The sequence below is a fragment of the Vulpes lagopus genome, chromosome 7 (assembly GCF_018345385.1).
Source record: "Vulpes lagopus strain Blue_001 chromosome 7, ASM1834538v1, whole genome shotgun sequence".
NCBI classification, from domain to species: Eukaryota; Metazoa; Chordata; class Mammalia; order Carnivora; family Canidae; genus Vulpes; species Vulpes lagopus.
The window spans coordinates 131,039,560-131,170,181 of record NC_054830.1 but is presented as its reverse complement, the minus strand read 5'-3'; the positions used below and the strand labels follow the sequence as shown (position 1 = coordinate 131,170,181).

At 41.9% G+C, this 130,622-nt stretch overlaps 3 protein-coding genes across 14 annotated transcripts; 1 reads left to right on the top strand and 2 right to left on the bottom strand.

Moving 5' to 3' along the window:
• Positions 1 to 3,360: 3,360 nt before the first annotated feature.
• Positions 3,361 to 3,899, bottom strand: LOC121495267 (60S ribosomal protein L8-like; the record flags this gene model as incomplete). Its single annotated transcript, XM_041762501.1, has 1 exon — positions 3,361 to 3,899. A coding segment is annotated over one exon (504 nt), but the record flags the coding sequence as incomplete, so codon positions are not given.
• A 15,683-nt stretch (positions 3,900 to 19,582) lies between these two features.
• On the bottom strand, positions 19,583 to 40,975 carry ZFP62 (ZFP62 zinc finger protein). 4 transcript variants are annotated; one of them, XR_005988982.1, is made up of 3 exons: positions 40,485 to 40,975; positions 29,915 to 30,072; positions 23,292 to 23,427 (listed from the first exon to the last, which is right to left on the bottom strand). XR_005988982.1 is itself a non-coding variant. In XM_041762851.1 (2 exons), coding segments are annotated over exons 1-2 (2,781 nt in total). In that variant the 5' UTR covers positions 40,486 to 40,975; the 3' UTR covers positions 19,583 to 20,647. The 4 variants fall into 4 exon arrangements, 1 of the variants encoding a protein (XP_041618785.1); XR_005988981.1 differs by lacking the exon at positions 40,485 to 40,975 and adding an exon at positions 39,922 to 40,475; XM_041762851.1 differs by lacking the exon at positions 29,915 to 30,072 and having other exon boundaries at positions 19,583 to 23,427.
• A 43,991-nt stretch (positions 40,976 to 84,966) lies between these two features.
• On the top strand, positions 84,967 to 128,404 carry BTNL9 (butyrophilin like 9). 9 transcript variants are annotated; one of them, XM_041762293.1, is made up of 11 exons: positions 88,687 to 88,878; positions 93,250 to 93,384; positions 94,911 to 95,258; positions 96,542 to 96,823; positions 103,777 to 103,905; positions 104,101 to 104,133; positions 104,434 to 104,454; positions 122,241 to 122,261; positions 122,494 to 122,520; positions 125,215 to 125,241; positions 126,261 to 128,404. In XM_041762293.1, the coding sequence occupies exons 2-11, from the start codon at positions 93,273 to 93,275 to the stop codon at positions 126,884 to 126,886; spliced, it is 1,626 nt and encodes a 541-aa protein (XP_041618227.1). In that variant the 5' UTR covers positions 88,687 to 88,878; positions 93,250 to 93,272; the 3' UTR covers positions 126,887 to 128,404. The 9 variants fall into 9 exon arrangements, with proteins under 9 accessions (XP_041618225.1, XP_041618226.1, XP_041618227.1 ...); XM_041762288.1 differs by adding an exon at positions 89,098 to 89,186 and having other exon boundaries at positions 104,101 to 104,454; XM_041762289.1 differs by adding an exon at positions 89,098 to 89,194 and having other exon boundaries at positions 104,101 to 104,454.
• Positions 128,405 to 130,622: the final 2,218 nt, after the last annotated feature.

Genomic DNA, 130,622 nt, shown 5'->3' with positions numbered 1-130,622 from the left:
TTTCACATACATCCTATCCAGTTACTACATGTATTTGCTGGTGTCTTTTAAGTTCAGCCTCTTTCTAGCAGTGTGTCTGCCTGTTGACTTTCTTCTTCCTTCTTTTCTTGGCTAATGCCTCCTCAGCCTCAGTGCTCAGCCCTCAGCTAGAATACTACCTCTTCATTGTGTCTTTCCCTGACCTCCCAGGCCAGGTCAGTCCCCACTCCCTCCCATCTCCAGATTTCTACCAAAGTGAGGCCCCAGCTCATGAAATCTGATAGTGGAAAGAGGCAGAGAAGTAGGGAAGTACTTTGATGGCACATCCTCTAAGGTCCTGAGAAAGCAGAAAGAACAGGAAGAACCTGCAAAAGAGGTTCTTGTAGGCCTGATGTGGAAAGAACACACAGTTCCACTCACATTCCTTTTTTTTTTTTAGATTTTATTTAGCTATTCATGAGAGACGCAGAGAGAGGCAGAGACAGGCAGAGGGAGAAGCAGGCCCCCTACTGGGGAGCTTGATGAGGGATTCTATCCAGGACCCTGGGATGGCGACCTGAGCCAAAGGCAGATGCTTAACCACTGAGCCCCCCAGGTGCCTCTCACATTCCTTTTGAGAGACCTCACCCATCTGCAAATAAGTATGGAAAATGTAGTCTAGCTGTGTGCCCATAGAAGGGAATAACAGTTTGGTAAACAGCCAGTGGTCTTCTCTGATAGGTAGAGTAATGGACCCCAAAAATGTCCTAATCCTCAAAATCTGTGAATACATTGCCTCACACGGCGAAACAGACTTTGCAGATGTTTAGGATCTTGAAATAAAGATGTTATTCTATATTATCCTGGTGGCTCAATGTTCTTTTTTTTAAAAAAAGATTTTATCTATTTAGGGATCCCTGTGTGGCTCAGCGGTTGGGTGCACCTGTCTTTGGCTCAGGGCATGATCCAAGGATCCGGGATCGAGTCCCACATTGGGCTCCCTGCGAGGAGCCTGCTTCTCCCTCTGCCTGTCTCTGCCTCTCTCTCTCAGTCTGTGTCTCTCATGAATAAATAAATAAATATTTATTTAGACACAGAGAAAAGGCAGAGACATAGGCAGAGGGAGAAGTTCTTATACTTGTAAGAGGGAGTCAGAATTAATACAGCATGGGAAATTCTCATCTGGCCATTGTTGGCTTAGAAGATGGAAGTAGAGGGGATCCCTAGGTGGCTCAGCAGTTTAGCGCCTGCCTTCGGCCCAGGGTGTAATCCTGGAGACCCGGGATCAAGTCCCACATCAGGTTCCCTATATGGAGCCTGCTTCTCCCTCTGTGTTTCTGCCTCTCTCTCTCTTTCTCTCTCTCTCTCTCTCTCTCTCAGGAATGAATAAATAAATAAAATCTTAAAAAAAAAAAAAAAAAGATGGAAGTAGGCCATAGGAGCAGGATACAGAGAGCCTGTAGAATCTGGAAAAGACAAGGAATGGATTCTCCTCTATAACCTCCTGAAAGAATGCAACTTCAGCTGACACCCTGATTTTTAGGCCAAAGACATCTATTTGGGACTTCTGGTCTCCAGAACTCTAACATAACAAGTTTATGTTGTTTTAAGCCACCAAATTGTGGCAATGGAAAACTAATTTAATAATTAGTTTAATTAATAATTAATTAATTATACACTTGTCGTGTTTCAAGTGATGACCTTGGCACCTTTACGCTTTGTTGAAGGAGCACACGTTGGTTATTACGTACTGAGAGCGTCTAATACCAGTGGGCCCGGGGATAGCACACGGGGAGGGTGTGGCTGCGCACGTGCATCGCCCCGCACGTACTCAGCTCCCACATGCACGGGCATCATGTGCACTGACATGTGGACACATCACGTGTACTACGATCACGCACGTGCTGACACGCACACACACACGTGCACACCTGGCACTCCCCTAAGGAAAGGCCATGTCTCTGGGCCGGTGAGAGCTCTGCCTGTGGCCTGGCCGTGGTCCACTGCAGCCAACGAGCAGTGTGTGTGTGGACACAGCCCCGGGGGGACCTCCTGTGGCCTCTCCGGGGTGCGCGGATGGTTCCTGCGGAGCCCGGGTGGCCCCTCCTGCCTGCCAGCTGATGCCTGCGAGCCAGCCCTGCCTCTCCCGTTCCTCTGTCTGTCCGCCGTGTTTATTATTTATGCATCATTGGCATTTAGCACCCGTTTGTGATTCCTCAGCGTGCAAACTTGTCGGTCCGGGTGGTGGCTGGCTCACACCTGATTCCCCGGGCCCCCTCATAGCTGCTTCCCTGCCTGCCGCCAAGGCTCTCGGGCCTCCCCGTCTGCCCGGAGGTCAGCGGCTGAAGGGCCCTGCTTCTTGCGGGGAGCGGCTGTGGACACCGAGGCCGGGGACGTCTGCTCCCAGACCCCTCTGGATGCGCAAGGGGTGGGCATGCCTGCACACGCCTCTGGGACACCCGCAGCTCTGGGTCCCCATCTCTGTGGGGTGTGCTGCCCCCTGCCTCCTGTCCCCTGAGCGACCAGCCACCGCGGAGTCCGTGTCTGCTTGTTGGCTGCAGGTGCCCCAGGCCGCAGGTGCACAGGCCGGCCTTGGCTCCGTGGCGTCTCCTCCCCGCGTGGCCCAGGATCTGCCTTCCGCCCGCGTGGGGAGGGTGAGCTGCTTCCAGAAGTGGCAGCTGCTCCCAGAGCATGCTCAGGGCATCGCTTCCACCACAGCCCCTCCAAGTGTTGTGACTCGAGTCACTGCTGCCTGGCTTTTCCCTCCTTCCCGTGAAGATGAGCAGACCCGGGATCCCTGGGTGGCGCAGCGGTTTGGCGCCTGCCTTTGGCCCAGGGCGCGATCCTGGAGACCCAGAATCGAGTCCCACATCGGGCTCCCGGTGCATGGAGCCTGCTTCTCCCTCTGCCTGTGTTTCTGCCTCTCTCTCTCTTTTTTTTTTTTTTTTTTAATTTTATTTGTATTTATTCATGATAGGCACACAGTGAGAGAGAGAGAGAAGCAGAGACACAGGCAGAGGGAGAAGCACGCTCCATGCACCGGGAGCCTGATGTGGGACTCGATCCCGAGTCCCCAGGATCGCGCCCTGGGCCAAAGGCAGGCGCCAAACCGCTGCGCCACCCAGGGATCCCTGCCTCTCTCTCTTTGTGTGACTATCATAAATAAATTAAAAAAAAAAAAAAAAAAGCCCAAGAAAGCCCTGGTTGGGTGAGAAGTGGATGCTCTGATGTGGAGTTGAGAGCCTTGTGCAGTCAGCAACTCTGTGAGACTGCTTGGGAGTGGGGAGCATGGAGTATGCAGGCAGGGACCGGGCAACTGCTTTGGTCTGGTCTTCACCATCCTGCTGCCAGCCCTTTAGTATTATACGATGGCTTTGTATTTTTTTTTTTTTTTTTTTTTGGTGGCAGAAGGACACACTTTATTGAGCCCCTCAAGCCTAGTTTTCCTTCTCCTGCACAGTCTTGGTTCCCCGGAGACGCCCAGTCCGGCGGGCAGCAATGAGACCCACTTTGCGGCCAGCAGGGGCATCTCTGCGGATAGTAGAGGGTTTGCCGATGTGCTGGTGGTTGCCACCTCCAAAAGGATGCTCCACAGGATTCATGGCCACACCCCGCACACGTGGCCAGCAATTCCTCTTTGCCTTGTACTTGTGGTAAGCACGGCCAGCCTTCAGAATGGGCTTGTCAATGCGACCACCTCCAGCAACCACACCCACCACGGCTCTGTTGGCGGAAGAAATGACCTTTTTTGAACCGGACGGCAGCTTCACTCGGGTCTTCTTGGTCTCCGGGTTGTGGGAGATGACGGTCGCGTAGTTCCCGGAGGCTCGGGCCAACTTGCCTCTGTCACCAGGCTTCTCCTCCAGACAGCACACGATGGTGCCTTCGGGCATGGTGCCCACCGGGAGCACATTGCCTATGTTGAGCTGGGCTTTCTTGCACGACAAGAATTAATAATTCTTTTTTTAAAAACATTACTTATTGGTAGTATGAAGCATTATTTTAAATTCTAAGAAGATACAACTACATCTTCACCTTCCATTTTGTGCACAAGCCTCATGAGTAATGAGTAATCAGGGACCAGTCATGCTGGTGGACTTAATGTGGAGAGGCTCTGTCCCTGGACCAACAGAATCTACATCACCTGAGAATTTCTGCAAATTCTTAGCCAATCAATCTCTAAGTCAAGAGCCCTGGGGCCCAGTAGACTGTGTTTTAATAAGCTCACCACATGATTCTGATACTTGTACAGGCTTGAGAGCCCCTTGTTCTAAGATGGGAGCGTTATTCTAGATTGAAGAAGACCAAAAAGATGCAGAAACTAAATTAGCAATGCATGATTATGAACTGAATATTTTTATTACAAAGGACATTACTGGGACAATTAAAGAAACTTGGAAGGGTTCAGAACATTGGGTGGTAGTACTGAGTCAATGTTAATCTGATTTTGACGATTTTATGATTTTATGGTTGTTATGTAGAAGATACTTGCTTGTAGAAAATATATACTAAAAGTATTCAAAGGTTATAGGATGTCTTGTCAGCAATTTAGTTTTCAAATGGTTCAGGAAGAAATGAAGTTTTATATTGTACTTCCCATTTTTCTTTGAGACAGTTTCAAGATTTACTTTTTTTTTTTAAAGACTTTATTTATTTATTCATGAGAGACACAGAGAAAGAGAGGCAGAGACACAGGCAAAGGGAGAAGCAGGTTCCATTCAGGGAGCCCGACATGGGACTCAATCCAGGGTCTCCAGGATCACACCCTGGGCTGAAGGCGGCACTAAACCACTGAGCCACCGGGGCTGCCCTAGTTTCAAGATTTAAAAAAACCCAGTAGATTCCATTTTTCAAATATTAGCTTGTCAAAGATAAAAAATGTTGATAATACCTAGTGTTGGTGAAGATATGGGGAAATTGGAAGTTCTTTTTTTTTAATTTTTTTTATTTTTATTTTTTTTATTTATGATAGTCACAGAGAGAGAGAGAGGCAGAGACACAGGCAGAGGGAGAAGCAGGCTCCATGCACCGGGAGCCCGACGTGGGATTTGATCCTGGGTCTCCAGGATCGCGCCCCGGGCTAAAGGCAGGCGCTAAACCGCTGCGCCACCCAGGGATCCCATGGAAGTTCTATACACTACTGTTGGAAGTGTAAGTTGTTACAGTATTTTTGGATAGCAAGTTCACACAATCAAAAATATAAGGCAAATTTTGACTCAACAATTCTGCCTTTAGAAATGTAACCTTCAGGGATGCCTGGGTGGCTGAGCCATTGAGCGTCTGCCTTTGGCTCAGGACGTGATCCCAGGTATGGGGATGGAGTCCTGCATTGGGCTCCCTGCAGGGAACCAGCTTCTCTCTCTCCCTATGTCTCTGCATCTCTCTCTCTCTCATGAATAAATAAATAAAAATCTTCAAAAGAAAAAAAAAGAAATGTAACCTTCAAATATAGCCAATGATATTATATAGTGTTGTACTTGCATATCATAAGGTATAAACTTATCAAATCATTATGTTGTACTCCTCAAACTAATATAACATTGTTTGTCAGCTATTCTCAGATAAAAGAATTTCTTAAACCAAAAAAAGAGATTAATTTTTATGATTCTAAAAAAAGAAAAAAAAGAAATGTATCTTTCAGATAAATATCTGTAAGGGTGAGAAAATATATTTTATTGCAAAACTGCTTATACTAGCAAAAAAAAAAAAAAAAAAACTGGAAACAACCCAAATGTTTATCACTGAGGACTGGTTAAGTTATGGTATAACTATGCCATAAGTTATTAGGAAATGCTTCGAGAGAACGCAAAAGATGGCTATGTCCTTACAAAGAAAGGAGAACAACCAGATAAATGCAAGTTTAGTAAGGTTCGTTTCTGTGAAAAATCAAAAGCAAATGTTTGGAAGCAAAAGTGTCTCTTTGAACAGGGCATGGTGCTACCTCAAATATACTTCCCTTCATCTGCTCCCTGGTGTTGCTGGATCTGGTTCAGGATCAGTGAGAACCTCTTATCTGTATAAATTCTTAAAAGTGTAAATGCACATATTATTGGCTTAGATTCCAAAAACAGTTATGTTATCTTTAAGTTTAAAATGGTTGTGTCCTGACAAGAAAAATATGTTCCAGATCTGGTCAGATCCTAGCTACTTAGGGACCCTGGGCACTGAGGTGAACATGACTGTGATGTGCTGAATCTGCTTCTTCTCTGCCCAGATGCCATCTTGCTTCTCATAAGATTTTGAAGTTTGTTAATTTTAAATGAGGAGCTTATTCTAACCCTACAAGGGGTGTATGTCTGTGGTACCTTTACACTAGTTGGCAGCCCGCCAGAAATACTGCAGTTTGGGACTGGCTAAAAAAGGGTGTCAGGATGGTGGAAGAAGTAAGTGGGGATCCGCAGGTGTAAGCCCCACAGCAATTAGCATGGGGTCACTGAGTCATCAAGACTATGTTTGTGCAGAAGTTCTACTATGGTGTTTGTCTGCTGTCTTCCCCCCTGACTGATTAGGCACACTACTTAGAGAGTAGTCTAAGTCAAGGACTACTTTGCAGAAGGGCAGATCCCCACACAGGCCATGACAGGGTCAGTCAACTTCAGAGAGAGCTAAGGAGCCAAGGGAGGAGGAAGGTTCTGAGGTTGCTCCAAGCCCCACTAGTCAGAATATCTGCAGATGAACTAGGTAACATCAAAGATTCTAGATGTGGGGGGAAGTGAGAGCAGAACTGGGAAATGATGTAACTTCCTATAAAAGTAGCAAAAAAAAAATTTTTTTTTTGATGAGAAAGAGGGTAGTAAGATCACAGGAAGAAAAAAATTATAGAGTATTGCTATTCTAGTATTTTTTGTAACATGCTTTTATCTTTATTTTTAGAGGGAAAAAAAGCCTTCTGATAAAGAAGCTGGGACCTAGGAGTTCAAGGTTTGTGCTAATTGAAGTGTGTTGTTTTGTTTTAATTGTATCTTCAGAGGACAAGGTCTAAGAAATAACTTTTTTTTTGGAATAAGTAACTTCTGAATGATAAATTTTAAATATGTAATTGAAATAGCTTCAAGATGATTTAACTTTTAGTTAATAACTAACATCTGTATCTCAGATATTGTTTTGTGGAAGGAGAGGATGAATTTGCTTGATGACAGGCCAACTGAAACAAATTGAAAGGATGGCAGTGTGCCCCCCCCCCAAAAAATATTATCCAAAAATTATTTACAAAGGTTAGGACTCTTTGAGAAGGGATTCTTTCTTCTAGTGTGTATTAGACTCCTGGCTTTAAACCACAAATTATATGGCTCCTGAACCAAGTTCCCTTTCGCTGAAAGTTAACAAAATATAAAGGAGAGCAGTGAAAAAAAAATGTGTGGAAAGTTTTAAGGCCCACGGTTGAGAACTTGGCAGATTGCAGTGTATCAGGTTCCAACTAGGAAAACAGAAAATACTCTAAGTATTTGGGCAGAGGGAATCTAATGCAGGAAATCTGTGACAGACTCAGAGATCAGCATCAGAGAAAGCCCCTGCCAGATGTCAACACATATAGCTTATCAAATAATGTTTAAGCAAGATAAAGTCAAATTTGAATATTTGACATACTATAAAAAAAGGAACAAATGGAAAGTCTCTAACTGAAAAACAGAATATCAATTTAATGGCAGATTACACAGCTAATGAACTGACTCAGTGAACTGAAATATAATGAAGAATAGAATGAAATAGAATGAAGCCTGAGGAGGGAGTAGCGGGGACAAAGGGATGAAAATGAGATATTAAGAGGTATAGGGGTTATGGCGATAAGGTCTAATATACCTTTATTGGAGTCACAGAATGAGGGTACCTAACAGCTGAGAATTTACCAAAACTGAAGATATGAATCCACAAACTTAAAAGCGCAAAGAATCTGAAGCAGCATTACTATTTAAAAAAATCCACACCTATACATATCATAGTAAAACTGGAATAACCCAATGACACAGAAAAAAACTTCAAAGAATGTATTAAACAAGAATATGAACAGCTCACCAGCCAGTATGGAAGTCAGAACTTGTTAGCTTGATGCTTCCACTGTAACAAAAGATGCTAAACCTAGAATTCTATTCCTAGGGAAAATATCTTTTAAGAATTAGGTGGGAACAGAGCTACTTTTAGGTAAACAAAAATTGGAAGGAGTTACCTCTAACAGGATAGAATGTCCTACTGGATGTTTTTCTTTTTTTTTTTTTTCTACTGGATGTTTTTCATACAGAAGGAAAATGACCTCACATGGAAAGTTGAGGAGGTAGAGAAGTAAATAGTTAATATGAAGATAAATCTCAATAAACATTTGGCATAGAAAACAATAATACTATATTACAATACATATCCAAATACCTTTATATATACATAATTAAATTTCACAAAAACAACAGCATATAAAATGACAGGTAAATGAAGTTAAAGTATTCTGAGATCCTTTCATTGTCTAGTATGAAGATAAAAGGGCCAATTAACATTAGGCTTTGATGAATCAAGAATGGATCTTTTAAGTCCTTGGCCAGTAAAAGAAGAGAAAAAGTGTATAACTTCCAAACCAATATAGGGAAAAGTAGAATAATAGACTAATTGTAATAGAATCCTAACAGAAGAATTCTAACCCAATATGAAAGAAGTCAAGAAAAGATTACATAACTCTAGGTGAGGTGGGTAAATAGAAAGCAGTGAAGAAGATTTAAGCTCACATGTACTGAAAAGTATATATGGAAGGCCTAATGTTCCCATCAAAAGAAGTTATCAGATTAGATTAAAACTACAACATTACTCAGCCATTGAAACGATGAATACCCACCATTTGCCTTAACGTGGATGGAACTGGAGGGTATTATGCTGAGTGAAGTAAGTCAATCCGAGAAGGACAATCATTATATGGTTTCACTCATATGGGGAATAGAAAAAATAGTGAAAGGGATTATAGGGGAAAGGAGAGAAAATGAGTGGGAAAAATCAGAGAGGATGACAAATGAGAGACTCCTAACTCTGGGAAATGAACAAGGGGTAGTGGAAGGGGAGGTGGGCGGGGGGGATGGGGTGACTGGGTGACGGGCACTGAGGGGGGCACTTGACAGGATGAATGCTGGGTGTTATACTAAATGTTGGCTAATCGAACTCCAATAAAATATATATATATTAAAACCACAACATGCTATTTCCAAAAGACACCTCCAAGAAACACATACTAAGCACATCTTTGGGTCTTTAAATTGAGCCAAAGAATGGAAATAGATATGCCACATAACAGTAATTAAAAAGAAGCTGATGGGGATGCCTGGGTGGCTCAGTGGTTGAGCATCTGCCTTTGGCCCAGGGCATGATCCTGGAGTCCCCAGGATCAAGTCCCACATTGGGCTTCCTGCCTGGAGCCTGCTTCTCCCTCTGCCTATGTCTCTGCCTCTGTCTGTCTCTCTCTCTCTGTGTCTTTCATGAATAAATAAATAAATCTTAAAAAAAAGGAAGCTGATGTTATTAGTTTCAGAAAAAAAATAAGCAAAAAGCATTCCTACAGATAGAGGCTTCCTTCTTACAATTTCAATTCACCAGGAAGATATAATAATTCTACATTTGCATGCATTTTATTAAAATGGCCTCAGATATATAAAGCACACTTTATAGATCTGTAAGTAGAAATGGGTAACTACAATTATCTCATTAACCGACAGAACAAGCAGACAAAAATCCATTAAGAGCAGAGAAGATCTGAACAATACACTACAACCTTGATGTAAAGCTTCAACTAGATGAGTGCACCCGCATCTGCAAAACACATAATCTCGGGGTGGCTGAATGGCTCAATCAGTTAAGCATCTGCCTAAGGGTCAGATCATGATCCCAGAGTCCTGGGATTGAGCCCCAAATCAGGCTCCCTGCTCAGTGGGGAGCCTGCTTTTCCCTCTTCCTCTGCCTCTCCCCCCACCTTCACTTGTGCTCTCTCTCAAATAAATAAGTAAAATCTTAAAAAAAAAAAAAAAAACCCAACACATTCTTTTCTAGTGCCCATGGAAACTTCACTGAGATCAAACACATGCTGGGCCATAAGCAGATCCAAACAAATGTCAAAGGGTTGCAATCAAGAAGAGCATGTTTTCTGACCACAATGTGATAATAAAATATAACTAGGAAATCCCTGTACATTTAAATATTTAAAAGTACACTTCTAAATAATTTATGGGGTCTATTGTGATTATTTGTGACTTTTGTTCTTTCTTTATTACACCAAAGGTTTATCAATTTTAATACTCTTTCCAGAGTATTTAACTTTTTTTTTAAGATTTATTTATTCATGAGAGACACAGAGAAAGAGAGGCAGAGACACAGGCAGAGGGAGCAGCGGGCTCCAGGTAAGGAGCCCAATGCGGTACTCGATCTCAGGAACCCGGGGTCACGCCCTGGGTTGCAGACGGTGCTAAACTGCTGAGCCACCCAGGCTGCCCCTTTCTAAAGAGTAATAATATTAACCTTGACTTTTGATCCTTTCTATTGTCATTTTCTTTCATTATGTTTTGCTCTTACTTTTATCTCCTTCTTTAACTTTAAAAAACAAGACAGATCACTAGTCAATTTAACAATGATCTTCGTATTAAGACTTGCAAAAGATGGGGGATCCCTGGGTGGTGCAGCGGTTTGGTGCCTGCCTTTGGCCCAGGGCGCGATCCTAGAGACCTGGGATCGAATCCCACGTCGGGTTCCCAGTGCATGGAGCCTGCTTCTCCCTCTGCCTATGTCTCTGCCTCTCTCTCTCTCTCTCTCTCTCTCTGTGACTATCATAAATAAATAAAAATATTTAAAAAAAAAAGACTTGCAAAAGATAAAATGCTTTTTCATGAATCCTTAGAGCAATCTTGTGAGTTGGACCATTCCCCGTGAAATTATAGACGGGAAAACAAATAAATTCATGGTTATTGCATTCACTGGGATGCTGGCCCTAACGTTTGCATCCAAGACCAAAGGAACTTCTGTCCTCCAGGGCTTTGCCCTGCCAACCCCAGGACCTCCTCTTATCCTTTGAGATCTTAAGGGACACTCACCTCCAAACAGCCCTAGTTAAGATGGTAGAGGTTTGGTTCCCACCAATCCTTTCTGTATTAATCTCCAGCCCATCTATTGCCAAGAAAACAAAGGGAAGAGTGGGGAGAAGCAAAATGTATATAGTATGAGTGGGCAGGCTGCCTAAGCTGGAGAAGCAAGTGTGAAGTAATCCTGTTGCACCCAACACTCTTGGTCACTGGAGTAGAGCTGGAGACTTCTGCTGACTCCTTTTCCAGCCTGAAAAAGCAAAGCATGTTTGCTTAGAAATAATGGATTGCTTGCTTAGAAGCAAGATACTGCTGGGTAACCAGATCCAATCATTTTTCTCAAATCTCATCTTAGGTTGTACCTGTGTATGGGGTGGTCTTTGAGATATTTTCTTGGCTTTCAGATGGGCCTGCCTTCCACTACCTGACTATCCTGTTGCTAGAGTCCTGGGACAGAGGCCATCACATGGCGAGACTTCCTTCATGCACTTTTATGCTAAAATTTCTCATTCTAGGCACACTTCTGAGGACTCTAATAACACTAACTTCTCCAACCCTCATTACAACATATGAGGTCCCTACTATTATTATTCCAATAAGGGACAGCTGAGGACACACAGCATAAAACAAGACTTAATTACTTGCCTAAAGTCATTGGGAACATTAAGTGAAAGAGCCCTAATTTGCATCTCGGGTTCCTGGTGGAAAAAACATGTTTGGCTGCTCTACTTTGTAGTTTCTCTACATAAGATTCACAAAAACTCCCTCCTGAGCATAACTGATACCCTCCATAGCCTGAGAAGAACAGCCAGGTCTAAATGGGAACATTCTATAGAAATAATTGCATTAAAACGTCTTTCTTCATGTCTCCAGGCTGAGGCATGCAGCTGAGGCTGGAGAAGAGGTATGGAGAAACCTCCCGGCCCAAGTAATACCCTGGAAGTGGTTGTTACCAATTTTTCAAGGTCTTGATGAAGACAGACTTCAGGTCCCCACTGTCATCTTCAGCAAACTGGTCCTCAGCTGATCCTCTCTCATTTTTTTTTTTGTAAATTTATTTTTTATTGGTGTTCAATTTGCCAACATACAGAATAACACCCAGTGCTCATCCCATCAAGTGCCCCCCTCAGTGCCCGTCACCCAGTCGCCCCCACCCCCCGCCCACCTTCCCTTCCACCACCCCTAGTTCGTTTCCCAGAGTTAGGAGTCTCTCATGTTCTGTCTCCCTTTCTGATATTTCCCACACATTTTTTCTCCTTTCTCCTTTATTCCCTGCCACTGTTTTTTATATTCGCCAAATGAATGAGACCATATAATGTTTGTCCTTCTCCAATTGACTTATTTCACTCAGCATAATACCCTCCAGTTCCATCCACGTTGAAGCAAATGGTGGGTATTTGTCATTTCTAATGGCTGAGGAATATTCCATTGTATACATAGACCACATCTTCGTTATCCATTCATCTTTCGATGGACACCGAGGCTCCTTCCACAGTTTGGCTATTGTGGAAATTGCTGCTAGAAACATCGGGGTGCAGGTGTCCTGGCGTTTCATTGCATCTGTATCTTTGTGATCCTCTCTCATTTTTGAATCCCATGATGGAAAACTTCCCTTGCATTGCATGACTGGTATTCAGTACCACTTCACCCCTAGAGTCTCCATACATAAACACTGATGAAAATTTTCAGGCTTTCACCAAAATAGAGTGTATGCCTAGGGAAGGCTTTTCCATATTCACTGTTGTTTCCCCTTTCTGCTCTTTTCCCTCCCTCCCCTGTCCTCCTCCATCCCCTAGGGATTGAACTCCCCTCATAGTCTTTACCAGTCCATATCATAAGATGTGAGACCTTTAGAAAGTTTTGGTAAGTTACAGTTTTCTAGGATGTTTTTTTTCATGTAACATTTCTAATTTATTATAATAAAATTGGAATATAACATATTCTTTTAATACTTGTAGCGTTTGTAATACCAAACTTCAGAAATTCACTGAGACTTCAAGGTACTGGGTGCTTTGTTCAAATGGTTGCAACAGGAAAAGTTCTCAAAGAACTGTTTCTGCAAAAGGAGGTAGGAGATGAGTTTTATAGGGAAATAAACAAATCAACAGTGTTCATTGCAGTTTGGGTGGGCTTTGATCATGTAGGTATCACAATCTTTCATAAATGGGTTGTTTCTTTTTTTTTTTAATATGGGTTGTGTTTCTTTGTCATTTGGCTCATCTTATGTTACGTCCTGTTCTCAGAATTGTTGACTCAAGGAATTTAGAGGGAGTAGGTTATTCTCTGAGTATCAGGGAGTGAAGAGGTTTCTACTCTCAGAGAATAGAAGATTTCACAGTTCTTATTCCCCCTTTTTATTCCTGACGTTGGTTATTTTTTTCTTTGATCTCACCAGAGGTTTGTCAGTTTTATTAGTCTTTTCCAAAACACACACACACACACACACACACACACACACACACACACACACACACATTTGGTTTTGTTGATCCTCTGTTTTCCTATTTCATAAATGTCTACCTCTTATTACTTTCTTATTTTAGCTTTTTGGGGATTTATTTGATTGTTCTAACTCTGACATGGTTCTTATGTGATAAATTACTAGGTTTTCTGATCTTTAAAAATATCTTTTTAGGCCATAAATGTCTAAGCACTGCTTAATCAATATCCCACTGGTCTTTTTTTTTTAATTTTTATTTATTTATGATAGTCACACAGAGAGAGAGAGAGGGGCAGAGACACAGGCAGAGGGAGAAGCAGGCTCCATGCACCGGGAGCCCGACGTGGGACTCAATCCCGGGTCTCCAGGATCGAGCCCCGGGCCAAAGGCAGGCGCCAAACCGCTGCGCCACCCAGGGATCCCCTCCCACTAGTCTTGATTACAGTATTCAGTTCAAAATATTTTCTTCCTTGAACCATGACTAAGAAAAATATTTGTAAATTTCTGAATATAATGAGGATGGCTTAATATCTTATTATTAATTTCTAATTTAACTGCATAGTCAAGAGGACATACTCTGTATCATTTCAATTCTTTAAAATTTGTTGAAGGTTGCTTTATGATCCAGCATTGAGTCAATTTTGTCCTCCCAACTTCACTGAGATATAACTGACATGTAACATTGTGTAGATCAATATTTGAAAATGTTTCATGTGTGTTGAGGAAAAAAAATGTATACTTAATACACTGGTGCAGGGTTCCATGTATTAGGTTACTTGTTAAGTCATAATGCTCAAATTTGTAACTGTACTACTTTTTAATATTTTTGTCCTTTTAATTACTGAGGGATGTACCAAAAATCTCCCATCATGATTGTGGATTTTATATTTCTCCTTTGAGTTCTGCATATATTTGCCAACTCGAGCTATGTTATTAGGTACATACTAACTTAAAACTGTTATGTCTTCCTCGTATTTTCTTTCCTGACCTTTTGTCTTAATGTAATGAATGATTCCCTTTATCTGTAGGAGTACATCTCTTTATGACTTAAAGTATCTATTTCATCTAATATTAGAACTACAATAGTTTCTATTGGTTACTGTTTGCTTCAAATAACTTTCACATTCTTTCACTTTCAAATGTTGGGTATCCTCATATTTGAGGTGAGTCTCCTGTATACAGTATACAGTGGAGTTTTATGCTTCTGTCCCATCTCCTACAGTGTCAATGTTTATATTTCCCCTAAATTCACATGTTGGAATCTGAATGCCCAGTGTGGTAGTATTAGGGGGTTGGGCTTTGGGAAGTGAAGTCATGAGAGTGGAGCTCTGATGAATGAAATCAATGCTATTAAATGAGACCCCAGGGGATCCCTGGGTGGCTCAGTGGTTCAGCGTCTGCCTTTGGCCCAGGGCATGATCCTGGAGACCCGGGATCGAGTCCCTGTCCAGCTCCGGCATGGAGCCTGCTTCTCCCTCCTCCTGTGTCTCTGCCTCTCTATGTCTATTATGAATAAATAAATAAAATCTTAAAAAAAATGAGACCCCAAAGAACTCCCCAGCCCTTTCCACCACATTAGGGTACAATTAGAAATCTGCAATCTAGAAAAGAGAGCCTTCACCCAACCATGCTGATCTCCAACCACTCTGATCTTAAAACTTCCAGCCTCCAGAACTATGAGAAATAGTTCAGCTGTTAATAAGCCACCCAGTCTGCGGTATTTGTTATAGTGGCTTGAATAAACGAAGTCATTGTTTGACAATCTTTGTCATTTAAATTAAATGGAAATATTATTTTTGGATTAAGATCTAACACTTTTTTCCTTCTGCCACTCCTTCTTTTACTTTTTTAAAAATTCATTTTTTCCTCTACTAGTATTAAAAATATACATTGTATTTTATGATTACCCTAGATTTTACAATATGTAGGAGATTAACCAAAATCTCACTTTATATAATAAATTCTTTTGACTCTCTCCTGACAGATATTATTGTTGTCTGGTATATTGAGTCTATCTTAACAACTCTAAATCTTTATTGTTTTGTATAAAAATGTTCATTTACATTTGCCTACATATCTCTTACTCTTTGCTCTTCCTTTTTGCATCACAGAACATCATCTAGGATCACTTTCTTTCTGTATTAAAATGCATTCCTTAGAATTGCCTTTAGTTAGGATCAGCAGGGGAAAAAGAAACAAGTTCTGTCCTAAAATGTGTTTATTTTGTCCTCACTCTTTTTTTTTAAATTTTTTAAAATTTATTTATGATAGTCACACAGAGAGAGAGAGAGAGGCAGAGACATAGGCAGAGGGAGAAGCAGGCTCCATGCACCGGGAGCCCGACGTGGGATTCGACCCTGGGTCTCTAGGATCGCGCCCTGGGCCAAAGGCAGGCACCAAACCACCGCGCCACCCAGGGTTCCCTTTGTCCTCACTCTTGAAGGATATTTCCACTGGGTGTAAACATCTAGGCTGACAGTTTATTTTCTGTCTTTATACTCAGGTTTTCATTCCACTCTTTCATCTTCTATTGTTGCTGGGAAGTCTGTTGTTCTTTGAAGTAATTTGTCCTTAGCTGTTAAATTTTTTCCCCTTTTTCTACAGTTACACTATGATGTGTCTAGATGTGATTTCTGTAAATGCACTCTTTAGGCTTTTTAATCTGTAGACTTGTTTTTCATCAGCTCTGGAAAATTCACAGCCCCAGTTCCTTTGGCCCTTTTCTCTGTCCTTGCCTTCTGAGACTGTGACTTTACATATATGTAAAACTTCCCAGTGAAATCCTACCTTCTCTATTTTACCATATTTTTAAATATATTTTATTGAAGTTCGATTTGCCAACATATAACACCCAGTGCTCATCCCATCAAGTGGCCCCCTCAGTGTCCATCACCCAGTCATTTTTCTGACCCCATGTTGTCTGTGTTCTGGATAATATCTTCACCTTCATCTTTCAGCTCACCAATTCTGCTTCTAACTTTGTCACAATCTGTAGCCAAATACATCTTTAAATATTTTACCAAGATATTTTTACAAAAACCCAATACAAAAACATGTATCTGATAACATGCAAAGCCTATGTGAATCTGTTCTTTTCTGCTGATTGTGTCATATTGCCTTTTCCCCTCGTGCCTGATTATCTTTGCTTATTAACTGCTCCTGAAAAATTACCTTTAAAGTTTTCCTGAGGTCTAGATTGAAGAAGTCCTCTTCCAAAGATGCCTTGTGTTTGCTTTAGCCATGGCTCAGGTTGTGTTTACCTGGATCATAAGGGTTGGTCAGTAACCTACAAGGTGTTAGGGGTATTTTCTTTCCCCCCTTTTTAAAAAGATTTTATTTATTCTTGAGAGACACACACACAGAGGCAGACACAGGCAGAGGGAGAAGCAGGCTCCCCGCAGGGTCTAATGCAGACCAATCCCTAGGACCCCAGGATCACACCCTGAGCCAAAGGCAGCCAATTATCTGCTGAGCTACCCAGGCATCCCTCTTTTCCCTTTCTAATGCTCTGCTCGGTTACAAGGCCACTGTCTCTACATTCCCTTGGGTCTGAAGGATGGTTTATCTTGAGGATGTAGCACTTTGGGAAGCCAGCTTAACTTCGGAAAGTTCTCATGTAAGATTCACCTCAGGTGGGCCTGGCCCTGACCTTGTAGTCCTCATTACCTATGGCTGGTTAAGTGGGACCCAGCTGTGCAAAATCAGCTAACAGTGTAGGACATAAGTTGCTTTGGTGTTCCCTTCTCTGATGACAGGATCTCATTTTTTTTTTAATTTTTATTTATTTATGATAGTCACACACACAGAGAGAGGCAGAGACACAGGCAGAGGGAGAAGCAGGCTCCATGCACCGGGAGCCCAACATGGGATTCGATCCCTGGTCTCCAGGATCGCGCCCTGGGCCAAAGGCAGGCGCCAAACCGCTGCGCCACCCAGGGATCCCCAGGATCTCATTTTTAAACTGTCTTGTTTAAGCGATTTTTTTTATCCTCAATGCTTTCTTGAGGGGTTAGAGGCAGCATGCCATCTAGATTTTTTTAAATGCAGCTTTTCATTGTTTTTGGTATGAAATTGAGCCTTTACCAGAAGATACTGTCCTGTCTTTTCAATATTGGTTTTTCTCTTTTCCAGACTTTGAGGTTTTCCAGTCCAGATCTTTAGATACTTGACTTCCATCCTTCTGGTTTGCTCATGCCACTTACCATACATAGTTAACAAAATAAAGAGCTAAGAGCATCCTGACCTCCTCAGAAATAATACAAGCACTTTAGGCCACTTTCATGCAGATCTTCCAGCTTCCAATTTACCTACTATTATCTAATATTTCAATTCTATCTTTAAGTCCTCTGTATTAGACACTGCTTTAAAAAAAGTGTTTAAAAATAAAATAAAATAAAATAAAATAATAGTGTTTTGATTTACCTATATGTTGCAAGTTTAATTCTCTTCTTGCACATCAGGCATTTTCTCTATAGTGGTGGGGGATGGTGTTCACTAAACAAGCGCAAGTGAACCTGAACAGGTGCAGCTGCATCAGCTCATTGGATCTGTACCACAAAGTCCACCTGGCACAACTGGAAGTTTATCTGAGATCTGCTTGAGCCATATGCTATTTAGCCCTAGGTGGGCTGGAGGCCCATTTCCTGTGGGTCAGAGTCAGTGGAGGTCTCAGTGGGAGCATGTCCCAGTACTCAGCAGACTGGGGCACTCAGAATCCCCATTTGAGTGGTTGCCATCTTCTCCCTTGTTATTTCCCATTTCTCTCCCAATTGCAGGTGGTACATTAGGTTCAGGTGGAGCTCAAGTACATGGGGGTGTGTGCATGGAGGGGTGTTCAAGCCAATGGTGCCCTCAAGTAAATGAAAGATGGATACCTGGCTACTCCTTGAAATTGGTATTCTACAGCCTTCCTTTCTGCTTGTGATGCACCAACCCTGAAACAACCAGCCCCTTTTGAGGATATGTGAGCTTTACGAATGCCTTTAATCAGACCATCCTACTTCCCACTCCTCCCTTTTTAAAAAGCAACTGTCCCATCACTGCCTCCTCCTTCCCCATTGATGGTGGTCACTTTCCTCTCTACACTCACTTCAGCCTCCATTAGTGTGGTTTTGCTTGTGGACTTTCTCCATTACCTATTCTTTATTTACTCCTGCTGCCTAGTTGCTAGGACAGGGGATTGTGCCTGGCATATCATCAACAGAGTATTTGCTGAATCCATTAATCCAAGTCTGTGGAGAGAGTCAGTGTTCCATGTAGAGAAGGAAGTGCTGTTGTGGTGTTCTTAAGTGGAGCTGAATGGCAAAAGTACTCTTTCCCTCTCCCTTTCCTATTTCTGTCCCTCTCCTTCCATCAAAACTTACTGGTGGAAGACAAAGTGAAAGAATTATACCCCTAGAAAGGAGAAAAGATGAGTGGGAAATATCAGAAAGGGAGACAGAACATGAGACTCCTAACTCTGGGAAACAATCTAGGGGTGGGGAAAAGGAGGTGGGCAGGGGTGACTGGGTGACAGGCACTGAGGGGGGCACTTGATAGGATGAGCACTGGGTGTTATTCTATATGTTGGAAAATTGAATACCAATACAAAATAAATTTATTTTTTAAAAAAAGAATTATACACCTAAAGAGGAGGCATGGAAACTATGTAGGGCCACAGCAAGGCAAGAGACAAACCCTAGAAGGCCAGGAAGCTATCTAGCTCTGTTACCAGAGAGAGTGGATTTTGGAGCCAAAAGACAGGACTAGAATTCAGCCTCTAAAGACAAGCCCCACCTGGAGTATTCTTGGACAGCTTACTTAACTCTCAGAAGACTCTCCTTTTACCCTTTGAGCCACCTAGTTAACAGCTTTACACATAAACATTTGTTAAATTCTGTTCCCAAGAGAACTATTTCTGTGAGGTGACAGATCAGTCCCACAGCATGCCCACTCCCAGGAACTATGATGTAGGTCCAGTATGAGGATCAATCCATTCTTCACTTCTTCTGGTGGAGACATCACCTAATTTCTTGTGAAACCTGAGCTACTAGCCCTGTGGGATAAGCCCCCTTACTGTTTTGCATCTGGTCTCACTTACTCTACAAAAGATGGGACACACAAACTGTTTTGTATGCATACTGCTCCATCTAAAGTCAGTCAGAGCCTGTTTACTTTTAAGTAATTTTTTTATTGGAGTTGCACCTTACCTCACCACAACTATCTTCCTTTTCATGGCCAAGACAGAGTGAGCCCTGAACAAAGTATTCATAACATTTTATAACAGACAATACACACATGTAGTACATGAAATCTTTACAGTAACACATTCCAAAACAATCAAACATTTAACAGGATTATTAAGGAGCATGAATTTCTTCCAATCCCTCAATTGTCAATAGCTACTTAGCTTTCTAGCTCTTCTAGTAAAATGACCTTCTCAGCATTCCTATTCATAGGAATCCCTGAATCAATTATTTTTGTATAAGTGCAAATTCACATTGAAGACATGTTCCATTAGTTATTTAATGTGCTGAATTTCTGTAGAACCTCATAATTGTAGCATAGGTAGGGTTTTCACTCATCACACTTCATCATTCACTGAAGGGGTTCACTTGAAATTTTTTAAAAGTTTTGCCCATTCAACCAGTGTATCACATTACAACCATAGTCCAATCAACTTAACGTTTTTTAAATGACTATTTCCTGCTAGATTCATGTCTATACTTTTTAGTCTTCCTACAACAAAATCCAATTGTTTCAAATTTTATCATCACCCCTCACAAATAATTCAATTATATCAAATTTATACTCCATGAGCACTACTATTAAATTTATATTCCCTGAAGCCTATCTCTCCCTGAATTTGCCTGTTGGGAAGCCCTTCTTGTATTTTCTCCACTAACCAATGTATAATTAGGATTCAAAGCTATGCCTGAATTTCCCCCATTTCTATTCATAGAATTTACTCAAATATGAACTTTCTGATGGTAACTATATGACTTCTAAGTCCTTTCCTCATCCATGTGTTTTATGTCCAGAAATTTCTGCTTATTTTGAAGGTTTTTAAACCACTCTGTCACTTTCATAGGTTTTAACCCCAGTATAAACTATTTTGTGTTTCATAAAGGTTCAACTACCTTGACACTGGAGGCTTCCTTGCTGGCTATGATGAAGTTCACACCAAAGAGTACTCATAGTTACATATGTAAATTACAAGCCATGAACAAAGAGCTCAGATATTCATACACTCATAAGGTTTTTCTTCCATTTGAGTCGAGACTTCGTAAGCTCTGCCTTGTACAGATATGCTCATTTTGGTCCCATCCAGAGCATTGCCTCCCTCATGAGTTCTCTTCTGTGATGTGTCACTGTGACTTCCCACACTTGCCACATTTAAAGATTCCTCTCCAGTATGGGTTCTTTTATGCTTGGTGAGATTTGATCTGATATTAAAAGCCTTCCCACACTCATTACACCGGTATGGCTTCTTTCCAGTGTGGATCCTTTTGTGTTGGTCAAGAACTGATCTATAATTGAAGGATTTCCCACACTCACAATTATAGGGCTGCTGTCCACGGTGGATGCTTTTATGGTTAATAAGACTTGAGTGTGAGATGTATGCCTTCCCACACTCATCACATTCATAGGGTTTCTCGCCTGTGTGAATCCTTTTATGTACTGTGAGACCTGAACTGTTCCTGAATGCCTTTCCACATCTATCACATATGTAAGGTTTTTCCCCTGTGTGGATCCTCTTGTGTTGAGAAAGAAGTGAACTGTAATTGAAAGATTTCCCACACTCAACACATTTGAAGGGTTTCTCCCCAAGATGGACTCTTTTATGGCTTATAAGAGTTCTGCTTGAGAAAAAAGCTTTTCCACATTCATCACAGGTGTAGGGTGTCTTGCCAGGATGGGTACTTTTATGGTTAATAAGGCTTGAGTGTGAGATGTAGGCTTTTCCACACACATCACATTCATAGGGCTTCTCCCCAGTATGGATTCTTTTATGCACTTTAAGGCTTGAGTTGTTTCTGAAGACCTTCTCACACCTGTCGCATTCATAAGGTTTCTCTCTAGTGTGGACCCTTTTGTGTTGAGAAAGGAGTGAGGTGTAATTAAAAGATTTCTCACATACATCACATTTATAGGGCTTCTCCCCAAGATGAATTTTTTTGTGGTTTATAAGGGTTCGATATGTGATGAAGGCTTTTTCACACTCATCACACTTATAGGGCTTTTCCCCAGGGTGTACACTTTTATGATTTATAAGGCTTGAGAGTGAGATGTAGGCTTTCCCACATTCTTCACATTTGTAAGGTCTCTCCCCAGTGTGGATCCGTTTATGTACTTTAAGGCCTGAATTATTTCTGAAGGCTTTTCCACACTCATCACACCCAAAAGGTTTCTCCCTTGTATGAATCCTTTTATGTTGTTCAAGGGCAGAGCTGTAATTGAAAGATTTCTCACAATAGGTACATTTATAGGGCTTCTCCCCGAGATGGATCCCTTTGTGGTTTTTAAGGCTAGAGCGTGAGATATAGGCTTTCCCACACACATCACACTTATATGGTTTTTCCCCAGTATGGAGCCTCCTGTGGACTTTGAGGCCTGAATTGTTCCTGAAAGTTTTCCCACACAAATCACATACATAAGGTCTCTCTCCAGTATGAATGGTTTTATGTTGAAGAAGAAGGGAGTTATAGCTGAAGGATTTTCCACACTCCTTACATTCATGAGCTTTCTTCCCAGGGTGAATGCTTTTATGAACTGCGAGGCCTGAGCTATAGCTGAATGCTTTGCCACATACATCACACTTGTAAGGTTTCTCTCCTGTGTGGATCCTTTTGTGTACTATAAGGCCTGAGCTGTTCCTGAAGGCCTTCCCACATTCATCACATTCATAAGGTTTCTCTCCAGTGTGGATCACTTTATGTTGAGTGAGGAGAGAGCTATAATTAAACGATTTCTCACACTCATCACACTTATAAGGTTTATCTCCAAAGTGGATGCTTTTATGGTTTAGAAGTGTTCTGCAAGTAATGAAGGCTTTCCCACATTCATCGCATTCATAAGGTTTCTCGCCTGTATGGATCCTCTTGTGCACCCTAAGGCCAGAGCTATTACTGAAAGTTTTCCCACAGATGTCACATTCGTAGGGCTTCTCCCCTGTGTGAATCCTTTTGTGGACTCTGAGACCAGAGCTGTTCCTGAAGGCCTTCCCACACTCACCACATTCATAGGGCTTCTCTCCTGTGTGGATCCTCTTATGCTGGTCCAAAACAGAGCTATAATTGAAGGATTTCCCACACTCATCACATTTACAGTTCTTCTCCCCAGAATGAGTGCTTTTGTGGTTTATAAGGCTGGAGTAGGACATGTAGGCTTTCCCACATTCTTCACACTTATACGGCTTCTCCCCAGTATGGATCCGTTTGTGGACTCGAAGGCTCGAGCTGCTCCGGAAAGTCCCTCCACAGTCCTCACACTCGTAGCGTTTTTCCCCAGTGTGCATAATTTTATGTTGAACAAGCCGGGAATTATATTTAAATGATTTCCCACACTCATCACATTTGTGTGACTTCTTAACAATACTGGTTTTCTGCTGTAGACCAGGGTGAGAGGTTCCATTAATGTTCTCCATACATTTGTCTTGTTCACTACTTATCTGTTCTACAGAGACAGTTTGGTGTATAACATGTTTTGAGCTTGGATGTAGGCTTTCCTCAGATGCCTCGTCTTCCTGTTCTGTCTTTATATTTGCTGCGTTCTTGGCTTTGCCAATCTTTTCCCTCATGCCACTTTGGTCTTCCTTCATTCTTTTTCCCTCAGGATTTTCCAGTTGATTCTCTACCTCGCTATTCCAATCACAAGTTTCACCAACCTTAGATTCCAATATATTATCCTTGTGAAGACCTTCCACTTTTGGCCACACAGATTCTGCATTTCCAACATTTTCATACTTTTCAGTTGATTTCTCATCCTCAGTGCCCCTCGTCTTCAAATGTGACACTAAACCAAGAAAATGAAAATGATACCTGTTCACTTTATTTAGAGGAAACTGCAAGAATTACATCCAAATTTACTCATACACTTGACAAGTGTTTATTGACTGCATGGTGTGTGATTAAGTACCATTTTTAACTGAAGGGGACACAACAGGGGGCATGCCAAAATTTCTGCCCCTGTGGAGCTAAAGTTAAAATGTTAGAGCCCTGGATTTCCAATAGAACAAAGAGTTTTTCTATTCTTACATAACAATTTAGCATGAGGGCAAGTTGAAATGGGTTGAAAAGATGCACAGAATCAAGGACAACACTGATCAGTTTTTAGAAACAATCATTTAGTCATGAAAAAAGAGTAGAAGAAATCTCTGAATAAAAGAAACAGAAAAATTAATAAGTAAGGCAAAAATTAAGAGAGAGTCAGCAGAACTAAATAGGCAAAACTAAAAAAGGGAAGAAGTCAATACCCAAGTTGTACTATTGGGGTGATGGTAATGAAAGCATAAAGACAGTCACGACAGACATGAGAAATAAAGCAAACTGCTGCTTCCTGGAGTTGGTTTGGCTTCCTGGACGTCCCCTCCAAAGAAAACCGGATCCTGGAAAGTGAGTAGTGAGGGAGGAATTCTATATGGAAGAACATGCTCCAGCATGCCAGGCAAAAAGACTTTCTATTCCCACTTTATAAACAGGCTAACTGCAATCAGAGCATATCAAAGATTAGAAACCACAAGCAAAGGAAATACTATTTGGGTTCAAATACCTAGCTGCATGATCTTGAGAAAATTATTTAACTTCTTTGTGCCAGTTTTCTCATCTGAAATGAGGTTAGTAGGGTTGACATGAATATAAAATGAGATAATATAAGTGTTGCCTACTACTTGGTGAGTGCTATATGCATAATTATTACTATTTATTATTTGAGGTCTGGTTATTTGATCAAAGTTGGAACCTGGGTATAAAGCACAGGACTCAGGAAAGGTAAACTTCTTCTAAAACAGATTTTAGGGCTCAGGCAGGGATTCTTTGTTTCCTCTGAAAGCACTCCTCTGGTCTCTACTACTTTGGGTGGAGCAGTCCATGTTGCTTAAATGTGAGGGCTACTGGACAGGCAGTGGAATTCCATAACCATCAAGAGTAACATGGCTTTTATCTGTGCTCTGAATCCTGCTCCCATACACATCAGGGACCATGCTCTATTCATTCTCTTTCACCTCGGTCCCTCCACATCTATTCATCCTCAGCCCTCAGGAGAGAAAGATGTTCATATTCCTACAGCCATAACAGCAAATCTTCTAAAGTAAACATACGACCTGGCTGGTTTAGCCAGTACAGCATGCAACTCTCGGTCTTGGGGTCATGAGTTCAAGCCCCATGCTGGGCATGGAGCCTAATTAAAATTTAAAAAATAAACACACAAAAATTGCTAGAGAGAAACAGAAAAGGAATGCGGAGACTAGTCACATTAGGTATTAAAATATACCACAAAGCCTCTGATAACTAAAGCAGGATGGCACCAATGTACAGACAGACAAATGGAATAGAATAGGAAGCCCAGAAATAGTCCTGATTACACACAGAAATCAAGCATATGATAAAGATGACATATCAAATTATTGGTGCAAAGATGGTCTTGAGAATAGTGTTGGAACAACTATAAAGCCATTTGGAAAAACATAAAAATAGATCAGTCTTTATACCATATTCAAGAATAAACTCCAAATGGTTCAGAGTTTTAAATATAAAAAATGTGACACTATACAAATATTAGAAGAAAATACAAGTGAATACTTCCATAACCTAAGTATAGAAAAAGTTTTCAGGGATGCTTGGGTGGCTCAGCAGTTGAGCGTCTGCCTTTGGCTCAGCACATGACACTGGGGTCTGAGATCGAGTCCCACAACAGGCTCCTTGCAGGAAGCCTGCTTTTCCCTCTGCCTGCCTCTCTCATGAATAAATAAATTCTTTTAAAAAAAAAAGAAAAGAAAAAGTTTTCAAACTATGACTCACACGCAGTAAGAGCAGATGGATAAATTTGACTGTATAAATTACATGGCAAAAATGCTATAAGCAAAATTGAGAAATGACAAAATGAAAGAAAATATTTGCAACGTGCATCATGTATAAGGGCTAATAATCCCTCATATAAAAATTTTTCAGGAGTTGAGAATAAAAAGATTAAAATTCCTATAGAAATTCCAACAATACAAAAAAAGTTATGTACACAAAGCTATTCACAGGGGCATTATTTGTAAGTAGAGAATCTGGAAAACTGAGTGTCTAAGCATAGAAGACTGGTTAAATAAACAATGACACATATATACAATGGAGTACTAAGCAAGAATGAGGAACAACTCTATTGATTGAGAAGAAACAATTTCCAGGATACATGAAAAGAAAAAATTGTGTGTGTGTGTGTGTGTATATATATATGTATATATGTGTGTATATATGTATGTATATATATATACACAGACACTATACATACACATATCATAAGATACATGATATGCCTTATACAGAGTACATATATGTAAGATATATCTTATATTAAAAAAGTATGTATATACTCTTTATATAGAGTATATATAGATATAGGTAAATATACATATATATATATCTTTATATAAAAAAGGCACATATAAGAAAACAAGCATGTAACTACTTATCTTTACAGTAATGAGAGAAATCAGAAATCAGTAAAGTCCCATTATCTCTAAGTGGTGAAGTGGGGAGAACAGAGCAAAGGGATAGGGAAGAGAGACACTCTAAGTACAGCTTTTTGCACAGTTTTTTTACTTATGGAAGCATGATAATTTTCTACATATTCAAAGATAAATGGGAATTGGAAAAAGGAAAAGCAGCTAAGCCAGAAAAAAAATGGCAAAAAAGAGTTCATTTGTGTTTCACATGGATTCTATAACCACAGAAAGAAACAAAAATTTAAAAAGTACAACCCATAATTTAGGCATGTATCACAGAATACGTAATCATATACTATATACTCTCAGTCTTGGGGAGGCTGGAAGAGGATGGTGAAGTCCTAAAAACAACTGTACTCTTTTTAAGCAGGTTTGTTTTTTGCAGAGGTATGGGCAAGGTGATTTTGAAACAATTTTATATGTATTAGGGGACTAGGTAAATGTGTTCAATTAGTTGCAAGCCAGGGCTCTCCTGAAGGAAGAAACAAAAATATGGAATAAGGGGAAGGCAAAAAAAAACCCTGTGAGGAAGGCAAGAAAAACCCTGTGAGGAATCAGAAGCATTGGTGTGAATTCATGGTTTCTAAATTATGTGTGTGCACATATTTGTGTTTGTGAATGTATAAATATTTCCAACCTCTTTCCTGAAAAGCTAAGAAGGAAAAAAAACTTAGTGGTAATAAGCACATCCAGCACCCTGGTCTTGGTCTCTACCTCCACGCCTACTAAAAGGAACCAGAGCTCCTCAGAGAAATGGCAGACTCTAGGCAGGGGCAGAATACACACAAGATGAGCTGGGGCATCTTGTTACACCAACAAGTAAAAACAACAGGGGCATGTCACAAGACCACAAGACCATGAGCCAGCTTGACCACTCAATTTAGGTTCCATAATAATTATTTATAATATGAATTATAAAGCATTGCAAATAGGATTTCGTGAGTCCATACATATATAAATGGGAGAAAGAGAGGCTGCTTACTTACAGCAGAATGCCAGGGCCGGTTGGTAAATGTGGGGGAAGTAGTAGAGTTGAAAAAAAAAAAATCAGCATTTTGTTACTATCTGAGCAGACTGGATTAGGGGAGAATTATCACTGAATTCTAAATGTGGGGAAAATTTTGAGAAGGGGCAGTATATATGCATGATCTTAAAATATTCCCCCCAGAATGAAAGGGAAAAAACAATAACTACACAGTGGAGAAATTAGTACCTCATATTAGTGTTCTAAATTAATATCATCAATGGTGGCAGTGGGACATCATATGCTTCCAGAAGTGACATCCTGTGAAAATTCATCACCTGAGCTTCAGAATCACAAGCAAATATCAGGTAAATCCAAAATGAAGACTGTTCTACTCCAAGTACTATTTGTATTCTTCAAAAATAGCATTTTCATGAAAGACAAGAGAGGCTATAGAAATGTTCCAGATTAAAAAGGGCTAAAGAGACGTGAACACTATACTTAATACCTGACCTGTAGTGGGTCTGTACTGGAAGGAAAATTATAAAAAAAGTAATTGTGTCAACTGACAAAATTGGTATATAGATCACATAGTATGAACTTTAAATGTACTGAAGTTGACAGTTGTACTCTAGTCATGCAAGAGAACATCCCTATCCTTAGTAAATACATACTACAGTATTTAGGGGTAGGAGGCCATGACGCATGCATTATTTTCAAATGGTTCAGAAAAAAAAAAGTATGTATTATGAAAGAGCAAAAGAGAAGACAAAATGAAGTAAAATGTTAACTATAGGTAAATATGGCTAAAGGCTATCCTTTTACCATTCTTATTCTTGACATTTTCCTATATATTTAAAATGATTTTCAAATAAAAAGTTTTAAAAAGGTCAAAATGTAAATTAAAAATTCCCTCAACTGGGATGCTTGGGTGGCTCAGTAGTTCAGTGTGTCTTTGGCTCATGGTGTGATCCTGGGGTTCCAGGATCAAGTCCTGCATCTGGCTCCCTGCCTGTGCCCGCTTCTTCCTCTGTCTTTGTCTCTGCCTCTCTCTCCGTCTCTCATAAATAAATAAAATCTTAAAAAAAAGAAAAATCCCTCAACTATACCTTCCCCTCCAGATACTGCTTTTGTCATCCTGCCTCCTGCTCAGTTATCTCTTGAAAAAGTCATCTTCACATCTCATTTTCCCTCATACCTCCTCTACTAAATCTTATTTCTTTCACCCACACCACCCTGCATTAGCTTCTTTGGGGCCAGGCACAAATTCCCCACCTGCTGTCTCTTAGATGTTCCTGGCCATCCTGTTCCATGTTAAACCTTTCTTCTTCTGACTCTATATATTCTCCCTGGGCAGTCATTTCTATATATGTGGCTCCTACCACTCTTACAAGCCACCTCTCGGATCATCTCTGGCCCAGACTGCTCTCTTCAAATGTAGGCTCTCATGCCCATCCCTGTCCTCCCCTTTACCTAAATCAGAAGTGAGCACTTGTCTTCTCATCCTTCCACATCCAAAAGAGCCCCTAAGACTAGCTGATTCTACTACCTCAATAGTTCTCAAGTCCCTACTCCTAATTTTATTCCTACTGCTAAAGGCCTTAGTTTAAGCCTTCCTAAATTATACTTTGAACTTCTGCCATGGTCTCCTTACCTTAAGTTTTGAAAGATGTACACCTGGTCATTTCCCAATATTAAGTCTTCTCAGGCTTTTAGTATGACACTTGAAGCCTTCTGCATCTGGCCACCTCAAGTGACTTGCTGGACACCAATGCACCATGCTAACCTACCCATCACTGCTACTATATTCACTGATCCTTGGCCCAGCTGGACCCTTTTTCCTGACTTTCTCTGATAAGCCAATTACTCATCTACTTCATACTCTCTGGGATTCCCTGTGTGGCTGCTGACTGGTCTGGTCTGCATGAAATCACAAATATTTCATGTCTAACTCCTGGTGTAGGAGTATCCCTATTTCAGCCTTACTTAAATTAACCTCTTGTTTGGATGGAGGCACAGTGTATTATCACCCCACGTAGTTCACCCAACCTCTTGGGTGAAATGACTGAAATCAAAGCAGATTAATATAAATGTGCCTCTTTACTAAAAATTGATGGTTTGCAATGAGATTCGTATGAATCAACACCAGTCTAAGAAAAGATCAGTCAAAACACAGGCAGAAAAGTACCAAGACATAAAAAGCCAGCAATAGGATAAATGCTGCTGCTATGGTCTGAATGTTTGTGTCCCCTCCTCCCAAATTCATGTTATAATCCTAGTCCTCAAAGATTACAGTACTGGGGCAGAGGTGAGGGAGGTGGGGCTATCAGACATGCTTAGGTCAGGAGAGCAGAATCTTCACGAATGGAATTAGTGTTCTTATTAAAAAAAAAAAAAAGTCATCACCTCTGTGATGACCTTCTTTGGTGTCTTGATCTCTTCAGTGCCTTAATATTGGACTTCATTGCCTTTGGAACTATAAGAAATATATTTCTGCTGTTTATATATCATCCAGTGTATATTTTGTTATAGAAGCCCAGATAGACCAAGACATCTGCTAAAATATAAAGACAATCAAAAGTTTCTAACAAGGGGATCCCTGGGTGGCACACCAGTTTAGCGCCTGCCTTTGGCCCAGGGCGCAATCCTGTCGGGCTCCCGGTGCATGAAGCCTGCTTCTCCCTCTGCCTATGTCTCTGCCTCTCTCTCTCTCTCTCTCTCTGTGTGACTAACATAAATAAATAAATAAATAAATAATAATAAAAGAGTTTCTAACAAAATATTAAGTTATCTTTGCAAGAAACAAAATGTATTCTAGTATCTATTACCTCTGAGGTTTAATGTTGCCCAAAGAATTTAGATTATGATCCATATCCTGCTTTTTTTCCCCAGGCATTGGGCTGGTCCTGGGGATCGAGAGATAGGTAAGATCTTGTCATCAAGGAGCTGGCAGACTGCAGCTAGTAGATCTGCAGGAAATAAAAATCTGGCAAAAAAACAAAACAAAACAAAACAAAACAAAAACAACACATGATAAAAATAACAGACACAGGACACAGATGAGAGAGGAGAGGGAGAGGACTGACTCTGCTTTGAAGGGTTAGAAAAACTTCAGAAACAGAATACTTCCAGCAGAGGGAAGAAGAGGTGCAAAGGAACTAGTTCCCTGCCCTCCCCACTGAGCAGAGTCTGACATGGGGCTCCATCTCATGACCCTGAGAGCATGACTTGAGACAAAAATCAAGAGTCTGATGCTTAACCACCTGAGCCACCCAGGCTCTCCATCCATTTTGAATTTAGTTTTGTGTATGGTGTAAGAAAGCGGTCCAGTTTCATTCTTTTGCATGATGCTGGCCAGCTTTCCCAATACCATTGTTGAAGAGACTAGACTGTCTTTTTCCCATTGAATATTCCTTCCAGCTTTGTCAAAGATTAATTGAGCATATAACTATGGGTTCAATTCTGGGTTATGTATTCTGTTCCCCTGACCTATGTGTCTTTTTGTTCCAGTACCATACTGTTTTGTTCACCGGAGCTTTTTAATATACCTTTAAGTCTGCTCAGTGGACAATCTGCATGAGATTTTCTCTCCCTCTGCCCCTCCCCGCACTTGCGCATGCTCTCTCTAAAATCAATAAATAAATATTTTTAAGAAATGGATGAAAGACCTAAATATGAGACTTGAGACCATAAAAATCCTAGGAGAACACATGTAGTAATTTCTTTTGACATCCGCCAGAGCAACTTCTTTCTAGGTATGTCTCCTGAGGTAAAGGAAACAAAAGCAAAAAGAAACCATTGGGACTTCATCAAAATAAAGAGCTTCTGCACAGGGACAGAAATAATCAACAAAACAGGCAAACTACAGAATGAGAGAAGATATTTGCAAATGACATACCTGATAAAGGGTAAGTGTCCAAAATCTACAAAGAATTTATGAAACTCAACACCCAAAAAACAAATAGTCCAATTGAAAAATGGGCAGAAGGCATGAACATTTTCCCAAAGAAGACATACACATGGCCAACAGACACATAAAAAATGCTCAACATCACTCATCATCAGGGAAATACAAATCAACAGTACAATGAGACACCACCTCACACCTGTCAGAATGGCTAAAATTAGCCATACAAGAAACAATAGGTGTTGGTGAGGATGTGGCAAAAGGGGAACCCTCCTACACTGTTGGTGGGAATGAAAACTGGTGTAGCCACTCTGGAAAACAGTGTGGAGAGTCCTGAAAATGTTAAAAATAGAGCTTCCCTATGACCCAGCAACTGCATTACTAGGTATTTAACCAAAGAATATAAAAATAGTGATTCGAAGGGGCACATACACTCTGATGTTTATAGTAGCATCATTTACAATAGCTAAGATATAGAAACAGCCTAAGTGTCCATCAACTGATGAACAAGAGGTGGTGTACACACACACACAAACAGAATATTACTCAGCCACAAAAAAGAATGAAACCTTGCCATTTGCAATGACATATATGGAGCTAGAGTATTATGCAAAGTGAAATAAGTCAGAGAAAGACAAACTGCCATGTGATTTCACTCATAAGTGGTATTTAAGAAACAAAACAAATGAGCAAAGGGGGAAATGAGAGAGAGGCAAACCAAGAAACAGACTCCTAACCTCTTAACTATAGAGAACAAACTGATGGTCACCAGAGAAGAGGTGGTTGGGGGAATGGAGGAAACAGGTGATGGGGATTAAGGAGGGCACTGGTTGTGATGAACACTGGGTGTTGTATGATGTGGTGAATCACTATACTGTGCTCCTGAAACTAGTATTACACTCTGTGTTAACTAACTGGAATTTAAATAACTTACCAAAAAAAGACTGATGACTGATGTTAGCTAAGTCATATATCCTCTACGACACAAGAAAATAATCATTCCAAAAGCACAACTCCTGCACAGAGCAGTCTAGAAAGGTTTAATTTCTTAAAAGTTCTATAAGCTAGATGGGAAACTGATCTCTAACTCTCTAGTTGTCAGCAGGAAGCATGATCCAACAGCCTGGTTACATCAGTCAAAAGTGCCAACTTTAGAATGCCATCCACTCCTTTCAAATTACACATGTCCCACATCTGGACATCTCTGTACTTGCTGTTCATGTTTTACTGTCAATGCCCAAAAAAGCCTGGGTACATAGTAAGACCCTGCCCCTAGTTCTCACTGTCCCTGCCCCAGGAGTCAGGGGCCGCTTCTCAAGAGCCTGGATAACTCACAAAAGAATTATGGCTCACTCCAGCAAAAAAGTTCTGCCTATGAACAGGCTGCAACAAGCAACACATCAGCAGCTACTCTGGATGTCCAGATTACCAAACATAATCAACAAATACGATACCTGGATTTGGTACCTTAAGTTCCTGGATATTATATTTGAATTGGAAATGACTACAGAGGGAGGGGCAAAATGGCAGAAGAGTGGGGTCCTCAACTCATGTGGTTCTACAAACTTACTTAGATAACCTTCAAAACATCCTGAACACCTATGAATTCGACCTGAGATTTAAAGAAAGAACAGCTGGAATGCTACAAAAGAGAAAAGTTCTTGCTTCTAACAAGGTAGGAAGGCGAAAAATAAAAATAAAAAAAGAATAAAGTTGGGGAGGAGAACTGCAACTAGCAGGGCTAAAGTGGAGGGGCAAAAGCCTCTGGGGCAGGAAAGCCAAGGCCAGGAGAAGCGGGAACTTTAAAAATCCACACCAGAGTTTTCCCTGACTGAAAAGTGTGCAGGGAAATTGGGAAAAATCGCAAGAAGGGCAGTGAAGCCTTAAGATTTCTGGAGTCACTATTAGAGCAGGGGGCACCTGGGGGAAAGCTCACAACAAACCGCGGTCCAATCTCAGTAAAGGGCTGGAGCGCCACAACCTTCTAGGGCATTTGGGACAAGGTTAGGTGGGACAGCTCCAGAGTGGCCTTTACAGTAGAGACCGGCAACAGACAGAGGTGGCTGTACTCTGTTCCCTTCGGGAGAGGCGGTCCCTGGGAATGTGGGTCCAGTGCCACAAGATCTCAGGGTGCCAAAACAGACAAAGCAGCAATCCTCTGTTCCCCCTAGGACAGACAGAAGCAGAGAGGGCACAAGAAAGTGAGAACTCTCCTGCCACGTGCACCCCACAGCTGTACAGATCAGTGTACCTGCCCCTGACCCCAGGAGCATCTAAGCCAGTGTGGACTGGGAGACTGCAGTTAGTTACTCCTAGGGAGCTCCACTCCAGAGCTGGAAATCTGGCTGCCACCATTTCTTTTTCTCTTTGTTTCACCTTGTGCCTGGGAGAGGCGGAGCCTCAAGGGAACAAAGGCCTCACAGGATAAACAAGTCATACTGGGCCAGGAACCTGGCCAGGGGTGTAGGGCATCTCTGCCCAGGGACAGACACCTGAGAATCAGCACAGCACACCCCACTCCCAGAAGAATTGCTGGAAGTACAAGGGAAAAGCAAGTTTCCTAACAAGCAGCACTGACAAGCTCCAGGACTGAGGGAAAATAGTATATAGAACTAGAGGGTCCTTTTTTTTCTTATTCCATTAAGACTCGTTTTTATATCAGACTAAAAATTTCCAATATTTTTTCTTTTCCTACCTTATTAACTACAGTATTTTACTAGCTCTTCATTTTTAAGTTTTTTCCTTTTTGACTTTCATATTTCTACAAATACGTTTTAGATATATGTTTCACTTCTAGATTCCCTTCAATGTATTCAATTTAATTTTGATAGATACACGAGAATGGAGATTTGTTTTTTCTGCCTTGTTTTGTTCTACAATGGTAGAAGTTAGTGCCTTCTAATACACGACCAAATACACCTAGAACCAAGTGGAATACAGTGCTGCTTCATTCTGTGAGATTATAGTCTCTTCCTTCCCATTCTGTCCCCCTCATCTTGTTTATGTTTTTGTGGTCAATGTTGGGGCTTTACATAAGTATTACTGGTTTATATAAATTTGGAATTGAGCATCTTCTAACATATATAACAAAATGCACTCAGAACCAAGAGGATCACCCTCTAGGACCCCTCAGGTAGACTACATTCTCTTTTCACTACCACTTCCTCACCACCACCATCCTCCTCTTTTCCTTTTTCTCTTTTCTTTACCTTTTTTTTTTCCCCGTCTTCTTTCTTTTTGGTTCTTGGCTTGTTATTTTTACTACTTTGTTTTAAAATTTGTTTATCACTTTAGTGGTCCCTTTGTTTTACTTTGTTCTGTTCTTCTTTTTCTTTTATTTTCTGGTCTCTGACCTCTTTGGAATAATCTAGGGTGCATTTTATTTACGTTATGGTTAATATTTTTGACTCAGCCCCTTCATATAGCCACTCTGCAGAACAAAATGACTAGAAGGAAAACTCACCAAAAAGAAAGAACCAGAAGCAATACTCTCTGCCACAGAGCAACAGAATTTGGATTTAATAATACTGAAAGGGAATATAAGGAAAGGGAGAAGAAATGTGTGGGAAATATCAGAAAGGGAGACAGAACATAAAGACTCCTAACTCTGGGATACAAACTAGGGGTGGCGGAAGGGGAGGAGGGCGGGTGGTGGGGGTGAGTGGGTGACGGGCACTGAGGGGAACACTTGACGGGATGAGCACTGGGTGTTATTCTGTATGTTGGTAAATTGAACACCAATAAAAAATTAATTTATACACAAGCTAACCTTGGACCTAAATGAATTGTAGAAAGAATGGCAAGTAAAGCATACACCACGCAAAAGAGATATAATAAAGATTCGAGCAGAGTTCAATGAAAGAAATAGAGACCAGAAGAACTGTAGAATACATCAACAGGGAGGCCTGGGTGGCTCAGTGGTTGGGCATCTGCCTTTGGCTCAGGTCGAGATCCTGGGGTCCTGGGATTGAGTCCCACATCGGTCTCCTTGCATGGAGCCTGCTTCTCCCTCTGTGTCTCTGCCTCTCAGTCAGTGTCTCTCATGAATAAATAAGTAAAATCTTACAAAACAAACAAACAAACAAAAAAAACAACAAAACCAGGAGTTGGTTCTTTGAAAGAATTAATAAGATAGATAAACCATTAGCCAGCCTTATTAAAAAGAACACAGAAAAATTCAAATTAATAAAATCACAAACAAAAGAGGAGAGATCACAACCAATACCAAGGAAATAAAAACGATTTTAAAAACATTATTAGCAGGTACATGCCAACAAATTGAGCAATCTAGAAGAAATGGATCCATTTATGGAAAACCAGAAATTACCAAAATTGGCACAGGATGAAATAGAAAACCTGAACAGAACAATAACCAGGGAGGAATTGAAGCAGTCATCAAAAATCTCACAAGATACAAAGGTCCAGAGCCAGAAAGCCTCCCAGGGAATTCTATCAAACTTTTTAATTTTTTTTTTTTTTATGATAGTCACAGAGAGAGAGAGGCAGACACAGGCAGAGGGAGAAGCAGGCTCCATGCACCGGGAGCCCGACGTGGGATTCGATCGCGGGTCTCCAGAATCGCGCCCCGGGCCAAAGGCAGGCGCCAAACCGCTGTGCCACCCAGGGATCCCCTCTATCAAACTTTTAAAGAAGAAATAATACCTATTCTACTGACGATGTTCTGAAGGATACAAAGGGACATGATACTTCCAAACTCGTTTTATGAGGCCAGCATCTCCAAAACCAAAGACCCCACCAAAAAGGAGAATTATAGACCAATATCCCTGATGAACACAGATGCAAAAATTCTCAGCAAGGTACTAGCCAATAGGATCCAACAATACATTAAGAAGATTATTCACCATGACCAAGTGGGATTTATCCCTGGGATACAAAAGTGGTTCAACACTCCTAAAACAATCAACATGATAGATCACATCAACAAGAGAAAAAAACAAGAACCATATGATCCTCTCAATAGATACAGAGAAAGCATTTGACAAAATACGGCATCCGTTCCTGATCAAAACTCTTCAGGGTGTAGGGATAGAAGATGCTAACATTCCTTAGCATCTTAAAAGCCATCTACGAAAAGCCCACAGCAAATATACTCTCAATGGGGAAACATTGGGAGCCTTTCCCATAAGATCAGGAACAAGACAGGGATGTCCACTCTCACCACTGCTATTCAACATATGACTGGGAAGTCCTAGCCTCAGCAATCAGGCAATAAAAAGAAATAAAAGGCATTCAAATTGGCAAAGAGGAAGTCAAATTCTCCCTCTTCTTAGATATGTTACTCTATATAGAAAACCCAAAAGATTCCACCCCAAGACTGCTAGAACTCATACAGCAATTCATCAATGTGGCAGGATACAAAATCAATGCCCAGAAATCAGTGGCATTTCTATACACTAACAATGAGACTGAAGAAAGAGAAATTAAGGAGTCAATCCCATTTACAATGGTACCCAAAAGCATAAGATACCTAGGAATAAACCTAACCAAAGAGGTAAAGGATCTATACCCCAGAAACTACAGAACACTTCTGAAAGAAACTGAGGAAGACACAAAGAGATGGAAAAAAATTCCATGCTCATGGATTGGAAGAAATAATATTGTGAAAATGTCAATGCTACCCGGGGCAATTTACACGTTTAATGCAATCCCTATCAAAATACCTTGGACTTTCTTCAGAGAGTTAGAACAAATAATCTTAAGATTTGTGTGGAATCAGAAAAGACCCCGAATAGGCAGGGGAATATTAAAAAAGAAAACCAGACCTGGGGGCATCACAATGACAGATTTTAGGTTGTACTACAAAGCTGTGGTCATCAAGACAGTCTGGTACTGGCACAAAAACAGACACATAGATCAATGGAACAGAATAGAGAATCCAGAAGTAGATCCTCAAATCTATGGTCAACTAATATTTGACAAAGCAGGAAAGACTATCCACTGGAAAAAGGACAGTCTCTTCAATAAATGGTGCTGTGAAAACTGGACATCCACATGCAGAAGAATGAAACTGGACCACTCTCTTGCACCATACAGAAAGATAAACTGAAAAGGATGAAAGCTCTAATGTGAGATAAGAATCCATCAAAATCCTAGGGGAGAACAAAGGCAACATCCTTTTTAAACTTGGCTACAGCAACTTCTTTTAAGACACATTTATGAAGGCAAAGGAAACAAAAGCAAAAGTGAATTACTGGGACTTGATCAAGATAAAAAGCTTCTGCACAGCAAAAGAAACAGTCAACAAAACTCAAAGACAACCTACAGAATGGGAGAAGATATTTGCAAATGACATATCAGATAAAGGGCTAGTATCAAGATCTATAAAGAACTTATTAAACTCAACACCCATGAAACAAACAATCCAATCACAAAATGGGCAGAAGACATGAACAGAAATTTCACTAAAGACATAGACATGACCAACAAGCACATGAGAAAATGCTCCACATCCCTTGCCATCAGGGAAATACACATCAAAACCACAATGAGGTAACAACCCTCACACCAGTGAGAATGGGGAAAATTAACAAGACCGGAAACAACAAATGTTGGAGAGGATGCGGAGAAAGGGGAACCCTCTTGCCTTGTTGGTGGGTTGTGAAGTGTTGTCACCACTCTGGAAAACCGTGTGGAGGTTCCTCAAAAAGTTAAAAAAGAAGTTACTCTATGACCCAGCAATTGCACTACTGGGTATTTACCCCAAAGATACAGATGCAGTGAATCGCTGGGACTCCTGCACCCCAATGTTCACAGCAGCACTTCCCACAATAGCAAAACTCTGGAAGGAGCCTTGATGTCCATTGAAAGATGGATACAGAAGATGTGGTCTACATACAGAATGGAATATTATTCAGCCATCAGAAAAGACAAATACCCATCTGCTTCAACGTGGATGGAACTGGAGGGTATTATCCTAAGTGAAGTAAGTCAATTGGAGAAGGACAATCATTATATGGTTTCAGTCATGCGGGGAATACATGAATTAGTGAAAGGGATTATAAGGGAAAGGTGGGAAAATGAGTGGGAAAATTTAGAAAAGTGACACAACATGAGACTCCTATCTCTGGGAAACGAACAAGAGGTAGTGGAAGGGCAGGCGGGCAGGTGGATGGGATGACTGGGTGAGGAGCACTGAGGGGGGCACTTGATGGGCTTAGCACTGGGTGTTATACTATGTGTTGGTAAGTCGAACCTATAGAAACAAATGGAAAAAAACAAAACCAAACAAACAAACAAAAACTTAAAAGACCAAAGAAAGAAAAAGAAAACAACACATTTGACCACAAAATGCTTACCAATTCAGAATAAAGCATACATAGGAAGTTGCAGATGGGATTGATGAAATATAGAACCAAGGGGAAGTGAGAATGATATACAGATGAGAGAATATGGTGTGTGCGTTAGTGATTACTGGCATTTGGTTTCTTTATACCCAGAAGTATAAATGATTAACATGAGTTGGTTCTATTGCTTAAAAGTAGAAGTAAGGATTAAAGGTGATTTTTTTCCCCTAAAAGTAAAAAATGAAACAGAATATTCTCATACCTGGTAGCAGTGAAGAGTCATCTTGGGGAATAGGTAGTAAAGGACATTCTGAAAGGGAGGCTGAGAGATTTTCTGAAGCTAAAGGGGCAGACAATGGCTGGAAGGTAGTCATTAATAGAATTAGTTTATTAGACTAGTCTGGCCAAGCATCATAAACACAAGATCCAGAAGAGAAAATCTATTTAGTTTTATTTGTTCTTTAAACACTCTATAGGAGCTGTTACAATAATGATTGGCATATTTAACAATTTGCCAATTAAGTGGCTAAGGTAAGACAAAAATTATTTTGGCTGATGCCTTCTTTAAAAAGTCTTGATGGGACGCTTGGGTGGCTCAGGGTGTGATCCTGGGATCTTGGGACTGAGTCCCACATCAGGCTTCCTGCATGGAGCCTGCTTTTCCCTCTGCCTGTGTCTCTGCCTCTGTGTGTCTCTCATGAATGAATAAATAAAATCTTTAAAACAAAACAAAACCAAAAAAAAAAAAAAAAACTCTCGCTAAAATATGTCCTAGGAGAACATCATTGAGTGCACCACTACTGAAGTAACAACAAACTGGAAACAACCTGAATGGCTCTGAATAGATCGAAAAAATTAAGGAACATTAAAAACATCCAAACTATATGCAGTGCACTACCACAGTGCTGCTTCTTGTTTTTTTTTTTTTTTTTTAATTTTTATTTATTTATGATAGTCACACAGAGAGAGAGAGAGAGGCAGAGACACAGGCAGAGGGAGAAGCAGGCTCCATGCACCGGGAGCCTGATGTGGGATTCGATCCCGGGTCTCCAGGATCGCGCCCTGGGCCAAAGGCAGGCGCCAAACCGCTGCGCCACCCAGGGATCCCTGCTTCTTGTTTTTTAAGCTCTTTGTGTGGTGATGATCCTTTACAATACAGGGGAAGAAGGACCAGAGGAGATGGACTTCTGGAGAGTATTCTGCCACCTGTGTGAAAATAGGGGAACTGACTGTATTCAATAGACCAGTATTTGCATAAAAAACTAGACGGGGAGCCTGGATGATTCAGGGTGTTCAGAGTTAAGTCAGCCTTTGGCTCAGGTCATGATCCCGGGGTCCTGGGGTCCAGGGTCCTAGGATCAAGCTGCACATAAGGCTCTCTGCTCCTCGGGGAGCCGGCCTCTCCCTCTACGTCTATCTCTCTCTCTCTCATGAATGAATAAATAAAATCTTAAAAAAAACAAAAAAAAACCTGGATGGCTACATTCTCACGAAGGTGATTATCTAGGGGCTTGGGCATGGGAAGGGACTGAGCGGCAGCAAACTGTCACTGATGCCTGCTTATATTTTAAACACCTGAACCACATGAATATTAACCATATTCTTAAAATTAACAAAACCAAACCTTCGTGTTCTCAAAAAGGAAGCGGCCCGCGGCCCCCAGTCCGCACGTCTCGGGCCCTGGCGCCCACCTTCCGCCTCCCGAGGCCACCTGCCCTCGTCAGCGCCCCCACCGCAGGTGCGCACGCGGCCCGGGAGGGCTCCGCAGGGCTCCACTGGCACCGGGCAGGAGCCTCTCACGTCACCCCGAGGTCCTGGGCACGCTCGGGCGAGGACGCGAAAGCCCTCGAGGCTCGGCTCCCCGTCGGCCCGAGGACCAGCCAACAGTCCAGAGCGCCACGAGCCAGGCCTCGGCCTCGTCCGGACGCCGTGCAGCTCCTACCCGGCGCAGCCGCTCCGCCTCCAGAGCCGGGGCCCACACACACCAGCCGGTTCCAGGGCACGCCCCGCACCCGCTCCGCTCCCCCGGAACCTGCCTCCCGAAGGGCGGAGGGGAGAGGGGGACGCTTCCCCCCAGATCCCGCCCGAGACCCGGGGGGCAGCCGAGGCCTGGCCGCTCAGGGAAGGGCGTGGCAGGCGAGGGCCGGGGCCGGGGGCGGGAGCGCGGGCAGCCGCGGACTCACGTACTGGCTGTGGCGCTGGCGCGGAAGCCCGGCCGCCGGCGGGACAAAAGCGCGGACGGCCCGGCCGGAAGGGCCCGCGCCAACTCCCGGGCACTTCCGAGTCCTCTCTGGGAGGCGGGAGGACGGACTCGATGATAGTCTCCCGTCCAGGCACGTGACCCGAGGTGCGCTCGGAGGCCTTGGGAGGGGGGCGGCTGGCGTGCGGGCCGGTTACCGAGCGCCGGGCGGCGAGCGCGCTTGGGACTACGGGCGGGAGGGTGCGGACGAAGCTTCCAGTTTCCCTGGACGTTGTTCTCCTGAGTGGGGCATACAGTGAGGCAAGTGGGTCGCGAGGAAGGATGAACCCCGGACGACCTCAGTACCTAAACACGAAGCACTTTTCGGCCTGAGCCTGCGGGGAAGCCGGCGGGCGGAGGCGAAGCGGAGCTGGGGCCTGCAGGCCTGGCCCGCCCCCGCCCTGGGCGAGCGCGGCGGCCGGGGAGCCCCAGCCCGGGGGGCGGGGGCGGAGCGCAGGGCTGCGGGGGCGCGGGGCGGGGGCGCGGCGGGGGCGCGGGGCGGGGGCGCGGCGGGGCGGGGGGCGGGGCGCGGGGCTGGGACCCCCCCGGACCTGGCCCCGAGCCCGGCCTGAAAGGACTTGAAAAAGTGACCCCTCTTTTTGAAGTAACATCTAAATGTTTTTCCTGTTAAGTTTAAGTAATTGCAAAGAACATAATTTGGCACATTGTGAGTGCTGGCACTTAAAAAACAAAATCGCTTATTTCAGATGTCTACGACGGACTCCAAAGCCACGATAATTTAATATTATCGTTAACTTTTAACTAATTTTACATCATTTCGGTTTTTTCCTTGAATCTTTTTATTTTATGTCTCTCACAAGATTTGTATCTTAACCTGAAATATTTTCATTCTCACTGAATGTTTACCCAACGGAAAATAGTTTAATTCTGTAAGTTTTGTTGTTTACTGTAGCATACATCTCTAGTGGAATTCAAAGTTTACAGTTTTTCCTCACTCAAATGTTCTTTTCTCAATTATTAATAGAATTATGTATATTGCTAAATTTTCATATCAGTTTTTAAGAGGTGAAATGTTTGGAAGTAAACTTTTAATAAGATGAATTTTTTAAAAACAGTTCAAGTTATCAAAGTGTTTGGATGAATTTCACTTCTGGCTGGAGTGGACCCATGTTCATCAACTCTATGTCTAATTTTCATCTTTTATATGTGTAGATGCAAGGTAAATACAGGGAATAGAAGGGCTTTCCTTGCAGCAATGGATTATTGATTACATTCAGCTCCATGTCAGAACTGCGTGCGTCTCAGTGTGAGTCTGAGCCCTTGTGAAGTGTATGTGTTCTGTGTTGGAGGAGACCCGGGACAATTAGGAGACACCAGAAAGGAGCAGAGACCCAAGCCCTTCTCAAGCCCTGCTGTTTTAGGCAAAAGCACATGCAGGGATTGGAGGCTGGGAGTGGATCCCTGTAGAGCTACCCCAACAGGTACCTTGGCCAACATGTAGTTGTATGGAGCACTTGAGATGCGACTAGTGCAGCTGAGGATCTAAGTTTTTAATTACATTTTATTTAAAGAGGCACATGTAAGAGCGCTTGAGTGTCTCAGTCCCTTAAGCATGGGACTCGGTTTTTGCTGGGGTCATGATCTCAGGGTTCTGAGCTGGAGCCCTGAGTGATGCTTCCACTCCCCCTCTCACCTGTGTTCCTCCCTGACACTGGTGCATCCTCTCTCTCTCTCAATAAATAAATCTTAAATAAATAAGTACATATAGCTACTGCCCTCCATATTGGATAGCACATGTTGCTTCAGGTAGTCCTCGCCATGCTGCCAGAAAAATTCACGTGATTAAAAGTTGTGGTGTTGGCCATGGGGGGCAGAGAAGATGGTTTTTCACTCAATGAAAGGTTGTATGCATGTAGGAGAAATCATTGGGAAGCCACATAAAATAACTAAAGTGATTTTTATTTTAGGTGGTAGTTTTTCCTCCATGAGGTTGGTCATACTTCAGGCACCTTTTGTTTGGCCTTGTGTCTACATACACATGCTAGGTTTTCCAATACCTGTCTTTACTGGATATCTACAAATAAGCGCAGAGCAGCTAGCCTGCCACACTGATCAGTATGAAAGCCATTATTTATATATGGGTGTTAAGCACGTGAAATGTGCCTGGTCTAAATTGAGATGTGCTGTGAATATAAAATCTACATCTGATATCTAAGACTTGGTAGGAAAAGAGAATGTAAAATAATATTTTAAAATGTTGATTACATGTCGAATAATATTTTGGTTTTATAGGGTTAAATATAATTTTAAAAAGATTTTATTTATTTATTCATGAGACATAGAGGGGGGGGCGCAGGGACACAGGCAGAGGGAGAAGCAGGCTCCATGCTGGGAGCCTGATGTGGGACTCAATCCTGAGTCTCCAGGATCATGCCCTGGGCCAAAGGCAGGCGCCAAACAGCTGAGCCACCCAGGGATCCCGAAATAAAATATCATTAAAATGAATTTCACCTGTTTCTTTTTATTTCATTTACCAAAAAATCAGAAATCTTTTATAAGGTTCACATTACATTCTATTAGTGCAGCTGTAAGAGTCCACAGGTACAGCAATAACATTGTCCTGAATTTGCTCTTCTTTTGGAGTTCATCTACTTCCTCTAAATTAGTTCAAATACAGATTAATGTAAAGCCCCAAAAGGGCTTAACTCCAATTCCACTTTTAGTCATTGAATTTGGTCATGAATTATTAAAATAAAAGTCTCCCTCCCACTATAGCATATATATCAAGCTCAATATGTAAAATTTGGAAAAGAAAGAAAAATTAAGAAAACTAACCACTTTTAATCCTGTTACCTAGTGACAGCTACTGTTAACATCTAAATAAACTTCCTTTTCTATTACCAATTTGCAGATGCTTTTCAGATGGTTGTTATAGCACTATATCTGCAATTTTTATATGCTGTATAAATAAATACTATAATAAATAGGGTATAAAGGCTTTTTCCATGCTTTCCTTGGAACAGTTGGCAAGAAGAATAGAGAATCAGACAAGGATGTAACCCATCACTATCATTATTTCCTACTGCAGCTGGATAAAGGAAAAAAAAAGCAGACTATAAATAATGAAAAGCAAGAATATAACCTATTTGTAGGTAAAAGGATTTTATTTATGGAAAGCCCGTGACACACAAAAAAAAAAAAAAAAAAAAAACTCTGGAATAAACAAAAAAATTCTGTAAGAGGTGTTGGTTTCAAAATTATCATAAATCAATATTTTCCTTTTGTACAAACTATAATTAAAATAATGAGAGGAAAGAATACACTTAGAATAGAAGCAAAAGACCAAATGCCAGGAATGAAGAAGACACATCCAAGACCTATGTGAAGAACAGTTAATGCTCTAGGCGTCACAAAAGATGGACTAAACTTATGGAAAGATTCTTGGATGCACTATTTGCATCAATGAAAGACTTGGTATGAAGAACAATGTTATATCTTTCAAAATTAATCTATAACTGTAATGATCCCAATAAACAATAGCAACAAAATCTTCAACAACACACAATTGATTCCAAAGTTCTCATGGAAAAATAAAGATCATTTGTTTCTAGCTAGAAAATGTCTAAAAATAAAGAAATACAAGTGATGAGGGGGCACTATTATAGCATATTAACCAGCTAGTGTAATTCTGAGACACAAAGTCTAAAAATAAACCTAGTCAGATATTTTGTATTTGATAAAGGTAGCATACAAGTTGGGGAGAATAGATGGTGTAAGAGCAACTATGAAGTATTAAGGAAAAATAAGGTTGAATTTAAACCTGAGTCTTTATCAGGATAAATTCCAGATGTATCAAAGACATAAAATGTACCCACATTAATGATCCATAAACATAAAAAAAATACTGCTGTTTCTACTACCTCCATAAAAGTATTAGGGGAAAAAAAAAAAAACCACACACATACACAGGAGGTATCTTTGATCATTTTGGAGTGGGGAGGTTTCTGTTTTGTCTTCTCCGCTATAACACAAAATACAGAAATCATAAAAGAAATTCATATACATAAAAATAAAATTTTTTGTATGGCAAAATCACCATAAGCAAAAAAAAAAAAAACTGGGAAAAAATATTTAGATCTTATATCAAAAAGGGTAAATTGAAGGGGCTTGGGAAGATGTCAGACTAGGAGGACCCTGAGCTCACCCCATCCCACATTTACAACTAGATATTATCCACATCCAAGTCAATAAACCAGAAAGCAATCTGACTAGTAGAACAAACTCCACAACTAAATATAAAGGAGAAGCTGCAAGGTTAGGAAGTTCAGTAATGTAGAGGGAGGCTGCCAACATGAGAGATGGAACTGTGTGCGTGGAGGAGACAGAGAAATGGCTGGCACCAGGGAGCTCACATGGGTTAAACTAATCCCTATGATGTCTGGCTGCAAAAACCAGAGGGGCTGAATTCCATGAGTTTGTAAAAACAGTGGAACTTGGAGCTGAGTGTGGATTTTTAAAAGCTCACTCAGGACTGGTCAGCTGGGAGGGTGAGTGACAGCTGGGTCACCGCCCTTACAGAGACAGCAGACTGTGTGGAGGAGCAACATAAAAGTGGAGTTTGCAGAATGGTAGGGGCAAGCAGGAGACAGATCTGTTTATACAAATTTCAGAAAGTGTTGGGAGACTTCTCCAAAAAAAGGGGGGAGCTGGCAGGTGCCATTCTCCTCCCTCAGTCCCCAGCATAAACAGAGCCATCTAAGGGAGGTGGGGCTGCCCAGACACTTGCTACATGACTTGCTATCAGTGCACCAAGCCCACCAGTTCTAAAGATTCACCCACTCCAAGCCCACTAGCCTCAGCCCTAGGCTTGGGGTACATTGTTTTAAAAGCTGTGCCAGCATCCAAACAGTCACCTAGTGCCCAGCTGCCACAGCACACTCTGCCCAGCCTCCGTGCCACACCCAGCAGAGCCTCCCCAGCCACCATCATGCACTATGCCCAGCTATTGATGTGCACCACAACCAGTTTCATGCACATGGCTGCCTTGGCACACAGTTCCCACCCACTGTAGTGCTTTGGGGGATCTGGCATAGAACTAGTAGCCCAACTCAAATTTTGCTAAAACTCTGGCCCCACTCCAAATACTCCCTAAAACTCTGGCCTCCTCAGAGCTAGTCTACCCTGGTCCTACTAATACCATAGAAAGTAAGCGCATCCCACAAGAGGAAGACAGCACAGACAATAGTACTGAAAGAAAAAGTGATTCACACATAACAACAGGGTGTAAGTAACACACATAGGATACTCTGATGAAGTGCCAAGTTCTGGTGAACAGAGGACATTGCATTCCAGGACCTCTTCTTCATAATGTTATTACTTTCAAGAGCAGAAGACAAACTGACTTTCCTAGCCTACATAAACAGACAGACAAGGAAACAAAAATGAGGAGACAGAGAAATTTTTTCCAAATGAAAGAACAGAACAAGGCCACAGCTAGAAATCTAAATGAAACAAATATAAGTAACATGCCTGATGGAGAATTTAAAACAATGATTATAAGGAACTCACTGGACTTGAGAAGAAAGTGCAAGACAGAGAGATAAGTAATAACAAAGCAGAGATAAAAGGGCACAATAAAGTGAAAACACACTTGTTGGAAGGAACAGCAGGCAGGAAGAAGCAGAGGAATGAATTAATGATGTAGAAAAGAGTAATGAAAAGAAATGAAGTTGAACAAAAGTGAGCAAAAAGAATTATGCAATATGAGAATAGACTTAGGGACCTCAGTGACTGCATCAGTGCTATAACATATATTATGGGAGTCGCAGAAAAAGAAGAAAGAGAGGTCCTGCGTGGCTAAGTCTGTTAAGCATCCAGTCATGATCTTAGGGTCATGAGATTGAGCCCTACATCAGGCTTTATGCTCAGCGGGGATTCTCTCTCTTCCTCTGCCCCTCTCTCTCTCTCTCTCTCTAAGTAAATATATTTTTTAAATGGGCAGAAAACATAAATATGTATTTTTCCAGAGAAGACCTACAAATGACCAACACCCACATGAAAAGATGCTCAACATCACTCCTTATCAGGTAAATGTAAATCAAAATTATGAGTAAGTAGGGCAGGTGATGTGGTGAGCACTAGGTATTATACACAACTGATAAATTATTGAACACTACATTGGAAACTAATTATGTACTATATGTTGGCTAATTGAATTTAAATTCAAAAAACTACAATGAGATATCACCTTACACTTGTCAAAATAGCAAAAATTAACAACACAAGAAACAACAGGTGTTGGTGAGCATGTCAAGAAAAAGGAACACTCTTGCACTGTTGGTGGGAATGGAAACTGGTGCAGCCATTGTGGAAAACAGGATGGAGGTTCCTCAAAAAGTTAAAAATAGAGTGATCTTGGGGCACTTGGGTGGCTCAGTCAGTTGGGTGTCTGACTCTTATTTTCAGCCTAGGTCATGGTCTTAGGGTCATGAGATCAAATCCCGCATTGGGCTCCTTGCTGATGCAAGCATGGAGCCTGCTTGGGATTCTCCCTCTCCTTCTCCCCCTCCCCTTTTCATTCTCTCCCTCCCTATCTTAAAAAAAAAAAAGAACTACCTTATGATCCAACAATTGTACTACTGACTACCCAAAGAATATGAGAACACTAATTCAAAGGGATACATGCACTCCTGAGTTTATAGCAGCATTATTTATGATAGCCATGGTATGGAAGCAGCTCAAGTGTCCATCAATTGAGGAGTACATAAAGAAGATATGGTGTGTGTGTGTGTGTGTGTGTGTGTGTGTATACATTTATATGGAATGCAATTCAGCCATAAAAAAAAGAATGAAAGCTTGCCATTTGCAATGACACAGATGGAGCTAGAGTATTATACTAAGCAAAATAAGTCAGTCAGAGAAAGACAAATACCATATAATTTCACTCATATGTGGAATTTAAGGCACAAAGCAAACAAGCAAAGTGGGAAACATTAAAGAGAGAGAGAGAGAAATCAAGAAACAGACTATTAATTAAAGAAAACAAACTGATCGTTACCAGAGGGGAGAGGGATAGAGGTGGGAGGATGATGGGGATTAAAGAGTGCATGTCTCATGATGAGCACCAGCTGTGTATGGAATTGTTGTCACTAAATTATACACCTGAAAATAATATAACACTATATGTCAACTAATTGGAATTAAAATATAAACTTTTTAAAAAGAGTGAATGCCCCTGATACACAAAAAAACTCTTCCAAAACTGATGAGGAAGACCCACAACACAATAGAAAAATAGGCTCACAGAAAGATATTCAAATGACTTATAATAAAAAAATGCAAACCTCAAAGCACAGAGATACCATTTTTCTCTTATCAGGATGGCAAATATCCAAAAGTTTGATAACAAATTGCATCATAAGAGCAGGGGGAAGACTCTCTCCTTGCCCTTGGTGGGACTGCAGACTTTCTCAACCTCCAAGGAGGTACTTGGCCATATGGATCACCACACACACAGCCTTTGCTGCATTAATTCTTTTCTAGAAATTCACCACACTGGTGTATTTACACACCCATGATATGGTGTATGAAAATGTTATTTACTGCAACATTTTTTGAAGTAACAATTGAAAAAATCTCTAAAAGTCTGAACTAAAGAAGTGATAAAAAGAAATGATTATAATTCCATGTGTATCAGTTTTCCAGGGCTGCCAAAACAAAGCACCACAGACTGGTGGCTTAACCAATGGAAATGTATTGTCTCAAAGTTTTGGAGGCTAGAAGACTAATACCAGAGTCAAGAGGTCTGGTTTCTCCCAGGGCTGCAAGGAAGAATCTCTTCCATGCTTCTCACCCAGCTCGCAGTGGTTTGCTGGCAATCTTTGGTGTTCCTTGGCTTGGGTATGTAATGCCCCATCTCCACCTTCGTCTCCATGGAGCATTCTCCCTGTTTGCATGTCTGTGTCCAAATTTTCCCCCTTTATAAGGAAACCAGTCATATTGGATTAGGATTCCAACCCACTCCAAAATGACCTCATCTTAAATAATGGTGACTGCAGTGACACTATTTCCCACTAAGGTCAAATATGAAATTTTGAGGGGAATGATGCAACCTGTAACACCATGCAATAGACTAATATTTGGCCATAAAAAGAAGGAGGAGTCTCTATGAAATGGTGTGGGAAAATCTTAGAGATTTTCCCTAAGATGCAAAGAAATCAATATTCCAAATTATAATATGCTATACTTTGTGTAAGAAAGGATGAAAAGGACATATACAATTTGTATACATTCATAAAAATATCCCTGCAAGTTTACACCAGAAATCACTAACATGGGTGTCTGTGGGGAGGTACCTGAGTTGCTGGAGGAGGTTGGGAAGGAGAATTTTTAGTGCTTACCTTTTTTTATACTCCTTGCATTTTGAACCATGAGAATGTACTATTTATTCAAAAAAATATATTTAAGCATAATAAAACAAATCGAATCAGACTGCTAACTACTCTCAACAAGAATTATACCAATTTATGAGGCCCCCAACCATGAGTACACAGTGCTTTACCCGCTCATCTCCCCAGGATTGGGTTTTAGCAGGTTTATTTTTTCCTGAATTTGCAGACAAAAGAAAAAAATCATATTTGATTGTTTAATTTGCTTACCATTACAGTGATATCCCCAGGAGCCACCTTCCCTTCTTAGATCAAGCACAGTCTTAACATCTTCTGTGGAATTTTTGTCTGTCATAGGAACACATTCTGTATCAAAGAAATTCATCTTTTGAATTTGCATTAAATGTTGCTCATGTTTTTAATGTCAGTGAGTTCCTTTCACACATGGAAGATTTTTTTAAGGTGTTATTTATTTATTCATGAGAGACACAGAGGCAGGAACACAGGCAGAGGGAGAAGCGGGGTCCCTGTAGGGAGCCAGAAGCAGGACTCAATCCCAGGACCCCGGGGTCACACCCTGAGCCGAAGGCAGATGTTCAACCCTTGAGCCACCCAGGTGCCCCCACACATGAAGATTTAAAGGGATATGTAAAATCTGTGTGTGACCGGTACACTGTTGAGCTGCCAGAAGACAGGAATGCACTGGGAGATATTTGAATTATCAGTGGTTCATAAGGATCACTCACAATCCCTGGAAAAAGATCTAGAGGGAATAGCAGCCCAACTACCATTCTAATTTTTGGGTCCTGTGCAAAAGGGGATGTATCTTTTTCCCTGAAGTCCTGACTGAAACTGGCATCTATGATGATACTTAACAATAGTGAGCAATTTAAAAAAAATATTTATTTATTTGACAGCACACAAGCAGGGAGAGCAGTAAAGGGAGAGGGAGAAACAGGCTCTCCACTCAGCAGGAAGCCCAACATGGGGCTTGATCCCAGGACCCTGGAATCATGACCTGAGCTGAAGACAGATGCTTAACCAACTGAACCACCCAGGTGCCCCAATACTGAGCATTGTTATGGTGCCTATTTTCTGCCAGATTCTATTTGAAGTGGTTGCCATATATTGATACATTGCTTCTTAACAACCCTATGATGAAGGCACTGTATATATAACCCCATTCTAAACTAAGGAAACAGAGAAGGTAGGCAATTGCCCAAGGACACACAGTCGGGAAGTTCTTAAGTTGGAATCTTAAACATCTTTCAAGGTGCCTGGGTGGCTCAGTCAGTTAAGTGGCTGACTCTTGCTATCAGTTCAGTAATGATCTCAGTGTGGAAAGATGGAGTCCTGTATCAGGCTCCACTCAGCTCAGAGTCTGCTTGAGATTCTCTCCTTCTCCCTCTGCCCCTCCAACACCCCTCCTCTGTCTCTCTAAAACAAACAGACAAATAAACAAGCAAGTAAATAAGTAAATAAGTAAATAAATAAATCTTTAACATTTTTGGCAACTGCTGGTCCAAGCCCAGCTGCCTGGTCTCTTGGAGATGCCATTCTCCTCTGGTTTTCATTCACAGTCCACAGGGCACCAAGACCAAGGAGGAGGCCACTGAGATGCCATGCAGGCCTCTGACAACTTTCCAGGGGGAGGGAAGTGTTTTTTAAAAAGAGGAACTCCCTGTAGTATACATGGACTAATTCACAGTTATATAAGACCTTGGGGAAGCTGAAAATCAAGGGAACTGTACTTCATTTCCCTAATTTGGAGAGTGAATTCTTGGAAAATGGTATCTGCTCTAAGATATTTCTCTTAAATCAATGTAGGTCTCTGGGTTTCTCATGTGGCTAGGTAGCTGTGTAAACCTTAAAATTGGTACTTAACTTCCCTGGGTGTCAGCTTCCTTTTGAGGAAAACAGGTAATAACAGTACCTACTTTATAGGGTTATTGTGAAAATTAGAGTAGTATATATAAAGCAGTATATATAAATAATATATATATATATACTATAAAGTATTATATATAAAGGACAAGGCCTGTCATACAATAAACACTATCTCAGTATTAACTACCATTGTTACTGTGGTCACACTCCTGCAGACATTGGGTCCTGAGGAGAGTGGATCATCCCCCTATATCCACTGGGGAAGAGACAAGACCCAAAGACTTGGAAGAGAGACTTAATACTGGGACATAGGTTGACTTCTTCTCCCTGGATCTGGTTTTCTTGGAGTCCAGAGGAGGCCTGGAGCTATCAGGGGGTACCCTGTTGGGACCCCTTAGGACTGCCCAGAGTCTGTGGGTGTTGAGTATAGCCAGGTTGTTCTCCCAATACTGAAGTCTTATGAAACATGGTAGCCTGGTCTTGGCTATAGAAAATCATGGGCAAGCCTCAGGTCCATATCTGTACCTGTGTGGTGAGCACTACAGTCCCTACGACTCTGGTGATAATCTATATATACAAAGAACTGTAACTAAGCTGGAGGGGACAGCAGTGTAGACACACACAACCTGGACTGGCCCTGGGGAGTATATGGAATATATCCCCATGACCCAGAAACAGATACTAAAAAGGCACAGAACTAGAGGTACTCTAAGTACTACTACAGATACTAGAAAGAGGCAATGGTTTCATCAGGATGGGCTAGACTAGGTGGCAGTAACAAACAAACCCTTTATCTCAGGGGCTGAATGCAAGGTCTATTTTTGTTGCTCACATAAAGTTCTACACAAACCAGACTGTCCTCCTCCACCTTGCAGCTATAACATCTGGAACATGTGGACTTCAATGTTGTTACTGTAGGGGGACAGAAAGCTAGAAGATCCTATGGGATATTTTCAAGGGGAAGGCCTAGAATTGCCTTATATCACTAAGGCCCATGTCTCTTGGTCCAGAACCAAGTCACAAAGCTCCATTCTAACTACAAAGGTGTTTGGGAAGTGGAGGAGCTTGTGGATATTTGGTGGACACTAGTAATCATGCCACAGTCAGGAAATATCAACAAGGAAGAAAGAGAGAGGCCCTATCGCCATACTGAACTCTTGCACCCTGAGCTGGCATCATCCAACAAGGTGGTCAGTGAGGCCCCATCTATTACACAGGCTGGTGACACTTACATTCAGGTACTCAGGAATCTTTCATTAATCTTTAGAGGGTTCTTTCCCCCCCACAAGGCCCACTTATGTTGTATTTTATTTTTTTTAATACTTTGCTGTTTAATCTTTGTATTAGTTGTGTTGGTGTCTAACATACTACTTCTCAAAACTTGATGGCTTAAAACCACAAACATTTATTATCTCACAGTTTCTTTGAGTCAGGATTTGAAAGCGTCTTAACTGAGTGGTTCTGACTCAAGTTCTCTCATGAGACTGCAGTCAAGATGTTGGCTGGGGCTGCATCCATTTGAAGGTGTGGATGGAGATCTGCTGTGGATGGAGAATCTGCTACCAAGATGGCTCCTCACATGGCTGTTTGCAGGCAGCCTCAGTTCCTCACCATGGATTTCTCTATGGACCTTCTTGAGTGTCCTCCTGGCATGGCAGCAAGTGATCAGAGAGAGAACAGGCAGATGCCATGGTGCTTTTTATGTTCTAGTCTTGGAAGTTGCACTATGTTATTTGTTATAAGCAAATCACTACGTCCAGCCCACCCTGAAGAAAAGGGGATTTAAGCTCAATCTCTTGAAAGGAAGAATATAAAAGAATTAATGAGCATATTTCAAAACCACAATGGTCTTCATAGAATTCATTTTATAATATGAATTTCTCTCCCTTTCAAAGAGCTGATTGCCATATTGTTTATATCCCCTATTGATTTGAAATACTTTTTTTATCATATAAATTATTATTGAGAGGGGCACCTGGGTGGTCTAGTTGGTTAAGCATCTGACTCTTGGTTTCAGCTCAGTCATGATCTCAGGGTCATGAGATTGAGCCCTGTATTAGGCCTCATACTCAGTGAAGAGTCTGCTAGAGATTCTGTCTCTTCCTCTGCCCCTCCCCTGCTATAATAAATAAATAAATCTTTAAAAAATTATTATTTAGAGAAGAGTCTGTTATGGACATTTACCTGTCTGCCATTTTCATGTTTAAGTAGTATTAATTATTGCAGCAGTCCTAAAACTAACACAGACCAAAAATTCCTAGTATTCTAGGCTTTAGACATATAAGTGATTGCAATATACACTACTAAGTGCAACAATGAAGTGGTAGCATGGGGAATTGAGAGAAGTGAATAGTAAAGCCTCCCCAAGGGAGAAAGTTAACACCAACTATCCTTGATGGAGCAACAACTAAAGCAGCCCAGGCAGTGATCATGCCTAGGGTGGGGTGAACTAGACGTGTGTATGTGTGTGTTTGTGTGTGTCTGTGTTTTGAAGGAAGAGCTCCACATACAGGCCTTGGTGATAGATCAGACAGACTGTGCAGAAGGTGGCGGGAAGAACTGCAGCTGGACTCCATCTTTCGTTGGAAGTCCTAAACTTCAGGTCCTGGGATTTCATTCTGCAGGTGTGGAGCACCATAAAATATCTGAATCATGAAAGCAGCAATGTCTCATCTGTATCCCACAGAAATGGCCCCTGGTCCAGTCTAAGACAGGGCACTGGGTCAAAAGATGGGCTGCTGGTAGGGGGAGAGAGGTGGCAAAGGCATCACCTGCAAGCACATCCAGGCCATTTGCCAGAACCAGATGGTAGGTGAGGTGAGAGTCTTCTGACTGCAACAAAGCAGGGACCTGCTCTGGAAATGAGTGATTTGCCCTGGGATCTGGGAGGATCCACAGAGCCACCAAGACAGATGGTCAGTGCCAGGACCCCCATCTTCCACTTTGAGAAGTTTTGATTCAACCATGCAAAGGGTCCACAGCAAGACACCCTCACCCAATCCCAAGAGACACAGAAACAGGAGAAAGAAGGCTGCTATCTGGGAATTAAAATATTAAAGTTCAAGCATTATAAAGAGAATCAAGTTTTAGAAATAGGCCAAGAAATTATCTATAAAATGTGATTGAATTGATTGAATTGATTGAATTGATTGAACCTATAGTCCATCATTCGTTTCAGATGTAGTGAGGAATGGTTTTTCTTAAATTAAAAGAAAAAAAAAGAAAAAGAAAAAGAAAAAAAGAAAACCAGCACATTAGAGAGCTGGCTAATATTGCCTGTTCTCTCTTTTTCCTGCCTCAAGATCCATTTGATGCCTAAAGCTCCTCCTGTCTTCCTGTACCATAAAGCAGTGAACAGGAGGATCTAAAGACAACTTGCTGGTGATGGGTGTGTTGTAATGGTTAATTTTGTATCAAATTTGTCTAGGCCACAGTGTGCCCAGATATTTGGTCAAACATTAATCACATGAACGTGTGTTTATTGATGAGATTCACATTTGAATTAGTAGACTGAGTAAAGCAGATTATCCTTCCTGATTTGGGTGGGACTCATCCAATTAGTTGAGGTCTGAATCGAACAAAAAGGTGGACCCCTCTGTAAAAAAGAGAATCTTCATGCCTGATGGCCTTCAAATTAAGACATTAGCCTTTTCCCCTATTTTGGATTGAACTGAAAGTGTAGTTTTTCTGGGTCTCAAGGGTGATTTGTGCTACAGGTCTTGGAACTTCCTGGCTTCCATAATTGCATGAGCCAGTTTCTTTCTTTCTTTTTTTAATAATAATAAATTTATTTTTTATTGGTGTTCAATTTGCCAACATACAGAATAACACCCAGTGCTCATCCAGTCAAGTGCCCCCCTCAGTGCCCGTCACCCATTCACCCCCACCGCCACCCTCCTCCCCTTCCATCACCCCTAGTTCGTTTCCCAGAGTTAGGAGTCTCTATGTTCTGTCTCTCTTTCTGATATTTCCCACACATTTCTTCTCCCTTCCCTTATATTCCCTTTTACTATTATTTATATTCCCCAAATGAATGAGAACATACAATGTTTGTCCTTCTCCGATTGACTCATTTCACTCAGCATAATACCCTCCAGTTCCATCCACATTGAAACAAATGGTGGGTATTTGTCGTTTCTAATGGCTGAGTAATATTCCATTGTATACATAAACCACATCTTCTTTATCCATTCATCTTTCGATGGACACCGAGGCTCCTTCCACAGTTTGGCCATTGTGGCCATTGCTGCTAGAAACATCGGGGTGCAGGTGTCCCGGCATTTCATTGCATCTGAATCTTTGGGGTAAATCCCCAACAGTGCAATTGCTGGGTCATAGGGCAGGTCTATTTTTCACTCTTTGAGGAACCTCCACACAGTTTTCCAGAGTGGCTGCACCAGTTCACATTCCCACCAACAGTGTAAGAGGGTTCCCTTTTCTCCGCATCCTCTCCAACATTTGTGGTTTTCTGCCTTGTTAATTTTTCCCATTCTCACTGGTGTCAGGTGGTATCTCATTGTGGTTTTGATTTGTATTTCCCTGATGGCAAGTGATGCAGAGCATTTTCTCATGTGCATGTTGGCCATGTCTATGTCTTCCTCTGTGAGATTTCTGTTCATGTCTTTTGCCCATTTCATGATGGGATTGTTTGTTTCTTTGGTGTTGAGTTTAATAAATACTTTATAGATTTTGGAAACTAGCCCTTTATCTGATACGTCATTTGCAAATATCTTCTCCCATTCTGTAGGTTGTCTTTGAGTTTTGTTGACTGTGTCCTTTGCTGTGCAAAAGCTTCTTATCTTGATGAAGTCCCAATAGTTCATTTTTGCTTTTGTTTCTTTTGGCTTTGTGGATGTATCTTGCAAGAAGTTACTGTGGCTGAGTTCAAAAAGGGTGTTGCCTGTGTTCTCCTCTAGGATTTTGATGGACTCTTGTCTCACATTTAGATCTTTCATCCATTTTGAGTTTATCTTTGTGTATGGTGAAAGAGAGTGGTCCAGTTTCATTCTTCTGCATGTGGATGTCCAATTTTCCCAGCACCATTTATTGAAGAGACTGTCTTTCTTCCAATGGATAGACTTTCCTCCTTTATCGAATATTAGTTGACCATAAAGTTCAGGGTCCACTTCTGGGTTCTCTATTCTGTTCCATTGATCTATGTGTCTGTTTTTGTGCCGGTACCACACTGTCTTGATGACCACAGCTTTGTAGTACAACCTGAAATCTGGCATTGTGATGCCCCCAGATATGGTTTTCTTTTTTAAAATTCCCCTGGCTATTCAGGGTCTTTTCTGATTCCACACAAATCTTAAAATAATTTGTTCTCACTCTCTGAAGAAAGCCCATGGTATTTTGATAGGGATTGCATTAAACGTATAAATTGCCCTGGGTAACATTGACATTTTCACAATATTAATTCTGTCAATGCATGAGCATGGAATATTTTTCCATCTCTTTGTGTCTTCCTCAATTTCTTTCAGAAGTGTTCTATAGTTTTTAGGGTATAGATCTTTTACCTCTTTGGTTAGGTTTATTCCTAGGTATCTTATGCTTTTGGGTGCAATTGTAAATGGGATTGACTCCTTAATTTCTCTTTCTTCAGTCTCATTGTTAGTGTATAGAAATGCCATTGATTTCTGGGCATTGATTTTGTATCCTGCCACGCTACCAAATTGCTGTATGAGTTCTAGCAATCTTGGGGTGGAGGCTTTTGGGTTTTCTATGTAGAGTATCATGTCATCAGCGAAGGGGGAGAGTGTGACTTCTTCTTTGCCAATCTGGATGCCTTTAATGTCTTTTTGTTGTCTGATTGCTGAGGCGAGGACTTCTAGTACTATGTTGAATAGCAGTGGTGGGAGTGGACATCCCTGCCTTGTTCCTGATCTTAGGGGAAGGCATGAACCAGTTTCTTAACTCTTTCTCCCCCTATTGGTTCTGGTTCTCTGGAGAACTCTAATACATCAGGTAAGCCTGATTCCCCATTGACGCAAAGATAAAAATGTAGGTGGAAATGTGAAAGCCAAAGAAATAAGTTTGGGAGAACAGACCCGTTTTCCATGGAAACACAACCACAGACTTTGCAGAGAGTAGGGAGCGCTCTAGCATTCTGATGGGATATGGATTTGGCCTGTGAGCTTAAAAGGAATTTAGGACTCACTTTGAGTTGGTAACTATGAACCACACGTGTGAAGGAGGAAAAACCTTTCCCTTTGTGCTCTTAAGATTTAGCGCCTGGGAGCATGTGAAGTTAACTCACAAAGGACAGACTCCTAGGAGAAAACGGCATGAAATTTTATTCAAATCTTACACAGTGGAATACACAGAAAAGCTTAATCGCGTCAACTGAGCCTCCGGAACTTCTATACGAGGGGACTCAGTCGGCTTCCGTCGCGTAGAAGCACACCTTCGGGGGGAGACTCAGGCCCTAGGCGGAGGTGCGCGGCGGGGTGACCTCGGCAGACAGCGGCTTGAACGCTCTGCCCCGCGAATGCAGGGGCGGTCGGGGGCTGCAAGCGCCACCCAAGGGAGAGTTCGATCATCTCTTCTGCCTTGTACCTCCCTCCCTTATTTATTTATTTTTATTTTTTTTTAATTTTTATTTATTTATGATAGTCACAGAGAGAGAGAGAGGCAGAGACACAAGCAGAGGGAAAAGCAGGCCCCATGCACCGGGAGCCCGACATGGGACTCGATCCCGGGTCTCCAGGATCGCGCCCTGGGCCAAAGGCAGGCGCCAAACCGCTGCGCCACCCAGGGATCCCCTTCCCTTATTTATTTTTAAAGGTTTTATTTATTCATGATAGACACACAGGAGAGGCAGAGGGGGAAGCAGGCTCCTTGTGGGGAGCCCGATGGGGGACTTGATCCCAGGATCCCGGGATCCCTGGATCGGGACCTGAGGGAAGGCAGACGCTCAACCACCAAGCCACCCAGGAGCCCCCTCCCCGGCCCCCTTCAAACGACTCTTCCACTTTCCAGACGGTAAAATAAACCAACATTTCATCGCGCCACGTGTGAAGTTTCCTCCGACTTGGGCGCCGAGGAGCGGGCACCACAGCTGTGACCTTCAGGACGCTGAGCAGAGGCGCGAGAGGGCGGGGCAGAGCACGCCTTCCGGCCACGCCCCGCGGCCCTCCACCGCCCCGCCCCCCGGGCAGAGCACGCCTTCCGGCCACGCCCCGCGGCCCTCCACCGCCCCCCGGGCAGAGCACGCCTTCCGGCCACGCCCCCGCGGCCCTCCACCGCCCTGCGTCTGGCTCGCCCAACCTGGAGGCATGTTCCCGCCCCTGCGCTGTGGTCCATGGCCTGGGTTTGGCGCACGCGGAACTGAGGCAGGGGGGCTGCGGCGGAGCAGCGCTCGTGAGGCCCCCCAGTGCGGTTTTGATTCCGCTCTAGGAGGCCAGGCGGACCCTGGTCTCACTGGTTCTGGCCGCCCCGCTGCCCTTTGACCCAGAGAGCCTAGGTTCCTGCGGCGAGCTCTAGCTTAAGATGTCTTACAGCTAAACCTAAAACGGAGGACGGCTGTAATACTGTCAGGAATGGTAACGTAGATGGTGACCACGTGGGGAGAGAGGAGCACCTGGAGAGACCGTGGAAGCCCCTGCCCTTTCCCCCACACTTGGTCCTGCGGGTCTTGTCCAGCTGGCTGTTCCTGAGTTGTATCCTTTAGGAGTAAGGCGGAGATCTAGCAAAGAACGTGTGTCTCTGAGGTCGGTGAGCGCTCAAGCCGATTAATGGAAACCCTGGAAGCTGGCGTGGGACCCTTTGGTCAGAAGCACAGAGCAAGTATCTAGAACAGCACTAAGTACCTGGGAGCTGTGGAGCCTTTTTTGGATGACTCAGTGGATGACCAACACTTGAACACCTGCAGGAAGACCCATCAGGAGACCCATCAGTCTGTGACCTCTTAGTGGACTCCCTTCCTGCCGAGAATTTCAAGTTTACTCGTAGCTGTCTGATAAAAGCTGTGCTTGAACATTTCCGAACTCGTCTACCATCAACTCATCAGAAAGATACCAACTCCTGCAAAAGATACCAACAGACCAGAACTGAGTCTACTTTTCAGAGATGAATGCTGATGGTGTGAATAGCCCAGCCTTCCTTCAGGTGGCTCAGATAGAACTTTCAAAGAAAACAGGCTGTGGATCTGCAGCACAGGATAAAAAAAAAAGCATCAAGTATCTTATCATTTAATAAATTGAAGATATGAATTGACCACAAAGAGAGCTGCATAAGATTTCAGGCTTCATTCTCAGAGAACAGTGTTTGGAATGAAGAAGAGGGTGACCAGATTATGTCCTGCAGGCTGGGGCACACCTGTGGGATAGGAATCTGTCATGTGGACAAGGACCTAGACACACTTGAACACACTCAAGAGACATTGACTCTTTGGTATATTGGAGTAGCTCCCTATCTGTGGTGACACTGAAGGCTCTGAGAATCTTGACCTTGCGAAGAAACTGACTGCAGGAGGTATGATTCCACAAGAAAGACCCCACCTATGGGATACAGTTGCACAACATCAGAAAGGGCACCATGCTTGAAGAGACGCCAGGGCCCTACTCAAGTTCCCTAACATTTGAAAGCCTGGTTTGCCTCATCCGTTGCAAGGGGAGTGACAATGCTTACCTTAAATGGGATTTTATCATCACAGAGGACATGCCAAGGAAATTCTGTTTGATCTTTGGATTGGTTCTCTTACACCTGAATTGAGCAAGGACTCTCTCAGTACTCAGTATCTTCTTTTCATCTTTCTCAAAGAATGACCCAGGGAGGGTTTAACAATGAATCTGAGGAGACAGTGGAAGCTCTGGCCTCATACTTATACTGGGTCTTCTCCTAGCAACTTGTCCAGTGTAGCCATCAAGACAGATGAAAAGGAGATTGCTCAAGAGTCCTACAAACCCTGGTGGAAAATGTTTGTCTAGATTTCTAATTACGGACCCCTGCCTCTCACATTGAAAGGAGCACTTTAGCACTGAATCCTGAAATGGAAGGGATATTGCAAGTCCTAATTCTAGCCCTTCCTTTGCTTGCAAAGTCAGGGAGAGATAAGGAAAGGTGCCTTGTGGCAGTATTAGGACTGAAAACCCTGTCCCTTGTCTCCCAGACAATGTTTATAGTCACTGCACCATCTGCTTCCCTACAGATAGGGGCAAATTAGCTTTCAAAACACTACACCCTGTAGGAAACTGACTTTAGGGTCAATAGTATGCATGCATTGACGTAAGAAGTAGTCAAGCTACAGGAAAGGGTTGATGCTAGTTTTATTTCCTTGACCTAAATAGGCCTTGACCTTAATAATTTAGGCTACCAGGAAAATAGGATGCCTTCTGGCATTGATATGAGTTGTACATTTTTCTATGTCGGCTAGAAAAGTGAAATTAAGCCAAGAGATTAAGATGTTAGATCGTGACGTTAAAATAATGTTAGATGCCCCTTAACATAGGCAACTAATGCAAGGTGTGAGGGTAATGAAATACCTGTCATTTTTGCTTTTTACTGTGGCTTTTGATTATGGTTGGTTTATAGTAGTTATGTTTTTATCGTCTTTAAAAAAAGTTACCCAACTCCTCTATCCAAATGTACATTTCCTTTCAAAGTAGATAACTTGTAAGGTCCTGTACTTATTCCAGTAATGTTTAAAATGTTCTTTAGGGGCACCTGGATGGCTCATTTGGTTAAAAAGCAGCTGCCTTCTGCTTGGTCATGATCCCAGTGGCAAGTTGGGCTCCCTGATCAGTGGTAAGTCTGCTTTTCCTTCTCCCCCACCCCACCCAACCCCACTCATGCTCTCTCTCTCCCTCAAATAAATAAAATCTTTAAAAAATAAAAAAAGAGGGGCAGCCTGGGTGGCTCAGCGGTTTACTGCTGCCACCTTTAGCCCAGGGCCTGATCCTGGAGACCCAGGATCGAGTCCCATGTCAGGCTCCCTGCATGGAGCCTGCTTCTCCCTCTGCCTGTGTCTCTGCTTCTCTCTCTCTCTCTCTCTCTCTCTGTCTCTCATGAATAAATAAATTAAATCTTTTAAAAAGTAAAAAAAGGAAATCATAAACAGGAATGGAGAAGTGAAAGGGTTGTACATGAGAATGACTATATAAATTCCATTCTGTGCACAAAGAAACCAGGGATCTCCCAGAAACATGAGTGCCTGGTACAGGCGAGAGGAATGAGGATCTGCCGGAAGCAGCTCCCTTTGGGCCAACTGATTTGTGCTTTAGCAAGAATTATAAGTGCAGTGGACTAAAACACATCTAATATGTTTAAATTCACCAATTTATAATGGCACTAAAAAAAATACCTGACACCTCATTTTGGTGCCATGTCATTCTTTAGAAAACCAGTAAGTAAAGGGAGAAAAAAATCAAGCATTTATCCTGTACATTAGTATAACCAGATACTTAACCAGAAGTTTCTTTTAGAAATGTTTTCCTAATGATCAGTGGGGTCAGGATGAGGTTAGGATTGTCACTAAACAGTGTCTGCTGCTTGGGGTGCTTCAGCCAGTAGACCAGCCCACAGTTCTTAGTTTGAGCAAAAACTTTTATTGCTTGCCACAAGTAAGGAAACAGGGAGATGGTTCTGAAAGCACTGTTTCCCTTTGGGGTTAGGGCAGGGAGCTTTTATTCAATGTGCTGGGGCGGGGGCGGGGGGGCATGGTGCTTGATACATTATTTTAAGTATTTTGTTACTTAGGCACTTTGATTCACTGTGCAAACTTAGCATGTCAGCATGCTAATATATACACTGTATTTTCAAAAAATAGCAGAAAACCTTACCCATAGAAGATCTTAGTATGATAGGTTCCTAAAGGAGCCTTCTGCCCAGGTTCTCAGCTCCAAACTGGCTCAAGTAAGGGTGTATCAGTTGGAACACCTGGTTATATGTCTCCTTGATGGGAGCTTCTTATTCTGCAAAACAGATACATTCTTTCCCTGCTTTTGTCCCTTCTCCCTCCTCCCTTCTGCAGATAGCCTTCTGATCTGAATAACCCTCCATTGCTTCCTAGCTAATAGGATGTCTTTGCCATTGCTAATAAATGAACGGATGTAGGCCCAACAAAAACAAAACACAAAATAAACCAACAAAAAACAACCAAACAACAACAACAACAACAACAACAAAAACCCTGAGTCTTATCAAGGCTCTAGACCAAGTTACCAATTTTCAGGAAGTATAGGGACAGAGAAACATGTTGAAAGTGATTTAGCCAGCAACATACAGCCTGAGAAACTACCAGAAAAAATGTCATTTTCTTTCACAAAAAAATTGCAAGGAAAAATAAAAGGAGAGAAAACTAACAGAGTAAGAGATACTTAAGAGATAAATCAACTAATTACAATTTATTATAAATTTGGAAATTATTTGCATGCTGATTATGCACACAGACCAAAGACAGTTGTAGAAATCAGAATAATAACTGGATATCTGAAGCTAGAAAGTAGGTATTACTAATTTTTTTAAAGAGACATTTATGGGGGAGGAGGGACAAGATGGCGGCAGAGTAGGGTCTCCAGGTCACCTGGTCCTCAACAAATTACCTAGAAAACCTTCCAATCATCCTGAAAATCTACGAATTCGGCCTGAGATTTAAAGAGAGACCAGCTGGAACGCTACAGTGAGAAGAGTTCGCGCTTCTATCAAGGTAGGAAGACGGGGAAAAAGAAATAAAGACACAAAAGGCCTCCAAGGGGGAGGGGCCCCGCGAGGAGCCGGGCTGAGGCCGGGGCGAGTGTCCCCAGGACAGGAGAGCCCCGTCCCGGAGGAGCAGGAGCTGCACCAACCTTCCCCGCGGAAAGGCCTCCCGGGGAATTGGAGCAGGATCCCCAGAAAGGCGGGGATGCCCTCGGGCTCCCTGGGACAGTAACAGAGGAACTGCGCCCCGGAGAGTGCCCCGAGCTCCCTAAGGGCTGCAGCGCTCGGCGGGACCCGGAGCAGCTCGGAGGGACTCGGGCGGCGGCTCCGCGGAGGGGGCTGCGCGGCTCCGGGAGCAGCTCGGCGGCGGCGGCTCGGGCGGAGGAAGAAGCTCCGCGGAGGGGGCTGCGCGGCTCCGGGAACAGCTCGGAGGGGCTCGGGCGGCGGCTCCGCGGAGGGGACTGCACCGCCGGGAGCGCGAATCCAACAGCGCAGGCCCCGGAGCACAGGGCGCCGGGACACAGCCCAGGATCCGGCCTCCCCCCAGAGACAGGCAGAGGCCGGGAGGGCCCAGGACAGCGAGGACGCTCCTGCCTGGAACTGAGCAGATCAGCGGCCCCGCCCCGGAGCCTCCAGGCCCTGCAGACGGAGAGCCCCGGAGCTACTGCGGGGGCTGAATCCAGGTTCCCAGAGCTGCCGCCCCCGCCACTGCGGTTGTTCCTCCCGGGGCCTCACAGGGTAAACACCCCCCACTGAGCCCTGCACCAGGCAGGGGCAGAGCAGCTCCCCCAAGTGCTAACACCTGAGAATCAGCACAGCAGGCCCCTCCCCCAGAAGACCAGCGACACGGACCAGTTCCAAGGGAAGTCAAGGGACTTAAAGTACACAGAATCGGAAGATACTCCCCCGTGGTTTTTTTTTCTTTTTTGTTTTTTTTGTTTTTGTTTTTGTTTTTTTGTTTTGTTTTGTTTTGTGCTTTTTTTTTCTCTCTTTCTTCTTGATTTCTGATTGCTTCCCCCACCCACCCTTTTTTTTTCTTTTTTCTCCTTTCTTTTTCTTTCTTTTTCTTCTCTTTTCCCCCTTTTTTTTCTTCTTTCTCTTTTTTCTTTTTCTCTTTTCTTTCCTTCTCTCTCTTTTTCTCCTTTTCCCAATACAACTTGTTTTTGGCCACTCTGCACTGAGCAAAATGACTAGAAGGAAAACCTCACCTCAAAAAAAAGAATCAGAAACAGCCCACTCTCCCACAGAGTTACAAAATATGGATTACAATTCAATGTCAGAAAGCCAATTCAGAAGCACTATTTTACAGCTACTGGTGGCTCTAGAAAAAACCATAAAGGACTCAAGAGACTTCATGACTGCAGAATTTAGATCCAATCAGGCAGAAATTAAAAATCAATTAAATGAGATGCAATCCAAGCTAGAAGTCCTAACGACGAGGCTTGACGAGGTGGAAGAACGGGTGAGTGACATAGAAGACAAGTTGATGGCAAAGAGGGAAACTGAGGAAAAAAGAGACAGGCAATTAAAAGACCATGAGGATAGATTAAGGGAAATAAATGATAGCCTGAGGAAGAAAAACCTACGTTTAATTGGGGTTCCTGAGGGCGCCGAAAGCGACAGAGGGCCAGAATATGTATTTGAACAAATCCTAGCTGAAAACTTTCCGAATCTGGGAAGGGAAACAGGCATTCAGATCCAGGAAATAGAGAGATCCCCCCCTAAAATCAACAAAACCCGTTCAACACCTCGACATTTAATAGTGAAGCTTGCAAATTCCAAAGATAAGGAGAAGATCCTTAAAGCAGCAAGAGAAAAAAAGTCCCTGACTTTTATGGGGAGGAATATTAGGGTAACAGCAGACCTCTCCACAGAGACCTGGCAGGCCAGAAAGGGCTGGCAGGATATATTCAGGGTCCTAAATGAAAAGAACATGCAACCAAGAATACTTTACCCAGCAAGGCTTTCATTCAAAATGGAAGGAGAGATAAAGAGCTTCCAAGACAGGCAGGAACTGAAAGAATATGTAACCTCCAAACCAGCTCTGCAAGAAATTTTAAGGGGGACTCTTAAAATTCCCCTTTAAGAAGAAGTTCAGTGGAACAATCCACAAAAACAAGGACTGAATAGATATGATGACACTAAACTCATATCTATCAATAGTAACTCTGAATGTGAACGGGCTTAATGACCCCATCAAAAGGCGCAGGGTTTCAGACTGGATAAAAAAGCAGGACCCATCTATTTGCTGTCTACAAGAGACTCATTTTAGACAGAAGGACACCTACAACCTGAAAATAAAAGGTTGGAGAACCATTTACCATTCAAATGGTCCTCAAAAGAAAGCAGGGGTTGCCATCCTTATATCAGATAAATTAAAATTTACCCCAAAGACTATAGTGAGAGATGAAGAGGGACACTATCTCATACTCAAAGGATCTATCCAACAAGAGGACTTAACAATCCTCAATATATATGCCCCGAATGTGGGAGCTGCCAAATATTTAAACCAATTAATAACCAAACTCAAGAAATACCTTGATAATAATACACTTATACTTGGTGACTTCAATATAGCTCTTTCTACCCTGGATAGGTCTTCTAAGCACAACATCTCCAAAGAAACGAGAGCTTTAAATGATACACTGGACCAGATGGATTTCACAGATATCTACAGAACTTTACATCCAAACTCAACTGAATACACATTCTTCTCAAGTGCACATGGAACTTTCTCCAGAATAGACCACATACTGGGTCACAAATCGGGTCTGAACCGATACCAAAAGATCGGGATAGTCCCTTGTATATTCTCAGACCATAATGCCTTGAAATTAGAACTTAATCACAACAAGAAGTATGGAAGGACCACAAACACATGGAGGTTAAGGACCATCCTGCTAAAAGATGAAAAGGTCAACCAGGAAATTAAGGAAGAATTAAAAAGATTCATGGAAACTAATGAGAATGAAGATACAACCGTTCAAAATCTTTGGGATGCAGCAAAAGCAGTCCTGAGGGGGAAATACATCGCAATACAAGCATCCATTCAAAAACTGGAAAGATCTCAAATTCAAAAGCTCACCTTACACATAAAGGAACTAGAGAAAAAGCAACAAATAGACCCCACCCCCAGCAGAAGAAGAGAGTTAATTAAAATTCGAGCAGAACTCAATGATATCGAGACCAAAAGAACTGTGGAACAGATCAACAGAACCAGGAGTTGGTTCTTTGAAAGAATTAATAAGATAGATAAACCATTAGCCAACCTTATTAAAAAGAAGAGAGAGAAGACTCAAATTAATAAAATCATGAATGAGAAAGGAGAGATCACTACCAACACCAAGGAAATACAAACGATTTTAAAAACATATTATGAACAGCTGTACGCCAATAAATTAGGAAATCTAGAAGAAATGGACGCATTCCTGGAAAGCCACAAACTACCAAAACTGGAGCAGGAAGAAATAGAAAACCTGAACAGGCCAATAACCAGGGAGGAAATTGAAGCAGTCATCAAAAACCTCCCAAGACACAAGAGTCCAGGGCCAGATGGCTTCCCAGGGGAATTCTATCAAACGTTTAAAGAAGAAATCATACCTATTCTACTAAAGCTGTTTGGAAAGATAGAAAGAGATGGAGTACTTCCAAATTCGTTCTATGAGGCCAGCATCACCTTAATTCCGAAACCAGACAAAGACCCCACCAAAAAGGAGAATTACAGACCAATATCCCTGATGAACATGGATGCAAAAATTCTCAACAAGATACTAGCCAATAGGATCCAACAACACATTAAGAAAATTATTCACCATGACCAAGTAGGATTTATCCCTGGGACACAAGGCTGGTTCAACACTCGTAAAACCATCAATGTGATTCATCATATCAGCAAGAGAAAAACCAAGAACCATATGATACTCTCATTAGATGCAGAGAAAGCATTTGACAAAATACAGCATCCATTCCTGATCAAAACCCTTCAGAGTGTTGGGATAGAGGGAACTTTCCTTGACATCTTAAAAGCCATTTACGAAAAGCCCACAGCAAATATCATTCTCAATGGGGAAGCACTGGGAGCCTTTCCCCTAAGATCAGGAACAAGACAGGGATGTCCACTCTCACCACTGCTGTTCAACATCGTTCTGGAAGTCCTCGCCTCAGCAATCAGACAACAAAAAGACATTAAAGGCATTCAAATTGGCAAAGAAGAAGTCAAACTCTCCCTCTTCGCCGATGACATGATACTCTACATAGAAAACCCAAAAGCCTCCACCCCAAGATTGCTAGAACTCATACAGCAATTTGGTAGCGTGGCAGGATACAAAATCAATGCCCAGAAATCAATGGCATTTCTATACACTAACAATGAGACTGAAGAAAGAGAAATTAAGGAGTCAATCCCATTTACAATTGCACCCAAAAGCATAAGATACCTAGGAATAAACCTAACCAAAGAGGTAAAAGATCTATACCCTAAAAACTATAGAACACTTCTGAAAGAAATTGAGGAAGACACAAAGAGATGGAAAAATATTCCATGCTCATGGATTGGCAGAATTAATATTGTAAAAATGTCAATGTTACCCAGGGCAATTTATACGTTTAATGCAATCCCTATCAAAATACCATGGACTTTCTTCAGAGAGTTAGAACAAATTATTTTAAGATTTGTGTGGAATCAGAAAAGACCCCGAATAGCCAGGGGAATTTTAAAAAAGAAAACCATATCTGGGGGCATCACAATGCCAGATTTCAGGTTGTACTACAAAGCTGTGGTCATCAAGACAGTGTGGTACTGGCACAAAAACAGACACATAGATCAATGGAACAGAATAGAGAACCCAGAAGTGGACCCTGAAATGTATGGTCATCTAATATTCGATAAAGGAGGAAAGACTATCCATTGGAAGAAAGACAGTCTCTTCAATAAATGGTGCTGGGAAAATTGGACATCCACATGCAGAAGAATGAAACTGGACCACTCTCTTTCACCATACACACAGATAAACTCAAAATGGATGAAAGATCTAAATGTGAGACAAGATTCCATCAAAATCCTAGAGGAGAACACAGGCAACACCCTTTTTGAACTTGGCCACAGTAACTTCTTGCAAGATACATCCACAAAGGCAAAAGAAACAAAAGCAAAAATGAACTATTGGGACTTCATCAAGATAAGAAGCTTCTGCACAGCAAAGGATACAGTCAACAAAACTAAAAGACAACCTACAGAATGGGAGAAGATATTTGCAAATGACATATCAGATAAAGGGCTAGTTTCCAAAATCTATAAAGAACTTATTAAACTCAACACCAAAGAAACAAACAATCCAATCATGAAATGGGCAAAAGACATGAAGAGAAATCTCACAGAGGAAGACATGGACATGGCCTACATGCACATGAGAAAATGCTCTGCATCACTTGCCATCAGGGAAATACAAATCAAAACCACAATGAGATACCACCTCACACCAGTGAGAATGGGGAAAATTAACAAGGCAGGAAACCACAAATGTTGGAGAGGATGTGGAGAAAAGGGAACCCTCTTACACTGTTGGTGGGAATGTGAACTGGTGCAGCCACTCTGGAAAACTGTGTGGAGGTTCCTCAAAGAGTTAAAAATAGACCTGCCCTATGACCCAGCAATTGCACTGTTGGGGATTTACCCCAAAGATTCAGATGCAATGAAACATCGGGACACCTGCACCCCGATGTTTCTATCAGCAATGGCCACAATAGCCAAACTGTGGAAGGAGCCTCGGTGTCCATCGAAAGATGAATGGATAAAGAAGATGTGGTTTATGTATACAATGGAATATTACTCAGCAATTAGAAACGACAAATACCCACCATTTGCTTCAACGTGGATGGAACTGGAGGGTATTATGCTGAGTGAAATAAGTCAATCGGAGAGGGACACACAGTGTATGTTCTCATTCATTTGAGGAATATGAATAATGGTGAAAGGGAATATAAAGGAAGGGAGAAGAAATGTTGGGAAATATCAGGAAGGGAGACAGAACATAAAGACTCCTAACTCGGGGAAACGAACTAGGGGTGGTGGAAGGGGAGGAGGGCGGGTGTTGGAGGGGAAGGGGTGACGGGCACTGAGGTGGACACTTGATGGGATGAGCACTGGGTGTTTTTCTGTATGTTGGTAAATTGAACACCAATAAAAATTAATTAAAAAAAAAAAGAGAGACATTTATGGTTACTATCACATTATATCATATCTTTAGAGATAATACTTTTAGAGATAAAAACTTAAATAGGGGATCCCTGGGTGGCGCAGCGGTTTAGCGCCTGCCTTTGGCCCAGGGCGCAATCCTGGAGACCCGGGATCGAATCCCACGTCGGGCTCCCGGTGCATGGAGCCTGCTTCTCCCATTGCCTGTGTCTCTGCCTCCCTCTCTCTCTCTCTCCCTGTGACTATCATAAATAAAAATTAAAAGAAAAAAAACTTAAATATTTGTGGGTGAAATTATGTCTGCAATTGGCTTCAAAATTATGTGGGAAGTTGAGAGGAATAGATGGGAATTTAGGTGACAGTAGATGACCAGGAATTGGTGATTTTTGAAGCCAGTGGTGGATAGGAATACTAGGGTTCATTGTATTTTACTTTGTATGTTCAAACATTTCAAAATTAAAAGTTAAAAAGCAGCAGAGGGAAGGTGTGGTTAGGGGAAGGCACTAGCCTTTGCCCTCACTGCTCAGCAGCCAAGGGAAGCACACAGTTCAGGTCATTCTCAGCAGGGGATGATGAAAGTGAAGGCTTTTCCTAAGTTCAAGAGCATCAGAGGGTGTGTTAAATGAGAATGTTCTCAATCACATTTTGGAAAGAGGAAAACAGAAATGAACGTATTTGGTGGATACCTAGGCTCTGCAGCTTCACCCTCCAGGGTGGGCCTCTGGGCCTCTGCTCTCAGCCCCTTTCAAATCCACAGCAAGGAGTGCTCTTGTCCATGCAAAATGAACACTCCATTTAGATTTCTAAAAATAAAGGAAGAGAGTTTTATAAGATCACAAGCTCAAGTGAGGACAGTGGCCAGAAATACACAAATTTCACAGAGAATGCTCCAGAGAAGGGATGTTTAATCCCGTTTATATATGGGGTTGGGTTTTTTTGTTTTGTTTTTTTTTTGTTACATCAAGAGTTACAAATCATCATGATGAAGGACCTTTCAGACAATTACAAACTTTATCTTTTGTTTTTAGTATGTGCAAGGTTGCAAGCTTTGGAAGTGTGGGAACAGAATTTAGGGAGATTTTTACTCTTATCTTTAGCTTGGAACATTTCTTTTAGGTTATTGGCTAATGAAGAGATGTATGAGATGTAGGATGTGTGCTCAGAGCGGAAAAGAGCTCATACTTTGAAGTTTGGTGAAGACATCCTGACCTTAGTAAAAGTATAGCTTCCCTGGGAGCCCAGGGGCAGGGCCCACAAACATTAAAACTTGAAAATTTCCTTTATTACTTTCAGGATTCCAGCTGGCAGATGGTGCCACATCTGTGCAGGAAAGGAAAAGACCAAAGAGACGGTGAAGGCCATGAAGGATCATACAGGGGTTCCCGTGCCCTGATTCAGAGACCTTAGAACAAGTGACATAGGCAGATCTGATCCAAGGACCCAAAGGGGACACACAGGACCAGCAAAGAGGGTCCTTGACTTCACTCAGGATAGAAATCAAACTTGAGCCAGGAAGAAGTGAAAGTAGGGTTTATTAAATCGTGTAAGTGATACAGTATAGCAGGTGATTGGGAGACTTGGAAAGGAAGAGAGTGTAAGTCTCTTTGTTGCTTAGGGCTAGGAATTTATATTGGAAAGGGGTCCAGGATACATGTTCATTCAGGAATCCAGGGTAGGTTCTGATCAAGGGCAAGTGACAGGTAAACAACAGGTGTTATTTTATAAATCATTGAAGGAAGTGGGTATTGATGACATTTCCAGCTGAAATTTCTTTGAATGTCCTGGAACATGTTTGGGATCTAGTTTTTAGATGTTACCAGGTGTTTGGGGTCCTCCATGAAACTCAGAAAATGATTTAGCTTTCTTGCTTTGCTTTTGAAGTAGGAACATAGTTTCTTTGGTTTATTCAGATGTAAGGTGAAATATAGAACACGAGTGGGGCCTAGCGTAGAAACGACAGAGAGAGAGAGAGCCTTTCTAAAAATGGAGTTCCTTCAGTTTCCCTACCGCACAGCAACAGCATTCTTCAATCTATGGCAGCCTTCCTGTTCCCAGAAGGGACACACAACCACAGGAGCATGGCCTTTTCATTCAGATTATGTGCCCCCTCTTGGATTCATGGTGCCATTAGTCTAGTCATGGATCTGAAAATCCTGCAGTAACTAATTTTATTAGTTTCCTCTTTTTTTTTTTGTATATATTTTTTTGTTGGAGTTCAGTTTGCCAACATATAGTATAATACCCAGTGCTCATCCCTTCAAGTGCCCTCCTCAGTGCCTGTCACCCAGTCACCCCATCCCCCTGCCCACCTCCCCCTCCATTACCCTTTGTTCTCAGAGTTACGAGTCTCTCATGTTCCATCACCCTCTCTGGTATTTCCCACTCATTTTCTCTCCTTTCCCCTTTAATCTCTTCTATTTTTTATATTCTCCATATGAATGAAACCATATAATGTTTGTCCTTCTCCAATTGACTTACTTCACTCAGCATAATACCCTCCAGTTCCATCCACATTGAAGCAAATGGTGGGTATTCGTCATTTCTAATGGCTGAGTAATATTCCATTGTATATATATACCACATCTTCTTTATACATTCATCTTTTGATGGACACTGAGGCCCCTTCCAAAGTTTGGCTATTGCTAACAAGCACATGAGAAAATGTTCTGCATCACTTGCCATCAGGGAAATACAAATCAAAACCACAATGAGATACAACCTCACACTAGTGAGAATGGTGAAAAATAAGACAGGAAACAACAAATGTTGGAGAGGATGTGGAGAAAGGGGAACTCTCTTGCACTGATGGTGGGACTGTGAACTGGTGTAGCCACTCTGGAAACTGTGTGGAGGTTCCTCAAAGAGTTAAAAATAGATCTGCCCTATGACCCAGCAATTGCACTGCTGGGGATTTACCCCAAAGATACAAATGCAGTGAAATGGCAGGACACCTGTACCCCAATGTATATAGCAGCAATGTCCACAACAGCCAAACTGTGGAAGGAGCCTCGGTGTCCATCGAAAGATGAATGGATAAAGAAGATGTGGTTTATGTATACAATGGAATATTACTCAGCCATTAGAAGTGACAAATACCCACCATTTGCTTCAACGTGGATGGAACTGGAGGGTATTATGCTGAGTGAAATAAGTCAATCAGAGAAGGACAAACATTTTATGGTCTCATTCATTTGGGGAATATAAAAAATAGAGAAAGGGAATAAAGGGGAAAGGAGAAAAAATGAGTGGGAAATATCAGAAAGGGAGATAGAACATGAGAGACTCCTAACTCTGGGAAACTAACTAGGGGTGGTGGAAGGGGAGGAGGGCGGGGGTGGGGGTGACTGGGTGACGGGCACTGAGGGGGGCACTTGATGGGATGAGCACTGGGTGTTATTCTATATGTTGGCAAATTGAACACCAATAAAAAATAAATTTATTAAAAAATTGTGTCCATCAAAAGATGAATGGATATTTGACTGTTTTCCAATTTTTTTCTCATAGAAACCTCTTTTACATAGAGCACCCATTAATACCTCTTTACCCCTACGGGCATCTTATCTGAATTCACCTCCCCAATCCCACTTTGCCACAATCCAGCTTGGGACTCTCCTTTAGTTTCTCCTTAACACATATCAACACCTGACATCACATTAGATATTTGTCTTTTTGCTTTTCCCTAGTCTTCAGGAAACAGCCCTACTGTTGAACCAGTTGCTCAGGTACCAAACATGAACTGCTTTCTTTCTCTCATACCCCAAGCACAATCCATCAAAACATCCTGTAAAAAGTGTGAGAATAAACTTGCAGCCTAGGTCAAAGCTCCCATTCCATTTCTGTGAAGTGCACTGATACCAGTTTCTGAAACAGCATGTTTCTGTAATCCCCAGGCATTCTGAAGACATTCAAGGTCATGCTAGAACTAAAGGTGGGAACATGAGGTTTACACATGTATGTATTTTTAAAATTTGTATTAAACAATCTTTATTTTGAGGTAATTGTGGATTCATGTATAGTTATAAAAATAATACAGCAATATCTCATATACACTTTATGTGCTTAACCCAATGGTAACATCTTGCAAATCTATAGTACAATATCATAACTGGATTGTTAATATTGATACAGACAAAACACAGAACAGTTCTATCATTAATAAGGATTCCTCTTGTTGCCCTTTCATAGCTGTAGCCTCTAAAACCCTGACCAGAGCATGTTTCCTAGCAGTCCTCTCTGAGCCAGGGCTTCTCAGGCTTTAACATGCATACAAATCACCTGTGGAGCTAGGTAGAGACGGATTCTGCTTCAACAGGTCAAGCTGGATCCTGAGATTCTACATTTCTAACAAATTCCCATGTGATGCCAGTACTCCTGGTCCATGGACCATACTTTGAATAGTGAGGACATTTTAACAAAATACCCACATGATTTGCATGAACAGCAAAGTCTGAGAAGCTATGTAGTACAGCTGAAACTGTAGGCATTAAGGAACTTTTAGGAATATCCTGAGAGCTATGGCATGATAAGCTGTGGGCTAGTTTCTGGGAATAAGTCATTTTCTCAGGGTACAGATGATGCCATTATGTGCATACAAACATCGGTAGTTCCCCAGGGTAGCAGACAAAGGATTATAATATGTGGAAATATTCAAGATCAGCTATATTTGTTACTTAATCCTCACATTAACTCTGAGGCAGGGACTATTATAATTGCCAACTTCTAGATGAGGCTAATGGCTATGGTCTCAGATTCTACAGCTAGGTTTAAATAAACTTATTGTGTTCAAAGTTCACAGGTTTAAGCTGTCCTGAATCCCCTGGTTCAGCGCTCTGACAACGATGAGAGAAGCAGAGGGGTCTCCATCGTGCAGGATGGCCAATGACCTTCTGCTAGCATCCATCCTGGGCATTTCTGGGTCATCTCTCCCCTGCACTTGAAGCTGAAGAGCTAAGCCTCGCTGCTCCTGCTGTCACAGGCCCAATCCCCTTTCCCCTTCCCTTCCGGTTCTGCTATACTTGGCTGACACCTGAGCATCAGAGGCTGGAAGGAAAATGCAGGCTACCCTATTCTATCCCTGCCTGGGGCTGTGAGGTGTCTGAACTGAAAACCAAAAAAAGGGACTGCGGGTCTCCTGGCGGCAGCGGCGGCTCCAGAGCGGGTGGGACAGCCGCGGCCGGAGGCACGGCAGGGCAGGCGTTTAGGAAGTTTCTTCCCCTCTTTGACTGGGTTTTAGTCGAAAGGAGTGCAGCTGAAACTGTAACCAAAGGAGGTATCATGCTACCAGAAAAATCTCAAGGGAAGGTGTTGCAAGCAACAGTAGTGGCTGTTGGATCGGGTTCCAAAGGAAAGGGTGGAGAGATTCAACCAGTTAGTGTGAAAGTTGGAGATAAAGTTCTTCTCCCAGAATATGGAGGCACCAAAGTAGTCCTAGATGACAAAGATTATTTCTTATTTAGAGATGGTGACATTCTCGGAAAGTATGTGGACTGAAATCATTCTTAAAACGGCATGAAGTGAAGCTGCCCATTCCAGTGAAGTTGTGAAATCTTGCATCATGTAAATAATTTTCATGTCTCTCTTTTATAATAAACTAATGGTATCCAAACTAATGATAAAAAAAGTGACCACCTCCCTCCCTGACCCTCACATTCCTGACAACTTGCAAACACCAAAATGTTATGCATCACTATAGTATTGATATTCCAAGAATACAAAAACAATTCAGTTATGTCCATTGTATATAGAAGATAAGTCCTGTACATATTTTGGGAGATTTATATCACGGTATTTCTCTTTTCTTGAGCAGTTGTAAGTGGTACTGTATTTTAAATTTCAGTGCCTACATGCTTATTGAGACATAGCCTAAGAAATCTTGAGAAAGAAGAACAAGACTATAGATTACTACAATCCCAGATTTCAAGATATACTACAAAGCTATAGTAGTCAAAACATTACATAAAATAGAACATAGATCATAGAACAGAATTGAGATCCCAAAAGTAAACCCATGCTTATATGGCCAACTAATCTATAGCCAAGGAGGCAAGAATTTTTGTTCCTTTGTTCCTTTGTTAATCTATAAGAAAGGACGCAAGAATATACAACAGTCTCTTCAATAAATGGTGTTGCTAAAACTGGACAACTACATAGAAAAGGATAAAACTAGGCCACTTTTCTTTTTTTAAAAACTGGGTCACTTTCTTACATGATACACAAAAATAAACTAAAAAATGGATTAAAGACCTAAATATGAGACCTGAAGCCATAAAAACTCCTAAAACAAGACATAATTTCTTGGACATAAACCTTAGCAATACTTTTCTAGATATGTTTCTTCAAGCAACAAAACAAAAGCAAAAACAGACTATTGGACTACACCAAAATAAAAAGCTTTTGTACAGTGAAGGAAACCATTGGCAAAACAAAAAAGTAACCTCTTAAATGGGAGAAAATATTTGCAAATCATATATCTGATGAGGGGTAATACCCCAAATATATAAAGAATTATACAACTCCACACCAAAAAATAAATACATAAATAACCTGATTTTAAAATGGGCAGAGGACCTGAGTAGATATCTTTCCAAAGAGGAAGTACAGATGGTCAACAGACACATGAAAACACTCGATATCACTCATCACTGGGGAAACACAAATCATAATCACAATGAAATATTACCTTACACAAGTCAGAATGATTAGTATCAAAAAGCCAAGAAATAGCAAGTGTTGGTGAGGATGTGGAGAAAAGGAAACACTCATGCATTGATGGGAATGTAAATTGGCACAGTCACTGTGGAGAAGAGTATAGAAATTCCCCCTCCAAATTAAAAATAGAACTACATATGATCCAATAATTTTACTACTGGGTATTTACCTAAAGAAAATGAAAACACTAAATCAAAAATATTTATGCACCCCTATGTTCATCACAGCATTATTTACAGTAGCCAAGATATGGAGGCAACCTAAATGTCCATCAATAGATGAATAAAGAAGGTGTAACACACACACGTGGGCATATACACACATACAGGAATATTACTCAGCCATAAAAAATACAGTCTTGCCACTTGTGACAACATGGATAGACCTAGAAGTTATTACACTAAATTCAGCGTATAAAATTGTCAAGTCACTATATTGTACACCTGAAACTAATATAACACCGTATGTCAATTATATCTCAATAATGATACAAAATGATTTTGGAAACTACTTTTAAGTAGACATAAGTTTTTGTTGAAATAAGGTTTGATAGAATGACTTTATTTAATTAAAGTCAAATTTATAATTTTATAGTCTTATACACTTAACAGATACAATATTTGCTTATCTGCTTAGTAAGTACAAGTAAAATAAGAATGTATGCCTGTATTTTATGTAATGCTAACAATTAGGAAGACATGGTTGTTTTCTAATGAAACCTACAATATCAAAATAATCTTTATCAAAGATTTACTCAAATCAAGTGAATTTGAAAAATAGTTCTATATTCCCAGGAATTTTAGGAATATTTAATTTATATAAGCACTTACTTTTATCTAAACCAATGAAGATAGAGTTTCTTTAAGGAATTTTATAAATTAATTTGGTAACACCATCTGGAGGTGGGAAAATATCACATATACATACAGATAGACATAAGTAGAGATTCTGTGGTTTTAATTCTAAAATTTTAACCAGGAGTCAGGCATAAATACAGAATACAAAACTCCCTACTGTGTATAAGTGTTTGTCCTTGCCCCTTCCCTTCTTTATATTTTTATCTAAATTGTGTTTCTGATAGATGGAGGAAGTGACAGTTACAGGCTCAATATGGGGGCTAAAACTCTTCACTGTATTTGTGGGAGGAGATTTTTAAGATTGTCATTGCCCCAATATGTAATCTTACAGAAGCTGTGGAGCTAATCTGGACTAAGGGACTGAGGAGACACTAGACATTTGGGTGTATCCAAATCCCATATGAGTGGGTAAAATAGCCAGTCTACCTTCAATTAGTTTTTTTCCTTTTCAGCAATAAGTGATTACTTTTGGGATCCCTGGGTCTTTGAGACCCCTGATGGGGGAGCATAGAGTTTGAGTGATTACAAGGAGTTGAGGGGCTAGAATGTGAAGGGAAGGTCTGTGAGCAGAGGGATGCAGGAGTTAGCGGTATGAAGGGTGACATATCAAAAGATCTAAGGGAGCTGAAGAGAAGATTGGAGGTGATAAAAGGATGAAGGCATGAAGGGATGAGAGAGGATACATCTTGAGACGCCTGGCTGGCTCAGCGGTTGGGTGCCTGCCCTCGGCTCGGGTGGTGATCCCGAGATCCGGGATCAGGTCCCACATCAGGCTCCCTTCGAGGAGCCTGCTTCTCCCTCTGCCACTCTCTCTCTCTCTCTCTGTGTCCCTCATGAATAAATAAATAAATCTTTTAGAGAGAGAGAGAGAGAGAGAGAGAGAGAGAGAGAGGATACATCTTAGATGAGACAGTTTGGGGAGATACTAAGTTTCCCAAAGGAGCCATTGAAATGGCAAATTACCCTTAGTAAAGTACTGCCAACAGAAAAGGAAGTAAATAGAATGAATTGCCATACTGATGAAGCATATAGTTAGTGAGGGTTTGGGAAGGAGGAATTTCAGTTGACTGAAAAGCTGCCATATTCTTAATGGTATCTAGCAAACAAAGAAGCTTGCCTTTAACACAGGCTTTATGTCTTCTGAACAGAGAAGTCTGGGACTCTAACCCAGATTCTAATTCAGCTTCTAGAATACACTCAGAATCTTATGCATAAAAAAAATGTTCTCTTACTGACTTTAATAGACCTATTTTTCAGAGCACTGGATCAGAAGTCAGACTCACCAATATATTCCCAATCAGTAAATCAGGAATGAAGACAAAGCCTTCAAAGTTATGCAGCTGGGGTCACTAGCTAAGTCACTTACACACAAAATCTAACTTCACATCCCAGATCTGGTTGGAAGCAGGAAGCTCTTTTGTATTTTTCTTTGTATTTTAAAAAACTTATTCTAATGAAAGTAAGGCAGGCTCATTTCTGAAGAATGAAACTGGGAAAAAGCACTGTGATAAAAAGCAACAGTCCCCTAACCTCTTTCTCTCCTTCTCTCTTCTACCCATCTCATTCTTTTCGCCCAGAGGGAGAACTTTGTGGCTTTTAATTTTGATTTTTCTGTAGTTACTTCCTTATGTGTGTTGAATGAGAAAAAAGGAAGAGCTGAAATAAAACAAAAGCATTTATTTGAGGTCTCAGAATTACATTTTGGGAAGCACAGATTTGGGAAGCAATACAAATTGTGCCCCCCTAATGAACAAAAGTCAGCGATTTTCAAAAGACAAAGTGAAATGTTTGTATGGGTTGTTTCCAAAGACTCTTGGTTTCTGTTGGCAGCAGAAAACTCATTTTGGTTGTATATAATTGGTTGGTAAGGCTATCACTAAGCAAAGTCTCTTACTGTAGCAAGTTGCAGGTGTTTGGGCAGAGTCCTTGGAATATTTACAGTTTAGCTCATTTCAAAGTTTATGGTTTCATCTGGTAAGAATGTGCATAAAGCCCAGCTCCTTGGTGACCTCTAGTGGCCTCTCAGGTCTTTTAAAAAACTCCTTAACCTAAGTGACTCCATTTCACTTACCTCTCTCACATGTCTCAAGTATGTGTTTACATAACCACTCCCTGTCTGTTGACTCTCTGCTCTGAGGGATGAGGATCATCTCCTTTATCCTACCCTGTACCTTCCCACTCCTCTTCCCACTTGACTCTGTTATGATCTCTTTCCTCCCATGGTCACATCTACATTTTTAAACAATCATCTTCCAATTAAGAGAGTGAAAGAAAATCTTCAGAAATGAAGAGAATCGGAGAAATTATATTTCCAAAAGAAATTTATAGAAATAAAATAATGGGGGATCCCTGGGCGCGATCCTGGAGACCTGGGATCAAATCCCACATCGGGCTCCCGGTGCATGGAGCCGGCTTCTCCCTCTGCCTGTGTCTCTGCCTCTCTCTCTCTCTGTGACTATCATAAATAAATAAATAAATAAATAAATAAATAAATAAATACATAAATACATAAATAAATACATAAATAAATAAAATTTTAAAAAAAGAAATAAAATAATGACAGATTTTTGGAAACAAAATAAACCCAAGGAAAGATGGACAAGTCATGTAACAGGAAACCAAGACGAACAACAACATTTCCCAAAGTGGTGATTGTTACCATAACTGCTGTTAATGTGGCTGTGATTTTTAATGGAATTTTTAGAAAGTAGTTCCTAAAGTAGAAGGTAAATTATACGTAAGAGCACCTGAAATGAAATTTTCAGATGGTTTCCACAAACCTAGAAGTTTGGAGGAAGAAAAGCAGAAAATAAAAGAAGAGAAAGAAAGGCAAGCTCAATATTTTGTCTCATTCAGAAGTTACCATACTTCTAGACATTGAGAAAAAATATATAAATGTATAAATTATTAAGGATAAGTATAGATAAAAATAGATTATAGAACTTTCAAACCACTAGAAGGGGCAGGAAGAAAGAACTCCATGACCCATCTAGTCAGGAAAGAGTACACAAAAAAAAGCATGTTTCATAGGAACATAAAATAAGGTAGAATAAGTCCAAGAAAATCAGTAACCACAACAAATGTGACAAATTAAGGCACCCTATTAAAAGATAGGCTTTATTTTCTGGAAGAAAAAAATCCCATGTTTCTTATAATAGATCATAATAATGATGAAAAGAACAAACACTGGGATGCCTGGGTGGCTTAGTGGTTGAGTGTCTGCCTTCAGCTCAGGCCCTGGTCTCAGGGTCCTGGGATCAAATCCCATATCAGGCTTCCCACAGGGAGTCTGTTTCTCCCTCTGCCTGTGTCTCTGCCTCTCTCTGTGTGTCTCTCATGAATAAATAAGTAAAATCTTTTTAAAAAAAAAAAGAGCAAACACTTATTATGTGCCAGACATTATTCTACATACATTGTATATAGTAACTTATTTAGAGTAATATCTAAAACAAGATCACAGAGAAAGTTTATTTAAAAAAAAAAGTAGTGGACATTCAAAAAGTATTCTTCTAAGTAATTCTTGCATTAAAGAGGAAAAGAGGGGTGCCTGGGTGGCTCAGTCAATTAAGCCTCCGACTCTTAGTTTCAGCTCAGGTCATGATCATAGGGTCCTGAGGTCAAGCCCTATGTCAGGCTCCCCACTCAGAAAGGAGTCTGCTTGTTTCTCTCCCTCCTCCTGCTCTCTCTCAAATAAATAAATAAAATCCTTTTTTTATTTTCCTCTTTTTTAAAAAGAGGAAAACAAAACTAAAATTACAGGCTACTTGATAATAAACAACAATGAGTAAACTATATATGGGATGTGGTCTAAGAGATACACAGAGAATAATGACTTGTCTTATGTGTGCTTATTAGAAAGCTCTGATACAAAATAAATGAGATCATGGTCATATCAACCAAAATGTCAGAATAAGGATAATAAAATTACTTCCTCCAAAAGAAAGAAAAGAAAAAATCTAAGATGAAAATAGCTATCAGAGAAATAATGAAATAGGCTCAATGAAAACAATAGCTTTTTATTCAAAAAGTGAATAAAGCAAACTTTTAAGCAGAACTTCAAAAGAAAGAAGGAATTTAAAAAGGAACACATTAACATCAGAAACAATAGGTATAGAGGTTTACTCATCATGAGATTACCACACATAGTTTAAACCAATAAATGTGAAAACACTGGCAAAATGAATAATTTTCCAGGAGAATATAAAAGATCCAATATGATTTGTTTTTGTATTCTGTATCTGAATAGACACTATCAGTATATAGTTTTACAATAGTTACACATCTATTGTCCCCAAAGCCCATGTCCAGATGGCTCTGAGTTAATTCTAAACAACAGTTCTGTGGCACATAAAAAAAAATTCTTAGCAGAGAAGATGGAAAGTTTCCTTACTTGTTCTAAGACAGCTACACATTCCTTTTCCTTTTTTTAGGATTTTATTTTTAAGTAACGTCCACACCTGACATAGGGCTCAAACACATGGCACTGAAGTCAAGAGTTGGATCCTCCACCATTTGAGCCAGCCAGGTGCCCCAGTCACACAATCTTTATTCCAAACTGAATGAGAAAAACGCTGGGGGTGGGGAGTGGTGAGAAAGACAAATGAAAGGAAATTATATCCTACCTCACTGATGAATATAAAAGAAAAGATGATCTTAAATATTAGTATGCAAATAGAGAATATTGTAAAAGTACTGCACTATGACTAAGTAGAATTTATTCTAGGAATACGAGAATGGCTCAGCAATGGTGTAGATGACATAATGAAGCCCATTTGGAGCTGGGGTAGGAAGCACAGGTTTGGTGCCCATGGTGTGAAGCACCATCTTTAAGAACAGCCTAATCTTTAAAAAAAAAAAAAAAAAAAAAAAAAAAAAAAGAACAGCCTAATCTTTTTTTTTTTTTTCATTACAATCTCTTTATATAATTCAATCTCTGTCCAACTGTAAGCTTGAGCTGGCCCTCTCAAAAAGCATAATCAAGGTATACTAACCAGAGTTCATCCACTTCCCTCCTCCAAATAGAAAGAACTCATGTGAACACTGTTCTCACAGGGCCTACATTCAGCTGGGGGCTTCTTTACAATCAAGTCTCATTCTACACCGTTCTGCATATTATGATAGGGTGCTGGCTAGCTCTACCACAAAGGAAGTCTTCTGAGGTGGGAGTGTTCAATGCTGATGCCTTTGGGCAGCACACTCCAAATCATCCCAGAAATTCCCATTAACCTTGGACACTTTGCTGGTTGGGCAGTGTGTGCAGCCCTTGTTGCCCCGCACCTCACCCCAGAACCCAGCTAAAGATGTGCACCTGCAGCTCTGAGGGCAGACAGTGTACTTCCTTCACTTTCTCAATGCGTGTGTATGCAATATTTACTGTTAGTGGGACAAAAGTACAATGGTGGGTGTGTGCCAGTTAACGGGCACAGGAGTTTCAGTCTGAGCTTGTTGGAGAACAACAAAGGAAGTTATGTAATGAGGAAGCTCAGAGGACCATGCTTTGGGCTGAGAGGGATGGGGAGAGTGGGTGATGAGAAATTAGAAAATCTGTTCTTTCTGACCATGAACACTACAGAGCAAAGTGCATCTCTGTGATAACTGTCTCCTCTTTTGTATGTCAATCCATGTAACTGACTAGTCTCCTTTGTAAGCAGTAATTTGCTGGTGTATGAGAAATGCCAAAGGCTAAGGAAACTTGATCCCTAAATTCCAAAATTGTAGATGAAAATACCACCACACAAAGACATTTGCCAAGTATGCCCCTATTAGGTACACAAGTTCAAACTCTAGGGGCAACTTGAAGAATGAGAAAGAAGAGATGTGTACACAAAGAAAGGTGGAGTTCACCCATGCAGACACTGGAAGAAGCAGTTTAGAGAAGGATCTTGGGAAAAGAGTATGGATTAGCAGAAAGAAGAGATGGGTAGAATGCCATATGAAAGAGCATGATGGCTGCAGGTGCTGCCTGGTGAAGATCAGGAGTGGGAATAGAGAGACAAGCACTGAGAAGAGAGGTGGAGATAGGGATGACACACATTTCTCCATGAAAATTAGGGAAAACAGGTTTTTTCAAACTCAGGAGAGGAGATGACTCCCCAGCCTTCCCAAGCCTGCCTCTGTACTCACAAGTTCATGCTAAGCCCCTCTTACTAACATTTCTTCTGCCATCTTTCCTGGGCAGGGAAGGATTAACTCGTCCACTTATTTTTTTAATAAGTTAATTTTTATTGGTGTTCAATTTACCAACATACAGAATAATACCCAGTGCTCATCCAGTCAAGTGTCCCCCTCAGTGCCCGTCACCCATTCACCCCCATCCCCCACCCTCCTCCCCTTCCACCACCCCTAGTTCATTTCCCAGAGTCAGGAGTCTTTATGTTCTGTCTCCCTTTCTGATATTTCCCACACATTTCTTCTCCCTTCCCTTATATTCCCTTTCACTATTATTTATATTCCCCAAATGAATGAGAACACACACTGTTTGTCCTTCTCCGATGACTTACTTCACTCAGCATAATACCCTCCAGTTCCATCCACGTTGAAGCAAATGGTGGGTATTTGTCGTTTCTTTTTTTTTTTTTTTTTTTTTTTTAAATTTTTTTTTTTAATTTTTATTTATTTATGATAGTCACAGAGAGAGAGAGAGAGAGAGAGGCAGAGACACAGGCAGAGGGAGAAGCAGGCTCCATGCACCGGGAGCCCGATGTGGGATTCGATCCCGGGTCTCCAGGATCGCGCCCTGGGCCAAAGGCAGGCGCCAAACCGCTGCGCCACCCAGGGATCCCCATATTTGTCGTTTCTAATTGCTGAGTAATATTCCATTGTATACATAAACCACATCTTCTTTATCCATTCATCTTTCGATGGACACCGAGGCTCCTTCCACAGTTTGGCTATTGTGGCCATTGCTGATAGAAACATCGGGGTGCAGGTGTCCCGATGTTTCATTGCATCTGAATCTTTGGGGTAAATCCCCAGCAGTGCAATTGCTGGGTCGTAGGGCAGGTCTATTTTTCACTCTTTGAGGAACCTCCACACAGTTTTCCAGAGTGGCTGCACCAGTTCACATTCCCACCAACAGTGTAAGAGGGTTCCCCTTTCTCCACATCCTCTCCAACATTTGTGGTTTCCTGCCTTGTTAATTTCCCCCATCCTCACTGGTGTGAGTTGGTATGTCATTGTGGTTTTGATTTGTATTTCCCTGATGGCAAGTGATGCAGAACATTTTCTCATGTGCATGTTGGCCATGTCTATGTCTTCCTCTGTGAGATTTCTCTTCATGTCTTTTGCCCATTTCATGATTGGATTCTTTGTTTCTTTGGTGTTGAGTTTAATAAGTTCTTTATAGATTTTGGAAACTAGCCCTTTATCTGATACGTCATTTGCAAATATCTTCTCCCATTCCGTAGGTTGTCTTTTAGTTTTGTTGACTGTATCCTTTGCTGTGCAAAAGCTTCTTATCTTGATGAAGTCCCAATAGTTCATTTTTGCTTTTGTTTCTTTTGCCTTCGTGGATGTATCTTGCAAGAAGTTACTGTGGCCAAATTCAAAAAGGGTGTTGCCTCTAGGATTTTGATGGAATCTTGTCTCACATTTAGATCTCTCATCCATTTTGAGTTTATCTTTGTGTATGGTGTAAGAGAGTGGTCTAGTTTCATTCTTCTGCATGTGGATGTCCAATTTTCCCAGCACCATTTATTGAAGAGACTGTCTTTCTTCCAATGGATAGTCTTTCCTCCTTTATCGAATATTATTTGACCATAAAGTTGAGGGTCCACTTCTGGGTTCTCTATTCTGTTCCATTGATCTATGTGTCTGTTTTTGTGCCAGTACCACACTGTCTTGATGACCACAGCAACTCATCCACTTATTAGTTAAGCATGACTTTTTGCTCCCTCTCCTCTGGGCCCCATGCTGTGTTTGAGGATGATCCTCATGCTGCAGAGGGGGTTCTCTCACTGCCCCACTCCCAAGCTCCTTTAGACAACCCCCTTGAGAGGGCTAGTGTAAGCCAAGGAGAGTTGCTGTAAATGACACGATGGAGAGGGTTGGAAAAAGTAGGTTCTCTACTGTCCAAGGGCAGACAGAAATCCTTCCCTTCCCAATGATAGCCCCCCGGGAATTCAGACGTCATTCTCTTTTTGGAAAAATCAGGCAATTCTGGGAGTCTTTGAGGGTGTCCTGCATGTGAATGAACTACACTGTGCCGCAGCTCCGACCTGTCCGCTAGGAGAGATATAAGTCTGGGGTTCAGCCAGGTGGCTGCACTGTGGCCTGTGGCACTGTGGTGGTGAGAGGTAGTGCTTGCTTCTTTGCTGAGCTCCATTCCATTAGAGAAATCCCACTACAGTGCCCCCACCCTATTTCCAAGTTGTATGTGACTAGCTCTTGCAGGTTTTACTTATGGCAATACTCCAAGGCGATCTTCCTTACTTCCCTTACCATGCTGAGAAGGGCATAGCTGGTTAGGAGTTGGGCACCAATCCTTCATGCATAGTCCAGTCTAGTCTCCACATCTTTCACTGTGACACTGAGGAGAGAGGGGCTAGCTGGGGATGGCCATTCTGTCTCCCTGGGGTCCCAAAGATCCTAGGAAGCCAATTGGAGCATTTTCTCCCTGCTCAGAGTCTCTGCAATTCAGTGTCTGCAAAGCTTCCAGCTACCTTTCCTCTCCTTCTAATACCTTAGGGATATATTGTCCATGGAAATTTAATTCATGATTTCTCTCACAGAGACAGGATGTGACAGAGACTTCCTTGTTTTGTTCTGACCACTTTGGTTTTTATAGCAAAAGGCAGAGCAAGCAGTGTGTGTCTTAAGGTAGGGGGGTGAATAATTCTGCCACAGATGAGTTGGCTCCCTGAATTCAGTTGCCAGCTCATGTCCAGGGGACCTTAATACCTGGGACCAAGACGTTTTACTACAGCCTTGCCTTTGCAGGGAGTTGAGCTCACCAGGAACCATCTGCCATTTCAGACCCCTTGCTGCTACCTGCCAGGTATGTGGCTCACTCTCAACACCTGTCTAAACCTCCACCTTTCAGGAATGGGAAGCAGAAAGTGATGGCTATGGAGAAAGGACAAGATGGGTTGGCATCACCTCATAGGCTGAACCTGGCTGCAGGATGGGTTGTTTCAAGTGTGGCTAAGGGGAGATATTCATTCAGGCCGGTTCACCCGAGAAGGTAGGATTCTGACATACCCCATTTTCCTTCCAGCCTCCCTGAGGTTCCTTCTTGGGGCAGTTCATCTACCTTGGAGACTAACAGTGGAAATCCTCTTCTGGACCAATAGAAATCAAACCAGAGTAAGCCAGTGAGCATTAACTGAAAGCTTGTGGAGGGCAAAACATTGCAGTGGATACTGGAGGGGGAGAGAGTGGGAGAGTCCTCTGCAGGTGTACAGCTTAGGAAGCAGGAATGGGAGCAGGACAAATGATCTGCTGTTACACAGCTCAAGGTCACAGAAGTGGCAAAAGCCAAAAAAAAAAAAAAAAAAAAAAAAAAAGGCTTTAAAGAGATACCCAAGAGCTCAGGGACTGCAAATTAAGAGAGTGTAGTTCAAGAATTGGAGTTGCGAAAAGAGAAGAGTGGAATGGGGTTAGAGAGATGCCAAGGAGAAAATGTAAAGGAACGGGATTCCCCTGAGTGGAGGGTGGCGGCTTTTCTTCATCAGTGTGTATGACTTTTATTGCTCTGTGTCTTCAAGGGACATTCCAGAGGCTCCCAGAAGAGTATAGAGAATATGTGTCCCCCCCCCCCCCCCGCCGCCCTGGAAAGGCTAGCTCCAGCCTGAGACCTCTTTCTGGCTGTCCTTCTTTTCCCTGGGTCTCCATCTTCCCCCAGTATCCAGTGGGTCCAGACTCTGTCCCCAGCAAAACCTCCGCAGCAGGTGGGCAGGAGGGGTCCCTTTAGGGTACAAAGGAGCACTCAACCCCTCTGAAATCACTTCAGGAAATCATCAGTCTCCTTCCAAGTTAAAAGCTTTTCAATACCTCTGCATTGGAAGCAAGGGGACCATAGCACATGTACCTCCTATCCAAGAAGATGCTGTTGGTATCTTTTAAGATGTTTTATCAGCAGTAGGAGTTTGGAATTTTTATTCTTTTGCAGGCTGGTTGCTCATGCTTGCTTGTTTGGTCTTGTGGCTGAGACCCAAGCACTCAGTCTGCTTCTTCAGTGCATGTGAGATGCTGTCGGGGGTGAGTGCTGTCATCTGTGGTCAGGTGTTCCCTAACTCGAGTCTTGTTCTGGATGATAGGAAAACAGGAGGTGAATCCAGCTCTGACACACAGCACAGCTGGTGAGGAATCTGTATCCACACAGTGCAGAGCTTAGGAGAAACCCCTCTCCACCACCTCCTAGCTGTATGTGTGGGCAAATTGCCTAGCCTCCTGTGCCTCAGTTTCCTTGTCTGTGATTTGGACCTGTTCATGATAATAATAATAATAAATACTTCTAGTATAAGTAAGTGCTTGGCATATAGTAAGTGCTCAATACATATTAGTCTTTATTACTCTGGGCATAAGCACATGTAGGCCTGTGTGTATATGTATTTATGACCTCCTTCCCCTGCAACCTCCTCAGTGATAGAATTCACATAGTTGTATCACAATAGAAAACTGAGGTCCCACTAGTAATTCCAGGGTCTGAAATACACGGATTGTCCCCCAGGAGCCTCTTAGCCCAGGGAAGTGTGGTGTGTGCTCCTCCTGTGAGACACACCTGCCACCACCTGTGAGCCTGTCTAATGTTCTGTCACTGTGTGGTAGGAGAACCCAACTTACCATCTAACACAAGTCTTGACTAAATCTTCAAAATCTGACTTATCTAAATAGATTCATAAATGCCCTCTGAGCCCCTCTTGTGTTGAAAAGTACTAACTGGTGCTGATATACCATCACGGCTTTTGCCTTCATGGGGCTCTATCTTGAAAGTCCAGAAGAAAATGCCGAGACATAAAAGAGAAGAGAAGGAAACAGGGAGAAGGAGAGAAAATGCAGAGCCAGGTGGTCTTCCTGCTCTGGAGTCCTTTGCTGCCAGTTTCTTGTCATCAGGCAAGAGAGGCTGGACTGTCTTCTCAGAGCCTGGAACTTGATGATATGTCATTTGCAAATATCTTCTCCGATTCTGTTGGTTGTCTTTTAGTTTTGTTGACTGTTTCTTTTGCAGAAGCTTTTGCTCTTGATGAAGTCCCAATAGTTCATTTTTGCTTTTGTTTCTTTTGCCTTCGTGGATGTATCTTGCAAGAAGTTACTGTGGCCAAATTCAAAAAGGGTGTTGCCTCTAGGATTTTGATGGAATCTTGTCTCACATTTAGATCTCTCATCCATTTTGAGTTTATCTTTGTGTATGGTGTAAGAGAGTGGTCTAGTTTCATTCTTCTGCATGTGGATGTCCAATTTTCCCAGCACCATTTATTGAAGAGACTGTCTTTCTTCCAATGGATAGTCTTTCCTCCTTTATCGAATATTATTTGACCATAAAGTTGAGGGTCCACTTCTGGGTTCTCTATTCTGTTCCATTGATCTATGTGTCTGTTTTTGTGCCAGTACCACACTGTCTTGATGACCACAGCAACTCATCCACTTATTAGTTAAGCATGACTTTTTGCTCCCTCTCCTCTGGGCCCCATGCTGTGTTTGAGGATGATCCTCATGCTGCAGAGGGGGTTCTCTCACTGCCCCACTCCCAAGCTCCTTTAGACAACCCCCTTGAGAGGGCTAGTGTAAGCCAAGGAGAGTTGCTGTAAATGACACGATGGAGAGGGTTGGAAAAAGTAGGTTCTCTACTGTCCAAGGGCAGACAGAAATCCTTCCCTTCCCAATGATAGCCCCCCGGGAATTCAGACGTCATTCTCTTTTTGGAAAAATCAGGCAATTCTGGGAGTCTTTGAGGGTGTCCTGCATGTGAATGAACTACACTGTGCCGCAGCTCCGACCTGTCCGCTAGGAGAGATATAAGTCTGGGGTTCAGCCAGGTGGCTGCACTGTGGCCTGTGGCACTGTGGTGGTGAGAGGTAGTGCTTGCTTCTTTGCTGAGCTCCATTCCATTAGAGAAATCCCACTACAGTGCCCCCACCCTATTTCCAAGTTGTATGTGACTAGCTCTTGCAGGTTTTACTTATGGCAATACTCCAAGGCGATCTTCCTTACTTCCCTTACCATGCTGAGAAGGGCATAGCTGGTTAGGAGTTGGGCACCAATCCTTCATGCATAGTCCAGTCTAGTCTCCACATCTTTCACTGTGACACTGAGGAGAGAGGGGCTAGCTGGGGATGGCCATTCTGTCTCCCTGGGGTCCCAAAGATCCTAGGAAGCCAATTGGAGCATTTTCTCCCTGCTCAGAGTCTCTGCAATTCAGTGTCTGCAAAGCTTCCAGCTACCTTTCCTCTCCTTCTAATACCTTAGGGATATATTGTCCATGGAAATTTAATTCATGATTTCTCTCACAGAGACAGGATGTGACAGAGACTTCCTTGTTTTGTTCTGACCACTTTGGTTTTTATAGCAAAAGGCAGAGCAAGCAGTGTGTGTCTTAAGGTAGGGGGGTGAATAATTCTGCCACAGATGAGTTGGCTCCCTGAATTCAGTTGCCAGCTCATGTCCAGGGGACCTTAATACCTGGGACCAAGACGTTTTACTACAGCCTTGCCTTTGCAGGGAGTTGAGCTCACCAGGAACCATCTGCCATTTCAGACCCCTTGCTGCTACCTGCCAGGTATGTGGCTCACTCTCAACACCTGTCTAAACCTCCACCTTTCAGGAATGGGAAGCAGAAAGTGATGGCTATGGAGAAAGGACAAGATGGGTTGGCATCACCTCATAGGCTGAACCTGGCTGCAGGATGGGTTGTTTCAAGTGTGGCTAAGGGGAGATATTCATTCAGGCCGGTTCACCCGAGAAGGTAGGATTCTGACATACCCCATTTTCCTTCCAGCCTCCCTGAGGTTCCTTCTTGGGGCAGTTCATCTACCTTGGAGACTAACAGTGGAAATCCTCTTCTGGACCAATAGAAATCAAACCAGAGTAAGCCAGTGAGCATTAACTGAAAGCTTGTGGAGGGCAAAACATTGCAGTGGATACTGGAGGGGGAGAGAGTGGGAGAGTCCTCTGCAGGTGTACAGCTTAGGAAGCAGGAATGGGAGCAGGACAAATGATCTGCTGTTACACAGCTCAAGGTCACAGAAGTGGCAAAAGCCAAAAAAAAAAAAAAAAAAAAAAAAAAGGCTTTAAAGAGATACCCAAGAGCTCAGGGACTGCAAATTAAGAGAGTGTAGTTCAAGAATTGGAGTTGCGAAAAGAGAAGAGTGGAATGGGGTTAGAGAGATGCCAAGGAGAAAATGTAAAGGAACGGGATTCCCCTGAGTGGAGGGTGGCGGCTTTTCTTCATCAGTGTGTATGACTTTTATTGCTCTGTGTCTTCAAGGGACATTCCAGAGGCTCCCAGAAGAGTATAGAGAATATGTGTCCCCCCCCACCCCCGCCGCCCTGGAAAGGCTAGCTCCAGCCTGAGACCTCTTTCTGGCTGTCCTTCTTTTCCCTGGGTCTCCATCTTCCCCCAGTATCCAGTGGGTCCAGACTCTGTCCCCAGCAAAACCTCCGCAGCAGGTGGGCAGGAGGGGTCCCTTTAGGGTACAAAGGAGCACTCAACCCCTCTGAAATCACTTCAGGAAATCATCAGTCTCCTTCCAAGTTAAAAGCTTTTCAATACCTCTGCATTGGAAGCAAGGGGACCATAGCACATGTACCTCCTATCCAAGAAGATGCTGTTGGTATCTTTTAAGATGTTTTATCAGCAGTAGGAGTTTGGAATTTTTATTCTTTTGCAGGCTGGTTGCTCATGCTTGCTTGTTTGGTCTTGTGGCTGAGACCCAAGCACTCAGTCTGCTTCTTCAGTGCATGTGAGATGCTGTCGGGGTGAGTGCTGTCATCTGTGGTCAGGTGTTCCCTAACTCGAGTCTTGTTCTGGATGATAGGAAAACAGGAGGTGAATCCAGCTCTGACACACAGCACAGCTGGTGAGGAATCTGTATCCACACAGTGCAGAGCTTAGGAGAAACCCCTCTCCACCACCTCCTAGCTGTATGTGTGGGCAAATTGCCTAGCCTCCTGTGCCTCAGTTTCCTTGTCTGTGATTTGGACCTGTTCATGATAATAATAATAATAAATACTTCTAGTATAAGTAAGTGCTTGGCATATAGTAAGTGCTCAATACATATTAGTCTTTATTACTCTGGGCATAAGCACATGTAGGCCTGTGTGTATATGTATTTATGACCTCCTTCCCCTGCAACCTCCTCAGTGATAGAATTCACATAGTTGTATCACAATAGAAAACTGAGGTCCCACTAGTAATTCCAGGGTCTGAAATACACGGATTGTCCCCCAGGAGCCTCTTAGCCCAGGGAAGTGTGGTGTGTGCTCCTCCTGTGAGACACACCTGCCACCACCTGTGAGCCTGTCTAATGTTCTGTCACTGTGTGGTAGGAGAACCCAACTTACCATCTAACACAAGTCTTGACTAAATCTTCAAAATCTGACTTATCTAAATAGATTCATAAATGCCCTCTGAGCCCCTCTTGTGTTGAAAAGTACTAACTGGTGCTGATATACCATCACGGCTTTTGCCTTCATGGGGCTCTATCTTGAAAGTCCAGAAGAAAATGCCGAGACATAAAAGAGAAGAGAAGGAAACAGGGAGAAGGAGAGAAAATGCAGAGCCAGGTGGTCTTCCTGCTCTGGAGTCCTTTGCTGCCAGTTTCTTGTCATCAGGCAAGAGAGGCTGGACTGTCTTCTCAGAGCCTGGAACTTGATGATATGTCATTTGCAAATATCTTCTCCGATTCTGTTGGTTGTCTTTTAGTTTTGTTGACTGTTTCTTTTGCAGAAGCTTTTGCTCTTGATGAAGTCCCAATAATTCATTTTTGCTTTTGTTTCCCTTGCCTTCATAGATGTATTTTGCAAGAAGTTGCTGTGGCCAAGTTCAAAAAGGGTGTTGCCTGTGCTCTCCTCTAGGATTTTGATGGATTCTTGTCTCACATTTAGATCCTTCATCCATTTTGAGTTGATCTTTGTGTATGGTATAAGAGAATGGTCTAGTTTCATTCTTCTGCACATGGCTGTCCAATTTTCCCAGAACAATTTATTGAAGAGACTGTCCTTTTCCCAGTGGATAGTCTTTCCTGCTTTGTCAAAGATTCGTTGACCATAGGGTTGAGGGCCCACTTCTGGGTTGTCTATTCTGTTCCATTGATCTATGTGTCTTTTTTTATTTATAAATTTATTTTTTATTGGTGTTCAATTTGCCAACATATAGAATAACACCCAGTGCTCATCCCGTCAGGGCGCTACCCCTGCATCCCACTCAGTTTTTCTCCTTTTCACTTTATTCCCTTTCACTATTTTTTATATTTCCCAAATGAATGAGACCATATAATGTTTGTCCTTCTCCAATTGACTTATTTCACTCAGCATAATACCCTCCAGTTCCATCCACGTCTGTTTTTAAGATTTGTCTGGAATCAGAAAAGACCCCGAATAGCCAGGGTAATATTAAAAAAGAAAACCATAGCTGGGGGCATCCCAGCAACTTTTAAAGTCTTTCGTCATGAGAAATATCAGAAAGGGAGACAGAACATGAAAGACTCCTAACTCTGGGAAACGAACTAGGGGTGGTGGAAGGGGAGGAGGGCGGGGGGTCGGGGTGACTGGGTGATGGCACTGAGGTGGGCACTGACGGGATGAACACTGGGTGTTATTCTATATGTTGGCAAATTGAACACCAATAAAAAATAAATTAAAAAAATAGAATTATATACATTTTTGAGGTAATAGAGAGCTTGCTCATCTTCACTGAATAAAATAGATTAACCTGAAAAAAAAAGTCTTTCGTCTACACCCTGGCGATGCTGTTGCTGTGTGGATAGGACTTTGCAGCCACAGGACACCAAGAACATGTTTTTAGGAAGAGGAGAATGAAGGAAAAGGGTGAGGTGGCAGAAGAAGGGAGAAGAGGAGACTGGGGGTTGAAGAAATCTGCCTTCCCCCCTGTGGGTGCTATGATGGAGAGAAAGGGGAAGTGTGCAGTCTCTAAAAGAAGATGGAAAGCATGTTTGGAAGGTGGAGGCAGAGGCAGAAGGTACTGTTTTTTATTGATTAAAGAGCACCTAGCCAACCTATGGAAGGCTTAATGACCTCCTGAATTGGCACCAGTTTCTTCCATTGCTTGGGCAAAGAAATCGAGGTTCAGTCAGTTATAGAATCTGTCTATAGTCCCAGTACCAAACAGAGGAGAAATGTGGAGAGGCTTGAATGTACCTCAAGACATATGCGCTGCCCATGCTCACTGGCTATCAGTCTGTGAGATGTTACCACAGGTCCCAAGGGGGTTTCAGGATTGAAAGGGGACGGTCCTTGCCTATGCCAGGGCTGGGTCAAATGGACCACGAATGGGGATATAGCTAGATGGGACAACTCTGTTAATGTGGCCTAGAAGAAACAGTCTTGCAGGGAGAGGGACAGACCCTAGATGACCTCTTGGAGGCTCCACCTGAGGTTTCAGGCCTAGAGGAAGGTGTTTCAGCTGTGGTTGGAGCTGGCAAGCTGCTTGCTGCCAGGCAAGCATCCTCCTTCTGAAAGATCAGATCTCTGTCTACATTCCTCTGTTTGTGAACTTCATGTTCTAGGCCAAAGGGAAGTGGAGCAGGGAGAACAAAAATGCCTCTGAGAGTCCTTATAGATTTCCTTTTGTTTGGGAAAAGTCACTTAATCTCAGCTGAGCTCACACACAATGTGTGGATCTATTCCTGGCTCTAAACAATGCAAAGTTAAGAAGCTGCTTCCTCTGGGACCCTTTGGCCTTGTACCCTTGGAGCTCCATGAGTCCAAGCAAGGTCAGACACACCGCTAGCAGTGACACCTGATAAAATTAGATGCAGCTCTCACATCTGGCTATAGTTTAAAAGAAGCCAAGCCCTGGGATTGGCAAGAACTATTATTTTAAAAAATGGAAGCAGCACAGACATTGGGCCTGCTGGGCTGTGTTCCAGCTCTCCTGCATCCATTCCAGCATCTCTCTGTTCCTTTCTAGGTGGCCTCCACCACTGAGAAGAAATGATGTATTTCCCAGTCTTCCTGGACCTCTCCCAGCAAGTTCCTGTGCTAAGTGGTGTCTTTTTCCTCACCCATCTGATTCTTCTCCTCCAGCCTGTAGAGCTGAACTCAGGTAGTATGTCAAACCTGTGGCCCAGCCAGCCAGTCCATGAGCACCTCAGCTTCTGCCCGCCTGCCTCCCAGGTGCTCCCAAGCTGAGATCCACAGTCTACCAGGCTATATCAGATGCTCCACTCCCACAGATAAGCTGCAGCTTCTGAAGTGCAGGAAGGATCTCAGGCTTAACTTCTCTCATGAAAGAAGCAACCAACAGAGAGTATAAACTAATTAGGCAAATGCAATTCTCTGATGCAATTCTTTTATGTAATGACATAAAAGCTTTTCAGCTATATGACTGCAAGATAAACATTAATCAGAGATGTGTGATTGCAACTAAGAGAGAAATTTACTTTTTTTTCCAAAAAGCCAAGAAGAACCCTAGAGAGGAAGTACTGCTTGAGTAGGCCCCTGAAGGATATTTAATTTCCAAGAAGATGACAGATGGAGGGTAAACTGAGGCAAGCCATACCCCAGGAAGAGGGCCAGGCATCAAGTATAAGGGAAGAAGCAGCTTGAGACAACCTGAAAACAGAAGCTAGTAAGGAGGGTATTGGGGCTATACCCAGTGGGCAATAAGGTATTTCAAATGGAGTGAACAAAAGCAAAAGAACCACTATGTTCTATAAGCAAAGTGAAGTATAGGAGGGATCCATGAAGAGGGAGCTTTGGGAGTAAGTTTTAGTTGAGCTTCAAAGGAAGAAAAGGAGGTACAAGAAAAGACGAAGCCATAAATTAAAGTGAGGGCAACTTGAATGGCATGAATAAACAACACATGCAAAGGGACTGCAACAGGAATAGTAACTCATGGGAATTGAAGAAAACAGGGAGTAGAGGAGCCATGGAGCCATGTTTTAAGAGGCACCATTTAAGAGGATTATCAAATAGAAAATCTTTTTTTTTTATATATATATAATCAAATAGAAAATCTTAATCAAAATCTTGAAGAAAAGATTTAGCCTTCAGATAGGAAAACACATGAAGCAAGGAGCCCCCACAGATTATATTAATACCCTTTGTTATTACAGAAGCTATACATGTGCATTATAAAAAATTAGAAAATCAGACAAGGAAAAAACAAGAAAATATTTATTCCCATCATGCAGAAATTACCTCCATCAACCATTCAGTACATCTCATTTTGGACCTTTTTTCCTACATATGTTTTTATGCAAATATGTCATTTTTTAATCAAATAAGAGAATAATAGTATACATATTTTTTAACTTGGTTTTTTGGTCAGAGACTCCTTTTCACTTAATGTCCTGGCTATATTTACATAACTGTCTCCAAAAGGACATTTGCAGCTGGTTGGTTCAAACTAATTACTAGTCCAGCACCACACATTGTATCTGGTTGTAATATCCTTTGTGTATATTTAAATCTGGCATATTCATGACAACTACTTGAGACAGTTGTCCTGTAAAGTGTCTTTCATCATTTGAATGGTTTACTGTAGATTCCTGAGCAGTAAAGGTATGTGATAAAAATGTACTTTTGAAGAGAGCTGATGTTGGCTATCATTCTGGTTTCTCATCCTAGAGGAGGTCAAGGTCATAGGCCCTGGGGAACCCATCCTGGCACTCGTAGGGGAAGAGGTGGAGTTCTCATGCTACCTGTCACCATACTTGGATGCCGAGGATATGGAGATCCGCTGGTTCCGGAGTCAGACCTCTGATGTGGTGCACCTGTACCGTGGTGGGCAGGAGCTCCACAGCCAGCAAATGGTGCAGTTCCATAACAGGACCAAACTCATCAAGGATTTTATCATGGATGGTATGGTAAACCTAAAGCTCCATGGTATCATTCCTGCTGATGAGGGCCTGTATGGGTGCCGTTTCCTCTCCACCAACTTCTCCAGGGAAGCGATCTGGGAGCTAGAGGTAGCAGGTAAGTGACTTGGCGAAAGTGATAGAGAAAAGTGCCCATTTGGACACAGCTGCTTTGCTCAATAGTAGACAGAGAAAGGGAAAACACATATAATTTTAAAAAAAAAAACTATTTTCCTTTTTAGGAAAATTTGTTACAAAATGAATAAAATAAATGTTCCAAAAAAGATACACAAATGACCCTTAAACATATAAAAAGATGATTATCCTTACCCATCATGAAAGAAAAGCAAATTAAAGCTACACTGGGATGGATTTTCTTTTACCTCTGAGACTGGCAAAAATTCAACAGGTTGAGCATACACACTTGGTAGAGCCGTGGGGAAGAAGAAATATGTACCCTGGAACTCAAAGCAAAACTCCAGTGCATGGGAATTTGGCAGCAGCTAACAGCAGTGCCTGTACATCTGCTCTTTGAACTGCAACCCCACTTCTAGGAGTTTACCTAAAGATAAGCCTCCTATAGCTCCAATATGAAAAAAGTGTACATATAAGTTTAATCATCACAGCATCATTTGTAATTATACAACAGTGCTTTATCTAAGCAAAAGTGTTGAGTATGGTCCATCACACAATGGACTGATCCACTATATGAACCTGAAAAAAATGAAGAGGAGCTCTAGGAAGTGATGTAGAGTGATTTCTAGGATATTGGTAAGAGATAAAAGCAAGATGCAAAAGAGGTTGTATAGTATGTAAACTTTTGTGTAAGAAAGAAGAAACATTGCACAAAAAGAACACAGGAAGGGATACACTAGGAACTAATTAAATTGGTTACTTAAGGGAGAGGAGGGAGCATTGGATGGACAAAGGTTTCATTATGGCTGTTTAAACATATCAATGTTTTGCATATTCAAAATGTGAAGTTAGCTCCACAGGATGGGAAGATGCAGGAGTGTGTATGATACAGGCACCTAAACTATGGTGGGATTCAAGAGAGACAGCGGACAATCTATGGAAATTTGGAGTGGGATTTTTCTTTACTTCAGGGGACTGTCTCTTGCATAATATGACTAAATGCCAGTAGCCCTTCTGGCCAAATGGCCCCCCACAGTATTTCCAAATGTCCCTTGGGGTACTGCTGTCCACATGTCCCACATGCCACCACCAATTTAGACTGCCATTTATTGTCCACAGTTGAGGGCTGTGAACCCACATGGGTGTTAAAAGCAGTCACAGTTTATGATACCTTATAATGACTGCAGACATTGCACAGTGGCATGAACTTCATGTACAACTTCTGGGAGGGAGCCTGATCTTTCCCACTCTTCCTGCCTCTCTCAGGGCTTGGCTCAGACCCTCACATCTCCCTTGAGGGCTTCAAGGAGGGAGGCATTCAGCTGAGGTGCAGCTCCAGTGGCTGGTACCCAAAACCCCAGGCACAGTGGAAAGATCATAAAGGACAGTGCCTGTCTCCAGAGATGGAAGCCATTGTCCAGGATGCCCAGAGCCTGTTCAATCTGGAAACATCCGTGGTTGTCCAAGGGGATGCCCACAACAATGTGTCTTGCTCCATCCAGAACTCCTTCCTGATCCAGAAGAAAGAGTTCACCATCCAGATAGCAGGTTAGTGGATGCTGACTAACTCTAATTTTCCTGCTCACCATGTGCTCCATGTGCATTGTTCCAAAGGCCATCTAAAGGAGCACAATGGTACTGGGGCCCGGTTGTCTCTGGGGTGGACTGACCTTGATACTTGAAAAGTCAGCGCTTTGGATATCAGGAACCTACTAAGAGTACAACAGCTTACCTCTCACCCAAACAGTATGCTGGGGAAGCCCCAGGGAATCATCATTATGCACCAAAGTTTTTGCCCTAAAAACCCAGAAACTACTCATTAGAGATCATAATGAGAGCTCATATGCTCCTAATTTCATCCCTCAAATGATAGGTGTAAATATCTACAATGTGCCCCAAACTCTTGCCTTAAGGTTCACATTCCTGTGGTGAAAATACAAACAAAAGAGTGAATTATAAGGTTAGAAGACATTAGGTGCTGTACAGAAAAATAAAGCAGGGAAGGGTGCTAAGGTGTTGTGCGGTGCACATGTAGCTTTAAAAGTAGTAGGTTAGGGAAGAAGATAGGCAGTGAATTGAAGGGTGAAGCCATTATCTAGGACCAAAGTCTTATTATGAGGGTTTAATGATTTAAAACCAGTTGTTTTGGGATCCCTGGGTGGCGCAGCGGTTTGGCGCCTGCCTTTGGCCCAGGGCGTGATCCTGGAGACCCGGGATTGAGTCCCACGTCGGGCTCCTGGTGCATGGAGCCTGCTTCTCCCTCTGCCTGTGTCTCTGCCTCTCTCTCTCTCTCTGTGACTATCATAAATGAATAAATAAAAAATAAACCCAGTTGTTTTAAGTCTTGAGGAAAAACCCAACCTATGGGCCATACTTCATATTGGTAAAAATCAATAACTTTATTACAGTTGACCTTTGAACAATTCAGGGGGTTAAGGGTGCTGACCAACCTCAGCCCTGCATGTTTGAAAATCCACATATAACTTTTGACTCCCCAAAATTTAACTACTAATAAATAATATATGTTGACTGTTAATATAAGTAGAAGCTTAACACAGATTTTGTATGTTATATGTATTACATGCTGTATTCTTACAATCAGGTAAACTAGAGATAAGAGAATGTTATTAAAAAGAAAAAAAAACAGGGATGCCTGGGTGGCTCAGCGGTTAAGCTCCTGCCTTCTGCCCAGGGCATGATCCTGGAGTCCCAGGATTGAGTCCCACATCAGGCTCCCTGCATGGAGCCTGCTTCTCTCTCTGCCTGTGTCTCTGCCTTTCTCTCTCTCTCTCATGAATAAGTAAATAAAAATCTTTAAAAAAGAAAAAACATAAGGAGCTTGAGGAAATGGTGAAGTAGGAAGATCCTAAGCTCACTTTGTCCCATGTTCACAGCTAGATATCATCCACATCCAGAAAGGCAGAGGGACGATGCATGCATGGAGAAGGCAGAAAAATGGGCCCTCACACCAAGGAGTTTCCACCGGGAAGACTATTTCCCATAATGTTTGTCATTAAAAACTAAATAGAGTGCATTCTGTGAGTTTGTAAAAATAATAGGATTTGGAGCCTGGACTTTTATTTTTTTATCTTTTATTTTTAAAAAGATTTTATTTATTTATTCATGAGAGACACAGAGAAAGAGGCAGAGACACAGGCAGAGAGAGAAGCAAGGTCCTCACAGGAAGCCCAGTGAGGGACTCGATCCCAGGACTCCAGGATCATGTCCTGAGCCAAAGGTAGATGCCCCTGGAGCCTAGAGCTTTAAAAGTCAGCTGACTCAGCACTGGGTAAGTTGGCAGTGCAAGTGACAGGTGGGTCACTGCCTTTAAAGAGACGGCAGCCTGCACAGAGAGGCAACATAGTAAAGGCACTGAGGGGGGCACTTGACGGGATGAGCACTGGGTGTTATTCTGTATGTTTCCAAATTGAACACCAATAAAAAATACATTTATTATTAAAAAAAAAGAAAGAAAAGGCAGTTTAACAAAGCTGGGGTAAATGGGAGTCATATCTATTTATACTGATTTCAGAGAGTGTTGGGGGACTTCTCTAAAAATAAGGGAGCTGGCAGGCACTATTTCCCACCCCCAATCCCAGCATGAACACAGAGCCAGGTGCTGGAGTAGGACTGCACAGACACACAATCTCAACCCAGAGCTCAAGGCAAATTTTGTTAAAGCTTAACATGCACCCTGCCCAGCCAACAGATGCATAACTGCCACAAGACACCATGCCAGGCTGCAGTGCAGTGCCCAGCCATGCATCACCAGCCATCATCACATGCCAGGCCCAGCTGCACCCAGCCATCATTGAGCATTGTCACCAGCCTTGTACCCCCAACCAGTCTGGCAAGAGCCCCCAGCCACCATAGTGCTTTAGGGGATCTGGCATTGGACTAGTGGCCCAATGCAAATATTGCTAATACCACCACCACTCCCATGTTCCCCAGTGGGTACATCCGCTCAGAACTAGCATGCCTGGGTTCCACTAACATCACAGAGAGCAAGCACAACCACAACAGGAAGAGAGTGAGGGTAGAGAACTACATTGAAAAGATAGTGATTCAAACACAACAGCAAGGCATAAGTGAAACACGTAGTATGTTTCCCTGAAGTGCCAGTTCCTGGGAAATGGGGGACACTCTATTGCAGGGCACTCTAGGACCTACTCTTCATAAAGCACTACTTTCAATAGCAGAAAACTTTCTGGAAGTAAGAGATAAAAGCAAGATGCAAAAGAGGTTGTATAGTATGTAAACTTTTGTGTAAGAAAGAAGAAACATTGCACAAAAAAGCAGTACTTTCAATAGCAGAAAAATTTCTTAACAGACAGAAATAGACACAGAGAGGGAGATAAAACGAAGAGACAGAAATTTATCACAATGAAAGAATGAGATAAGGCCAGGGAAGAGATCTAAGTGAAACAGATAAAAGTAACATGCATGATGCAGAATTTAAAGCAATGATCATAAGGATACTTACTGGACTTCAGAAAAGACTGAAGGACATGAATGAAGCACTTAACACAGAGATAAGGAAAAACATAGCAGAGGGCACAATAAATGAAACCAAAACATGCTTGATGAGAACAGCAAGCATGAAGAAGCAGAGGAATGAAGTAGTGACCTAGAAGATAGAGTAATAGAAAGCAACAAGGTGAACACAAGAGAAGAAAAAAGAATGAGAAAAAAAATGAAAAAAAATGAGAATAGACTTACGGAACTCAATGACTCCATCAAACTTAGTAACTTCATATTATATGAGTCTCAGAAGAAGAGAGAGAAAAAAGGTGGCACAAAATTTATTTGAAGAAATAATTCCTGAAAACGTCCCTAAGCTGGGAAAATAAACAGATATCCAGACCCAGGAGGTACAGAGGACTCCATCAAAATCAACAAAAGGAGACCCACATTAAGAAATACTGTAATTATTTTTTTAAATTTATTTATTCATGATAGACAGAGAAAGAGAGAGAGAGAGAGAGAGAGAGAGAGGCAGAGACACAGGAGGAGGTAGAAGCAGGCTCCATGCTGGGAGCCCGACATGGGACCCAATCCCAGGACTCCAGGATCGCGCCCTGGGCCAAAGGCAGGCGCTAAACCGCTGAGCCACCCAGGGATCCCCAAAATACTGTAATTAAATTCCCAAATATACTGATAAAGAAAAAAATCTTTAAGGCAACAAGATAAAAGAAGTCAGTAACTTACAAAGGAGCCATTAGGTTAGCAAGAGATTTTTCAACAGAAACTTTATAAGCCAGAATGGAATGACATGATATATTCAAAGTGCTGAAGGGGAAAAATCTTCAGGAAAGAATACACTATCTAGCAAAGCTACATTCAGAATAGGAGAGATAAGGAGTTTCCCAGGCAAACAAAAACTAGAGGAGTTCATGACCATTAAACTGGCTTTGCAAGAAATATTAAAAGGGTCTTTACATGGAAAGAAGAGACCAAAAGTCACAGTACAAAGATGGGGGGAAATGCAGCAAAAATAATCTATAAGGAAACTTACAAAAAAAGGATATATGTGAAATTTTTTCTTTTCCTTACTTTTATTTATTTATTTATTTTTATTGCAGTTTGATTTGCCACCATATAGTATAACACCCAGTGCTCATCCCGTCAAGTGCCCTCCTCAGTGCCCGTCACCCAATCACCCCATCTGCCCGCCTACCTCCCTTTCCACTACCCTTTGTTCATTTCCCAGAGTTAGCAGTCCCTCATGCTTTGTCACCCTCTCTGATTTTTCCCACTCATTTTCCCTCTTTTCCCCTATAATCCCTTTCACTATTTTTTATATCCCTCCTATGAGTGAAGCTATATGATTATTGTCCTTCCCCAATTGACTTATTTCACTCAGCGTAATACCCTCCAGTTCCATCCACGTTGAAGCAAATGGTGGGTATTCATCCTTTCTGATGGCTGAATAATATTCCATTGTATATATAAACCACATCTTCTTTATCTATTCATTTTTCGATGGATTCCGAGGCTCCTTCCACAGCTTGGCTATTGTGGACATTGCTGCTATAAACATTGGGGTGCAGGTGTCCCGGCATTTCACTACATCTGTATCTTTGGGGTAAATCCCCAGCAGTGCAATTACTGGTTTATAGGGAAGCTCTGTTGTAAACTTCTTGAGGAACCTCCACACAGTTTTCCAGAGTGGCTGCATCAGTTTTCATTCCCACCAACAGTGCAAGAAGGTTCCCCTTTCTCCGCATCCTCTCCAACATTTGTTGTTTCTTGTCTTGTTAATTTTCACCATTCTCACTGGTGTGAGGTGGTATCTCATTGTGGTTTTTGACTTGTATTTCCCTGATGGCAAGTGATGCAGAGCATTTTCTCATGTGCTTGACTTATAGGTCTGAGCTTTGCAAATCATGTGTAGTGAGGGACCAATCCCTGTGGCCCAATACTTTTGTACAAGACAATAAAAATGCACTACTAGAAAAACTAATTTGCAAACCACAAAAACATATAAAGCTAACTGAAATTAGCCATACACCAAAGGGCAAATATTGTTTGATTCACTTACAGGGAGGTACCTAGAGTATTCAAATTCATGAAGATGGAAAGTAGAATGGAAGTTGCCAGTTGCCAGAGAGTGGAGGGGGTGGGCAGGAAATGAGGAGTTAGTGTTAATTTCAGTTTGGGAAGACCAAAAGAGTTCTGGATATGGATGGTGATGATAATCCACAACAATGTGAAAGTAACTTAATGCCACTGAATTGTACCTTTAAAAATAGTTAAGATGGTGAATTTTGTCAAATATTTTACTGCAGTTAAAGAAGAAAAATGTATTTCTAAAAAGACCAGTGAGATAAAGCTGAGATAAAAATTATTTTTAAAATAATTATCTCCAACAGACACCAAATTATTGTTAAATTTCCACAAGATTTTATAAAGGGTTACTGTCTCTTTTTTTAGAACTTATTTTATTTTTTTATTTAAGTTCAATTTGCCAACATATAGTATAACATCCAGTGCTCCTCACATCATGTACCCTCCTTAATGACCGGCACCCAGCTACTCATTCTCCACCCTTCCACAACCCTGTGTTTGTTTCCCAGAGTCCCAGGTCTCTCACGGTTTTCCTCTCTAATTTTTCCCCTACTCAGTTTCCCTCCTTTCCTTTATGGTCCCTTTCACTATTTCTTATATTCCACATATGAGTGAAACCATATGATAATTGTCTTTCTCTGATGGACTTATTTCAAAACTTAGCATAATACTCTCCAGTTCTATCCACATCGAAGCAAATGGTGGGTATTTGTCCTTTCCGATGGCTGAATAATATTCCATTGTATATATCCATTGTACATATAGATCATATCTTCTTTATCCATCCATCTGTTGAAGGACATCGAGGCTCCTTCCACAGTTTGGCTATTGTGGACATTGCTGCTATAAACATTGGGGTGCAGGTGTCCTGGGGTTTCACTGCATCTGTATCTTTGAGGTAAATACCCAGTAGTGCAATTGCTGGGTCATAGGGTAGCTCTATTTTTAACTTCTTGAGGAGCTGCCATACTATTTTCCAGAGTGGCTGCACCAGCTTGCATTTCCACCAGGGTAAAAGAGTTCCCCTTTCTCCACATCCTCACCACATTTGTTACTTCCTGTCTTGTTAATTTTGTTTTTTTTTTTAATTTTTATTTATTATTTATGATAGTCACACACAGAGAGAGAGGCAGAGACACAGGCAGAGGGAGAAGCAGGCTCCATGCACCGGGAGCCCGACGTGGGATTCGATCCCGGGTTTCCAGGATCGTGCCCTGGGCCAAAGGCAGGCGCCAAACCGCTGCGCCACCCAGGGATCCCTGTCTTGTTAATTTTAGCCATTCTCACCGGTGTAAAGTGGTTTTGATTTGTATTTCTACAGGGTTACTTTCCATCTTGCATGTATCTCTTTGCCTACTACCCCTGGCAGAGGTGGCCTGGGCCACTGCCTGCCTGAGGGCAAAGTCTCCCCAGTGAGTCTGGAGAGGACAAGAGAGAACTGGCAGTTAGGGTATGGGTGGTTTCTGCTAACAATTCTTCCAAAGGGTGATGAGAAGTAGAAGCAAATGTCTGCAAGAACAATGACTTGTGGGTTTGACCGTGGAGATAGCAGTAATTCACCGGCTTTTGGATACCAACACCTTGGACCTCCTGTTCTTCAGAAATAGGGCAATTATAGAGAGAAGTTTAGGGCGGGCAGGGCCATGGTCAAAAGCTGGGGGAGAGGGTGGGGGTTCCTTCCAAGTCCTTCAGTTTGCATTTTCCATTTCTGCTAAGCGAGTTCAAGTCCGCTACCATTCCTCAGGCTCCTACCTGGGAAGGGCGCGCAGTGCGGCCGCTCTCATGCCCATTTTACGGATTGCTATGGTGCTGCCCAGGAGGCTTAACGCCTGCCACCTTGGAATGATTTCCGGGACGCTGGGTCCAGAATAGGCTTATCACTTAGTGTTTAGTGGCGCCTAAAGTGAAGCAACTCCCTGTGAGGTATTTTCCAGACGTATTTTTACCCGGAAACTCCCCTTGGAAGAGAGCTTTCCTCGGGATTCTGGTGGGCCTGTCCCTCCTCCTGGCTCTCCTCGTGACTCTGGCGCTGTACTTCTTTCAGAAGCAACGGAGGTCCCAAGGTACAGGGCCAGCTGGGGGGGGGGGTGGCAGGTGGTCTCCCGCCTGGCGCCGGCTTTGCTTGGAGGAAGGCGCTGGAGGCGGGCGCGGGGGTAGCTCGGAGGCGACCTCCTGCGGGAACGCGGAGCTGGGTGGGACACAGGGAGGAGAGGCGAGCGCTTACCGTCACGCACGCTCCCCTCCCTTGGTTCTTCCAGAAAAACTGAAGGAGCAGGCTGACAAGGACAAAGGTAAGCAGGGGAAAAGGCCCACTCTTTGCCCGCTTCCCCAAGTAGCAGAAAGTGGTGCGGGGAGGAGAACTTTGCTGGGTACTTCAGACCCGGGCGCTTGGAAGCGGGACAGAAACTCCGTGTGCTGGAGATTTGCTTTGCAGCTTCCCCTGCCACCGAGCGCTCTCGGTAAGCACCAGCGCACGCGGTCCGTCCAGGTTCCCCAGAGCGCACGAGGGCCCAGTCTGTGCACTTTGGAGGAAGTGAGGCCTCAGCGTTCATCAAATGAGATTTTTCCTTTTTTCTTCGTTTCTTTTCCAGAGATACTCACAGCGAACTTGGGTAAGTTCTGGGTGCCACGCCCACAGTTCTGGCTGCGGACTAGCGGGGTAACCCGATGAGTGAGCTGTGGAAGGTGTTCAGTAGGTTTAGGCTCCCAGTGGAGAGGATGGCAACAATCTAATTCTAGATCCATCCGTGTGCACTTCCCATCTCTCCACTCCCACATGACTCATCTGCAGCTGAGGACTGACTTCAGACCCTCAGACAAACCCTGCCTGCCCCTTTCCTGCAAATTATACAATTTGTTTACGGCTCCACCATTATACGTTTTACTCCCACTGGTTCGTCTTCCTAGGTATCCTTCTCTCTTTCTAAAACGATTTTATTTGAGAGAGAGAGAGCACAAGCGGGGATAGTGGCAGAGGGAGAGGGAGAAGCAGGCTCCCCACTGAGCAGGAAGCCCACTGTCCCAGGGCTCCATCCCAGGACCCTGGGAGCATGACTTGAGCCTAAGGCAGGCACTTAACCCACTGAGCCACCCAAGAGCCCCCGTCTTTCCCTTTTTAATTCAAATGCCACTGCGAAGGAAGGTACCTTTAACTTGCACCAAAGTGTGACTAATTTTTCAGGTTCACTTTTCTCCCAGGGGGACTCAAGACCTTGAAACCATAGGCTGTGTATGTCTGTACAGAGGAGGGGACAGTAAATCCAAAGGAAGAGTAGCATGGAGGAAAAGGCTACCAATGGGGCAGGTGGGGTGGGGAAGACCTCAAGAACCACTTCGTATGTCCCAGTAAACGTCCAGAAGAAATTATGAGATTAGAGAAGCTTGGCTTGTAGTCCACTTAATCTTGTGGAAGGTCAACTATAATAAGTAATTAACACCATAGTCTGAATTATTGTACAGCGTTGCCTTTCCCAGGAGACAGTACCTTTTTAAAAAGTGTTTAATTCCAGTTAGTTGACATACAGTGTTATTTTAGTTTCAGGTGTACAATACAGTGATTCAACACTTCCATATATCACCCTATGCTCATACAGACAAGTGCTCTCCTTAATCCCCATCACATCTTTAACCCACACACCCACTGGTAACCATCACTTTGTTCTTGATAATTAAGCATTTTTCTTGGTTTGTCGTTTTTTTTTTTTTTCTGTGCAAACCTAGATTTTATTTTTATTTATTTATTTTTAATTAAAATTTTTATTGGAATTCAATTTGCCAACATATAGCATATCACCCAGTGCTCATCCTGTCAAGCGCCCCCCTCAGTGCCCGCCACCCAGCCTCCCCAACCCCCTGCCCACCTCCCCTTCCACTACCCCTTGTTCATTTCCCAGAGTTAGGAGTCTCTCATGTTTTGTCATCCTCACTGATATTTTCACTCATTTTCTCTCCTTTCCCCTTTATTCCCTTTCACTATTTTTTATATTCCCCAAATGAATAAGACCACATAATGTTTGTCCTTCTCCTTGTCCTTATTTCACTCAGCATAATAACCTTGGTTTGTCTTTCTATTTCCCTTCGCTTGTTTTGTTTCTTAAATTCCACATATGAGTGAAATCATATGATATTTGTCTTTCTCTGACTGATGTTGCTTCTTGTGTTGTCGATTTTAGCCATTATGAGGTATGAGGTATCTCATTGTAGATTTGAGATATCTCATTGTAGATTTGCACTTCCTGGATGATAAGTGATGATGAGCATATTTTCATGTGTCTGTTGGCCATTTGTATGTCTTCTTTGGAAAAATGGGGGATTTTTTTTTCTTCTGCCCATTTTTAAATTGAATTATTCGTTTTTTGGGTGTTGAATTTTTAAAAAATATTTTATTTATTTATTCATGAGAGACACAGACTGAGAGAGAGAGAGACAGAGACACAGGCAGAGGGAGAAGCAAGCTCCATGCAGGGAGCCCGATGTGGGACTTGATCCTGGGTCTCCAGGACCACACCCTGGACCGAAGGCGGCGCTAAACCACTGAGCCACCCAGGGATCCCCTGGGTGTTGAATTTTTTAAAGTACTTTCTGGATTTTGGATACTAACCCTTTATCAGATATGTCACTTGCAAATATCTTCTCCCATTCTGTCATCTTTTAGTTTTTTTTATTGTCTCCTTTGCTGTGCAGATGCTTTTAATTTGATGAAGTCCCAATAGTTTGTTTTTGCTTTTGTTTACTTTGACTCAGGAGACGTATCTAGAAGAAGTTGCTACGGCCAATGTCAAAGAAGTTATTGGTGTGTTCTCCTCAAATGTTTCTATGGTTTCCTGACTCACTTTTAGTCTCTCATCCATTTTGAATTTACTTTTGTGTATGACTTAAGAAAGTGGTCCAGTTTCATTCTTTTGCATGTTACTGTCCAGTTTTTGCAACACTATTTGTTGAAAATATTATCTTTTTTCCCATTGGATATTTTTTCCGGCTTTGTCAAAAATTAATAGACCATTAGCTGTGGGTTCATTTCTAGGCTCTCTATTGATTTCTGTGCCAGAACCAAACAGTCTTGATTACTCCAGGTTTGCTTTTCTGTTCCAACACAGCGTTGGCTATTCACGGTCTTTTGTGTTGTTTTTTTTTTTAACATTCAATATCTGAATTTCTTTATCTATAAACTGGGAATCATACATTTTCTAATAGGTTTTTTTTAATTCAAATGTATGAGGTTGTGTTTTATTTTTATTTTTATTTAATAAATTAATTTTTTATTGGTGTTCAATTTACCAATATACAGAATAACACCCAGTGCTCATCCCGTCAAGTGCCCCCCCAGTGCCCATCACCGACTCAACCCTACCACCCGCCCTCCTCCCCTTCCCACACCCCTAGTTTGTATCCCAGAGTTAGGAGTCTTTATGTTCTGTCTCCCTTTCTGATATTCCCCACACATTTCTTCTCCCTTCCCTGATATTCCCTTTCACTATTATTTATATTCCCCAAATGAATGAGAACATACACTGTCCCTCTCCAATTGACTTACTTCACTCAGCATAATACCCTCCAGTTCCATCCACGTTGAAGCAAATGGTGGGTATTTGTCGTTTCTAATGGCTGAGCAATATTCCATTGTATACACAAACGACATCTTCTTTATCCATTCATCTTTCAATGGACACCGAGGCTCCTTCCACTGTTTGGCTATTGTGGACATTGCTGCTAGAAACATCAGGGTGCAGGTGTCCCGGCATTTCATTGCATCTGAATCTTTGGGGTAAATCCCCAACAGTGCAATTGCTGGGTCATAGGGCAGGTCTATTTTTAACTCTTTGAGGAACCTCCACACAGTTTGCCAGAGTGGCTTTACCAGTTCACATTCCTACCAACAGTGTAATAGGTTTCTCCTTTCTCCACATACTCTCCAACATTTGTGGTTTCCTGCCTTGTTAATTTTCCCCATTCTCACTGGTGTGAGGTGGTATGTCATTGTGGTTTTGATTTGTATTTCCCTGATGGCAAGTGATGCAGAGCATTTTCTCATGTGCATGTTGGCCATGTCCATGTCTTCCTCTGTGAGATTTCTCTTCATGTCTTTTGCACATTTCATGATTGGATTGTTTGTTTCTTTGGTGTTGAGTTTAAGAAGTTCTTTATAGATCTTGGAAACTAGCCCTTTATCTGATACGTCATTTGCAAATATCTTCTCCCATTCTGTAGGTTGTCTTTTAGTTTTGTTGACTGTATCCTTTGCTGTGCAAAAGCTTCTTATCTTGATGAAGTCCCAATAGTTCATTTTTGCTTTTGTTTCTTTCGCCTTCTTGGATGTATCTTGCAAGAAGTTACTGTGGCCAAGATCAAAAAGGGTGTTGCTTGTGTTCTCCTCTAGGATTTTGATGGAATCTTGTCTCACATTTAGGTCTTTCATCCATTTTGAGTTTATCTTTGTGTCTGGTGAAAGAGAGTGGTCTAGTTTCATTCTTCTGCATGTGGATGTCCAATTTTCCCAGCACCATCTATTGAAGAGACTTTCTTCCAGTGGATAGTCTTTCCTCCTTTATTGAATATTAGGTGACCATAAAGTTGAGGGTCCACTTCTGGGTTCTCTATTCTGTTCCATTGATCTATGTGTCTGTTTTTGTGCCAGTACCACACTGTCTTGATGACCACAGCTTTGTAGTACAACCTGAAATCTGGCATTGTGATGCCCCCAGCTATGGTTTTCTTTTTTTAAAATTCCCCTGGCTATTCAGGGTCTTTTCTGATTCCACACAAATCTTAAAATAATTTGTTCTAACTCTCTGAAGAAAGTCCATGGTATTTTGATAGGGATTGCATTAAATGTGTAAATTGCCCTGGGTAACATTGACATCTTCACAATATTAATTCTGCCAATCCATGAGCATGGAATATTTTTCCATCTCTTTGTGTCTTCCTCAATTTCTTTCAGAAGCGTTCTATAGTTTTTAGGGTATAGGTCCTTTACCTCTTTGGTTAGGTTTATTCCTAGGTATCTTCTGCTTTTGGGTGCAATTGTAAATGGGATTGACTCCTTAATTTCTCTTTCTTCAGTCTCATTGTTAGTGTATAGAAATCCCATTGATTTCTGGGCATTGATTTTGTATACTGCCACGCTGCCAAATTGCTGTATGAGTTCTAGCAATCTTGGGGTGGAGGCTTTTGTGTTTTTTTCGTAGAGTATCATGTCATCGGCGAAGAGGGAGAGTTTGACTTCTTCTTTGCCAATTTGAATGCCTTTAATGTCTTTTTGTTGTCTGATTGCTTAGGCTAGGACTTCCAGTACTATGTTGAACAGCAGTGTTGAGAGTGGACATCCCTGTCTTGTTCCTGATCTTAGGGGAAAGGCTCCCAGTGCTTCCCCATTGAGAATGATATTTGCTGTGGCCTTTTTGTAGATGGCTTTTAAGATGTCGAGGAAAGTTCCCTCTATCCCTACACTCTGAAGAGTTTTGATCAGGAATGGATGCTGTATTTTGTCAAATGCTTTCTCTGCATCTAATGAGAGGATCATATGGTTCTTGGTTTTTCTCTTGCTGATATGATGAATCACATTGATTGTTTTATGAGTGTTGAACCAGCCTTGTGCCCCGGGGATAAATCCTACTTGGTCATGGTGAATAATTTTCTTAATGTACTGTTGGATCCAATTGGCTGGTATCTTGTTGAGAATTTTTTGCATCCATGTTCATCAGGGATATTGGTCTGTAATTCTCCTTTTTGGTGGGGTCTTTGTCTGGTTTTGGAATTAAGGTGATGCTGGCCTCATAGAACGAGTTTGGAAGTACTCCATCTCTTTCTATCTTTCCAAACAGCTTTAGTAGAATAGGTATGATTTCTTCTTTAAACGTTTGATAGAATTCCCCTGGGAAGCCATCTGGTCCTGGACTCTTGTGTCTTGGGAGGTTTTTGATGACTGCTTCACTATCCTCCCTGGTTATTGGCCTGTTCAGGTTTTCTATTTCTTCCTGTTCCAGTTTTGGTACTTTGTGGCTTTCCAGGAATGCGTCCATTTTTTCTAGATTGCCTAATTTATTGGTGTAGAGCTGTTCATAATAGGTTTTTAAAATCGTTTGTATTTTCTTGGTGTTGGTAGTGATCTCTCCTTTCTCATTCATGATTTTATTAATTTGAGTCTTTTCTCTCTTCTTTTTAATAAGGTTGGCTAATGGTTTATCTATCTTATTATTCTTTCAAAGAACCAACTCCTGGCTTTGTTGATCTGTTTCACAGTCCTTCTGGTCTCGATTTCATTGAGTTCTGCTCAAATCTTAATTAACTCTCTTCTTCTCCTGGGTGTAGGATCTATGTGTTGTTTTTCTCTAGCTCCTTTATGTGTAAGGTTAGCTTTTGTATTTGAGATCTTTCCACTTTTTGAGTGGATTCTTGTATTGTGATGTATTTCCCCCTCAGGACTGCTTCTGCTGCATCCCAAAGATTTTGAACGGTTGTATCTTCATTCTCATTAGTTCCATGAATCTTTGGAATTCTTCCTTAATTTCCTGGTTGACCCTTTCATCTTTTAGCAGGATGGACCTTAACCTCCACGTGTTTGAGGTCCTTCCAAACTTCTAGTAGTGATTTAGTTCTAATTTCAAGGCATTATGGTCTGAGAATATACAGGGGACGATCCCTATCTTTTGGTATTGGTTCAGACCCGATTTGTGACCCAGTATGTGGTCCATTCTGGAGAAAGTTCCATGTGCACTTGAGAAGAATGTGTATTCAGTTGAGTTGGGATGTAAAGTTCTGTAGATCTCTGTGAAATCCATCTGGTCCAGTGTATCACTTAAAGCTCTTGTTTCTTTGGAGATGTTGTGCTTAGAAGACCTATCGAGTATAGAAAGAGCTAGATTGAAGTCACCAATTATAAGTGTATTATTATCTAAGTATTTCTTCAGTTTGGTTATTAATTGGTTTAAATATTTGGCAGCTCCCACATTCGGGGCATATATATTGAGGATTGTTAAGTCCTCTTTTTGGATAGATCCTTTGAGTATGATATAGTGTCCCTCTTTGTCTCTTACTACAGTCTTCGGGGTAAATTTTAGTTTATCTGATATGAGGATGGCTACCCCTGCTTTCTTTTGAGGACCATTTGAATGGTAAATGGTTCTCCAACCTTTTATTTTCAGGCTGTAGGTGTCCTTCTGTCTAAAATGAGTCTCTCGTAGACAGAAAATAGATGGGTCCTGCTTTTTTATCCAGTCTGAAACCCTGCGCCTTTTGATGGGGTCATTAAGCCCATTCACGTTCAGAGTTACTATTGACAGATATGAGCTTAATGTCATCATGATATCTATTCAGTCCTTGTTTTTGTGGATTGTTCCACCGAACTTCTTCTTAAAGGGGAATTTTAAGAGTCTCCCTTAAAATTTCTTGCAGAGCTGGTTTGGAGGTCACATATTCTTTCAGTTCCTGCCTGTCTTGGAAGCTCTTTATCTCTCCTTCCATTTTGAATGAGAGCCTTGCTGGATAAAGTATTCTTGGTTGCATGTTCTTCTCATTTAGGACCCTGAATATATCCTGCCAGCCGTTTCTGGCCCTCCAGGTCTCTGTGGAGAGGTCTTCTGTTACCCTAATATTCCTCCCCATAAAAGTCAGGGATTTCTTGTCTCTTGCTGCTTTAAGGATCTTCTCTTTATCTTTGGAATTTGGGGGGATCTCTCTATTTCCTGGATCTGAATGCCTGTTTCCTTTCCCAGATTAGGAAAGTTTTCAGCTATGATTTGTTCAAATACATATTCTGGCCCTCAAATACATTTCTGGCCCTCTGGCCTTCCCTTTAGGCACCCTCGGGAACCCCAATTAAACGGAGGTTTTTTCTTCCTCAGGCTGTTGTTTATTTCCCTTAATCTATCCTCATGGTCTTTTAATTGTTTGTGTCTTTTTTCCTCAGTTTCCCCCTTTGCCATCAACTTGTCTTCTATGTCACTCAGTTGTTCTTCCACCTCGTTACCTCTCGTCATTAGGACTTCTAGTTTGGATTGCATCTCATCCCATCGATTTTTAATTTCTGCCTGATTGGATCTAAATTCTGCAGTCATGAAGTCTCTTGAGTCCTTTATGCTTTTTTATAGAGCTACCAGTAGCTGTATAATAGTACTTCTGAACTGGCTTTCTGACATTGAATTGTAATTCATATTTTGGAATTTTGTGGGAGAGAAGACTGTTTCTGATTTTTTCTCTTGAGATGAGGTTTTCCTTCTAGTCATTTTGCTGAGTGCAGAGTGGCCAAAAACAAGTTGTGTTGGGAAAAGGAGAAGAAGAGAGAGAAAGAAGGAATGAAAAGAGAAAAAGATAAAAAGAAGAAAAAAGGGAAAAAAGAGAGGAAAAAGAGAAAGAAGAAGAAAGAAAGGTGAAAAAAGGGGCTGGGGGAAGCAATCAGAAATCAAAAAGAAAGAAAAAAAACAAAAAACAAAAAAACACGGGGGAGTATCTTCCGATTCTGTATACTTTAAGTCCCTTGACTTCCCCTGGAACTCGTCCGTCCAGCTGGTCTTCTGGGGGAGGGGCCTGTTGTGCTGATTTTCAGGTGTTAGCACTTGGGGGAGCTGCTCTGCCCCCTGCCTGGTGCAGGGCTCAGCGGGGGTTGTTAACCCCGTGAGGCCCCAGGAGGAACAGCCCCAGTGGCGGGGCCAGCTCTGCAGCCCTGGAGTCAGCCCCCGCAGTAGCTCCGGGGCTCTCCGTCTGCCGGGCCTGGGGGCTCCCGGGCGGGGCCGCTGCTCTGCTCAGCTCGGGGCAGGAGCGTCCTCGCTGTCCTGGGCCCTCCCGGCCTCTGCCTGTCCCGGGGGGAGGCCGGATCCTGGGCTGTGTCCCGGCGCCCTATGCTCCGGGTCCTGGGCTGTTGGATCCGCGCTCTCGCCCCGCAGCCCCCTCCGCGGAGCCGCCGCCCGAGCCCCTCCGAGCTGCTCCGGGTCCCGCCGAGCGCTGCAGCCCTTAGGGAGCTCGGCGCACTCTCCCGGGGCGCAGGTGCCTGTTAGTGTCCCCGGGAGCCCGAGGGCATCCCCGCCTCCCGGGTCCTGCTCTAACTCCCTGCGGGCCCCTTTACGCCCGGGAAGGTTGGTGCAGCTCCTGCTCCTCCGGGACGGGGCTCTCCTGTCCTGGGGACACTCCCCCCGGCCTCAGCCCGGCTCCTCGGGGCCCCTCCCCCTTGGAGGCCTTTTGTTTCTTTATTTCTTTTTCCCCGTCTTCCTACCTTGATAGAAGCGCGAACTCTTCTCACTGTAGCATTCCAGCTGGTCTCTCTTTAAATCTCAGGCCGATTTCTTAGATTTTCAGGATGATTTGAAGGTTATCTAGGTAATTTGGTGGGGACAGGTGATTTGGGGACCCTACTCTTCTGCCATCTTGCCCCTCCTCTATTTTAACAATTCTTGAAGCACCTGTTTAGTGGTCTTGAGGTCCTTTAATTGTTGTTGGGTAAGTCTTTGTCTCTCCTTCTAGTCTGAACAATAGTCAGAGTTCATAGTTCTGGATAGAGTATCTTGGTTGTATATCTTACCCACTCAGCACTTCAAAAAAAAAAAAAAGGCTACTTTCTTTTGGCTTGCAAAGCTTCTGTTGAAAATGTTCTGAGACTCGTATTTATTTTCACTTATAAGTTATTGATTTCTTTTGTTTTGCTCCTTTTAAAATTTTTCCTCCATATATTTTTGGAATTTTTTTTCTTTTTTCCTGTTAGGTTTTTAAAAAAGATTTTATTTGTTTGTTTGTTTGTTTGTTTATTTGTTTAAAACACACAGAGAGAGGCGGAGAAATAGGCAGAGGGAGAGGCAGGCTCCCCATGAGGAGCCTGGTGTGGGACTTTTTTTTTTTTTTTTTGATGTTGAAATTCTATTTTCTTTTTTTAAAAAATTTTTATTGGAGTTCAATTTGCCAACATATAGCATAACACCCAGTGCTCTCCTGCCACGTGCACTCCCAGTGCCCATCACCCAGTCACCCCAGCCCCTGCCCACCTCCCCTTCCACTATCTCTTGCTCATTTCCCAGAGTTAGGTGTCTCTCATGTTTTGTCACCCTCACTGATATTTTCACTCATTTTCTCTCCTTTCCCTTTATTCCTTTTCACTAATTTTTATGTTCCCCAAATGAATGAGACCATATAATGTTTGTCCTTTTCCGATTGACTTATTTCATTCAGCATAATACCCTCCAGGTTTGTTTGTTTGTTTGTTTGTTTGTTTGTTTATGACACACAGAGAAAGGCAGAGACATAGGCAGAGGGAGAGGCAGGCTCCCAATGAGGATCTTGATGTGGGATTTGATCCCACATAGTAAATAGGATAAATTCCTTAATTCTCTTTCTTCTGTCTCATTTTTTGGTGTATAGAAATGCAACTGATTTCTGTGCATTTATTTTAAATCTTGCCATGTTGCTGAATTGCTTTATGAGTTCTCGCAATTTGGGGGCAGAGTCTTTTGGGTTCTACATATACAGTATCATATCATCTGTGAAGAGAGTTTTTCTTTGCCAATTTAAATGCCTTTTGTTTCTTTTTGCTCTCTTATTGCTGAGGCTAGGAATTCCAGTACTATGTTGAACAACAGCAGTGAGAGTGAGAGTGAGAGTGAGAGTGGGCATCCCTGCTGTGTTTCTGACTATAGGGGTGAAAGTTCTCAGTTTTTCCCCTTTGAGAATGATATTCACTGTGGGCTTTTTGTAGATGGCTTTTATGATATTGAGGTATGTTCCCTCTTTCCCTACACTGTGGAGAGTTTTTGGCAAGAAAAGATACTGTATTTTGTCAACTGCTTTTTATTTTTTTAAGATTTTATTCATTTATTCATGAGAGACACAGGGGGAAAGAGAGACAGAGACATAGGCAGAGAGAGAAGCAGGCTCCATGCAGGAAGGCAATGTGGGACTCAGGCAAGGACTCCAGGATCACACCCTGGGCTGAAGGCAGGCCCTAAACCACTGAGCCACCCAGGCATCCCTCAAGTGCTTTTTCTACATCAATTGAGAGGGTCTTATGTTTCTTATCTTTTCTTTTAACACGTTTTTTTTTTTAATTTTTTTTTTTATTTATTTATGATAGTCACAGAGAGAGAGAGAGAGAGAGGCAGAGACACAGGCGGAGGGAGAAGCAGGCTCCATGCACCGGGAGCCCGATGTGGGATTCGATCCCGGGTCTCCAGGATCGCGCCCTGGGCCAAAGGCAGGCGCCAAACCGCTGCGCCACCCAGGGATCCCTTATCTTTTCTTTTATTAATGTGATCTGTCACAATTGATTTGGGGATGTTGAACCACCCTCCGTCCCAGGAATATATGACACTTGGTTGTGGTTAATAAACCTTTTAATGTACTTTTGGATCCTATTAGCTCATATCTTGGTAAGTTCATCAGGAATATTTGTCTGTAACTCTCCTTTTTGATGGGGTCTTTGGTTTGGGGACAAGATAATGCTGGCTTCATAGAATGACTGTAGATATTTTCTATTTCTATCTTTTGAAACAGCTTCAGTAGAATAGGTATTATTTCTTTAAATGTTTGGCAAAATTCCCCTGGGAAGTCATCTGGTCTTGAACTCTTGTTTCTTGGGAGGTTTTTGATGACTGCTCCAATTTCCTTGCTGGTTATGGGTTTGTTCAGGTTTTCTATTTTTTCTTGTTTCTGTTTTAGTAGTTTATAAGTTTCTAGGAATGCATCCATTTCTCCCAGATTGCCTAATTCATTGGCATATAGTTGCTCATAATATGTTCTTAAAATCATTTACATTTACTTGGTGGTGTTTGTGATCTTTCCCTTTTCATTCATGATTTCCTAATTTGAGTCCTTTCTCTTTCATTTTTAATAAGTCTGGCCAAGGGTTTATTGATCTTATTAATTTTTTCAAAGAACCACCTACTTTAGTTGATCTGTTCTACTGTTATTTTGGTTTCTATTTCATTGATTTCTGCTCTAATCTTCAATATTTCTATTCTCCTGCTTGATTTAGGCTTTATTTGCTATTCTTCTCTAATTCCTTTGGTTGGAAGTTTAGCTTGTGTTTTTGAGATTTTTCTAGTTTTTTTTGAGAGAGACTTCTATTGAAATGTACTTCTCTCTTAAGACCACCTTTATTATATCCTAAAGGTTTTGAACAGTTGTACTTTAATTTTCAATACTTGCATAAATCTTTTTAGTTATTTAATTTCCTGATTGACTCATTCATTTTTTAGTAGGATTCTCTTTAACCTTCAAGTGTTTGAATTCCTTCCAGTTTTCCTCTTCTAAATGAGTGCAAGGGGATCCCTGGGTGGCGCAGCGGTTTAGCACCTGCCTTTGGCCCAGGGCGCGATCCTGGAGACCCGGGATCGAATCCCACGTCGGGCTCCCAGGGCATGGAGCCTGCTTCTCCCTCTGCCTGTGTCTCTGCCTCTCTCTCTCTCTGTGATGACTCTCTGTGATGACTATCATAAATAAATAAAAATTAATTTAAAAAAATTAATAAATGAGTGCAAGTTTCAAAGCACTGTGGTTGAAAATATGCAGGGAATAATCCCAGTCTTTTGGTATTGGTTGAGACTTGATTTATGACCCAGTATGTTGTCTATTCTGGAGAATATTCCATGTGCAGTTGAGAAGAATGTCTATTCTGTTGCTTTAGGATGGAATGTTCTCTATGTATCTGTGAAGTCCATCTGGTCCAGTATGTAATTCAAAGTCCTTGTTTCTTTGGTGATCTTCTGTTTAGTAGATTATATGTCCATTGCTCTGAGTGGGATGTTGAAGTCGCTTACTACCAATGTCTTATCATCTATGTGTTTTTTTTAATTTGGTTATTAATTGGTTTATATAATTGGCTGCTCCTAGATTGGGAGATCTAACAATTATAAATATTTTTAATACTTATTTATATTTTTAATATCTTACTGTTGGATAGACCCTTTAAGTATGGTATAGTGTCTCTCTTCATCTCCTACTACAGTCTTTGGTTTAAAATCTAATTTATCTGATATGAGAATTGCTATTCCAGCTTTCTTCTGAGGTCTATTTGCATGGTAAATCATTCTCCACACCCTCATTTTCAGTTTTAAGGTATCTTTAGGTTTAAAGAGTCTCTTATAGACAGCATATGGATGGGTCTTGCTCTTTTATTCAATATGATACCCTGTGTCTTTTGAGTGTATTTAGCCCACTCACATTCAGAGTAAATAATGCAAGATATGAATTTAGTGTCATTGTACAGTCTCTGTTTCTGCAAGTTGTCTCTGTTTATTTCTGGCCTATGTTGCTCTTGGGATCCCTCTTTGCTTACAGGATCCTCTTTAGTATTTCTTGGAGGGATGGCTTGGTGGTCACATATTCTTTCAGCTTCTGTCTGTCCTGGAAGCTCTTTATCTCGCCTTCCATTCTGAATGATGGCCTTGTTGGATAAAGTATTTTTGATGTCATTTTTTCCTCATGTAGTACCTTGAATATGTTATGCCAGCCCTTTCTGGCCTGCCAGGTCTCTGTGAATGGGTCTAATGCCAGTCTACTGTTCCTGCCCTTATAGGTTAAGAACCTCTTGTCTCAACCTGCTTTCATATTTTCTCTTATCTGATTTCTCTTTATCTCTGAAATTTTCAAGCTTCAGAGATATGCCAGAGTGTCGATCTATTTTTATTGAGTTTGGGAGGGGGTCCTCTCTACCACTTGGACTTGAATGCCTGTTTCTTTCCCCAGATTAGGGAAGTTCTCAGCTCTGATTTGCTCAAATATACTCTGCCCTCCTCTCCCCCTGGGTCGTTTTTTTTTTTAAATAAATTTATTTTTTTATTTTTTTATAATAAATTTATTTTTTATTGGAGTTCACTTTGCCAACATACAGAATAACACCCAGTGCTCATCCCCTCAAGTGCCCCCCTCAGTGCCCATCACCCAGTCACCCCCACCCCCCGCCCTCCTCCACTTCCACCACCCCTAGTTCGTTTCCCAGAGTTAGGAGTCTCTATGTTCTGTCTCCCTTTCTGATATTTCCCACTTATTTTTTCTCCTTTCCCCTTTATTCCCTCTCACTATTTTTTATATTCCTCAAATGAATGAGACCATATAATGTTTGTCCTTCTCCGATTGACTTACTTCACTCAGCATAATACCCTCCAGTTCCATCCACGTGGAAGTGAATGGTGGGTATTTGTCATTTCTAATGGCTGAGTAATATTCCATTGTATACATAAACCACATCTTCTTTATCCATTCATCTTTCGATGGACACCGAGGCTCCTTCCACAGTTTGGTTATTGTGGACTTTTTAAATAAATTTATTTTTTATTGGTGTTCAATTTACCATCATACAGAATAACACCCAGTGCTCATCCCGTCAACTGCCCCCCCTCAGTGCCTGCCACTCATTCACCTCCACCCCCCACCCCTCCTCCCCTTTCACCACCCCCAGTTCTCTTCCCAGAGTCAGGAGTCTTTATGTTCTGTCTCCCTTTCTGATTTTTCCCACACATTTCTTCTCCCTTCCCTTATATTCCCTTTCACTATTATTTATATTCCCCAAATGAATGAGAACATATGTTTGTCCTTCTCTGATTGACTCACTTCACTCAGCATAATACCCTCCATTTCCATCCACATTGAAGCAAATGGTGAGTATTTATACCTCTTCAGGGACACCAGTAATTCTAATATTTTTTCATATTTTGAAATCGTTGATTTCTGAAAATTCCCCCTCATGATCCATTAGTTGTTTTTATCTCTTTTCCTCAACTTCCTTCCTTTCCATCAATTTATCTACTATGTCACTGACTCTCTCTTCTGCCTCATTTACCCTAGCTGGTAGAGAATCCAAATTAGACTGTATCTCATTTGGAGCATTTTAAATTTGGGCCTGATTTGTTCATTTCTGTACTAAGATTCTCTAGAGTCTTTTATGCTTTCTTTAAGTTCAGCCAGTAATTTTATAACCGTTATCCTGAATTCCAGCTCTGACATTTTACTTATATCCATATCTATTAGGTCTGTGATAGAGAGTATTGGCTCTGTTTCTTTTTTTAGCATCCTTTTTCAAATTTAAATTCAATTAGCTAACATCATACATCATTAGTTTCAAATGTAGTTTACAATAACTCATTAGTTGTGTATAATGCCCAGTGCTCATAACATCACATGATGTGATGGTTCTTTCTTTGTTTTGAATTCCTCCTTCTAGTCATTTTGCCCAAAGAAGAATAGATGAATGAGTGAACAAAGTCAAAAATATCAATCATGACCCAAGTGAAATACACACTAGACAAATCCAAAGAGATCAGAAACAAACAAAAAAGAAAGAAAGAAAAAAGACAAAGAAAAGGGAAAAGGGGTTAAAAAAAAAGAGAAAACATTGGGGGAGGGAGAGTGAATGTAATCTCACAGGTGGACAAAACAGTGATTCACTTGGTCCTGAATATAGTTTGGTCTATGTGTTAGAAGACTCTAAGTCCCAAAATTTTAAAGAAAGCAAAAGTCACACATATATACAAAATTCAATTGACTAGAGTGAAAGGAAGCCAAAAGTGAAGAATATATCTAGAAAATGTAAATGTAAAACATAGAAGTTTTAAAAAGACTTAAAATAAGAGTTGATAAAACAAGAAACTAGTTGAAAAAGGATAAAAAAGGAAAATTTTAAACTGAAAGATAAATGAATTATGAGAAAATACCACAAATTCCTTATACTGTTTTCCCCTAGTGCTGGAGTTTTGCACTCCTTCGAGATCCATAAACCTGCTATTCAGGCCTGTTGTTCCAGCTAACCTCCTGATATGTGCCTGCTATGGTGATTTTTCTGGGCAGAGTTGCACACTCCCTTTTGTTGGATGACTGGGCTCAGTGTAAGCTCTTTTTGGTTGATCTGTGTGGCTTTTTGTTCCCTGAAGGCTTTATACACCCCTTTAGAGGACCAAAACAAAAATGGCTGTGCCCTGATCTCTAGCCCCAGAGCAGAAAGATCACAGTCCCCTCTCTTCAGTAAATCATTTGCTTTCACTTTTGTGCATGCCAAATCCTGCAGACTCCTGTGGTGCGCACCCACACTGATCCTCCTGGGGAAGGCAGAAGGTCCCCTGTTTCTGCACTTTGTAGTGACTTGGTCCTGAGAACAGTTGCCTGATCATTTGCATACCCACTTCACCCCACCTAGGGGAAGGTGGGGGTTTGCCCCATTACTGTCCTTTACAGGGTCCCCACACTGAGAGCTATTGCCTAGTCATGTGCCCACCCAGTCCACCCTTCCTAGGGGAAGGTGGAGGGTTCCTGTATTCCTGTCCTTTGCAGAATCCTCACATGGAGAGTGGTCACCCAGTCAGCCCATGGCTTGTGGTTTATGGTAAACTGAGCTGAGAGCCCCTTCCCTGGCTCGCTGACGATAACCAGTTTCCCCAGTCCAATGCTTGGGAACTCACCAGCCCAGGAACCCCTGTTCTTTCTGTGACTCTAAGGGTCCTGAGACCACACTGTCTCAACCAAGATTCTGCCCTATTTCACCACCAGAGCACCTTTCAGGCAGGGAAGTCTCTCACTAGAGCAGACTTCTAAGGGTTCTGATTTTGTGCTCTGGGGCTGTATTACTTTCCAGTAGTTGGCTTATGGAGGCTCCCTCCCCCCACCATTAATCTTCCAATATATTGCTTTGGATTCATTTCTCTGCACCTCCTATCGTGCAGAAAGTGGTCGCTTTTCTACTTGTCAAGTTCCAGCAATTCATTTCTTACATCTCAGGTTGAATTCATGGGTATTCATACTGACTTGATAGTTATCTAGCTAAATTCAGGGGACCAGATGACATGAGTTCCCCTACTCTTCCACCATCTTACCTCCTCTATGACTATATTTTGTGAATTTAATTATTGTAAGTCTTAGTTCGATCTGCTCTTGTTGGTTTTGATGGGAATTCTCTGTACTTCCTAGACTGGATATTTGTTCCCTCCTCCAGTTTAGGGAGGTTTTGAGCTATTATTTCTTCAGATAAATTTTCTGTCCCCCTTTCTCTCTCTCTCTCTCTCTTGTTCTGGGACTCCTATAATACAAACGTTATTATGTTTGATGCAGTTACTGAGTTCCCTAGGTCTATTCTTGTTTTGCATAATTCTCTCTCTCTTTTGTTCAGCTTGTTGGTTCTCTGTTACTCTGTCTTCTGGTCACTAATTCATTCCTTTGCTTTTTCCAGCCTGCTGTTTGCTCCATCAAGCATGTTTTCATTTCATTTATTGTGCCCTCTGCTGTTTTTTCTTATTTCTGTGCTAAGGAACTCAGTCATGTCTTCCAGTCTTTTCTCAAGTCCAGTGAGTTCCTTAGGATCATTGCTTTAAATTCTCTATCAGACATGTTACTTCTATCTGTTTTGCTTAGTTCTCTGCCTTGTCCTTGTCCTGTTTTTTCACTTGTGATAAGCAAAAACAAAACCCAAACAAACAATAACAAAAAAATGCTCCAGGTTCTAAACTCACAGAATTCAGCCCCTCTGGTTTTTAAAACCAAATGTTATGAGGATCAGTCCTCCTTGTGTGAGGACCCATTTACCTGCTCTCTCCACATGTGCAGGGAGCATCCCTCCATCTTTCTGACCATCCTAATCTTTCAGATAAAGCTTTGTCTCTATATTTAGTTGTGAATTTTTTTTCTACCAGTCTTCAGATCTCTTTGCCAGTCTTTGTATATGGATGATATCTAGTTGAAAACATGGGAAGGAGTGAGCTCAGGATCCTCCTATTTCACTAACTTCCCAAGCTCCTAGACAGAATGATTTACTTTTAAAACAAGGCATTGAGTGGAGAAGTCAAAGCAATGCATTCCTAGTGACAAAATATCCAAGTCTTAATATCTGGCCAGGGGAGATAATTGACTATGATATCTTCTCAGTCCTTTATTGTTTTTATTTAAATTCAATTTTCCGACATATATTATCACACTCAGTGCTCATCCCATCAAGGCCCTCCTCAGTGCTTGTCACCCAGTTACCCCACCCTCCCACCTCCCCTTCCACAACGCTTTGTTTGTTTCCCAGGGTTAGGAGCCTCATGGTTTGTTTCTCTTTCTAATTTTCCCAGTCCTTTAAGTAATGGACAGAGTAAGTGACCCTGAGGATCACAGAGGCTGTGCTCAGTGCCTGAATTAATGAAGGACCTCCTCCCCAGGAAAAGTTTCTGAATCCAGGGTAAATGAACTGTAGCCTCTCAAACTAGACATTACCCCTGGGAAGAGACCCCTCAGTACCAGGATCTGTTTTCCTTTTCTAGCCCCAGGCAGATTTCTGCCTTAGAACAAAGAATAGGATGAGTCATAAGAATCATGCAGATGGGTGGTACAGAGACTAAGATGGGATTGAGATGAGCAGTGGTTTAAGAATAAGAAATCTCCTCCTAGTGGCCTAACTGCCCTGGGAAGGTGGTTTCCCTCACCCAAAGACTGACATTTTCTCTGTGTATTTTGCTTACAGAGAGGCTTCAGACAGAGCTTGGTAAGTGACCCCTCTTCAGATTATTTCTTCCTGTCTACCTTTTAGCATCTGATTTTCCATATATATCCATCTCATTTCCTAACCAGGTATGATAGCCAGGTTGGAACACTGCTAGCCATATGGGTGGCAGGAGAAAGGGGAGAAGGGTGGGGGGAGTGCAAAATGCAATGTGTGAGCGGGGAAGCAGCATTGACCTGGTGTTTTTAATTCTGTTTTTCCATGGCTGCTTCAGACTGGAGAAGGGCTGAAGGCCAGGCTGGTGAGTGAAGTCCATCTCCTTCCCACTGTCCACTTTACATCCAGCATCCCAGTCACTCACTCTGACTAACCAACTTCATTCTAGTTTTTTCCACAGGCACATGGCATGTATCAAAATATGTCACTTAGTAGAGGCTATATTCAAGTTTTACTTTTCTATTTACTTTACATTCGTCCTGAGATGTAAGCATATTAAAACCATTGTTGCCAATTCTGGTTGCACATCAGAATCACCTAGATCTTGTTGCCCACCCTCAAAGACTCTGACCTGTGGGGCTAGAGTGGGCATGTTATTCTATCTGTAAATGTTTTCCCCTGTCCTTTCCTCCATTCCCCACATAAAGCAAATAGTCTCATGCACATCTTTATTTTGTATGCTTGCAGAGGATGAATTTCTGCTTCATGCACAAGCATTTCAGTTTTTTAAATGATGTTTACCATCTTGTGCTAGTCCTTGCTTTTCTCACTCATCCCTGTTTTAATATACACCCCTGTTACCATATCTGGTCTGTGTCTTCTTGCTGCAGTATACTCCATTTTAGTCAGCTACCTTCTTGGAATAGATATCCAACCTGCCTCCAACTCCACATCACTGCACACAATGCTCAAATTTGTCACCTTCTGGCCTTATGTGGCGATTTCTCTGGGATGTATACCCAGGAAGGCAATTGCTGGCCCATGGGAAATATGTCACTAAGTGGAATAGAGGGATCCCCTGAATTGCCATTGGTAGTGCATGGAGGCTCCATGTGTCCACATCCCATATAAGCCAGATTTCTTAGTTAGCCAGTCAATGGGGATGAGTGATTGCTCATTGTTCTTTCAGTCTGCACTCCTCTGAATTCTAAGAAGTTTGGGCATCCCTTCATATGCTATTTGACTTTTGGGGCTTCCTCTTTTGAACGTTGACAGTTCCTGTCCTTTGGCCATTTTTTTAAAAGTACACTCTATGCCCAATGTGGAGCCCAACGTGGGGCTCAAACTCATGACTCTGAAATGAAGACCTGAGCTGAAATCAAGGATAAGAAGTTTAACTGAGCCACTCAGTGTCCCCTTTGGCTGTTTTTAGTATGAGTTTGCTATCTTTTATTGATTCAAGGGAACCTGATACTTATGTATATCACATATATCACACATACACTAGCACACACACATACATATATGTATATGTTTATGTGTGTGTGTGTGTATGTTCTATTAGGTATGTCCATGGTTTTCCATTGAAAAGAAACCATTAATTTTGATAAAATCTAAGTCATCAAATTTTTACCTAATGACTTTTGGTTTTGGAACTTTGTTGATGTGTATATATGTATGTGTATGAGGTTGCTATTTTTCTTTTATTGAATCAATAAGACATATATGTGTGTGTGTGTACACACATATATCTTTATACAGATATATAGTCATCAAATGTGTACCTTATGGCATGTCTTTTTTGAAGTTTTGTGGAAGAAAGCCTTCCTCACACTTAGGTCATAAAGATACTCTCTTCCACTTTCTTCTATTCACTTTACATGTGTTATATGTATGTCTTTAATCTACCTGAAATTTGCCATTTTATTTGGTGCTATGTGAGGATATAGCTGATATAGCTATTTTTCTTTACATGGTGAGTGAGTTTTCCTAGTGACATCTACCACACCATCCATGATTTTCCTATTGATGTAGGTACTGCCTTTAGTTCATATTTGGTTCCCATGTGTAGATGAGTCTATCTCTTTACCACCTATTACTTCATTGTTTTTACTGTTATAATACCCAAAAGTACAAGTTTTTCTCCTTTATGCTTCCTTTTGAAAATGAATGGACCTTTTTAGGTCCATTTCAAATTTTAGGATTAATTTACAAAATTCCTTTAAAAATCCCAAAGCAGTTTTATATGGGATTGCTTTAACTTTTATTTTATTTTTTAATAATAAACTTATTTTTATTGGTGTTCAATTTGCCAACATACAGAATAACACTCAGTGCTCATTCCGTCAAGTGCCCCCCTCAGTGCCTGTCACCCATTCACCCCCTTTTTAGATAAATGTAGAAAGAATAAACATCTTTATAGAATTGAGTTATACTATGCAAGAGCTATATGTTTTGAAAAGTCTACTAATGATTCTGATGTAAAACCAGGATTTAAAGCCCCTGCTGTAAATTTATGGAGCTCTGAAAACTTAATAGAAGCAATAAACTTTTGCTATTTTGTGACTTGTTGATCTCTCTGTTGTAAAGAAGAAGATAAAATAAAACAGAAATCCACTCAGGATGGTTCATGTTATGAAAGGAGGAAAATGAGGATATCTAAAGGACATTTTAGGACAGAAGCCATGTTCAGCCAGACTTCCTTGGACTTATTCTGCTGATCAGAGATTAAAACATCTTGTGTAACCTTCAGGGCATCCTAGCCACCTGTATTGGTTCTCTTTGCCCACATGCTTTGTTTTCTTGCCTTTTTTCAGTACAAGATTAGACTGCCTGCAGATCTGGCATAACCCAGCACTGACATCTGCCACCTACTTAATCCTAAATTCCTAGAGAAATGCTATTGTGAACCCAGACCAGTCTGGACTCCAATTAGCTGTCATGGTGGGAATGAGATCATTAGGTTTGTGGCATCCCCTCATGCATTTTGAGCCTCCCTCAAGGTTCCAGAGTTGCTGAATCAGATCTTTGAGTCTTTTCCCTTTCTGTTTGCTTTCAGAGTGGAGAGCAGCCCAACAATATGCAGGTAACTGAAGCCAAGGGACTGTGACTTGTGACTTGGGTTGGTTGGATCTTAAACAGAAGGGAAGAGGAGACAACTGAGATTGGAGGAAGGCTGTGTCCAGGAGCCAAGTATGGAGCCTACACACACAAACACCTAAGCCTACTTTTGCACATACACAACATGACACATGTGCCTGCATGCTTGCATGCATACATCTGATTACATTCACACATGCACTTTTTTATGTGCACATATATTGTCCTAAAAGCACATTACTTTCTGGGTTTTACTAGATTTGTTTCCATCTGGCAGGAAGGCTGCTAGTGCCAGTTTGTAGGAACCCCTCATTAGATAGAAGAGATCCTTAGGGCTCCCGTCTATCAAATGGGTGTGCTTTGAGGGATGGAGTATTTGAGTGGAAGGCACTGGACTGGATGATCTCAAAGGCCCCTTTCAGTTTTAAAATCCTAACATTGCTATAAAACTGAGGCTCAGGGATGCCTGGGTGGCTCAGCAGTTGAGCATCTGCCTTTGGCTCAGGGCATGATCCCATGGTCCTGGGATCGAGTCCCACATCAGGCTCCCTACACGGAGCCTATTTCTCCCTCTGCCTATATCTCTGCCTGCCTCTCTCTCTGTGTGTCTCTTATGAGTAAATACATAAAGTCTTCTTTAAAAACTGAGGCTCAGAGCTCACGTGATGATCTCAAGGTCACACAGAATGGTGTGTCAGTGAGGAATTGAACCAGCCCAGAGTCCCTTTCCCTTGAGGAATTTGGAGAAACTAGAAAGTTTTCTATCTCCCGATCTCCATGGCACCTGGTATGGCATTCAGGAAACTTCCAGTTTAGGAAAGAAATATGATTCTTATTATGGCTTTCAGGTGCTCAGAAGTGCCTTGCAAGCTTCTTCAGTACACAGGAGTGGTTTCAGGGGTGGGAGTGACCACCAGGAGCACTAGGAGGTTTACCTGTCAGGAAAGGGGACAGGCAAGGCCCAGAACCACCCTTCACAGGTACTAACCATGTGCCTTTGCACAGTGGATGTAACCCTTGATCCAGCCTCCGCCCACCACAGCCTGGAAGTTTCCGAGGATGGCAAGAGTGTGTCCTCCTGCACAGCAGTGCCTGGCCCTGTGATGGGAGACCCCCAGCGGTTCTCTGAGCAGACGTGTGTGCTGAGCTGTCAGCATTTTTCTGGTGGCCGCCACTACTGGGAAGTGCATGTTGGCAGGCGCAGCCGCTGGTTCCTGGGTGTGTGTTTGGCCACAGTGCCACGCATGGGTCCAGCACAACTAAGCCCAGCCAGTGGCTACTGGGTGATGGGGCTGTGGAACCACTGTGAGTATTTTGTCCTGGACCCACACCGCATCGCGCTCACCCTGCGTGTGCCACCACGGCGTGTGGGTATCTTCCTGGACTGGGAGGCAGGAAAACTGTCCTTCTTCAATGTGTCAGACGGCTCCCATATCTTCACCTTCACCGACACCTTCTCAGGGACACTCTCTGCGTATTTCAGGCCCAGAGCTCATGACGGTGGTGAACACCCAGATCCCCTCACCATCTGCCCATTGCCTGTTAGAAGAACATTCATCCTTGAAGAGGATGAGAGAGATGCCTGGTTACAGCCCTATGGGCCCTCGGATCCCACCTTGGGCCTGTGGTGAGGCACTCTGTTGCCTACAGGTTTGAGTCCTTGGCAGCTTCCTAGATACCTGGCTAGGATTTGCTCTCCCACTTCCTCTAGAGTGGAGGAAACATCACCAAAATGTTGCCAAAGGCTAAGGACTCACCACGGAGAAGGGGAACAAAAAGAGGAACCTTTGTCCATAGATGTATGCATATATGAATGTGATTTTCTTTAATGAAAAGAGTGAATTCCAAAGCTCCTTTGTGTATATGGTTGGACTAAGCAAAGGAGGAATAATAAATTTACGTTGTTGGGAGCCACGGTGTGCACTGAAGATCAGAAAGAAACAAGACTGGGGGAAAGGTAGAGGGAAACTTTACTGGATTGGATAAGAGGTATCAATTAACATATTTTTAAAAAATACTTTTTTATGAGTTTTCTAGCTCTAAAATGTCTAGAAGCAATGATACCTCATAAACAGTGATCTTACCTGGGGCTTAGATCCCAGTTTTAAATGACATTTCCCACTGAAATGAACTTGGAGAAACGGCTGATTCCAGGGTTGGAACAGAGAAGGTACAGGTGAATCTGGAATATCTTGTATTCAAATGTGCTCAGAAAGTGATGAAGCCATAAGAACCAGGGTGAAGAGGCTCCACTGATCAGTTATGGGATGATTTGAACTTTCAAATGAATCATGACAAGGATGAATAATGACAAGAATTGCTCAACAAGGTATTGCACAAATAAGAAAATGCCCTATGTGTGCTGAGATGTTTTTCAGTCAGAGATGAAATGCAGAGATATGAAAGAGGAAAGAAGAAAATGGAAGAGTAGATCTGTGAACTCATGGTTTTTATAATGTACAGAGAGATGGAGCACACATACCCACACAATAAATAAGTAAATAGATTTGTGTGTGCATGCATATGGTTCCTAGCTCTGTCAGTTTTGACAGCTTTGGAACAATAACATTCCAGTACCAGTGAACACACCTAGCATCCAGAACTTAGTTTTTAGTACTATGTTCCAATAAAAAGAACCAAGGCTCCTTAGATAAGGGGTAAACTTCAGGGCTAAGGCAGGGAGAATACAAGATAGGTGTGATATTATGATTAATAAGAAATATATAGTCTTCCACCTAGATTCTGGCACAAAACTCCTAAAACTCTTAGAATTTCCTAAGTGATAAGAGCTATCAAGATGTCTCTTGATAGTCATAACAAGGACTTTTCAACCACATCTCGTTTGTGTTAATAAGATGACTTCTGGAAAGCCCTCTAAGGGTGGAGCTGGTTTTCAGGAGAACCAAGTACATGATTAAAAAGGTTGAAATTTAGTCTTCCCCTACCTCTCATCCATCCCTAAACTCAGGGAGAGAAGAGAGGCTGGACCCACACATATGTGGTCAGTTATTCTTCCATAAAGCAATAAAGAATATCTAATGGAAAAAAGACAGTCCCTTCAACATATGGGGTTGAGAAAACTGGACAACACTAAAAAATGAAACTGAATGATTTTCTTAAACCATACACAAAAATAAACTCAAAATGAATGAGAGACCTAAATTTGAGACAGGAAACCATCAAAATCCTAGAGAAGAACACAGGCAGTAACCTCTTTGACATTGGCCATGGCAACTTCTTACTAGACATTTGTCTGGAGGCAAGGGAAACAAGCAAAAAGAAACTACTGGGACTTCAAGATAAAAAGCTTCTGCATAGCAAGGAATACAGTGAACTAAACTAAAAAGGAAACCTATGGAATGGGAGAAGATATTCGCAGACGACATACCTGATAAAGGGGTTAGTATACAAAAATCTAGAAAGAACTTATCAAACTCAACACCCAAGAAACGAATAATCTAGTTAGGAAATGGGCAGAAGACAGGAAGAGACATTTTTCCAAAGGAGACATACAGATGGCCAACAGACAAATGAAAAGATGCTCAACATGAATCATCATCAGGGAAATGCAAGTCAAAACTACAGTGAGATATCACTTCACACCTAACAGAATGACTAAAATGAACTGCACAGGAAACAACAGGTGTTGGTGAGGATGTTGAGAAAAAGGAATCCTTTTACACTCTTGGGGGGAATGCAAACTGATGCAGCCACCCTGAAAAACAGTATGAAGTTTCCTCAAAAAGTTAAAAATAGAACTATCTTATGATCCAGCAATGGCACTACTGGGTATTTACCCAAATAATACAAGAACACTAATTCAAAGGGTTACATGCATCTTCATGTTTATTGCAGCATTATTTACAATAGCCAAGATATGGAAGCAGCCCAAATGTCCACCAATTGATGAATGGATAAATCAGAGGGTGTATATATGTACAAGGAATATTACTAAGCCATGAAAAAATGAAATCTTGCCATTTGCAATGACATGGATAGAGCTAGAGAGTATAATGCTAAGGGAAATAAGTCAGTCAGAGAAAGAAAAATACCATACAATTCCATCCTTATGAGGAATTTCATTTGTTTTAATGGGCAAAGGGAAAAAAGAGAGACAAACCAAGGAAGAGACTCTTAATTATAGAGAACAAACTGATGGTTACCAGACGATGGGAAAATGTGTTAAACAGGTGATGGGGATTAAGAAGGGCATTTGCTGTAATGAGTACTGCTATTGTATGGAAGTATTGAATCACTATGTTGTACACCTGAAACTAATATTATCCTTTATGTTAACTAGAATGTAAATAAAAACTTTAAAAATTTTTTAAAAATAATAAAATAACTTTACAAATGCTAAGTGAAATACATCAGAGAAAAACATATATGATTTCACTCATATGTGGAATTTAAGAAACAGATGAACAAAAGGGGAATAAAGAGATACAAGCAAAAAGAGAGACCTTAATTATAGAGGAAAAAACTGATGGTTACCAGAGTGGAAAGGGTTGGTGGGACGGGTGAAAAAGGTGATGGGGATTATGGAGGAAACATGTCATAATGAGTACCTGTTGATGTATAAATTGTTGAATCACTGTATTGTACACCTTAAACTAACTCAACACTATGTTACAACTGGAATTAAAACAAAAACTAAAAAAAAAATTATAGCCTTGTTAACATACTATGCATGGTATTCAGAGAAAGCTAGTTTTCTATAATCATTTGCATTGATGTGCAAACATTTTGGGGTCCTACTCCCAAATATGATATGATAACATTAAAAATACATTCCTTGACTGTATACAATGATTATATATTCCTTTAATATTGTTTTATGCATTAAATAAGAAAAACAAACATATAGCTGATACAAAAAGCAAGTTAAATTCTTTTTAAATAGCTGATAGCTCTACTTGTGCATTTTATTTTATTTTATTTTATTTTAATTTTTATTTATTTATGATAGTCACAGAGAGAGAGAAAGGCAGAGACACAGGCGGAGGAAGAAGCAGGCTCCATGCACCGGGAGCCCGATGTGGGATTCGATCCCGCGTCTCCAGGATCGCGCCCTGGGCCAAAGGCAGGCGCCAAACCGCTGCGCCACCCAGGGATCCCTACTTGTGCATTTTAAATAATGGGGAAGCCCAGCTTTAATGCTGGAAGGATCTTAGACTTTCAGTTACATGTTTTGTGAACCATAATGGCCATGCTGGAGGCCACTCAAAGGGCCAGAATATTCAGAGTAGAAACCCAAGCCTCAATCCAAACCTCATTACTCTCTTGAAAGTTTCTAAAAATAGGACACCATATGTTCATTTCTCCCCACTGTTTACATTTTCCATAGAGCTATTCTTCAAAACTTGG

Bases quoted from the DNA above. Each gene is read 5' to 3' on its own strand.
- BTNL9 (XM_041762291.1), top strand. From the start codon at position 93,273: ATGATGTATTTCCCAGTCTTCCTGGACCTCTCCCAGCAAGTTCCTGTG. The intron at 104,455-122,240 runs GTAAGTTCTGGG...TTTTGCTTACAG, and splicing joins GATACTCACAGCGAACTTGG to AGAGGCTTCAGACAGAGCTT. The intron at 125,242-126,260 runs GTAACTGAAGCC...GCCTTTGCACAG, and splicing joins AGCAGCCCAACAATATGCAG to TGGATGTAACCCTTGATCCA.